Genomic DNA, 108594 nt, shown 5'->3' on the forward strand with positions numbered 1-108594 from the left:
TAACTTTGACTTCAGACCAGCCATTGAGTAAGTAAATACAGGGCAGAGAAAATCACGTCCAATGATTCAGACACAGAATATACAGAATGGAGCAACCCAAGAAACTATAGCCTGAAAAACAAAAACAAAAAAAAATACCCAGTGCCCACAGCCTGTCGCTGAATCTGCCAGATGATGCCTCAGTGAGAGTTTCTGAGTAATTTCTTCACTGGGCCAACTTTTTTCCTCATTAATGTTCATGCCAGCTGTCCCTTCCTCCTGCTTCCAGTGGGCCTGGGTAGGATGGGGCTTACAGTAATGGAATGACTCACCCTCCCAAAAGCTACTTCAAAAGCCCTCAAGCCAAGATTGCTCTTTGCTTTTCCTCACAGAGGCCTCTACAGTGACAGGCCACTGCTGGAAACATGTGGGAACCTGCTTCAGGAATTTCCCACAAAGTGGTAACTCAGTCCCTAGTGTGTCAGGGATTTTCTGAGAAATGGCAGCATTGCTGGACTATTCAGCATTAGTGGGTTTTGTCTCTTAAAAACAAAACAAAACAGGATCCCTGGGTGGCTCAGCGGTTGAGCATCTGCCTTCAGCTCAGGGCGTAATCCTGGAGCTCCAGGATAGATTCTCACATCCTACTCCCTGCATGGAGCCTGCTTCTCCCTCTGCCTGTGTCTCTGCCTCTCTCTCTCTGTGTCTCTCATTAATAAATAAATAAAATCTTTTTTTTAAAAAATGAATAGTTTCTCAACTAAAAACCATGCCCAGGCGTCTTAATTTGACAATTTTCCTGAGTTGTATGACTTCTATGAAAATGACAAAGTAAAGTTCTACGGAAGTGTATTTTTAATTAATTGCCACTGTGAAAAAGAATTAAAATTTTTAAATGGTACTGTCCTAGAAAAATCCAGAATGTAGAGCCATCATATGTGGATGTATGTATGTGCACACACATAGGATGTATGCAGAGCCCCCCATGCTGTCTTCATCCCCCATTTCTCCAACCACCTCCTCCCTCCCCCGACCCTGGCCTGCATCTCTCACCCCACTCTGCTGACCTAGCCTTGCTAAGATCCTCATTGATCAGGCTCTAAAATGCAATGGACACACTTTGGTTCTCTGCTTCATCTCTCAATAGCATTCAATAGAATTTACTTTCCTCTCTTTCTAAAAACACTCCCTTCTCTCAGCTTCCACCACTTGACATCACACATTCCTGGCATTTCTCCTGCCTCTCTGGCCACTTCTCAGCTTCCTTTGCAAGCTATTCTTCCTCTACAAAACCTCAATGTGCACAGTCTGTACTGGGTCTTTTTCCCTTTTCATTCTATATTTTCTCTCTAAGCTACAAGCAATCATGGGGAGGTAGCATGGGAAATGTGTGAGGGCAGATTGGGGCTGTCACAGTGACAGAGTGGAGCCTGCATTACCAGCGTTTAGTGGGTGGGGGCCAGAAAGCCAGGCAGAGGGCAATATCACCAAAAAATTCTTCACCCCCGAGCACACTACTCACCCCCATTAAGAAACACTAGCCCCATGCACTCTTAAGGGTTTAGTTACCATCTACAGGCCAACAACTCCCCACCCAGACCTCTTCCCCAAGCTCTGGCGTTCCTCTTAGACCCATACATATACCACATATCATGTGGCATGTGTGTATACATGTAGTGAATGGTGTGGGATATGTGTGCATGTATAGTGTGTGGGTGAGTGGTATGTGTGTGTGCAGTGAGTGATGATGGTATGGTGAGTGGTGTATGTGTGTAGTGAGTGGTGGGGGGTGTGAATGTGTATGTGTGTAGTGAGTCGTGTGGGAGCGTGCAGGTGTGTGGGGAGTAGTGTGTGTGTGTGTGTGTGTGTGTTTATGCAGTAAGTAAGGTGGGGATGTGTGGTGAGTGGTGTGTGAGTATGTATGTAGTGGGTGGTATGTGTTTAGGTGTAGTACGTGGTAGGTGGGTTGGTGTGCAGTGAGTGGTGTGTGAGTGGGTATGCGATGAGTGGTAAGTGTGGTATGTGGCAAGCATGTGTCTTAACAGGCATACCAAAGTCAATATGACCAAAGTCAACTCTTCATCTTCCCCACAATGCTGCTTCTCCTCCACGATGTCATTCCTTACTTCTTGGCATCACCATTTGGGCACCTGCACCCGATGCAATCACCATACCCTACCTAGCCCAGCCCCTAAATATCTGCCAAACCCTCTATGTTTCTCCTCCGCCACTGCCAGCATTCAGGTCCAGCCCCCATCATCTCCACCAAGATTACTGCAGTGAGTATCCCCACAGATCTCCCTGCTTTCGAGTCCCTATCCTTACTGCAACCAGAGTCACCTTCTAAAGTAGCAGCTCTGTTCCTCCCACTCTCCTGCTCAGACTTACTGATGGCTTCCCATTGCTCTCAGCTTTCAGCCCCAAATCCTTCCCCCCTGCCTGTGAGGAAGACCCTGCCTGCTTCTCCAGTGTTGCTCACCCTTGGCAAGTTGCTTGAGCTCAGCTATCTCCTGACAGCAACTCTCGATGGTACTTTACATGCTAGCTACTGTGAAAACTTTTTTTATCACTTAAATTAGCGATTTTGGTGACAAGAAACATTTTGAGACTTATCAGCTAAAAAATATTTACTACTTCTGATCATTAAATGAATAAATAAACTATAATCACTGTTGTGGGTTTTTTTAATGTTTTATTTATTCATTTGAGAGAAAGAGAAAGAGCACAAGAAGGGGGAGAGGGAGAAGCAGGGTCCCTGCTGGGTGGGGAGCTCAAAGTGGGGCTCAATCCCAAGACCTGGAGATCATGACCTGAGCCAAAGTCAGACGCCCAATCATCTGAACCACCCAGGTGCCCCTCATCACTGTTTTTAAACAAAGAACATTTTATTATGTTAACCAAACCTTTACTTCCTATTTACACAAGCAAAAAACATAATCCAAAACATCCCCACCTTAGAGAATGCCCCTTCTCCTAGCCTCTGGATCTTTTCCTCCCCCCATCCCGCCCCAGTAGCTAATGCTAACATTGCTGTAGGATCCTGGTATTGGTTCAGATGTCACATCATCTCTAACTCCCTAGGATAAGTGCCCCCATATATTCTCATGGCTCCTAGTCTGTCTCCTTTCTAGAACTGATCATAACCCTCATGAATTACTTGGCTGTGTTGCACTTTATTGAATGTCTTTCTTCATGGCTCTGGAAAAGCTCTGTGGGGTGAGGAATAAACTAGTCTCATTCACTAAGGGTCCTACGGCTCCCAGTGCAGCTTCTAGCAGAGTAGACATTCCAGATTCCAGCAAGACTGCTGATTCACCCAAGATAAGCCCAGGAGAAACTTTAGGGAGAAAACTGATAAAAATATGGGAAACTTTTGGGGAATGTGGTTGTGAAAGCATGGGGGGCTTTGGCCAGAAGGCAGGGGTTGGTAGGCTGGCTCTGAAGACTCGAACAGAAAAGAAACCATGGGCTATGTGCTTGTTCCTCCCCAGCCAATGTCAGGGGCAAACAGTGACTTCTCTACACCCATCCTGACCCAGAACTGTGGTCCAGACATCTCCAGGAGAAAAATCAGGGCATCTTAGCAGTTCTGTGCTTATGAGGAGTTAGAAAAACTAGTAGGGAAACACACACACAGTTGATTGCCTTCTCTGGCAGCTCTGCTTTCAAACCCCCATGCCAGAAGAATCACAATCTAAAACTCTTCCTAAATTGTTTCTCCCTGGTGCAAAAGATAGAGAGATAATCTGAGGAGTTTGTTTTGTTGAGTATGGACTACAGGGACTGATCCATCCCCACCCATACCCCTGGGGCCCATGTAGACTCGAGTCCAACCTTCATAGGTAATGCCTGAGAGAGACATCTATCCCCCACAGCCCCACCATAGAAAATGAGCTTGCTGGTCAAAATAGCAAAAAACATTTGAGAAGCATAACCATCTTCAAAACAAACAAGCAAGCAAAAAACAACAAATTTTGAGTTACAGATTCCACCAGAAGCAGAAATGTTGTTTAAGGTAGGATGTTAAAATTAGCCTAATAAATTAGTGAGAAATAAGTAGAAGTGAAACAGTGATAAAGCAATACAAAAAAGGAAACAAGTGTAAGAAATAAAAATATATATATAAATAATTCAAGTAAAAAAAAACACCATGATGGAAATAAAGAGCAGACTGGATGCAATTCAAGAACAAGTTGCTGAATTGGAAATCCAGACTGAGGAACTTCTTTAAAAAAAGGCCAAGAAAAAATAAAAAGAAAATGTTAGAGAAAAGCAAAGAAATGTGGGTGATGTATATGTAAGAGCTAATATCCCAATAATAAGACTCAGACAGAGGAATAAAATGAAAAGAATAAAATGGTTGAAGGAACAATAGAGCTAGATTTCCTAACTTTAAAAAAATGAAATATCTCAGAATTAAAGGGCCTATTCAATGAGAAAGAGGAAAACTGAGGCGGGGGTGGGGGAGGCTGTGTGGAAACCACACCCAGACAGCTTAAATAAAACAAGGAACTATCATTAGAAGCTATATATGAAAAACCCACAGCTAACCTCATCCTTAATGGGGAAGAACTGAAAGCTTTTCCTCAAGGTCAGGAACAGGAGGACGCAGATGTCCATTCTCACCACTTCTATTCAACATAGTACTAGAGTTCTAGCCACAGCAATGAGGCAAGAAAAAAAAAAGACATTCTACTGAGCAAGAAAGAAGTAAAACCTTCACTATTTGCAGATAACATGATGTTATATATAAAAAAATCCTAAAGACTCCACCAAAAAACTACTAGAACTGATAAATGAATTTGGTAAAATCATTGGATACAAAACTAATATACATAAATCTGTTAATTATTTACACTAACAATAGAAGTAGCAAAAAGACAAAATAATAAAATAATATTATTTATTATAAAATAATAAAATAAATAATATTTATTTACTATAAAGCATTAATGAATGAAATTGAAGATGACACAAAGGGAAAAACATTCCATGCTCATGGATTAGGAGAACCAATACTGTTAAAATGTCCATGCTTCCCAAAGAAAGATATAGATTTAATGCAATCTATATCAAAAATACCAACAACATTTTTCAGAGAACCAAAACAACCATCCTAAAATTTGTCTGGAATCACAAAAGACCCCAAACAGCCAAAGCAATCTTGAGAAAGAAGAACAAACCTGGAGCTATCACAATCCCAGATTTCAAGTTATACTACAAAGCTGTAGTAATCAAAACAGTATAGTACTGGCACAAAAATAGACATTCAGATCAATGGAATAGAATACAATGGCCAGAAATAAACCCATACTTACATGGTCAAAGAAGCTACAACAAAAGAGGCAAGAATATCCAATGGTAAAAAGACAGTTTCTTCAACAAATGGTGTTGGGAAAACTGGACAACTACAAGCAAAAGAATGAAACTGGACCACTTTCTCAGACCAGACACAAAACTAAACCAAAAAGGAATTAAAGACTTATATGTGAGACCTGAAACCATAAAACTCCTAGAAGAAAACACAGGCAGTAATTTCTTTGACATCAGCCACAGAAATATTTTTCTAGATATGTCTCCTGAGGCAAAGGAAACAGAAGCAAAATTAAACTATCAGGACTACACCAAAATAAAAAGCTTTTCCACGATGATGGAAACCATCAACAAACAAGGCAGTCTACTGAATGGTACAAGATATTTGCAGATGAGATATCCAAGAGGTTAATATCCTAAATATATAAAGAACTTATACAATTCAACTCCCCAAAAATGAATAATCCAATTAAAAATGGCCAGAGGACCCAAGTAGGCATTTTTCCAAAGAAGACAAACAAATAGCCAACAGATGCATGAAAAGATGTTCAGTAACACTCATCATCAGGGAGATGCAAATCAGAACCACAATGAGATACTAGCTCACTATCAGAATGGCTAAAATAAATAAATAAATAAATAAATAAATAAATAAATAAAACAAGAAACAACAAGTTTTGGTGAAGATGTGGAGAAAAAGGAACCGTGGTGCCCTAGTGGTAGGAAAGCAAACTTGTGCAACCATTGTGAAGAACAGTATGGAGGTTCCTCAGAAACTTAAAAAAAAAAAGAAAAAAAGAAAGAAAAGAAAGAAACTTAAAAATAGAACTACCATATGATCCAGTAATTCCACTACTGGGTATTAACCCAAAGAAAATAAAAACACTAACTCAAAAAGTTATACACACTCCTATGTTTATTGCAGCATTATTTGCAATAGCCAAAATACGAAAGTAACTCAAGTTTCCATTGATAGATTAATGGATGAAAAAGATATATGTGTATGTGTGTGTGTACACATGGTACTGTATGTACACATACACACATATACACACAATAGAATATTACTCGGCCATAAAAAAGAATGACATAGTGCCATTTGTGACAACAGGGATGGACAATGCTAAGTGAAATAAGCCAGATAGGGAAAGACAAATACCATGTGATTCCACTCATATGTGGTATTTAAGACACAAAACAAAGAAATCAAGAGATAAATGAAAGCACAAACAATATAAAACAAAACTTAAATAAAGAGAAAAAAACTGGTGGTTGCCAGAGGGGGAGTGGGTGGAGAGATGGGTGAAATAAATCAAAGGGATTAAGAGCACATTGATAATGATGAGCACTGAGTAACTATGGAATTGTTGAGTCATTATATTGTACACCTGAATGAATATAACACTGTATTCTACTTTTTTAAAAGTACTCAGGAGTTGAGATTTAGTAAAAATAATAAATTTTTTAAAATACGGAGCTATCAAATACAGAAAATTCTGAAAGCTTCTAGAGGAAAAAACAATTTACACAAAGGGAAAAAAATCAGATTGACACCAGATTTTCCAACAGCAACATGGATGCATGAAGACAATGGAGCATTCTTTTCAATACTTAAAAAAGTACTGAAAGAAATGATCTTAGAAATATATATCCAGCCAAATTGTCACTTAATATCAGGGCATTAAATAAATTCTCTCATTTATTTGTTTAAAAGATTTTATTTTTTAAAAAAGATTTTATTTATTTATTCATGAGTGACACAGAGAGAGAGAGGCAGAGACATAGGCAGAGGGAGAAGCAGATTCCCTGTAGGGGCCTGAAGTGGGACTCGATCCCAGGACCCCAGGATCACGCCCTGAGCCAAAGGCAGACACCAATCATTGAGCCACTCAGGTGTCCCTAAATACTTTCAGTTACATAAGGTCTCAAAACTTGAATAAGGGAAGAAATGAATCAAGAAGTTGCTACAAAAAACACAGGAAAAAAAGTAACCAAACACCATAGAAAAGTCGGCTATCATTTTATCCAAAGAACAAGAAAAGAGCATGTTTAAAATTACCCAGAACTAAAGTCTAGATCGGCACTATCCAACAGAAGTGCCATGCAAGCCACATTTCATTTTGAACTAAAGCCACATTTAAAAGCTAAAAACATGTACAATTAATTTTAATGATATTTTTATTTAACCCGTTATACCCCAAATCATATCATGTCAACATATAACCAATTTTAAAAACTACTAATGAGGGGATCCCTGGGTGGCGCAGCGGTTTGGCGCCTGCCTTTGGCCCGGGGCGCGATCCTGGAGACCCGGGATCGAATCCCACGTCGGGCTCCCGGTGCATGGAGCCTGCTTCTCCCTCTGCCTGTGTCTCTGCCTCTCTCTCTCTCTCTGTGTGACTATCATAGATAAATAAATTAAAAAAATAAATTTTAAAAAAAAACTACTAATGAGACCTTTTACCTTGTTGTATGCCAACTCTTCAAAATTGGATGTGTATTTCACATTCAGAGCACATCTCAATTCGGACTCACCACATGTCAAATGCTCAGTAGCCACGCGTGGCGAGTGGCTGTTGTATTGGGCAGTGCTGCTCCAACTATCAGCAAGACAGTCTAGGAGATAGAGGACACCAAAGATTATGAGTGTGTGCCAAGTATTTGTCTTATTTGATGGAGAAGACAAATCCTAAGTTTTTAAGACATTACAAAAGGGAACAAACTGAACAAAAAATTAAGCCCAACTGGAAGTAGGATGGTTCCCAGGGCACAAAAGTCAAGGAAGCACTCACTCTCAGGTGCTCAAGACCTTGAACTTGTCTGATCCTGAGTAAGTACCTCACCCTAGTCCCAGCCCTGATTACAACAGCACATTCCAAATATATATATACGTAATGACAATAAATGTAAATGAACAAAATGCACCAATTGAAAGATTCAGATTGATGATCAGGTGGGACAAAAAATCCAAATATATGCTGCTTTATAATATCTGAATACACATAGAACCTAAGAGCACACAAAGATTGAAACCAAAAGCATGGGAAAAGATACCAGGCAAAACATAGCTCACATAACAATATTAATATCATATAAGAATAGAATGTATATAATTCGTTATCTGCCTCAGCATAGAAAAAAGGGTATCATTAAGAATTATAGAAGTAGGGGTGCCTGTGGATCAGTTAGTTGAGCATCTGACTCTGATCTCAGCTCAGATCTTGATCTCAGGGCCCTGGGATCCAACTTTGGGCTCTGCACTCAGCAGGGAGTCTACTTGAGATTCTCTCTCTCCCTCTGCCTCTGCCCCTCTCCTCACTCTCTCATTCTCTCTCTAAAACTAAATAATAAAATCTTTTTAAAAATTACAGCAGGAAAAGAGAAATAAACCAGGACCGACTTAAGCAAATCAAGATGTATGGTCAGTCATGCAGTGTGAAACAAATCAGAAAGTATTATGAAGGATGAAGAAAACTTCTAAAAATCATAAAAGGTTTAATTCCCCATTGATATACAAAGCAAAATATTGTTAGAGAAAAAAAAGAGATGCAATAAACCAGACTCTTTTTTTTAATTTTTTTTATTTTTTATTTATTAATGATAGTCACACACAGAGAGAGAGAGAGAGGCAGAGACATAGGCAGAGGGAGAAGCAGGCTCCATGCACTGGGAGCCCGATGTGGGATTCGACCCCGGGTCTCCAGGATCGCGCCCTGGGCCAAAGGCAGGCGCCAAACCGCTGCGCCACCCAGGGATCCCAATAAACCAGACTTTAAAAAAAAAAAAAAAACAAAAAAAACAAAAAAAACAGACTCTTAAACGCAGAGAACACACTGGTGGTTCTAAGAGGGGAGGTGGTGAGTGGGGGGGGGGATGAGTGAAATAGGTAAAGGGGATTCGGAGGTACAAACTTCCACTTACAAAATAAATAAGTTAGAGATGGAAAGTATAGCATAGGGAATATAGTCAGTAATATTGTAATAATATATGGCGACAGGGATCCCTGGGGTGGCTCAGCGGTTTGGCGCCTGTCTTCAGCCCAGGGCGTGGTCCTGGAGTCCCAGGATCGAGTCCCGCATCGGGCTCCCTGCATGGAGCCTGCTTCTCCCTCTGCCTGTGTCTCTACCTCTCTGTGTCTCCCATGAATAAATAAATAAAATTTTTAAAAAATAAAAGATAAAAAAAATATATGTGACAGAGGGTGACCACACTAATCGCGGTAAGCACTGAGTAATGTATAGAATTGTTGAATCATTATACTATCCACCTGAAACTAATATAACACTGTATGTTAATCATACTTCAATAAAAAAATTTCGGTACAAATACAGGAAAAATTGATCAAATCCACCTTCACGATAGAAGATTTTAACACACCATTCTCAGTGAATGATGGTTAAGCAAAAAAAACAAAAAAGTCGGCAAAAAGCATAAAAGATAATAGGCGCTCACAGAAACATAAAAAGTTGCATGTCTGTTGGTAGGGCAATAAACTCATGTAAGAACACTTTAAGCGTATCCTCCTAAAGTGAAGTATTTGGGGGCGCCTGGGTGGCTCTGTGGTTGAGCATCTGTCTTCGGCTCAGGGCGTGATCCCGGGGTCCTGGGATCAAGTCCCACATTGGACTCCCCAAAGAAGCCTGCTTCTCCCTCTGCCTAGTCTCTGCTTCTCTCTGTGTCTCTCTTGAATAAATAAAATCTTTTTAAAAATCCTAAAAATTATTGAGTGTTTTTAAGGCATATGTATAGATGTAACAAAGCAAAATAAAAAAGTCAGGGAGATGATTGGCCCAGTTTTGGGGGAGCCAAGGGAGTAGGATGCAGGAGGGTTACTGTTAGGGGCATAGAGGAGAGCAGCTGAGTGGATTCATGGATGTTATTATGTTACTTAAAATAACTAATTTGAAGCAGGATGAATACAGACCAATGATGGGAAAATGTCACGAACTAAGCATCACGATTATCCCGATTCTGCTGCACCTGAGGTCAAATTAAAATTGAGGAAAAGAAAAAACGTGGTTAAATGAAATAATACATTATGGAATTAAAAAGTCTGTTCCCTCAGTGGCAGGGGAAGCAGTTGGGGTCCAGACAGCACCAAAGAGGCAAACTTCCAAAATGCAAGGAGACATTCCCATTTGTTAGAAAAGCCTCATCTGAAAATGAGGTGTGATGACCAGGTACCACTCTCACCTGCTCAGGCCTTGAACTCTCTCTTAGCCCTGCTTCTTTATTCCTCTCCTCCCCAACACTGATGGTTCCCTGCACCAGCATTTAAGCACACCCAAGGGGGCACCTGGGTGGCTCACTCAAGTGTCCAACCTTTGATTTCAGCCCAGGTCATGATCTCAGGGTCCTAAGATCGAGCCCCAAGATCGTGCTCCAAGCTCGGCTCTGAGTCTGCTTGAAACTCTCTCGCTCTCCTGCCCCTCCCCCCACTCATGCTCTCGCTCTCTCCATCTCTCAAATACCTCTTTAAAAAAAGATTCTCTCCCCCTCTCTCTGCCCCTCCCACTCATGCTCTTGCTCTCTCTCTCTCTCTCTCTCTCTCTCAAAGAATAAAAAATTAAAAATTTTAAAAAATAAAAAAAATAAACCCATGCAACACTCTCCCATGTGGGGGGGGGAATGAAGCAGGACCTCTTTTCCCCCGAAACCCCTCCAGCAGCAACACTGTCTCCTCCCACAATTTGCTGGCAAAATGTGCTGCAAACAAGTCCTCTGCGATCTGTTTCCGTCCCCAGACCACCCGTGGCCATCTGGCTTTCTCTCTTCCCTACCACACAAAACCTGCACTCCACTGAGTCACCCACGACCACTAGGCATTTAATTCTCCTGACATTTTGGCACCCTTAGGCCAAAACGTGTCAACCACTTCCTCCATGAACCCCTTTCCCTTGGCAGCTGTGGTTTTTCTGCCAATTCTCTGACTGCTCCTTTCCTGTCTCATCTACTGGTTTATTTTCCTCCACTGTTCCCTAGATGTTGAGGCTGCTGGTAGCTCCATCCTCACACCTCCAGGGCCTACTCTCCAGAGTAGCTGGTCTGCCCTCAAGGCCCAAAGTCACTATTTGCACACTGCTGGTCTCCAAATGACTCCCCTGAGCTAAACCTTCTCCACTCTGGGTGCACAGAACCAACTCCCACCCTGGTAACGTCTTTGGAGCCCTTGTACCTCGAGCCCTCTGTGCCTCAAACTGAGCTCATCATTTCCTTCACTCCCTCCCACCCCAATGTCTGCTCCTTCCTTGATGTCTGCTCTATTAGTCAGGGCTGTCCAGAGAAACAGAATCAATGGGATATGAAGAGACACAGACAGAGCGACTCGTTTTTGGAAACTAGTTCACATGATTGTGGGGGCCCGTGAGCTGGAGCTACAGGAAAGACTTGACTCTGCAGCTTGAATCCAAAGCAGTCTGGAGGCAGAACTCTTTCCTCAAGGGACCTCAAGTCTCTTTTCTTACCAGCTTCAGATGACTGGGTGAGGCCCAGATCCCAGTACCATGGTCTACCAAGCTGCCAGAGGAGATTACCCATCACACAGAACACCTTGGGACAAATGGTACCACTAGCTAACTGATGCCTAATCCAGGATCCTGGTAATTTGCCCTCAATCCTTGGTAGCCGTAACTCCACACCAAGTCCCACTTACTCATCTTCCCACTGATTTCTAACCCACACCTGCACACAGACGTCCTGGTCCAGGGCCCCATCACGTCTCAGCTACCACAAGAGTGGCGGCCCTGCTCTCAGCACTTCAGGTCTTGCCTTCCTCAAATCCTCACTAGACACCGTGAATCATGAAGTTGTGAGTCTGTACGTTGGACTGGGCTGATTTCCTGCTCTAGACTCGGCCAGCTGCCACAGAGTCGGAGGCAGGCATGATCTGGGGTTGACTCAGATACCGTGAGTGGCGTTATGGGTACGTGCTTTTTCCAGGATGAAGAACTAGTGGCAAAGTCCTCAACAAAACGGAGTACAGGGGCACCTGGGTGGCTCAGTGGTGGAGCGTCTGCCTTTGGCTCAGGTTGTGATCCTGGGGTCCCAGGATCGAATCCTGCATCAGGTTCCTCCCTCAGGGAGACTGCTTCTCCCTGTGTCTCTTATGAATAAATAAAGAAAATCTTAAAAAAAAAAAAGAAACAGAGTACAATCTTTCCTCAATTTATACAAGAGTTACATTTCTAGAAGATTCAATTATATTAAAACTGTGCCATCTAAGTCTGCTTGGGCTGCTATAACAAAATACCCTAGACTGGGTGGCTTCAACAACAGACATTTATTTCTCTTGGTCGTGGAGGCCAGAAATCCAAGATCAAAGTGCCAGCCGATTGGTTCGTGGTGAGAGTCTCTTTCTCTTCTTCTAAGGGCACTAATCCCATAGTTCCTAACAGCGTTCACTCTGGGGGACACTGACTGAATCCTCCTCAGTGAGATCAGGAACCGCGGGGGCGGGGGGGCTCCCATACCCAAAGACATAGCCTAGCCAAGTTGCCAGAGGAAATCATCCATCACACATAACACCTCGGAAATGGTACCACTAGCTGTTGCACCCCAGCACTCACCAGGACCTAGGAGCAGGTCCAGGCAGCTTGATAGGTTCTTGCCAGCATCATATGAACTCCCTGCCCTCTTGGGCAACTCCCCTAAAAAATCAGGGTTTCCTAGGAATCCATCACTCCCCAGGTGCCTAGTCCTCCCAGGGGATGGCTGTGTGACATTGGGAGAGTCAAGGCACGTGAGAAAACAGTGAGGTTTAGGGATTTTTAAAAATGAATCCACATTTCCATAGAAGCTCACTAGATGAGATTTAGTAACACGTATGCAAAGTTAACTCATTGCCATAATATTATCTCAACAGACTTTGGGAACCACTTGGTCCATCAGCATGTTCTGGATAAGAAAGCTGTCTCAAATCCCCTCACTTCGTTTTGTATTTCCCTTTAAGCCCTGGTGATACCCATTTCTCAAGCATGCTTGGGGGACAGTCTGGGCTCCATAGGACTGTAGCACCGCTGGGACCCTGGAGCCTTACTCATAAAGAGCCTGGTCGTGTGAAGGAAGGACAGAGCCAGCCCTAGAGAATGATACTAGCCTACAAATAGAGTGAAAGAGGAAGGAAATGATTAATCATAGGTGGGGAAAGAAGGTCGTGTGCATATGGCGTAGTCTCTGCTCTGATGTTGGGTGTGAGGGAGGCAGGACCTCTTTGTCACACAGGGCCAGAAAATGCCAAAGGGCCAAGGCTGCGATGCCCTGAACTATTTAGCAGAGACATTTTTGCAGGTGAGCTGGAAGAAGCAGCTCATCCACACACCATTTCTTTCCAACTGCCTGGGCCACGAAAGGCAGCTGCAGAGAGAGAAACTAAGTATGGTCAAACCACAGTTTAGGGTTTCAGTCAGAGACTCGGAGGGTGGAGGGGTTGGGTGGGGAATTACCCTTACTGTTCTCACACAGGCAAATTTGAACAAGAGCTCATGGCTTATAATGGACACAACCATCAACAACCTCAGCCAGGGCCTGCCAAGAGGCAGCTAGAGCTGAACATTTGGCCTCAGAAGTAAACTTGACTAATGACACTTTCATGCCCTTCTTTCCTCCTGTTACAAAGGACAAAAGGTCCCTGCTCCTACCGAAAACCAGCCCCCTCAGTGTTCTGAATTCCCTTCCCATCTCAACAACTTCACTCTCGCCTTTATCTCCTCTTTCCCTATTATCAATTTATCTCTCTATAGGATCATTCTCAATAGACTATGAACATACCTGGTAGTCTCCCATCTTAAAAATGCCCACCCCTGGGACACCTGGGTGGCTCAGTTGGTTAAGCATCCCACTCCTGATTTTGGCTCAGATCATGATCTCAGGGCCTTGGATGGAGTCCTACATCAGGCTCTGCACTCAGTAGAGAGTCAGTTTGATTTTCTCTCCCTCTGCCCCCCCACCCCCACTCGTGCTCACACACTCTCTAAAATAAATACGTAAATCTTTTTCTCTTAAAATATCCACCCCCTTACCAGAGGGGAGGTGGGTGGAGGGATGGATGAAATAGGTGGTGGGGATTAAGGAGGGCACTTACTGTTATGACCAGATTTTGTATTAAAGTGTTAAATCACTAAATTGTACACCTGAAACTAATATTACTCGTACGTTAAGTAACTGGAATTTAAATAGAAAGTTTTTTAAAATATCCACCCCTTAAAACAATGGCGAGATACAACTACACACATATGAGAATGACAAAAATTCAAAACACCGACACCACCAAATGCTGATGAGGATGTGGAACACTCATTCCCATGGTGGGGATGCAAAATGGTATACACCCACTTTGGAAGACAGTTTGGCGGTTTCTTACCAAACTAAACATACTCTTAAAGTATGATCCAGGGATGCCTGGGTGGCCTAGCATCTGCCTTCAGGTTGGGGCATGATCCTGGGGTCCTGGGATCAAGTCCCACATCAGGCTCCCCACAGGGAGCCTGCTTCTCCCTCTGTCTCTCTTTGCCTCTTTCTCTGTGTGTCTGTCATGAATAAATAAATGAAATCTTTAAAAATATATATATGATCCAGAGATTGCACTCCTTGATATATACCCACTTGAGTTGAAAACATGTCCATACAAAAACGTACACACGAATGCTGATAGGTGCTTTATTGATAATTCCCAAAACTTGGAAGCAACTTAAAAGTCCTCCAACGAGTGAATGGATGAACAAACTGGAATGTAGAGACAATGGAATATTACTCAGCACTAAAAAGAAAGGAGCTCTAGGAGCTCTAGGGGCACCTGGGTGGCTCAGTGGTGGAGCGTCTGTCTTTGGCTCAGGTGATTCTGGGGTCCTGGAATTGAGTCCCGCATGGGGCTCTCTGCAGGGAGCCTGCTTCTCCCTCTGCCTCTGTCTCTCTGTCTCTCATGAATAAATAAATAAAATCAAGAAAGAAAGAAAGAAAGAAAGAAAGAAAGAAAGAAAGAAAGAAAGAAAGAAAGAAAGAAAGATAGATCTCAAGCCATAAAAAGGCATGGAGAAAACTTAAAGAACATTGCCAAGAGAAAGAAGCCAATCTGAAAGGGTTATGTAAAAAAAAGAAAAAAAAGAGAGAGAGAAAAAAAAGAAAGGGTTATGTGCTGCATGATCCCAGCTATATGTCATGCTGGATAAAGCAAAACTATGGAGACAGTAAAACGATGAATGGTTGCCAGGGGATTGGGAGGGAATAAAAGAGGGATGAATAATAACTGGAGCACAGGGCATCATACTCTATGTGATGCTGTAATGATGAATACATGTCATTATTCACTTGTCAAAACTCATGGAATGTACAACACCAAGAGTGAACCCTAAAAGATGGACTTTAGTTGATAATCATGATTCCATATTGCTCGATTGCAACAACTGTACCACACTAGTACAAGATGTTAACACAGGACACTTGAGGAAGGGGTAATAGAGGAATGCTCTGCTTTCCACTGGATTGTTCTGTGACTCGAAAGCTACACTAAAAAAAAATAATAATAATAAAATAAACATATTCACTTTAAAATATAAAATACAACTATTCGCTTTTTGTCCCATGGGTCACCCTGGCTCCCATCTCATTTCTCTACTCACTTTGACACCAAAACTTTTCCTTCTTTTTGTAATTTTTTTATTGGAGTTCAATTTGCCAACATATAGCATAACACCCAGTGCTCATCCCGCCAAGTGCCCCCCTCAGTGCCCATCACCCAGTCACCCCAACCCCCCGCCCACCTCCCCTTCCACTACCCCTTGTTTATTTCCCAGTTAGGTGTCTCTCATGTTTTGTCACCCTCGCTGATATTTTCGCTCATTTTCCCTCCTTTCCCTTTATTCCCTTTCACTAATTTTTATATTCCCCAAATGAATGAGACTATATAATGTTTGTCCTTTTCCGATTGACTTACTTCACTCAGCATAATACCCTCCAGGTCCATCCACGTCGAAGCAAATGGTGGGTATTTGTCATTTCTTTTTTTTTTTTTTTTTTCATGGTTTCTTGATTTATTTATTTTTTTTTATAAATTAATTTTTATTGGTGTTCAATTTACCAACATACAGAATAACACCCAGTGCTCATCCCGTCAAGTGTCCCCCTCCATGCCCGTCACCCATTCACCCCCACCCCCCGTCCTCCTCCCCTTCCACCACCCCTAGTTCATTTCCCAGAGTTAGAAGTCTTTATGTTCTGTGTCCCTTTCTGATATCTCCCACACATTTCTAATGGCTGAGGAATCTTCCATTGTATACATAGACCACATCTCCTTTATCCATTCATCTTTCGATGGACACCGAGGCTCCTTCCACAGTTTGGCTATTGTGGACATTGCTGCACCACAACTTTTTCAAAGCTCTTTCCTCGCTCACCTGTCTGTGTTGGTTCACAACTCTGTTTCTTACTCTGTATTCCTCTCTTAGTTTTCTGTTGCTACTAGAAGAGATGATCACAGTCTTACTGGCTGGAGACAACACAAATGCATTATCTTACAATTTTGGAGGTCAGAAGTCCTAAAGTCAAGGACAGGGCTGCAGTCCTTCTGGAGACTGTAAAGGGAAATCCATTTCCTTGGAAAAATCCATTTTTCTAGCTTCTGACGGCCACTTGCATGCACTGGCTCATGGCCGCCATCCTGTGTCTTCCAGGTCACCACTGCAGCATCTTCCAGTGTCTGGTCCCTCCTTCTGTACTTAAATCTTCTTTCCCTGATCTGACTCTCCTGCCTCTGTCTTATAGGGATCTTGTGATTACTCTGGGCTCATGCAAATAATCCAGGATAATCTGCGCATCTCAAGATCCTTAATCACATCGGCAAAATCCTTTCTACCATCTAAAGTAAACATAGTCACAGATTCTAGAGATCAGGAGATGGATGTCTTGGGGTGGGGGAACATTACTCAGCCTGCCACACTCTCTAACTGGACTCCACTGAGACAGCTCTTGTCTAGAGGTTACTGGCCGCCTCTGAGTTGTAAAAACCAATGGTCACTCCATCTTGCTCAATCCATCAGCCACATTCAACAGAGTTGATTGAGAAATTCTCTTCTTTCTGCTTCCAGGACATCCAATATCTTGGTTTTCTTCCATGCATGGCAGTTCCTTTGCCTCACTTCTCTCCTAGATGTCTTAACAGTGGCGAGACTCAGAGCCAGTCCTCAGCCCTCTTAGCCCTCTTCTCCACCTGTTCTCTAGGTGACCCAACACATCTGATGACTTAACATCCCAGCTCTATGATGATGATGTCCAGTTTATAATTCCAGCTCACACTTTCCCATTGAAGTCAAAAATTGTAAATCTCACTACCTTCTTTGTATGTCTTCCATTAATTTTTGCTTTGAAACAATCACCAACTTACAGAAAAGTTGAACTATGATACAAAGAACTTTTTTTCTGAGCCATTTCCTGGTGCCCCCTCACCCATAAATACTTTCGTGTTTACTTCCTACAAGCAAGAACACTCTTCCACATAACTACAATACAGGAAATTCACTCTGATGAATTAATACTATCTAATCCCCTGACCCTTTTCAAGGTCACCAGTCATGTCCCCTCGATAAAAGGATCCAGTTCAGAGTCACAAGCTATATTTAGTTGTCAAGTCTCTTTAATCTCCTTCAGACTTTGAGCTTCATAATTTTAGGAAACTACTGGCCAGCTATTTTCCAGAATATCACTATTTTTGGTTATGTGCCTTTGGTAGAAGTATCACTGATGAGGTCCTGCTGTTTTCTTGCCATTGCTCCCAGTTGAGTGGTGTGCAATTTTCTTCATTCCTACATTGATGGTGTTCAATTATATCATTTGATTAAGATGACCACTGCCAACATTTGCCACTGTAAAGTTACTCTCTTCACCTTTGTAATTAATAAGTATTTTTGCATAGAGGTGCTTTGAAACTTGGTAAACATCCTGCTCTTCATCAAACTTTTAATTTATTCAATAAAAAGCAAGGTGGACAGTGTGGACTCATGATTTCCCTTTTTATTCAGTGGGTCATAATCCGTTACTAGCAGTATTTATTTTGATAATCTAATTGTCCCTATCTATTTTGACACATCCCTATTATTCTTTGGTAACTGCCTTGCTTTCCTGAATAAAATGTTTTAGACTTACTTTGTGCTTGCCTGCCCTTACTCTGGAATCAGACATTTCTCCAAGGAGCTCAGTTTCTTTTACTGGGTAATTACATTTAGAATCAAAGACCTGGGAACTAATATGCCTATCACTGTTGGAATGTCACCAGGCCCCTCAGAGGGCAGAGTTGGGGGGGAAATACACATGTGCATTCATTTATATCTCATAGAGCAGAGCTAGGAAAAAATATATATATTTTATAGTTGTATATATTTATATTGTATATAAAAATATATATTCACACATATTTATATGTATAAAAATATATACATTCACATGTGTGCATTTATATCTACATTGTATATATTTTATATATTGTAATATACAATGTAATTCTATACATCTAATTATATTATATATTATATTATTATATCTCTTTATATTCTATATCTTTCTATGGATCTATCTATCCATCTAGATAAAACCCTGAGTTCACATGAACACCTCCAATTCCAATCCAATTCCACAAAGTAGGCCCTAGTTTCTTCTCTCTCAGTATTTGTAACTTCTTTCTCCAATAGTGAGAACCCTAGCTCCCATTAGCCCAATAGATTTAGAGTATGATTGATCTCCCCCAATCTCCAATCTCCCCTGCCACCCCCTTCCCAACATGGATGCCCTTCTTAACCCATCTGGGCCCCAAGACCTCAACTCCAGACTGTCCCCATGAGAATTCCTTCTTTACCCCTTTGGTGTCTCGCACCGCCCCCCTACTCCAGTCTGGATACAACCCTCATTCTCTGATGTTCCATATAAGATTGTCTCCATGGCTGTCTCCTTCACTTTGTTTAGAATCTGACACCCTTGATAGATCTCCTTGGCTTCCCCATCCCTCACTGGCCCTGTTGCCTGTCTTGCCCTGCCCCACCTAAAGGCTTTAAGACTCTGTCTGCCTGAGCATTAGTAGGCCTCTCAAACTTTGGGTTTCCATCCTCTACCCCTAGATCCTTTTTCTCGTGGTCTTTCCCCTGTCAATTCACGATCGCATCTGCCAAGCCATTGCTCCAGCCCTCAATATGGTCATCCATGACTCCGAGCTAGACTGGCTCTTTCCTTTCCTTCTTTGGCTGATTCTTGCCCCAGGGGCTTTTGGACCTTAGCTCTTTTTCCAGTCTGGGCCTCTAGGAACTCTTGGCCTCAGACTTCCCCTTATTCAGGTCTCAGCCTATATGTTCTCAAGCTGAGGGAGGCCCTCCCACCAGCTGATCCCAGGTAGCTCTCCCAGGCACCCTCCAGCTTACCCCCTGTTGCTTTGTCCTCATGTCACTCTGAAATTATCTTGTTTGCTTATTATTCATATCTGCACCACTCGCCCCCCACTAGTATATACACCCCACCAAAAAAACAGGAACTTGGCCTGCGTCATGCTGTGCTATCTCCAGAATACACAATACTTGGCATAAATATTTCTGAGTGAATAAACAAATGTACGTTTTTAAAAATGTAGATTTTCTTTACAGAAAAATAGAGCATATAGTACAGAGATTTCCCAGGCATATAACCCTTCTCCATATAGTTTCCCTTACTGTTAACATCTTGCATTAAGGTGATACATCTGTTACAACTGATGAGCCAATATTGATACATCATTATTAACTAAAGTCTATGGTTTACATTAGGATTCACTCTGTGTGTTTTGCAGTTCTATGGGTTTTGACAAATGTATAATGTCATGTATCCACCATTACAATATCACACAGGATAGTTTGACCACCCTAAAAATCCTCTATGATCCACTTATTCATCCCTTCCCTCTTCATACCAGAACACTGGAAACCACTGATCTTTTTACCGTATCTATAGTTTTGCCTCTTCCGGAATGTCAGATCATTGGAATCATATAGTACGTAGCTTTTTCAGACTGATTTTTTTAATTTAGATTCCTCCATGAGTTTTAGTGTCTTGATAGCTCATTTCTTTTTATTACTGAGTAATATTTCATTACATGGATGCGCCAGTTTGTTAACACATCCACTTGTTGAAGGAAATCTTGGTTGCTTCCAGCTTTTGGCTATTGTGAATAAAGCTGTCATGGATTTCTGTGTGAATACAAGATTCCATCTCATTGAAAGTAAGTGCATGGTTGCTGGACTGATCATTGCAGCTTTATGGTAAGTCTTGAAATAAGCTAGTTTCGGTCTTCTGACTTTTCTTTTTCAGCAATGTGCTGGCTATCTGGGTCTTTTGCCTTTGCACATAAACTTGAGAATCACTTCATTAATAGCCACAAAATAACCTGCTGAGATTTTGATTGGGATTGCAACTGAATATAAATCCAACTGGAAAGAACTAACATTTTAACACTATTGATTCTTCCTATCCATGAATATGGAAATCTACTTCTTTAGATTTTTTAAAATTTCTTACATCAAAATTTTGTAGTTTTTCTTATGCAGATCTTCTACTTATTTTGTTAGATTTATATCTAGGTTCTTAATTTGGGGGTGCTAATGTTAATGGTACTGTGCTTGTAATTTCAAATTCCAATTGTTCATTGTTGTAAACAGGAAAGCAATTGACTTTTGCATATTATGTTAGTATCCTACAACCTCCTATAATCACTTATTACTCTCAGGAGGGTTTTTGTTTCAGGGTTTTGTTTTATTTTGTTTTGTTTGTTTGTTTGTTTGGTCAGTTCTTTGCAATCTTCTACATAACCATGCCACCTGTAGACAAAGACGGTTTTAGGGGCACCTGGGTGGCTCAGTGGTTGAGCATCTGCCTTTAGCTCAGATGGTGATCCTGGGGTCCTGGGATCAAGTCCCATATTGGGGTCTCCACAGGGAGCCTACTTCTCCCTCTGCCTCTGCCTCTCTGTGTCTCTCATGAATAAATAAATAAAATCTTTTTTTTAAAAAGACAGTTTTATTTCTCCCTTCCCAACCTGTACACCTTCTACTACCTTATTCATAGGACTTCTAGTTGCAATGTTGAATAGGAGGGAGGAGAGGAGACATCCTTGCCTTGCTCCTGATCATGGGAGAATGCATCCAGTTTTTGTAATATCAGCTGTAGGGTTTTCAGTAGATACTCTTTATCAAGTTAGGGAGTGTCCCCTTTACTCCGAGTTTGTTAAGAGTTTTTGTCAGAAATGAATTTTGGATTTTGTTAAATGCTTTCTCTGCACCTATTGATATATTCACATGATTGTTCTTCTTTAGCCTGTTGATATGATTGAATATATTAATTGATTTTTGAAGTTTGGACAAGCGTTGCATAACTAGAATAAATTTCACTTGGTCACAGTCTATGATTCTTTTTATACGTGGTTGGATTTTATTTGCTAATATTCTGTTGAGAACTTGTACTTCTATCTTCGTGAGAGTTATCGGTCTGCAGCTTTCTTGTCATGCATTGTCTTTATCTAGTTTTAGTATTAGGGTAATGCTGGCCTCACAGAATCTGTTAGGAAATATTATTCCCTCTACTTCACTCCTCTAGAAGAGATAATAGAAAATTGTTGTCATTTCTTCCTTAAATATTTGGTCCTGCAAGACTTCTCTCACTTCAGATACCTGTCATAAGTATTGGGTCCCTATTTTACCCACACTTCTCTCTGACTTGACTACAAAGTCAGGGGTTTCCATGACCATCCCTTCAGGTTTGATAATTTGCTAAAATGACTCCCAGGACTCCCTACAGTCCTTTTACTATTACCAGTTTATTACAAAGGCTACAACTTAGGAACAGCCAAAGAGGAGAAATGCATAGGGCAAGGTACAGGTAGGTGGGGCATAGAACTTCCATGCCCTCTGCAAGTGGTTCACCCTGCCAGTTCCTTGATGCTACCAACCCAGAAGCTCTCCAAAACCTGCCATCAATGGGCTTCCGTGGAGATTTCATCATGTAGGAATGATCGATTATTAGCTCAATCTCCAGCTCCTCTCCCTGCTCCAGAGGTTGGGGGATGAGTTGAAAGTTCCAGACTTCAGTTATTACAAGGTTTAGTCTTTGTGGTGACCCACCCTGAAACTATCTGGGGTGTCCCAAGTATCACCTCGCTGAAACAAACATGTTCCTTTCACCCTTACCACTCAGGAAACTACAAGGGACTTAGGAGCTGGGTATCAGGAACTGGGGACAAAGACCAAATATCTCTCTATGATAACACAGAACCCTTACTATATCAATCATACTACTTCTAAATTCCTAGTTTTATCATTCCCAATTCTCCACCACATCTTTGCCTATTCTCAAGCTTACTTTGCCTTTTCAGATCTTGGTTTTTTTCCCTGACTTTTAGCGTGCCTTGTCTTTTTTTATTGAAAGCCAGACATGATGTATCTGATAACAAGCGCTGAGCTAAATAATCCTTTAGCATGAGATGCTATGTTTACCTGGCCAAGAGGCTGTGTCTAATATTTGCTGTACCTGCACATGTCAGAGGTTTCAATTTTGTCTAGTGTCCTCATTTTATTTCCCTTGTGGTTTTGGGGTTTCCCTAAAAGCTCCTTCTTAAATAGACTTGTAATCTACTGTTTTTATCATAGAGTCCTGGGGATGTGGCGGTAAAGAACTGTGAAGGGGAAACATTCTATAATCTTATGATTAAATCTCAAGGCTTGGTCTTCTTTTTGATGGGCCTGAGACTGGGCTATGACCTTCAGAGGGGTTCCTTGATCCCACCTCCCCTTCATTTTTTCTCCCTTTATGATAGACAAGAAGGCTCAAGGGGGCTAAGCTGTCTAATTGCCCTTGAGCTGAGTCGGATTAGGTTCAGGAGAATGTCTCTCTTCCCCACGCCTGAGTGGCTCACTGGTTGAGCATCTGCCTTTGGCTCAGGTGGTGATCCTGGGGTCCTGGGATCGAGTCCTGCATCAGGGAGCCTGCTTCTCCCTTTGCCTATGTCTCTGCCTCTATGTCTCTTATGAATAACTTTTTTAAAAATCTTAAAAAAAAAAAACCAAAATAATGAAGGACTCTCTATCTTCCCTCTCTACCTACCTTGGACACCTTGATGGGGGGGGGGCGGGGTAACAAGAACAGGGAGGGAAAGACCCAGACACAGAGGAGGGAAGCGAATTTACAGTATTTGTAAAGGCCTGCCGGAACAAACCTTTTTTTTTTTTTTGAAAGATTTTATTTATTTATTCAGACACAGAGACACAGAGAGAGAGAGGCAGAGACACAGGCAGAGGGAGAAGCAGGCTCCACGCAGGGAGCCCGACGTGGGACTCGATCCTGTGTGTGTTCTGGATCACACTCTGGGCCAAAGGCAGGCGCCAAACGGCTGGGCCACCCAGGCGTCCCATATCAAGCCTTTACGGCTGTATGGTGGCTGTTTTTATTCCTGTTTTATTGATTGGAGAATTCGGATCCGAGCGGTTTACAGAACTGCTAAGTGGGGGGGCCGGGAGAGAACCCATTCGCTCATTCATTCATTCAGCGCATTTTTATCGAGTGCATAAAGGGCTGCTCTGCGCTGAGGATCCCAGGTAAACAGAGCCCCAGCCCCCGGTCCCCGCCCCCGCTGAGCCCCGGGGGGTGCGGGGCTGTGGTAGGAGCCCGGTCGGTAAACGTCAATAGAGGAACCCGTCGGGTGCTCCGCCCCCCGCCGGCGACCCGGGCGTCCGCGCGCTGCCCGAGGCCGCGCTCCGAGCGCGCAGGCTCTGCAGACGGTCGCCGCCCCGGGGGAAGGCGGCCCCGCCGAGCGACCTCAGCGTCCCCCCGCGGAGCCCCCGGCCGCCCCCCGCCCCGCGCCCGCCACAGCCCCGGGGCCGCCCGCAGCGCGCATCCGGGCCGCCGGCGCCCGAGCCCGAGCCCGAGCCCGAGCCCGAGCCGGAGCCGCAGCGGGAGCCGCAGCCGGAGGGGCGGGGGCGCCGGCGCAGCGGGGGCCCGGAGGCCGGCACCCCTGCGGGGAGCGGCGAGCCCACCCTGCCGAGGTAAAGGGGCGGGCGGGGGCGGGGGCCGCTGGCGCGCCCGACCTCGCGGCGATCGCCGCCTCCCGCCCCGCGGCCGCTTCCCGGAATCGCTCGCTGGCTCCCGGCCTCTCCGCGCTCCGCCTCCGCCCACGCGGCTGCCTGCCCGCGGGGCCCCCGCCCCTCCCCACTGCACCCTCCGCCCCCCCCTCTCTCCGCTGCACCCCCCGCCTCTCCTGCTGTATCCCCCGCCTCTCCCCACTGTATCCCCCGCCCCTCACCCCCGCGCCCCCGCCTCTCCTCGCTGCACCCCCCCGCCTCTCCTGCTGTATCCCCCGCCTCTCCCCACTGTATCCCCCAACCCCTCTTCGCTGCACCCCCGCCCCTCCCCACTGCACCCCCCGCCTCTCCTGCTGTATCCCCCCCCGCCTCTCCCCACTGTATCCCCCTGCCTCTCCCCACTGTATCCCCCCCCTCCTCTCCTGCTGTATCCCGCGCCCCTCCCGGCTGCACCCCCCCCGCCTCTCCTGCTGTATCCCCGCCTCTCCCCACTGTATCCCCCGCCCCTCTTCGCTGCACCCCCGCCCCTCCCCACTGCACCCCCCCGCCTCTCCTGCTGTATCCCCCCCCCGCCTCTCCCCACTGTATCCCCCTGCCTCTCCCCACTGTATCCCCCCCGCCTCTCCTGCTGTATCCCCCGCCCCTCCCCGCTGCACCCCCCCCCACCCGACCCGACCCACCCCCAGCCGAGCGGGTCGGCGGGGCGTCCGCCGCGCTCCTCCGCGCGCTCCGCTCCCCGCCACCCCCGGGAGCCCTGGGTCTTTGCACCGTGCCCCGCGCCCCACGCCCCCCGCCCCCGCCCCGCTCCCACCGAGGATGCTCGGGATGCTCGGGACCCCCAGGGCACCCCAGGGGGCGGCTAGACGTGAGCCCTGGAGCCGTGCGAGGGTCCTGTGCCTCGGAAGCCACTGGGCCTTGCGAACCTGGGGTGCCCCGTCTCTGGGGCCTCGGTCGGGTCCGCGGCCGCCCCCGCGAGGACACCCGGCGGGAGCCGGTCACCGAGGGGCGACGGGGGCTTGGGGGCCCGAGGTCCTTCCAGACCCCCCAGCCCCTGCTTGGAAGCTGGATTGGGGAGGAGGGCGGGAGACGGGGATGTGGGGAACCGGGTGCGAGTGGATGCTGGAGTTTCAACCCCGGGGAATTCAGCTAGGGGTGAGCGGCGACCTTATTGAGCAACTCTAGATATCTCGCCTCGCCTCGTTTTTAAAATTCTTGTAATATTTGTTTGGTTTCCTTGCTTTTGTTTGAGAAGAGGTCTTTTACAAACAGGCCGGAGGGGTCACATCTGCGTCTGTTGAGCAGGGGGCTGCGGAGGGGGGCTCAGGGACTCTGCACTGGTCCACGCTCCCCGGGGGTCCTACTACCTGACCCCGGGGACTGAGACCTCAGGCCGTCCCCTGTCGCACACCTTGGCAAGGTTTCTGAGTCACCTCCCTCCTCCCGCTTGCCTTTCGGGTTTGGGGACAAAAGGATGGAAGCAGAGGCCACACCAAAATGTGCCCTGAACACTGAGAGGGGCACTGGAAGGGATGAACACTGGGTGTTATACTCTATGTTGGGAAATTGAACTCCAATTAAAAAAAAAAAAAACATAAAAAGAAAAAGAAATGGCCAAAAAAAAAAAAAAAACCCAAAAAACAAACAAACAAAAAAACCCAAAAACCAAAATGTGCCCTGAAGAAAACATCTTTTCAACTTCCCTAGCAGTATGGGCTTCGTTGATAAGATTTGACCTGTTTGTTCCAGGAAACAGTTTGAACTTTTTAAGTTCTAACAGTTCACCAGCTGGCTTTCCATTTTAAAACATCAAAAATCTGCCACGCTCTTTTATTCCTACCTGAGTTTCCTCTAAAGTTCCTCGTGTATTTATTTAAAAGTTAAAGAAAAAATCTCCCTGAAATTTGGTTCCTGTGATTTTTTGACAAATGGTAATTTGTCTAAAAAAAAAAAAAAAACCAGAACCCCAGCCCCAGAGATAGTCTTGGAAGTGAAACTATTAAAATATACATTTCATCTCTCCCACTTGCACACAGCGCTGCTGAACTCATTTTTCTGTTCTATTTATAAATATTCAAACTGTTGAACAGTCAATGGCATATAATCTTCTTTGACTATCAGCCATCTTATCTTAGAAAAACTAAAATGCCACTGAGTGTAAGATGCACTTTTTCGTGTAAAATTTTTAGGAAGTACTAAAACACACACATTCTGATTTCAGAGATGTTTGGATGTAAGAAAGAAACGTGCATTTTATTTTTTTTATTTTTTTTTTGAAACGTGCATTTTATAAAGTGTAAAATGTCATCTGAGCAGAAGCAGAGCTTGACAGTACTTTGCCTGAGGATGCTGCATTCATTCTGAGAGTGAAGCTGCTTGGTGTGCGATTCTAGGAGAATAAAGAAGAAGGTGTTAGTTGGGAGAGCAGGTAGGCCGAAGTGTCCTGGGAAGTCCAGAAAGGAGGAAAAAAAAAGTGAGAGACAGGGAGGGGTTGAGAGCCACTGAACATTTCTCTGGAGCCAGCAGGAAAATGAGGATGCTTGGTTTCCCCGTAAGCCAGAGTCCACGGGAGAGATAGTCTTAAGCATTGTTTGTGTTCTTGTTTTAATTCTGAGGGCTTTATATATATATATAGTTAAAATTTGGGGTGCCTGGGTGGCTTAGTAGGTTGAGCGTCTGACTCTTACTTTGGGCTCAGGTATGGACCTTACGGTTGTGGGATTGAGGCCCCCATGGGGCCCTGAGCTCAGCACAGAGTCGGCTTGGGATTCTCTCCCTCTCCCTCCCCCTCATCTCAAATAATAAATAAATAAATGTATTTATTTAAATGTATTTACAATTTGAGTGTGCCTGACCACCAGAAACTATACTGGTGAATCAACAACAATCTTAAAAAGACTCCCTAATAGACAGGAAAGAAGAAAACAGGGCCTTAACATACTTGACTTTTTCCTTTTCTGGCAAAGGGGCAGTAGTCAGAGGCCGTGAGATGGGGAAAGTCAGCTGGGTGAGTGGGAGCTGAGAAAGCCAGTGCCAGGATCAGGAGAGCCATCCGCAGGCCCGGTGGTTGACCTTGCCTCACCTCTCCACTAAAGTCAGTGCACCTGCGTGCAGAGCGGGTACCAAATCTTCCAGGAGAAAGCAGGACCCCACTATCCTTACATCTGTCTCTACCTTGACTGAGCACCCCAGTCCTTCAGGCTCAAGAAACTGCTCAGTCTTTACAGAACAAACTGGAAAGTCAGGGTTAAGGAGGTTAAGATTTCACTCCACTATATCATAATAACAGATGACAAAGCCATCTAAGTACCAGCGAGGTGACTGGAAGTGATGGGGGGAAGGAAGGAAGGGAGATAATGACATGGTTTGCAAAGGAGTCTTACTTAAAAAATAATATTACAGGACACCTGAGTGGCTCAGTGGTTGAGCATCTACCTTTGGCTCAGGTCGTGATCCTGGGGTGCTGGATTTGAGTTCCACATCGGGCTCCCTATGGGGAGCCTGCTTCTCCCTCTGCCTCTGTCTCTGCCTCTCAGTGTCTCTCATGAATAAATAAATAAAATATTTTAAAAATAAACATAAAAATAAAAAATAATGTTATTCCTAGATTAGAAGAAAACTTCTTCCAATGGCCTTATATCCTACAACTTGATAAAAATAGGAATTCAATTGGATAAGCTCAAAGATGAGGATATTTTGAATTAGGATGGAATGGGAGATTGTAGACTTAAGGGAATAAATTGGCTGCCATGGAAACATAACCTCAGAAGAAGTAAGAAGAAGGAACAGAATAGATACTGCTGAAAATAAAAGCTTTTTTTAAAAAGGAAAGGTTTGATTCAAGCCCAGTGAACATAAATGAAAAAGAAAGACAAGTCAATTAGGAAGAATCTGACGTGGAAGGTAAAGAACGATCAAGCATTAGGATAATTGGGATCCCTGATGTGCAGAAATGACAAATGGGACAGAACATGTAAGTAAAGGTAAAAGAGAAGAAATTTTCTTGAAATGAAGAAAAAATGGTCTATAGGCCCAAAGAAGTTTTTCCAGGAAATTTTCATATGGGAAAGCTCAGCATCAAGATAACTTAAGTGATTTACATTTTTTTTTTCAAGAGAAGACTTATTTAGGAATCCAAGAAGAAAAAGTAAACAAAAGAGGGACAAACCAGACCAGGACAGCCTCAGACTCCCTAGTGCTAAATGCCAGAGGATGGAGGTTCCCAGAAGTGTTCTAAGTGGAGGATACTGTCCCCAGAAGGGTGTTTTATTCAGCTAAGATGTCATTTGAGGTAAGAGTCAACAGGCAGGCCTTCTCAAATATGAACGAGCCAAGGGAATTCAACACTCAGTGAGCCCTCTTTGGGAAAAACTGCTGGTTTGGAAAAATTCAGCAAATTAGCAAATTAAGAGATAAATCAAAATAAAGAATCCAAGCGTACCATAGAGAACTCATGCTCAAAAGGAGCACTAGTAAGTGTTTATATGAATGTAGAATTAATACTGGACAGCTTTGGAAATTGTAGGTAGAATAAAATGTGATTGTTAAATCAACCTAGACACAAAAATCAATAAACCAAAAAAAAAAGATGTAGGGAGGAAGATGGGAGGGAAAGGAGAGTAGTAAAATTCTCATCTTTGAAAGTATGGATCAATAAATATGGTTTAATAGTAAAAGGTGCTGTGAACATATAATACCCCAACTTTCTGATGTCTCTGTCACCTTTTCTTTGAAACATTACGAAGATATTTTAGGAACTTATTCTTATCTAAAGAGAAGAATAATTCTAATTCCAACAATTCCTTCAGTCTTTTGAGTTTTCTTTCCCAAGTATAGTTAAATTTAGACAGAAATGGTCTGCATGTGTGTTAGGAAGGCCCTAAATACACATGCATAGAAAGATCTCTGGGATTATGTCCACCTAATGTTAATGATGGAAATACCTGGATGCTGGAATTTGCACTGTTACACATTTTTAATTTTTTTAATGAGCACACAAGAGAAGTTCTACAGAAATAAGAAAGCCATTTGAAAACTCAACTAGAAACAAACATGCCAAGATGTTAAAATAACAATGGTTCGTCTTGGGTGGTAGAAATAAGGATGATTGTTACTTTCTTCTTTCTATTTTGGGGGGTTTTCACCCCTAATTTTTAGGAGAAAATATACGTAATTGTATTTGTGTAGGATTTCCAAGTCCAGTCCGTTCATTACTCATTGACTACCAATATTATGCCAGATAGAAGAAGAGACCCTAATGTTCTCCACCAGGAGACTGGGAAGCCTCAAACTCCTTGAGGGTTGGCCATCTGTCCATCTGTTGGAGGAGTTGGAATTCAGAGAGGAATCATTTCACTTTCTAGTGTCTACTTGAGCAGGGCCCTGAAAGGCAGCAGGGTTGGCTGAGGTGTCAGAGGTGAGGGTTGCTCCAGGAGCAGTGGAGCAGGGAGCCAGGGAAGGGTGAGGGGCACCCAGAGAGCCAGGGCAGGGTGAGAGGCACCCACAGCTGGGCACCTGTGTGGAGCAGTGACTCCTGGGAAGATCAGGAAGGCTGAAAACAGCCTTGAATTCAACCCAAGGCGTGGGATGCCTTGTCAGGTGACAGGGAGCTGCGGACTGGGCTGGCTGCAGAATGTGCTGGTCCCAGAGCAAAAGGAAGATGCAGGGTTTGCGTGTCTATAGAGCAAGAAGCACCACGGAAGGCCCTTAACTATAAAGCTTTTTCTTTTCTTCCATTGTCTCTGTTTCCCAACTTGTCACTTTCATTTTTACAGTGTAATATCACCCCAAGTAAAAAAATAAAATTTTACATCATTAGCAGGCATTTCCCCATTCTACTTTCTGCTGTGCAAAGTCAGATCTAAGAGCATTTAATTCGTATGGGGAATCACCAGATTACATAACTGGCATCTCACAGCACATTTTAAGAGGGTACCTCGAGCTAACCAGAAGAAGCAAACTTAGGCCAGACTTGGGGAGGAGGAAAGAGGTCCCTCCAGGCACACCCCTGCCCCAGAGGCATTTGCTCATGCCCCAGGGTTACCATCGGGGCCAGCACAGCTGTCTGCAGCTGCCCGATGCCACTCCGCCCCTTGCGACTCTGGGCACACATGCACTTGGGACCTAAGGGAGCTGGTCCCCCGTCTTGCTAGCCGCCCTGTACCCCAGCCTGGGTTGGGCTCATCCAGCCCAGAATCCCTCCTTCCCAAGGACCTGCTGTCTCTCAACCCCAATATCCAAAGGTCTTTATTGTTTTTTTAAGATTTTATTTATTCGTTCATGGGAGACCCAGAGAGAGATGCAGAGACATAGGCAGAGGGAGAAGCAGGCTCCCCCACAGGAAGCCCAATGTAGGACTCGATCCCAGGACCCCAGGATTATGACCTGAGCCAAAGGCAGACGCTCAACCACTAAGCCACCCAGGTGTCCCGTCCAAAGGCCTTTAAACCTCTGCCCCTGGACGTGCTAGGTACCTGGGTCAAGGCTGACCTGGATGCTCATCCTCACCAGTCCAGCTAGCTGCCCCCCTGGGCGAGGCCAGCCTGGAACACGGGCAACGTCCACCCTGCCAGGCCCCCATCCTGCCTGCTTCCCCACCAGGAGGGCATCAATACAACATGGCACTTTCCAGCGATGTGACCCAGCTGGTACCCCACTCAGAGGACATCAGCAGTTCCCATTGTAGAGAGAGAGGCCAGACAGGGCCTGGGACCCCATCCCATGGGGGAAGGAGGGCAAGACCGAGTGTGAGCTGAGGCTCCCAGCTCACCATGGATCCCTCTGTCCCATCAGACTTCGTCAACAAAACACAAGTTCAAAAATAAGATCATTAGGAATTTCAAGCCAGCCCCAGGAAGGCAGCAAACCAAGCGCGGAACCCTTCTGCCTACAGGACCCAGGAGGGAAAGTGAGGGAAGAGCGAACAGAGATAAGAGTAACCACAGCTATGCCTTAGGGAGGTTGATCTGCAGTCAGGGTGAGTTCTCAGGCGCTTCCTTAACGATTCCAGGCAGGATGCCAAGACAGGAAATTAGATCTTCTAAACAAGCAGGAATCTAGTTACTAGACATTGGGTTGGAAGTGGAGTACAGGTCCTCAAGAGCAAAGAAGGAAAAGACACATTCCCCTGGCTCACAGGGGGTGAGTGACTTATAATTGTGTAACTGCGTGTGTGTGTGTGTGTGTGTGTGCGCGCGCGCACACGTGCCTCTCAGCTGCTGAAGAAATGAAGTGTTCTACAGATGAGAGCAAAGGTGAAGATGTGCCACCATCAGGAAAGGACAGAGGGGTGAGAGGCCACAGGGCAGATGTTCAAGTGCAAGGGGGTGCCACCCCCATGTGGCATTCTGCGCTCCAGGTGTGCCCACAACCGTGCAGGCCGCCTGCCGGGGAGTAATGGTGGGAGATGACCTCACACGTCACAGAGCTCTGGAGATGTTCTCAGTGGGCACAGAATTGTGGCATAAGTTGTAGGCAGAGGTGCCTGGATAGCTCAGGGGTGGTGGAGTCTTCAGCAGGGTTGGCAGTTTTAACCTGGAATCCCTTGGATTCTCTAGGAGGGCACCCTGGTGGGACCTGTTGCCCTCATAATCAAGAGGAATTTTTTTTAATTAATTAATTTATTTGACAGACTTTTTTTTTAATTAATTTATTTATTTGACGGAGAGAGAAAGAGTGCACAAGCAGGGAAAGGGAGAAGAAAAAGGCCCCGTGCAAAGCAGGGAACCAGACACGGGGCTCGATCCCAGGACCCCAGGACTATGACCTGAGCGGAAGGCAGACGTGCAACCACTGAGCCCTCCAGACGCCCCCCAAGAGGACTTTTTCATTTGTTTTGAGCTTGAACTAAAGTCTGCTACTTTGTGGCCTTTTTTCAGTCTCAACTTGGGGCCTGAGGCTGCTACAGGGTTGGGGAGTACAAAACACCCAGAACCTATAAGACCCAGTAGCTTGGGTGGAGACAGAAGCCCTGAGGCATAAAATTCAGGAAGAATTTCTCAGCTTGGAGTGAGGAATGTTCCTGACTGTGACTCAAAATGCAGATGCCAAGAAAGAAAAAAGCTTTAAAACTGAAAACATACACCTCAGAAACTCATGGGTGAGATTTTTTTTTTTTTAAGCCAGCATGAGCAAATCAAAGGGCAAGTTGACAACAGAGGAGAAAAAGATGTAATTTGTATCACAGACCAAGGGCCAGGTTCCCTCATACTTAAAAGAGTTCCTACAAACAAACCGATAAGGAAACAAGCTACAACTCAGTAGAAAGATGAGCAAAGAAACACACAGTTGACAAAAAAGGAAATACAAGTAGCTCTTACATGTATGAAAAGGTAGACAAGTCAGAATAGAGAGATAGAAGTGTGTGAGAGTGGGAAAAAATTGGTTTTTATTTACGAATTTGGTTTTCCAAAGTCCAAGAGTGGGGTGTCTGGGTGGCTCAGTCAGCGAAACGTCTGCCTTGGGCTCTGGTCATGATCCCCGGGTCCCGGGATCGAGTCCCTGTAGGGAGCCTGCTTCCCCCTCTGCCTGTGTCTCTGCCTCTCTTTGCGTCTCTCATGAATAACAAAAATAAAATCTTTAAAAAAGAATAATAATTACCTGCTTCAGCATCTGGATCACCTCATACTGATTTCCTTTCAGATGTGAAAGTAAAGAGAAGACTTAATAACCAAGATGGTTTGGAACCAGAATGCTTCCCTGGTGAGACCACAGAATCTGTATCTTGTGGGTAAGTGTTACTTTTGCCTGAGCTCTTGTAGGAGCAAGCGAGCCACGTCACCATCCCCCAGAGCCCTGTGGGGGAGTAGCAAATGGATATCCCTGACCAGGGGCCCAGCATCAGCCTGTCCAAGGCCAAGAGCTAAATGGATCGGAGGTAGGAAGCCTGGACGGATGGTCTGGTTTCTGCCCTACTCTTCATTTTAGGAAGACAAACAAATACCCAAGAATGACTCGGTGATGATGGAGAGTATCCTCCTAAGCACTGTGAGGAGTGAATTTCTCTTAATGCCCTCATTCTAATCCAGGGAGGAGTTTCTCATCCTACTCCCAAATTTAGGAAGAGGCCAAGCCCCTTACCTCCTAGCACATCACCAGACTGAAAAGTCATCCCTGAACTTTGGTTTCTGTGATTCATTTATTCCTGACTTTTTTCTGCAGTCCTATTCCACTCTTTCTCTACATTTCTTTTGATTCTATTTCACTGTCACTGTGTCGTCTGTTCCATAGCTTATCAGTAGGGGATCCATGAGTGGGACACTTCTCCCTTTATAGGACTGTCCATGCCTGTAACCCCTCCAGTCCCAAGTCACTGTGACATCCAGAAAGCAAAGGAGAGTCCCCAATTCCTATCACCATCGATTTTCTTCCTACACCACCCTTGACAAATGTCTTTAAAATGTAAACTAACAACCTGTGAAATTCATAGTTTGAGATCTTCTCCAGACAGATGACTGTTTCTCGGGGTGCATGCCCAACCAGTCAGCCCTGTTATTCCACATCAACCCCCAGACAGACCTTATTTTAGATTCACTCGGGTGGAAACCTGTGGACCATGTGCTGCTGATACCAACACCCTTCCTCCAAGAACCGTTTACTTGAGCATTTTTTAGCACAAGGAAGTGTCGATCCAACATTAAGACACGGGTACAAAAAAAAAAAAAAAAAAGCCAGGCTCAGAGCAAAAATTACAGATTCAGCCTGGAGAGGGTATTTTTGCTTATCTAATATTTTTTTTTCCTCTTCCCAGTGTGTATCAGCTTTGTGTTTGGCGTATCATCTGCGTTTCCTGGTAAGAGATTTTCTTGGCTTGGCTGAATTTTGTGGAAGGGCCAGACTATTGGGGTGACCATTCAGAAGTCTAAAATGTGGGGAATTTGATTTTTGATCGCAGAACTGTTGCCCATTTTGCTTGAATCCTTTTTCTTAGATTTTCTCAAATACTCTCCTTTTTCTCTGTCAATGGAGTCAAAATTAGCCAAATTTTCATATTTCTCTCTCAGAACTCTTAGAAGAAATTTACACCCCCCCCAAAAGGAAATAAATTAATTAAAATGACACCAGAGGTCATTTTAGAACTCAATAAAAGGGACACCTGGGTGGCTCAGTGGTTGAGCGTCTGCCTTTGGCTCGGGTTGCGATTCCAGGGTCCTGGGATGGAGTCTGGTATCGGGCTCCCTGCTCAGCGGGGAGCCTGCTTCCCCCTTTCCCTCTGCCTACTTGTGTCTCTATCTCTATCTCTATCTCTATCTCTCTGTCACATAAGTAAGATCTTTTTTTAAAAAATTTAAAAATAAGACTCCTTAAAAGAATATTCGATTTCAAACCCCTTAATTGAAGAATGCGAAGGCACAGACTATGTCAAACAGAAAATAATCCAGAAATAATTTCCCCTTCATTTGCACTCTTCCACCTGCTGTCTGGTACCTGGTGCCAGACAAAGGAAAATAATTTTTTTGAACCAAACATCTTGCCTGCATCTATAAATCTGTCCACATAATCTCATTCTGCATTAACTCCGTGTCCAACCTTGTGATGAGGGCAGGAGATGAAGAATTCACAGCCAAGAAGAAAAGTCCTGACTCTAAATCACAGACAAGGGATCCCTGGGTGACGCAGCGGTTTGGCGCCTGCCTTTGGCCCAGGGCGCAATCATGGAGACCCAGGATCGAATCCCACATCAGGCTCCCGGTGCATGGAGCCTGCTTCTCCCTCTGCCTATGTCTCTGTGTCTCTCTCTCTCTCTCTCTCTCTCTGTGACTATCATAAATAAATAAAAATTTAAAAAAAATAAATAAATCACAGACAACTTAGAGGACCATAAAAATTGGATTTGGAAAAAAAAATACTTGAACAGGATTTGACAGGTAGAGCTTTCGAGTCTCACTTGCCACCAGCTTCCCAGCTACATAACATTGTATAACTCAAGTGCTCAGTGTCATATGGTCTGCAGAATGGGTCTCTCACTAGCACTGACTTCGTTTTTTTTAAGATTGTATTTATTTATTCATGAAAGATACAGAGAGAGGCAGAGACGTAGGCAGAGGGGGAAGCAGGCTCCCTGCGGGGAGCCCGATGAGGGACTCGATCCCAGGACCCCGGGATCACGCCCTGAGCCGAAGGCAGATGCTCAACCACTGAGCCACCCAGGGGCCCCTCACTAGCACTGACTTCAGCATTGTTGCTCTGATTAAATGCCTGGGAAGGGCCAGTCAGGGCATGTGTCATCTGCTCCCTCCTTCCATGACCTGGGAGTAAGTGCACAGGAGGTTCAGAGGAGGGAAAGCAGGCAGTGGGCTGAGCTGCTTAGGGAGCCTGCAGGAGGGAGTTGAGAGAATGAGATGGACACGGATCATTTTGATCCAATGAACCACTGAGAGTCCACGATGACTGAGTGAGCCCAATTCTGTTTCCGCGGTGCTGAGTTCTGTTTCCTAAGCTGGCCTGCCCCTAACGATGTGTTGCTCATGAATGATTCTTTGACTTCATTTCTTGTCTCCACTAGAACCACCTCCTTCCTGGGTTTCCAAGACCCCGGGGTTTCTCTGCTGGGCGGGTGGGCTCCAGATCCCAAAGAACAGATGGGACGACCCTGGGTTCCAGATTCAGTGTCTCTTTCTTGTCTCCTGTTTCCTTTAGATTTGTCGGATAAATTTTGCACTTTCAAGGTGACTTTTCAAAATTTCCGGCTAATCTTATCATGGGAATTAAAAAACCATTCAGTTGTGCCAGATCGCTATACATTACGGTACACGGTCATAAGGTTGGTTTGACATCTCATTTTCTTGCTTACTTAAGTATATTAGCTTTCTGTTAATTGGGGAGTGGGGAAGAGTTGTGCCCTGACTTGTGCTGGAGGTCCTCTCTTCTCTCTCACTCTCTCTATTCTGAATTCAGAGCTTTAAAAGGCCAAGTCCATTTTGAATTAAATTGGATACTTTAACAAACCTCAGATTGGCTCTGACAAAGCTTGGATTTATAACCATTTCTACGGGTTAAAGCGGCCGAAGCTAAATAATCACTGTGTATGGTTTTCACAATTACTCCTCTCACTCAGCTAAGCCTGAACATTTCAAGCGCTATTTTCAAGAGAGAAAGAAATAATAAAAGCACTGTTTTCTGAAGACAGGATTCCAAAGATCTGGTGACCAAAGTGATGTTGTGTTCACTTTTCTTTACCCAGAGAGGCATGTGGGCACATCAGAAAGCTGCCTCGTCCAGTCTAGGAGAGGCCCAGGTCCACAGGCTGGGCTTGATTACTGAGCAACCGTGACCTTCGGGCACAGAGCTCAGCTTCTCTGAGCCAAGTGTCCTACTTAGAGGAGGCTGCAAAGATTAATAACATAATGGATGGAGCCCTCAATGGCTTTCTTTTTCCGATGTCTAACATCACCCTTATAAGTTGTTATTTTTATCTAGTTGCCTCTCCAAGTTTCTTTTGTGTCCGTTTATTTGGCTAAAAGCTGTTACTACTACTGACTGGCTTGGTGGAAGGCCTCTTGTGAGTTTTTCTTGTGCCTGCCAAAGTCCTAGTTTCTCTTTGCATTAGGTGGTGACAGGTATCACCCGCCTTACCTTTCTGAAGCTCAAAAAATCAGTGTCTGTGTTGTCCCTACATAGCACAGGCTGACTTAGGACTAGACCATGTGATCCTCAGCTGGAGAGAGGGCTTCAGGGAAGACGCTCATGATTTTTCTGTAGGGGCAGGGAGATCTGGGGCCTTTACCACAAAAGCGTAGGGTTTGCTCATGTGTTTATCCAGCAAATATTTACTGAGCACTGACTGCATGCCAGGGGTCCGACCATAAACCAAGTCCTTGACCTCTTGGAGCCTAGAATAGATATTCTGAAAGTAGGCAGATATCAATGAACAAATAAAGATATAATGTGGTAGGGGCTGGTAAACAATGTGCAGAAAAATAAAGACAGGCAAGAGGGATTAGGAAAGAAGAGGGTAAGGAATCCCAGTTTAAATAAGGTGGTGAGGGCAGATGACTTGGTATAGTGATATTTGGGCAGAGCTGTAACGAAATGAAGAAGTTAAAAAAAAAAAAAGAAATGAAGAAGTTGATCATGCAGTTAGTGGATTCTCATCATATAAATGTTGAGGTTTTCCTTTTGCCATTTCTTTTCCTTCTAAAGTAGACCAGACCAGGTGAAGATTGTTGAGCACTGTTCAAATACCACAGCATCATCTTGTGACCTAACAGACGTGTGGGAGGTCCTGCCCGAGACCTACGCCATCAGAGTTGATGGATTCAGAGGGAACACAACGCTGGTCCAGTGTAGCAGCGATTTATTCCTGGTAACACACAGTGAGTAGATCTCTGTTTTTCATCACCATCATTGTCATCAAGATCATCGTTATTTGCTTTGCCTTGAAATAGGAAGGTCCTCAAAGGTGTCTCAGACTCAGGGCTAGGTGCACCACTTGGCCCTGCCACTTCCTAGCTCTGGAACTGTGAAGCATTTACATTGCCTCTCTGAGCCTCCGTTTTCTCATCCCAAAAGTGGAATGATAATCTGTACTTGGCAGAGGATTCTTCTCGGCCTGTGTGAGGCAGGCATTCTGGCAGCAATGGCCGTGGCTTTCTAGTATATTTCAGAGCCCAAGAGGAAGTAGACAGTGAGGTCTTGATGGCCTGAATCTGAGCTGTCGCAACTCTTTGGGTCAGTGTTTTCCTTCATACTGCAACCCCTCCCCTGGATCATAACCCAGTAGCTCTTATCTGTGTGAGTGGGTCTGTCTCTCTCTTCTTTTCCAATGACTGGAGTCAGCTCCCTATGGCACTTGCATTAATAGCTCCAGGGCAGTTGCCAGTGGTCCTCAGCCAGACTCCAGCACTTCTTCAGTGTCCTAATTTGCAACCTATTTCCAAAAGAAAGATTCCATTTCAGCTCCCTGTTAAAGGCTGTGTGGGTGTGCACTCACACATACATGCTTTAGCAAAGTGATAATGACCAAATCCCACTGCCGCCAACAACTTAGATGTGAGGTTCATTGGAATTGGGTGTGTACATTTAGGTGTGTGTATACATCTACATACCTGTGGGTGTCCAAAAAAGAAAAGAAAGGAAAGCGCCACTTCTAGATTATGGTATTCAGACTATTGCAAAAAATATGTTAAAGTAAAAATGAGATGTCATTTTTCAAGACCCCGTAAATATTAAAACTATCTAGCTACCCAGATGTAGAGGAAACGCAGGGAGTGTGCCACAGTATGGTCTTTCTGAAAGTATTTGGCAGTATGTGTTAAAACCTTAATGTGTGCCTCCTCTAATCTAGAATTCCTCTTTAATAATTCATTCTAAAGAAATAATTGTGGATGAATGTCATGATTTAGCTCCAAGAATGCTCATTGACACAATGATTCTATTCAGAAAATTTAGAGACTATCTAATGTTCAAAACAGCAAATCAATTAAGTTATGGTCCAGCCAGCCACTTAGTGGAATAGAATCAACCATTGAAGAGTCACAGTGAACATCAGGGGTCAGCCAACTTCCCATAAAGGGCCAGAAAAGAAATACTTTAGACTTTATGGGCCACATATCATACACTATATCACCTTCTTTAACTGTATTGCAACCCTTCCCAAAATAAAAACCACTCTGAACTGGCAGGCCGTGCAGAAATCTAACTCACAGGCCAGTTGGCCAGCCCTCAATAGAGATAAATATGCATTAATGTATTTATGAAATGAGTTAAGTGCAATATATACCATGCAAAACTGTGGGTAAGAATGATTTAATTTAGGTGTGTGTTGTACACTAGTTCAGCTTATATACGTATGTATATATATTTACATTCATACATTAGAGACAAAAGATGGTTAACCACATTCAGGCACAATTGCCTACTGTGTTTTCTACTATTTCCACAATAGTTAGGTATTACTATAATATGAAAAGAAGTCATTTTTACTTTCATATTTGGAATACAGCTTGAAAATTGGGAAAGACTGACTTTCATCCCAAAACCTATCCTCCATTTCTCCATTAAGTAATTACACCACTTTTATTGTTCTCAATTTTTCACCAATAAAAATGTATAACCCATGCCTCGACTAGGACCATAAAGAGAAGATAGTTGTCTCCCTGTGAAAATTGATGTGAGAAACAAAGGCAGAAGAGAAATTATTAAATTTCCTTACTCCCTACAGCCCATTGACAAGTCCTTCAAACAGGCAGAGTGACATTCCTATAGGGACTCAACTGCCTCGATGTTAAGGTAATACTTTGCTAAAGGCAAAAGGCAGTCTTAGCCCAATCTCCGGGATCCTGGAAGTCTACTTTAACATATGAAAATTCCTTTAGAAATTTCTTTTATCTCTAAACCCCACAAGATACGTGTTGGCAATCACCCCCCAAGCATATGACCCACCGATACACATCTGAAGGGTCTCATGACTAAGGTTTTACTAGACAGTAATAAATGACCTTTTCCCAACAATAGCTGGCTCCCTCAAGGTCCTGGAAACCTTGCTTCCAAAATTCCTTAGACACACTCTCCCTAACCCCCTCCCAACTTAAGAGTATATCATGGGCCACTCCTCATGACCCCAGTGCAACTCTTTCTGCAGGACAGGAGTCCTGTCCCCATGCTTTAATAAAATCACCTGTTTGCACCAAAGAGAGAGAGAGAGAGAGGGGAGATAGTTGTCAAGAAATCAGGTTGTATTACAGCCCTGGAAATACTACTGTTAAACATTGGGATTTGTTTCTGATTTTGTTTTTTAAACAGTGTCTTTGGAATCACCAGAGTTTGATATTGTTGGCTTTACCGACCACATTAATGTCCTAGTGAAATTTCCACCTGTCATTCCCAAGATACTAGGTGGAGGAGTATTAGAGTTTTACTTATCACTCATCATCGAAGAACAGTCAGGGAACATTGTCAAAAAGGTAAGTGGTCAAAACAGTTCTGAGTTGGCAATGAATATATTCGACGCTCTTCTTTTAAAAAAGACATTTGTAGGGGCACCTGTGTGGCTCAGTTGGTTGGGCATCTGCCTTCAGCTCAGCACATGATCCTGGAGTTTTAGATAAGCCCTGCATTAGACTCCCTGCTCAGCAGGAAGTCTGCTTCTCCCTCTGCCCCTCCCCCTGCTCATGCCCTCTCTCTCTCTCTCTCTCTCTCTCTCTCTCTCGCTCTCTCTGTGTATGTCTCTCTTTCTCTCTCTCATATAAATAAATAAAATTCCTTTAAAAAAAAAAGACATCTGTAATCATTAGAACAATTAGGGCCAAAAGGCAGTGGGTCTGATTTTAGGAAAGAAGTCTCTATAGTTCCTTCATTGTGGAAATACATTGACTTAGCCTAGCAGTGTGGTCTTCTTTCAAAGAATAAGTACCTTGCACAGCATCAGGGGACACACAGGAAAGAGAAAGGAGTGTAGTGTAGATAAAGAGAACAGGCTAATTTCAGCACACACTAGGTGAAATTCCAGAATGCTGGAATGAGTGAAGTGGCCCTGCCATAAGAGCAGCTTACGTTGGCATAGCCCATTGCCAAGTATAAACCTTTGCAAGCAATACCAGCCTGCAAGTTATCAGGGGCAGGCACGGGCTTTTCAGGCAAAGGGCACAGGAAGTCAGAGGTCCTGAGGCTGCAGAGGATCCAGTGGATTTGAGAAGCAGCAGAGAACTGGAATGGAATGACCGAGACAGGAAAGTAGAAGGAGGTGAGGTCAGAAAAGCAATGGAGCCCAGATCTGATAGTGCTTTGTGGGTCTGTGTCTTTGGGAGTGTCCCGAAGCTGCTGGAGGACCTGAGGCTTTAACAGGGACTCCAGCCCAGTGTGTTGAGAATAGAGCATAGGGGCCAAAGGTGGAAATTGGGAGACCAGTTAAGAGGCTATTGTGATGGTAATTACCCAATAGGAAGTAGCAAATTATAGAATTATAATTTTCCCTTTAATATCCACTTGGATTACAATCAACACCCTAATCCTTTGATTAGGAAAAGGGTGCAAAAAATAAGAGGGGAGAAATGAGCTTATGTAGCTCAGAGACTGTATCAAGTTTCTTTAAATATCACAATCCAGTCACATCTAATTTATATTCAACCCATGAGCTACTAACTCTTTTTGAGATTATTATTTCTAAAATAAGAACGCTGTGCTTATTAGGATATTGACAACACTGTAAGACAAAAATGGTGGTTAATGAGCATCTTCTTCATTAAAGAAAAATAGTCTTGGGGTTAAATTAGACCTAGAAAAAAAGAAGAGGCTACTGTTGGAATCCAGGTGACAGCTGGTGGTGGCTTGGACCACTTGGCAGTAATGAGAAGTGGTCAAACTCTGCATATGTCTTGCAAGTGGAGCTGTTTTTGAATGGATCGGATGTGCACTGTGGTGAAGAGACAAGAGCACCTCGATAGATGGAGTTTCCATTCGTTAAAATGGGGTGGATTATGGATGGAGGAGGTGAATGGTTGGATATCAATAGCTTGGATTTGGATATGTAAAATTTGAAGTACCTGCAAGGCATCCAGGAGGAGATAGTGAGCAGGAGTTGATACTCCAAAGCTGGAGTTCAAGGGAGAGCTTCTAGCTGGAGAGATGTCTGAGGGAGTCACTGGCTTCTTAATGTGTATTGATACCTTGAGATGAGGCAAAATCACCCAGAAGTGCATATGCAGAGAGAAGAGAAGATGTCCAAAGTCAGAGCCCCAGAGGACTCCAAAATGTACAGCTCTAGCAAATGAAGAAACAGCAAACAAGACTGGGAAGGAGCAACCAGCAGGGTAGAAGGAGAAGTAGATGAGAGTGAGGTCCTGGTGGCTGAAAGAAGAAAGTTCCAGGAGGAGAAAGTGATCTCCTGTGTCCGGTGCTATAAATGAGACACGTGACGCCAGGACTATAGATTGACTATTGGATTTAGCAACATGAAAGTCCTGGTGACCTAGATAAAGAGTGATTTCTTATCAAGTGAGGCTCCGATAGGAGTGGAACCCAGAACGAAAAGAAAGAGAGAAATTGGCCTGGTCTGTTGGGGTGAGGCTCCGGCAGGAGTGGAACCCAGAAGGAGAAGAAAGAGAGAAATTGGCCACAGGGAGGAGAGCTAATTCTTCTAAGGAGTTTTTCTATAAAGAGGAGAGGTTCTCTGTGATGGAAGGTGAGGTCAAGGGAGGGAAGAAGTTATGGCATGTTCCTGTGCAGATGGGATGTTCCAGGGAGATCGCTGGAGCCATGTTATAGAGATGAGTATGGATGGAATCTCATGAGCACAAGAAGGGGTTGACCTTGGCTTGGAGCAGGGGCCGTACATCCGAGGCACAGTGGGAGAGGCAATGTCCTCAGGCACAGAGGCAAATAGAAGCAAGCTTCTGTTTGCCTAGTGAAACAGGAAGCGAACACTGCAGACCCCATCAAGATCATACAATGGCAACACCAGGTGTGGGACCCAGACATTCTGACCCTCCGCTACCATTGGCTATTCTCTTCGAGGCAAGAGCCCTCCCGCCATGACCCGATTTCTACTTCTCTCCCCTTTTCCTTCTCTGTTGCTTATGGGCCATGCATGAGATTTTAGTTTGTTAGGGCTTTTCCTTTCCTTTTTTAATTCTTCCTCCTTCCACACAGAAACTTGCAGAAAAACATTATACAGAAGGCCATATTTGGACCACTGGAAATCTTAATCCCTAGAACTGCTAGTATTTTGAAAACTATAAAATATTTTGCAGAAGCTTTTTTTTAATGTTTTATTGTTTTAATTTATTTTTAAGATTTTATTTATTCATGAGAGCCACAGAGAGAGGGAGAGACGCAGGCAGAGGGAGAGGTAGGCTCCTCACAGGGTCCATTCCAGACCCCGGGATCACACCCTGAGCCAAAGGCAGATGCTCAGCTACTGAGCCACCCAGGCATCCCAGAAGCTGTTTTTCTTGAAAGGGCCTTCATATCATCTCTTTTAATTCCAAAATGGAACAGAACTACCTAAGAAAGAAGAAGCCAGGTGTTTTAAGGGAGGAGATAAGAAATTAGGCATCAGCCACAGTTCTGCCACAGGCAAGCTGTGTGGCCTTGGAAAGTTACCTAACAACTCTGAGCAGTAGTTTCATCATCTGGAGAATGAGGATAGCACCAGCTTTGCGGACTGTTTTAATAATTACATTCATTAATATTATGAAAGCACCTCCTGAAGGGCAGACATATATCATTAATGATAAAAGATCATCTTTTTTTTTATTCTCTTAGTTTTGCAGGATTATCTTAATGCGAGACAAAATCATCTTGTAAAAAATGATGTCATGGAAAACTTTATTCCTCATTGAAACTTTTTCTACTCATTTATAATATGAAGCTGCTAGATTAGATTTCATGGTTTGAAAATGTGCGTGGTATACACATACATGCAGTTTTGTCATCAGTTGCTGGCGCCAAATAACTTTATTTTTTTTAAGTTTTTTTTAATTTTTTTTAAGATTTATTTATTTATCTATTCATAGAGATGCAGAGAGAGAGAGAGGCAGAGACACAGGCAGAGGGAGAAGCAGGCTCCATGCAGAGAGCCTGACGTGGGACTCGATCCAGGGTCTCCAGGATCACACCCTGGGCTGCAGGTGGCGCTAAACCGCTGCCCCACTGGGGCTGCCCGCCAAATAACTTTAAAATACTTTCTCCTTTGGGGCCTAAGATATTTCTCTCCTTGTTTAAGATTTCCATGTGAATCCCCAAAGTGACTCTTAGGGCCTGCCTCTAAATGAATTTCTCACTCAAAGTCTTCCTGATTTTTTGCTTCTTTTTACAGCATAACCCCAAACTAAATGAAAACATCACTGGAAATTTCACTTACGTCATCGACAAGTTACTTCCAAACACCAACTACTGTGTATCTGTTTACTTTAACCCTAGAAATCTGGGAGCAGTACATAGATCTCCAGTAAAATGTATCCTCCTTCAGCCTGGACAAGAAACAGGTATAGGTTTTTAAAAATTCATGTGTTATTTTACTCTGCGAGAAAACTTAGTTAATGAAAATAATCTGAAAGTCATAGAGCATGAAAGGTATTTCTTCCACTGAAAGTGCATCACAGAGATGTGTTCTGTTGGTCAGTCTCTACTATGACATGGAGTCATTTTGAAGGCACCATACCATCAAGACAGTCCCATATCTACCTTTAAAAAGTCAGATCCTCCTGAAGTAGAAACAATTCTATTTCAGGGAATGAGGATGAAATTCAGTTCTGAGTGCCCTTCGCTTGGCTATTATTCAAGCCAAGTGCTGGAGGAGGCAGGGTTCCTGGAAGCAATTGCACGCAGAGGTATCAGAGGCTCAAATTATGGTCGTTGAGTGTGGCTCATTGATGTGGCCTGGCTCGCAGGAAGGTTGGCGATAGCTCCAAATGGAAGGAAAACTCACCAGTGTGTGTGAGATAGTCCCTAAAAACGACTGAAAAGTCCTCTGTTTCAAAAGCATCAGAACAATAAACAGTGTAGTCCATGAACCTTCCCCCAATGGAGAAATCTGCAGTGAGAACAGTCAGGCTTAGGAGTATTCACTGCTGATTATTGGCCTAGGAAGTAACTAGGTCTCTAATTGCTTCACCAAAAGTGAATATCTCCACGGAAGAAGCCTTTCTGAATTTCCCCATGAGAGTTTCTTTAACCTGCTGACTTACCACAGTAGGGACAAAATAAGCCAAGAGAAGGAAGCAACCTTAAGTGGTATAGCTGATTTGTGGACTAAGTGAACCACACTCCACGGTGCCTGGTGCCTGGTGGACTAAGGTGCTGGGTCTGATTTTACGACTCTCTGTTCCTCAGCATTGAATGATGCACATTTATTTGAGATTTTATTTTTGAGATTTTATTTATTTATTCATGAGAAACACAGAGAGAGAGGCAGAGACACAGGCAGAGGGAGAAGAGGCTCCATGCAAGGAGCCCGATGCGGGACTCAATTCCCAGACCTCAGGATGAGGCCCTGAGCCAAAGACAGATGCTCAGCCCCTGAGCCACCCTGGCGTCCCTGCACAGACCAGTCTTAAAGGAAATAAAGTATCTCCTTTAAAGTATCGTTAAAGGAAAAAGGCCTTAGCTTAAATCATTATTATAGTGTCAGTTAAATACGAGCAAACCTAAACTTGCATATAAATTCATTATGCCTGTAGCTCTTACAAAAATGTGAACCCCAAACACATTTACATATTTATGTCCTTGGACCAATTTTCCAGCATCAGCTGGGTGTCCAACAATTCGATTCATTTCTGACACTCTCTGGAGTTAATGCAGGTCCCCACAGGTGAAGAGGCTAAGTCTCTCAGGACTGCTCCCCCTTTAAGGTACCAGCTCCAAGTCTGGCCACCCAGACTTCTGTCTGAGGTGGCTACAAATTCAGAGCTCCCCACAACCTCCCTTCTGATTTAGTAGTGCAGGAGCTTCTGTCCCCTGGGAGTCAGGGGGCACCACCCTCCCAATACTTCCATGTGTTCACCGACCTAGAATCTCTCCAAGCCTGACTATCCACAGTTTCTACTAGGTTTCATTACATACACAGGATTGATTAAATCATCATCTGTTAGTGAATAACATGCGATCTCCAACCCCTCCTCCCTTTTCCAAAGGTCAGTGGGTCCAGAAGTTCCCACTCTCTAATGACTAGATTGGTTTTTCATGTGCCCAGCCCCCATTCTGGAGCTATCCAGCACTGTCCTGGACTTACCTCATTAGCATAAACTCAGATATGGTCTCCCAAAGACACTCATATCACTCAGGAAATTGATACTCTGTGTCAAGTACCAAGAGTAAAGACCAGATATTTTATTATTATTATTATTATTATTATTATTCTGTGATCTTATAAACAAAACCCCAAAACCAGTTGAATGGACAAATTATTTTTCTCCCCTACTCATAGAATACTTCTGTACTCCATTTGTGTGGGGGTGTTCCCCACATGGAGCAACCCTCCCGCACCAGCTCAGAGTCCTACAATCTAACTCAATTCTGACGCCATCTACCTGGTGTTAGAGACTCCACTCACAAGACTGCCCCCACCAACACTTCAAATGCCAGTTGCAGGTCAAAGTTGTCACCTCGGTGTCAGATTGAAGATTCTCACGGCCCCCTCCTTGGGTCTGATAATTTGCTAGAGTGGCTCTCTGAACTCAGGAAAACCATTTCTTTACCACGTTCCTGGTTTATTATAAAATGATACAACTCAGAAACAGCCTAGGTGAAAGAGCCTCTATGCCCTCTTAGAGCACATCACCCTCCTAGCTTCCCATCCCAGAAGTTCTCAGAACCCCGGGTTTAATGCAGACTTCATTACAAAGGCAAGACTGACTAAATCTTTTGCCGTTGCAATTAATTCACCCTCCAGTCCCTTTCTTGCCCCCAGAGGTCCAGGGTTGAAAGTTCCAACCCTCTAATCTTCGGTAGGTTCACCTGGCAACCAGCCTCCACCCTTAGGGGCTTTCCAAAAGTCATCTCTTTAATAGTAAACTCAAGTGTGGTTGAAGGAGCTTGGTTATGAACAACAAAAGACACTCCTTTACCTTCCTTGCTCTTATCACTTAGGAAATTCTTAGGGAATTTCAGAGCCCTATGCCAAGAATCGAGGATAAAGACCAAATATATATATATATATATTTTATTATAAATCACGAGATCACCAATAAGAGACTCAAATTGGTAACATGACATGACAGACAGGGATTTGCTGAAACCCAGTCCCCATCTGGAAGACGAATATACGACTGACCTTCTTTGAGGTTGATATGCTCTGTGATGGTTCAGTTTCTCCCCTGACTTTTCTGTTTCACCCTCTAAGAAATGGTCACGCAGCCCCACGTTGTCATGTCATCATGTCATCGTCACTTGGTGTGAACACATCATTTTGCATGTGAAATCAGCCTCCTTTCTTGTATCATTACCCAAGACAGTGCAAGAACAGATATCCCTCACGACCCAAGTATCTGATATCTTAGTTCTTACTGTCTGAAACTCAGGAGTTTCACATAACCTGGATGCCTCACTGCCCAGACTTGCCATCTAAACTACCTTCAACTAGCCCAACTTGGGAACCAAGACAGGTTTGGATGATAGGGGATTCTTGAAAGACCACCTGGGACCAGTGTTAACTTCCTCAGACTCGGAGATGAACATTGCTATCTTAGGGGGTTACTGATCTGGCGGGGGGAGTTCAGTCCAGAGATCTAGAGAAATGTCTCCACTCTGTTCAAGTCCTGAATCAACTGGTTGGCTCTTTCAGGAAGCCTTCAAAGGAAAGCTGTGTTCAGCCATTTGACAAATACTTATTTGAAGATCTACTCTATGCTGGATTCTTTCATAGATGCTTGGGAGGCAGCAGTGAACAAAACAAATAAAACCAAACATTCCAGACCTCGTGGAGCTTATGTTGCTGTAGAGAGATGGAAAAACAAAATTTAAAAAGCAACTTGCAGTTAGAAGGTTGAGATTTTCCAAAAGGAATTTCGACAAGAAACTTATGGGGGCCTCAGTAGGACAGAGCAGGTTCTGTAGAGCCCTGGTGTGGCCAAAGTCCAGCCTCAGAATGACCCAGTTATTTCTTTCAGACGAACTCTTCTTTTCCACGTCTTCCTGTCTCTAGGGCATCCTGTTAAATAACAGACCTTCAAGTAAATTTTAAAGATCTAATTGGCTCGATTGAATGATTCCTGAATGGGGGAGCATCCCATCTAACAAGTAGAAATGAGCCCCGAAAAACAAAAAACAACAAAAAAAAGAAAAAGAAAGAAAGAAAAGAAAAGAAATGAGCTCCAAAGGGCTGCAGAGAAGGAAAAGGTTTTTAAAGGCAGGACAAGGAAGTCAAACAGAAAAAAGGACTTTGGAGTGAGGTCACCTCTCTTTGGGGGACAAAAGGGTCTTATTCTAGTAGGTGGATTACCTCATGGTGCTGAGTGGGAAATTCCAGAATGAGCAGTAAAGATTACAGTCCTGGGGAGGGTTGAAAATGCAATCAGTTATGAAGCCCCAGTAGTGGCTGCATGGGCCAGGCATAAGTGACTTCATTTTAGGCCTAGGGTTTTCTTTTTCTTTTTCTTTTTCTTTTTTTTTTTTTTTTTTTGACAGTACTAACAGATGGCTATGGAGCATTTGAGATGTGGCCAGTATGACCGAGAAGCTGAGTTTGATGGGGTTTTGTTTCATTTTTTTATTTTTTTTTTCAGTTTTGGTAATATAAATTTAAGTAACCACATGTGGCTTATGGCTACTGTGTTGGGGAGTGCAGTCATAGAACATTGTTAGACTAGAGGACATTTTACTTTGAAAAATTAAATCTGCCACTTTTACCCTTGGAAAACTATGTATACTCGGATTCCTTTCCATTCTATTGTATTGAATGATAGTTTTTCTAACATCGGCTCCTGTGTGTGTGTGTGTGTGTGTGTTTTAAGATTTTATTTATTTATTCATGAGAAACACAGAGAGAGAGAGAGAGAGAGAGAGAGAGAGAGAGAGGGGCAGAGACACAGGCAGAGGAGAAGCAGGCTCCACACAGGGAGCCAGATGTGGGACCCGATCCCGGGACTCCAGGATCACACCCTTTGATACCTCATTCCACCATCAGCCCAATGTGATCTGTGATCATTTATTAACGGGTTTATTTTGAAATAAAGTCATTTCATTTTTCATCAACAGAGTCATCAGAATCTGCCAAAATAGGAGGAATAATTACTATGTTTGTAATAGCGGCTGTCATCGTAATCACCATAATAATACTGAAACGTGTTGGTTATATATGCTTAAGAAATCATTTCCCCAAAGTTTTGGTATGTAGTCTTTTTTTTAAGTTCTATCTTCATCTTTTATTTTAATTTAAGGGTTTTTATTACACTTTCAAATATTTTCACAGCAGGAAAAAAATCCCATTTTCTAAAAACACCAAGCTGTTTTATCACTGAGTGATCCCCAAATATATATATGTACCTAGATTTCCGTTTTCTGTTTATACTTTGCCCACATAATATTCTTAATGATCACATAGTATTTCATTGTCATTAGTGTATTTATTATCTTTCCCTTAACCATTTTCCAACTGTAGGGCATTTGAAATGATTTCCTTTCTTTTCTTTTCTTCTTTGGCCTTTATGAATATTGTAATATGTTTCATTTTTTATAAAGTTTGGGCTACTTCAGTGGAACATGTACACAAAGTGGATTTATCTTATGAAAAGATAAAGGATTAATTTATAATGCCAGTGGTGACCAGTAAGTACACACATTTCCCCATAACTCTCCTGATGTTGACTAATCATTTTTACGACTTTGGTTGATATAATGTGTGTATAAAGGTCACCCACAGTTGCTCTCATTCGTGTTACTTTAATTACTAGTGAAACCAGCCATTCTGTGTGCCTTCGTTTTTCCCTCTGTCCTTCCCAAAGTACACGCTTTCTGCTCGGGACCCTCAACCACTCAGACAAAGCTGGGTATTGATCTTACATATTTCCAAAACCTCCTCGTGTCCTTTGACACTTTGGCCCATTATTTATCATTTTCTCTGTCCGATTCCTGTCTCTCTATATTCGTTTTATAATTTTTCATCCAGAAAGATCTCATTTTTCTACGTTTGAAATTTCGCCTTTTTCTTCACACGTTTTAACAACCACATACTTCAGTATTCCTCTACAGTCGATAAAATTATACTCTTCTTTTCCTCATCCTTATTTGTTTGGTTTGGGTTGGGGGAGGGATTGTTTTTTGGAGGGGGATGCTTTGGGAAATTTTAATTACAACTGGTATTTGAACCCAGCCGGCATCTGGCTGTGCTGTACTGCATTTCATCCACACTGTAATCCTTGCAATTCAAGAATGGACTTTTTCTTTTTAAGATTTTTTTTTATTTATTTGAGAGAGAGCACGGATGTGAGCACATAGTGGGGAGTGGCAGAGGGAGAGAAAGAATCTCAGGCTGATTCCCTGCTGAGCAGGGAGCCCAACTCAGGGCTCAGTCCCAGGACTCCAGGATCACAAACTGAGCTGAAACCAAGAGTCAGACACTTAACTGATAGAGCCACCGAGGCGCCCCAAGAATGGATATTTTTTATCCTTGGTATAAAATATCTTTTGGAGTCTTTTATGTCAGCAGCCAGTTGCAGCCTTATCTCAACCTAAATCCACCTCATCCTGTCTGCTGTGTATTTATTCCTTTGGCCTTGAGGTTCTAAGCAAATCCTACTCCAATTCATATTTCTCATTGCAGCCTTGAGATAGACCTGTAGCACCACACCCGTTTCCTCCTAGATAAATCCTCTGCCTGAATTACCTAACTGGTTACTAATACTCCCCCCAGATCTCCCTGAGTTTCTCCCCTTCCTAAGATTCATCCAAATTATATGCTAATTATATATATATATCCTTGTTATTTATTGTGTTGACCCAAGTACTGAGAGGAGGTATTGGTAACTTCTGTCTTTCCAGTATTCCTTCATTAAAAATTGTTGCTCTGTGTCTAAGTAAAAACTCTAGGAAGGACAAAACAAACACTTAAGCCTAGTGTATTTGTTTAATCAAGAATACATGTTGCAAGATTTTTAATGGCATCTTTTTTATTCTTTTCTCTTTGGTTCTTTTTTGATGTTGTTGTTTTTTTGCATTTAACAAATATTTATTGAGTACCTACCATATGTCCACATGTTCTAGGTGCTAGGGATACAGAAGTGAACAAAAACAGAAAATGCTGCCTTCGTAGATTTTAAAGTCTGCGGAGTAAGGGTAGAGACAATGACAGTTTATAGATGATACAACTGGTGAAGTAAAAAATTCACATGAATCTAGAGATAAATTATTAGGATTAATAAGTTTGACAAATTTGATACATACGAAATAATATCAGTATGAAAATATATAAACATGGACCTACTTTTCAACATCCAAGACATATACATATCATATCGTAAAGCTCTGTGAATTTTCACAAACAAGCACACATGTAACTCATGCCTAAATCAAGAAAGATAACATAATCAGCCTGCCCAGAAGTCTCTCTCCTGACACCTTCTAGTAAGTACCCCCCACCAAGGATAACCATTATCCTGATCACTGAACTTTTTGTAGTTAAGTGGAATCACAGAGTTTTTTTAAAAATACCACTATAGGGGCACCTGGGTGGCTCATTCAGTGAAGTGTCTACCTTTGGCTCAGGTCATGATCTCAGGGTCCTGGGATGGAGTCCTCATTGAGGCTCCCTGCTCAGCGGGGAGTCTGCTTCTTTCTCCCTCCACCCCTCCCCCCTGCTCATGCTCACTCCCTCTCTCTCACACACACACTCTCAAATGGATACATAAAATCTTTTAAAAAATTGTTTTGATAAATAAAAATAAAGATACCATTGCAATAGTAATAAAATTACTCTTAAAACATTTCAGAAATCAATCTAATAGAAGATATTACAGATCCTTTGTAAAGAAAATTATAAAACTTTATCAAAAGACTTTAACAGAGATTTGGTCAAGTAGAGAACCCAGAATCAGACCACCCACACATATGGAAACATGACTAATGATGAGTAGATATTGCCATGGGGAAAGGATTGGCTGGTCAATAAATATATCTATATGGGAGAATATGAAATTGGGTCTCTCCCTCACACCATACATAAATATCGGTTCCAGGTATATTAAAGACTAATGTGAAAGACAAAACTGTTAGAGTTTGAGGAAGCACCATAGGAGATTCTGTGTGACCTTGGGGTAAGGAAGATTCCCTCAGACATAAAAAAAAAAAAAAAAAAAAAAAAAAAAAAAAAAAAAAGCAGGAACCATAAAGGAAGAACATCAGTACATTTTTTTTTACATTACATTAAAATTAAGATTTTCTTTTCATCGAATGCCATTGAGGTTGTAGAATAATAAACCACAGGCTAGGGGGAAATATATGTAACAAATAATGATAAAACAAATAATCAACAAACCATTAGCATCCAGATTATATAAAGAGCTCCTACAAATCAATAAGAAAAAAAATGAACAACCCAATTGAAAAATTCACCCCAAGGCTGTGTTGGGTAGGATAGAGGAAGAGCAGGTTTGTCAAACTGAGCAACCCAGATAGGCATAGGAGAATAGAGAAGAAGACAATGCAGATGACGATTCCAGGTTGATCACCTCCTCCCCATTAGCTTTATGGTCGTGAACCTAGAGCAGAATCCACCAACACGGCAAGACTCAGTCTGCCTTGTATTCTCCATAGCTCACCCCTCTCACCTGTATCCTGGCAGTGCTTTGTTCTAAGAGCTGTGATAGAGCGAGCTCTAGTCTTGCCATTCTCACCCCTGACTCTAGGGATCTCCTGCCTCCTTAAGACCCTCTCTCCAGTCCAGGGGGCTGTGACCCCGATGGAATTGGCTCCCTTAGAGTCTCTCCTCACCCACAGTTCCCTGGCATCCTTTAAGAATGTCTTGACAGCCCAGAATCTAACTGGATGGGTACTCTGACATGCAAGAAGCAGCAAGGGGAGCACAGTAGGCAGGAGTAGAAGCCAGAACCTCGTCTCTGCTGCAGGCAGCCTACCTAGCTTGAAATCCAGCCTCCCCCACTCACTATTCATGAACCTTGGGTAAATTGCTTCACCTCTCTGTCTCATTTTCTCATCTGTAAAATGGGGATAAGAATCGTGAGCCTACTGCGTGGCATGGCTGTGAGGGCAAAATGCATTATAATGAGTAAGCAGTAGGACTTATTTGCCCAGCAAATAGTAAATACTACATAACCGTTAGCTCCTTTTACTGATTCTGCTGGCATCAGCACCGCCATCCTCACCCCTGTGCAGTTACTGTCATTGAGCTATGTTATGTCAAAAAGTAAAGAACACTTACAATTGATATTCTCTCTCTCTCTCTCTCTCTTTTTTGTTAAGAATTTTTATAACTTCTCAACCTGGGTATTCCCTGAGATGCCACCATTAGAAACAGTGGCTTTCGTGGAGGTGATTCACGTTAACAGGAAGAAGAAAGTGTGGGATTATAATTATGACGACGAGAGTGATAGCAATGATGATACAGCAGCCCCTCAGACAAACGCAGGTGGCTATACCATCCATGGACTGGTGGGCAGGCTTCTGGGTCCAGCCTCTGCCTCCTCGGCCACCCCAGAGGACTGCATGGAGCCGGACGCTGAGGAACCTGACCCATCGGAGCCTGACACTGACATTGACACTGAGCCCCTGGTGCCATCCGGGCCCAGCCCGGGGCAGTCAGAAAGCACAAGTGGGGCCTATGAGTGCAGAGGGAAGCAGCTCCAGGATCCCATTACTGAGGAGGACAGCTGGTCCACTGGAGGGTCTGGGGACAAAATTACCTTCAATGTAAATCTAAGCTCTGTTTTCATGAGGGTCCTCGATGATGACTCAGAGGTCCCTCCAGGGCTACCAAGTTTTCCAGAAGAGACATACAACCTACAGGAGTCCCACAGACTGGAAACAAGTTCGCTGGCGGCCAGCGGGGAAGGGACACAGCCCCTCTTCCCCACCCCCTCTGCAGAGTGCCAGTGGCCTGAAGATGTTCTTTCTGATGAAAGTGACAGTTCTGAATCAGATGTTGACATTGGAGATGGCTATATAATGAGGTGAACCCCCAAATATTTCCATGGACTGACAGATACCTCCAGAGTTTCCCTCCATGCACTGTCACTTGCTCCTTTGTGGTTTGCAAGTGTTCCCGCAGGGATGGTGTTGGAGACCAAGGTGGGCGCTCAGGGTTCCTGGTGACGTCGTCTATGCAAAGTTTATGCAAATTACCAGCCTGGGAGGAGAGTCTGGAATTCTAGGACTATTCAGCACAAGTCCCATTGTTTACATGTCCCAAGTGATGCACTTTGAAGGGGAAATGTCCTGTCCAGTCCCTTTACTCTCCTGCCTTTATGTTTCTGCATCCTATCTCCCAGAGTAAGGAGCAGGCTTCCCTGGGGTTTGCAGGGGTGGTCCAGGGCCCTACAAGATTTCTGGGAAATCATGAAATTGGCCAGGGTGGGAGTGGGGAGAGAAAAGCTAGACGCTCAGTATGGTTGATAGAGGGAGCAATCAGCAGTGTTGAGTCCAGCAGGCTCAAGGAAGGAGCCAGAAGGCAGGCCGGAAAAGAGAAGGAAGGGAAGGTAGCCAGAGAGAAAGGAAGGGGACCTACAAAGAAACAAAAGCACAGGTTCCAATTTGGAAATAGGGAAGGTCCGCCCAGTCTTAGGCTCCTCCCAGATGTCACATTCTGTCACCTACACTCAGAGAATTGCACCCCTGGCCGTTTGTCCAGATGGCCTCAACTGGAGTCTGGAGGAACTCCAGTCTGGAGGAAGACAAACTCACACACAGAAATAACTCTAGCATCTGGCAGGTGACTAATAGGAGACATTTGCATGAGGGAGAGGGGTAGAGACTCAGAGCCAAACTGTAAGATTAAAAAAAAAAAAAAAAAAAGAGCGAGAGAACAAATGCAAAATTGTTTCAAGGTCTTCAGAAGAAATAAGGCATAAAATTCCCGGAGATCCTATTTAACAATTTAAGAAGCGCTGTGTGCACTGATTCCACATGTCCTGTGTGTGACCACAGTTCCTGTGGATGGTGGGGAGGGGGAAGGGAAGTCCCAGAACATCATGGAGCAAACCAGACAAGAACTGGGACTCAGGTCTGACTCAGCTGCTATTTCCCTGTGGGACCCTGGGTACTTTGCTTTGCCTCTCTGAGCCTGTTTCTTCATTTAGGAAGCAAGGGGATTGGACTAGGTCATCTCCAAGATCCTGTGGTGCTAGGAGAAATATTCAAAAATACACAGGGTTGAAGACTCCGGTGAAGGTGCTGCAACCCTGAGAGACCCCTCACAAGGTGAATCAACTGTGTGGGGCCTCCTGTCTCGCTCCCTTCGCCCCAAGAGCCAACTTCTCAGCCCTTTCTTCTAGATCCATCCCAAAGGGGAAAAACAGTTATGAGTCCTAGTTCAAGGACTTTGAAGAGACTACTATTTCTATAACTGTTCTCAGTAGGAAAGGGACTTTGTCGTGTAGAGTCCATTTCTCTGCCCTCTAAGTTATCTATCATATTTTGAAAGAGTTCCAGAGTGGTCCTTTGGAATACCCTTTATATGGCTGCTTTTCTGTGTGTGTTTCCATTTTGTATCCTGGTCTTCAGTGGGTGAAGGATAATAAATACTTTTTAATACATACTGGGTAACAGTGTTCAGAGTAGTTTCTCATGAGAGTGTAAATAGGCAAGCCGCTTTGTGGTCCTGCTGGCATCTCTAGGGTTAAACAAAAGTCCCTGTGTGTGCCAGGTGGAACCAAGGGAACTGTTCCTCTCCCCTGCTGTGTTCCTGGTGGAGCATTCTAAGGTCAGACAGCAAGTAGGGCACTGCATCACCCTGTACTTACCCAGCTCTGGGTTTTCCAACCTCACCACTGCCCAAGCTTTGACAGGGGAAATTAAATCTTTCTCAAGCATTCCTGAGAGAGAAACGAGTTTTTGCCCAACAAATGACTGGTTTCGTGGCGTTTATCCCTGGGTGGACGGGGGTCACGAGGACCCTTTTCAACTGTCTCTGCTCACGAGCGTGCTTTAAAATCAACCTATTTGCAGGGACAGGGGATCATAGTGGAAAAAAAAAAAACAAAACTTGGGCAGTACTGAATGGGTATCAAGAAAAACCAGCACCAGCCGTAACCCCGGAGGGAAGCTCTGGGTGGGCGTCCCAGTGTGTTTATTTAACTTGGAAAAGCATGCCCATAATGTTGGGGGGCGGCGTCCCCCAGATCCGGGGCACACTGTAAGCGCAGTTTCGCAACCGCTTTCCTACCGGTGTTTTCCACCAGGTCCCCTCCCTCCGCGTCTCCCCTCCTCCAGCTCCCGAGCCCCGCCCCCCTCCAGCAGCCCCAGCCCGGCGCTAGGGCTCCGGCCCCCGGGGGCGGGGCCTATCTGGGGGCGGGGCCTTGGCGGAGACGGGCTTGGAGGGGGCGGGGCCTTGGCGGAGACGGCGTTGGAGGGGCGGGGCCTTGGCGGAGACGGGGTTGACGGGGGCGGGACCTTGGCGGGGGCGGGGCCTTGGCGGAGGCAGGGTCTCGGCGAGAGCTTCTGTGGAGGCGGGGTCTCGGCGGGGGGCGGGGCCTCTGCGGGGCGGGGTCTCTGTGGGGCGGGGCCTCGGCTCGCCCCGCCCTCCGGCACCCGGAAGCGGCCCGGGCGCGGAGCGGGGAGGTCGGCCGGCACCTCGGGGAGCCGGCACGGGGGCGCTTGCCCGGCGGCTGCCGCGGCCCCCGAGCGCCCCCGAGCGCCCCCCGCCGGCTCCCGGCGCGGCCATGCGGCGGAGCCTGCGGAGCTGGCTGGGCGGCTGCCTCCTGATGTCAGGTGAGGGGTCCGCGGGGGGGGGGGCTCCCGGCCGCGCTGGGGAGCTGGAGGCCGAGCCGCGACGCGGGCGGCGACCCCGAGCGGACCCCGGGCGCCCCGGGAGTGATCGGGCGCCGGGCGCGGCCCCCGGAGCCTCCCTTTCAGCCTCAGCACCCCGGCATCCGAGCTCTGCCTCTCCGCCCCCCAGCTCTGTGGCTTCGGGGCTCTAAAGCCCCCGAAACCTTTTCAGCCCTCCTCCAAGTTTCCTCCCCGGCTTCAAACAGCAGCGGACCCCTCCCCCTTCCTCGCTGATGGCCTCGGCTCCTTCCAGGACGCCGCACTCTCCCGGCCTTCCTCCCGCCTCTCAGGCTGTTTGCACCCCGGATCCTCCAGCCCTGCCAGATCTTGCCCAGGCCCCCGCCCCGCGCCGGCCCTGTAGGAGATACCCGCAGAACCCTGGCCTGGAGTACCATGGCACAGGCCCGTGACTCAGTGTGAGTCTCCCTTGGCACCGGTTGCAAGAGGGGCCAGTGGTTTATCATACTCTTCCCTCTGCTTTTGGGTATGCTTGATATTTTCCATCGGAAATGGGGACGCCTGGGTGGTTCAGTGGTTGTGATCCCGGGGTCCTGGGGTCCATCCAGCCTCAGGCTCCCTGCAGGGAGCCTGCTTTTCTCCCTCTGTCTAGGTCTCTGCCTCTCTCTGTGTGTCTCTCATGAATAAATAAATAAAAAAATTTTTTTTAAAAAAGTGATTTCTATCTCTAGCCCAGATCTCTCCTCTGTGCACCAGGCTCCTTTCTCCAGCTGTCTGGGACATTCCTGCAGGTCTCTCTCTCCAGTATCTCCAAGCTAACGCAGCTAAAATAAGACTTTTGGTGTCTTTGCACCCAGTGCCAATCAGGACATCAGGTGCCTAAGCCGGGAATGAATATTAATCTCTCCATACCAAATGTAGACAGAAAGTCTAGAGTCCTTACCTCTGGAAATATATCTAAAATCCATCTACCCACACCCTCACACCTTTTTCCCATCACCCAAATCCAGGTCACCCCCAACTGTCCCCACTTTACTCTTGCTCTCTGCCCCACCCTGACCCCCCAGCACCCCCTGGCAGTCCTTCAAATAAAATCCAGAGAGTACAGCTAATGTATGTCTCGTTTCCCCTCACCCACCCACATGCTTATCTGAAGACGTGGAACCATAGGGGAGACCCATGTGTTGGGTACGGTCATTTACTTCTGCAACTGGTTTTAAGGAGCAAGGATGCCAACTTTTTTTTTTTTTTTAACAGCATTAGGGCTGGTGCCACCTCCTAAAAACGTCAGGATGAAGTCAGTTAATTTCAAGAACATTCTCCAGTGGGAGTTGCCTGCTTTTCCCAAAGGGACTCTGACTTTCACAGCCCAGTACCAAAGGTGAGTCTGGGATGCTCTTGGCAGAAGGGCCCTGAGCTGGTCACTGAGCTGGACCAGAGGAGAGAGCCTGACTGCTGTCACCTGCATGATCATGACAACTCCTAGGGAACCTCCCTGCTGGCCTTTTTCTTTCTGTCTGGAAAATTCTTGTGAAAGTTCTCTTCTCTGAAAAGAGATACATCAACTCTTTCTTGCTTTTTGTTTGTTGTGATGGTTCAGCATTTGACCATCACAGGGCCACCGGTAGATACAGACACATGTGAGCATGGATGTCACTGGCCATAGTGGTAGCCTGTTGCCCTATGAGCATATGGGATTTGTCACAATTGATGTTTTTTTAAGAGAAAAAATGTCACTGGTATCATCTCCACTTATTAGAACAGTATTGCTAGAAGTCAACAATTTGCAAGTGGAAGCCATCCAGGAAAACTGAGGTATGCAAAACAGGAAGGCCCTTGCCATCCAGCCACCCATCCCCTCCAACAGATTATGACAGAACCTCACCATGCAGTGGGGTGCAGATAATTTGCATGGTGGGTGCTCAGCTACTCTGTGGCTGTGTCCTGAATTTGAAAGTAAAACAGCTAGCTGCTGGTTCTGAAAAGCTCTAGCCTCTGAAAGCAGCAGAGGCTAATGAAGGAAGGGTGAGTATCACCAAGACAATTATCTCAGCGGTGCTCTGACTGCCCAGTACCTGCCCTGCCGGTTGATTTTAACCTCTGCCAGCCCTCCCTCAGCAGCTTGCCATCATACGCCACAGGCTAGACTGCAGGTGACACACCTTTACGCCAAGTGCAAGTAGCAGCAGGAGGCCAAAGGGTGATGAGCCGACACACCTGCTTCCAATATGACCCAGAAATGTGCAAAGATAGTCCCTTTGATGAAGCAGGAGGAAACACAGGTCCCTAGATCCCATTAATCCCACACTCCTCCTCCTCCTCCAAATTTCTTTTGTAGACATAGCCCAGGCCTGCTAAGGCAGGGGAAAAGTAGGAAGATGAGTAAGATAGCCTTTGTTTACTTTTTGGGGAGCTCCTTTGTTCGAAGTAATTTGCAGCTAACAGAACACTTTTAAGATTTCAAGTACAATGCAAAGAACTTCCAAATCACTTATGTCCATATTCACCAATTTTTAAGATTACCACACTTTCTTTCTTCCTCTTTCTCTGTCTTAAGTCATGCCCTTTGCCCCTTAAATTTTCATCATGGATTTCCTAAGAGTGAGGGTAACCTTTTATATCACCACCTGCAGCCATCAAGGTTGGCAGCCTCAACATTGGTGCAGTGCTTTCGTCCGACCTACAGTCCTCAGTCCAGTTTTGTCAGTTTTCTCAAGAATTTAGGAAGGATTGTTGTGCCACTCATCTTTCCCTGCATGCATTTTCTACCCCTGATTGGTTTGATAATTTCATGACTCTTTCTACTCCCAACAGGGAGCCTGCTTCTCCCTCTGCCTATATCTCTTTGCCTCTGTGTGTGTGTGTGTCTCATGAATGAATAAACAAAATCTTAAAAAAAAAAAAAAAAAGAATTCAGCTTGAGAGGTTGTGTGTACAAACTCTCCCATACGTGTGTGCTGGGTAAGGGTGACCAGAGGAGGGGTACTTCGGAGGATGAGTTGGTGATTTGAATGTGGAAACATCTTTGTTGGTTTTTTAAAAAATATTTAGTTTATTTGATAGAGAGAGAGAGAGCGTTCACACACGTGTGTGTGAGCACATGAACAGAGGGGAGAGGGAGAAGCAGACACCCCACTGAGCAGGGAGCCCAAAGCAGGTCTTGATCCCAGGACCCTAGGATCATGACCTGAGCCCAAGGCAGACACCTAACTGACTGAGTCCCCCAGGTGCCCTGGAAACATCTTTGAAAATGAGATGTAAATATGGAGAATGGGTTATATTACCTATTTCACAGGGAGGAAAAGATTTTTAAATGCAATAAAAATGACTTGATAAAAGAGAAGTTATTGCAAAACAACTTTTGAAATACTCCATGTTCCAGCCAATTGATGATGCATTAGTTTAAATGAAGGAAGTGGCCACATGTGAAAAAGTCCCCTTAATGCACTGACCCCTGGAGTCTCCAAATGATGGGATGTCAGGCAGCCCATGAAGAGTTGACTGGGGAAGTGTTTGTGGTATAGTAAGTGAAACGAGCAGATTATAGGATAGGCTGAGCCCAATGACCTCTACGTACTTTAATTTTTTTTTAAGATTTTATTTATTTATTCATGAGAGACACACAGAGAGAGAGAGAGAGACAGAAACATAGAGAGAAGCAGACTCCATGCAGGAAGCCCAACGTGGGACTCGATCCCGGGTCTCCAGGATCACGCCCTAGGCCCAAGGCAGGTGCTCAACCACTGAACCACCCAGGCGTCCCAACCTCTACGTACTTTTAGCAAGAACTTGTGGGTATAGCCTAGAATGTGGCCAGGTGTGCGGTGGTGCCCAAGACCGTGAGCCCGGACGTCAAGCCGATCCGAGATCCACTGGGCAAGTTTCTTAGGTTCTCCATCCCTGCGCCTCATCTATGGAGTAGGAGCAGCCTCTGTCCTGCCCTCGTGGGCTGTGAAAATTCAGGGACGTAATACAGATGAAATACTTCTTGCCCTGCCTAAAACCTACGTGCTTGACAAGTGGGCTCTGACTGTTTTTATCACTGTCATCTTGGTTGTCCCCTCTGAGGACAGCCACATTGGAGGAAGGGACACAGAGGAACCAGCCGGACAAAATCCTCACATCTTGCAAGACAGGAGACTGGGTCTCCTTGGGTCAGGTGGAGCTGGGTCTCCTTGGGTCAGGTGGAGCTGATTACACGTCCTCCGGTGGCTGTGACATCTCGAGGTCTCATGCACCTGGTGGCTCTTCCCAAACAGTGTTTTCCTCTATAAGCTTCATGCTTCTACCACGCTTCTCCCTTCAGGGCTCAAGCTGTGTTTTAAAGCAATCATATGCAACAAATATGTAGACAGATGAATCATTTTATAGTTTTTCCCTAGTAATAGCAGCCGGAGTGATTTATAGGACGTTGTTTGAAATTCCTATAATAGCTTCTTTGGGCTAATCCATGTATAGCAATACTCTCAGACTGTGTCCCTCTGCTTCTATAAATTGCAGAATCAAGGAGGGAAGCTTTCTTCGTCAAACATATCGAAGACTCAGCCCTGTGTTGGAGAGGCACACAGCTCATGAAAGCTGTGAAAGTCGCTGAGGGAGTTCTGTTGTGAAGACAGACACCTCTTTACGTTGAACCTTGTTTCTGCCCCAGATCGTTTGACCATAGGACAGATTTTTTTTTTAATTTTAAAGATTTTATTTATTCATGAGAGACACACAGAGAGAGGCAGAGACATAGGCAGAGGGAGAAGTAGGCTCCCTGTGGGACCCCGAGATCACGACCCCAGCCAATGGCAGATGCTCAACCATTGAGCCACCCAGGCGTCCTGGGAGAGATTATTTTTGACGTGATTTATGATATCTCAGGGATCACTGAAGTCCCGTGGGGCACAGTTTGGGAAATGCTCATACAAAAAAATAAGCTTGCTGTTCATCAAAACTGATGATGAAGAATTTGGTGTATTTTTCTCGCATTATCCTCCATCACCCTTTGGTAGTGGGGATTAATAAAGCACTGGTCAGCCCCAGAGTGAACTGGAGTGAGAACTTTCATGTTTTTTTCTGATTTTACAGTTATAGGAAATTCCAGGATCTATGCACAAGTACTGCCTTCACGGAATGTGATTTCTCAAGTCTTTCCAAGTATGGTGATCACACCCTGAGAGTCAGGGCTGAGTTTGCAGATGAGCATTCTGACTGGGTAAACATCACCTTCTGTCCTGTGGATGACAGTAAGCCACTTTGTTTTCCATTTCATTGTCATGCCATCATTGTGCCTTGGTTTTCTTTCCCCAGGAGGTAGCCTGTCGGAGGGAATTCTTTGAGCCCCCACAGAGTGGGTGGCCTTGCAGAAGGGGGTTAGGAAATATAATAATAAGGAGATCTATAACCCAAAAGAGATTTGTGGGAGAGACAGGAAGGGATAGCCATAAAGTCAATGATAATTAAATATAAATCTATCAAATTAATGCCTGGTGGCTATAGAATGAGTTGAGGCCAGTGTTGTCAATGAGAAGAACGGGAAGGATTAATGTAGTACATTTTCTGGGAGGAAGTCAGTTTGGAGTTAGGACGTCAGGAAATGTGACATGACAGATAGAAGAATAAAGGTTATTCGAGACAGGTGTCAAATAAAGGTTACTCGAAGACCAGACGCAGACGGCCAGCTTGGCCAGAAGGAAGGACAGAGCACTGGATTTGGCTAATGGCAGATGCATTGGGTCAGGCTGGCTGGTAAGCATCAAAAAAAAAAAAAAAAAAAAAAAAAAAAAAATGACCTCAGGTTAGATCTGGCGGGGGACTCACCAGAGATCATGAGGTGAACATAACTAGAACATCAGGAATTGGAAACTAATGAAGCCACCTTATAGCAGTTGAGACAGCAAGAGGATAGGGGGTGACAGGAACCTCATTAAAAAGGCTCAGGTGCAGCCTTTCAAGGAGTAGCTCCAGAGAAATTTGGAAGGATCGCGTCTACTCAGAGTGGGGTCTTTATACCGCCACCTGCTCTGGACCCCCATGGCTCCCACAATTTCACCCTCCCTGGTGGGGAACGCAGCTAGGATGCCCTTCCACTCTCTCCCAATTCTGTCCCAGGCTTGGGCACCAAAACTCTTATTTCTGGAGTCAGAAATTATCAAAGTAATATGATCTTTTTTCTAGGGATCTTTATAAAAACTAAGAAAAGTCAACGTTAAAAAAAAAAAAAAAAAAAAAAAAAAAAAAAAAAAAAAACACAAGCAGCTTGACAGTAGTCCAGTTTCCAAAACATAGTTCAGGTTTCTGCCCCTGTAATTGTTCACTGACTTACCAGGTCCTGACTGGTTCCAGTTCCCTATTGGGGCCCATCTGTGGAAGTTCCCTTTAGAAATTCATATAGAATAGATAAGCAGCTTGTCCGAAGGTCACACAGATAAGGGGTGGCCCAGCAAGGATTCTGAGCCAGGCCCCTGCACCCATGCTCTTAGCAACAACTCCCCTACTTTGAGTACTTACCTCTTGGCCTTTATATGACAGGAAAGATATTAGAAAGAATTTGTTTATACTTGTTTTGAAAAGATAGTAAGTTTTCTTATCTGGTTTTTAGCTACCAGCATATTAAAAACAGGGTAAAATCCTGGAAACAGGCCCATTGATAGCCTCAAAAAAAAAAAAAAAAAAGAATACAGGATATAACTTGAATAGCACCGTCACCCAGAGATACTTATTATCCATTGTACAATTATTACTGAGCGCCTACTATATGTCAGGCACATTCTTAGTGCAGAAGCTGTAATAGCGAAACAAAATCCCAGCTGTCATGAAGCATACACTGTAATGGGGGAAGACAAATAAACAAATAGATACATATTTTATGATAGATGTGACTGTGGTTCCCCAGAAAATAAAGCAGAGTCCTGGGGCAGGTTGTGTTGGGAGCTGCTCTTTACATAGGGTGGTAAAAGAGTCTCCCTGAGGAGGTGACATTTGAACAGAGACCCAAATGAAGTGAAGGGGTTAGCCACATAAATATCCAGTAAAAGAGCAGAACAGCTTCAGACTCTGTTGGAAATCCGTATGATTAACTATGTATGTTAGGCACTAAAAATAGTAGAAGTTACCATCTGTAGCTTCCAACCCAGCAAAGGAAATAAAGAAAATTCAACCCAATAGAAAGAAAAAAGAAGAAAGGAACAAACCAAAAAAAAAAAAAAAAAAAAAAAGTCTTTGTAGAAAAAAACAAAATAATATAGTTGGAATAATAACAAATATGTCAGAAAGACAATAAACATAAATGGACTAAACTTGATTACTAAAACAAAAGGCTATCAGATTTTGTTAAGAAACAAAATGCAACTACCCCCCTTGGCCACATGAAAGCAATCTTACATCAAAGAGCAATCTTACATCCTTCAATAGACCAGTTGGTCTGCACAGTTATGAAAAATAAAATGATGATGTTTTTAAAATGTGATTTTTGACTGCCCTTTTGCTTTGTTCTCTTCCTCTTAGCCATGATTGGACCACCTGGAATGCAAGTAGAAGCACTTGCTAACTCTCTCCATCTGCGTTTCTTAGCCCCTAAAATTGAGAATGAACCTGAAACATGGACCATGAGAAATATTTATAACTCGTGGGCTTATAATGTGCAATATTGGAAAAATGGCTCTGATGAAAAGGTAAGCCTGGCAAATCCCATGCACTTCAGACATAGGTTCCCCTTCTCTGTCTAGTGTTAATCTAAGCCCCTGACTATGGAGAAAAGAGGTAGGAGGCCATCCAGTCAGGGTCTTGCAAGATAGTAGTACCTTATAGTCCAGAGGATCTGAGGCCAGGTTCTCTGAGTGCCAGAAACTTCCCAGTTTGAGGGATGCCTTGTATCTGGCCATGCTTCCCAGGTCCCAGGGGAAATTTGTAGAGCAGATTTGAGACTACAGATGGTAGGGTGCTCACACAGGAGAGCAGGCCTGAAAGGAAGTTGCGATGCAGGAGAAGGAAGGTAGCGCTGGCTCAGCAGTTGGCTAGCGGAAGTCAGAGTCAGCTGAATCAGGTGACATTCTGCATGACTGCTGTTCTATGGTATAAACTCCCATGCCCCGTGTACACCTTAGGATAGTCAAGTCCACACTCAGGACAGCCCCACCCCCAGATGCTAGATGAACAGTGTCACATTTTACCTGTCTGACCCCACTTTTCCTTCTTGCTCTCCTCCTCTTCAGGGGACGATTCCTTTAAAAACATGAGCTAAGAGACTGACCCAGTTGGAGGGTTGCCCCTGCTACTGGGACTCTAGTCATATTCTCAACCTCCACCTCCTCGTGTCTGCAAGATGGGCATAATAACCCACTTCATGGGGTTCCAGGTGTTGGCGGGGTGGCCCAATCAATTAAGTGTCCTAACTCTTGATTTCAGCTCAGGTCATGATCTCAGGATTGTGGGATCAAGCCCCACATTGGGCTCCACACCCAGCACAGAATCCACTTGAGATTCTCTCCCTCTCCCTCTGCCCCTCCCCCTGGTTGCTCGCTCTCTCTCTCTCTCTCTTTCTCAAATAAATAAAATCTTTTAAAAATAACCCACTTCATTAATAAAGTGGAGATAATTACCTACTTCACAGGATTTGAGAGTTTGATGACTTTTTTTTTTTTAAAGATTTTATTTATTTATTCATGAGAGACAGAGAGAGAGGCAGAGACACAGGCAGAGGGAGAAGCAGGCTCCATGCAGGGAGCCCGATGTGGGACTTGATCCCAGGATTCCAGGATCACGCCCTGGGCCAAAGGCAGGTGTTAAACCACTGAGCCACCCAGGGATCCCGAGAGTTTGATGACTTAATGAAAAGACTAAACTTGCCCTGTTACCTGAATAGTGTGTATGGTGGATACATGGGGTTTTTCCTTCCCCTTATGTAGACATAATAAGGCTATTTTCATTCATCCTTGGTTAGGCTCTGTTCTTACACTCAGCACTTCCTAGCTGAAGGCCATTTGTGCTCCTAACTCACTGACATATGTTGTGTAAGTTAGGTTACATATATGTTATCTCCTTTCTATTAGATGTTGGTCCTATTGCTTAATTCTCATGAGTTTGGGAGACAAGGGTCACCTGTGTGTGTTGTCTTAGGAATTATGGAATTAAATTTATATGTACATACGCATACGGCACAGGCTCTCAAAATCTCAAGTTGATTTTTCCTCAAAAAAACTCTTGGTTTTTATGATCATGAAATGATGCAGGATATCGGCCTTCTTGACAGAATAGATGATTTTGCTTATAGTCAAGCCCCCGGGAGATGTGTGCCTAGAAAGCAATACAGGAAAATGAGTTTTACAGTCACTTATCAAATGCAGGCATCTCTGTGAAGCTCTGGGGTACCAAAGGTCTGAGAGAGCCAACCCACTCCAGGACTTCACATCCTACTTTTATGAAGGCTCAGTTTCCACAGCTGCCATGCTTGAGTGCCTCCTGCACCAAGCGTGAAATAAACACCCAGCTTAGCTTCTCATCCAGAATGTGCCCACAGAATAGACATCTGGTTGCGCATTTTTCCTGTCACTTCTGCCTTTGGTGTGACACCCCATGTGTCAGAAAGGCCTCCTGCGTCCCAGGTCCTCCTGGGTACCTATAGTGTTGCCAGGACCGGTTTATACGTGCCCTAGACTGACCATTTATGTCTCCCACCAAATTCACATGCTGAAACCCAATACCCAGTGTGAAGGTGTTAGGAGGTGGGGCCTTTGGGAGGCATGGGGTCAGTGGTCCCTCATAAAAGGGACCGCAATGAGCTCCCTCGGCAAAAGACATAAGACAGTATGGTTCCTTTTTTAGAACTAATGCAGTGTAAAGGGAGCCTGGCTGGCTCAGTCAGTTAAGTGTCCAACTCTTGATTTTGGCTCAGGTCACGATCTCAGGGTTGTGGGATCTTGCCCCCCACTGCCACTCGTGCTCACTCACTCTCTCTCTCTCTCTCAAATGAAGAAGTACATCTTTAGAATGCTATGTTAAAAGGCTGCCATATTAGGTCCCTAAACTCATAGCATAAAAAAAGACTTCGGGAAATTCTATTTCGTCCCGATGGGAGAAAGTGAGTGGACAAAACCAGAAATTGCCCAGGTGTCAAAGATGGCAGGAAAAAGCAATCAGAGGGGACTTGAGCAGGGAGGCTCTTCATGTCTGTCCTTCCCTGCCTGTCCTATGGGTCAGGCCTGAGTTCAATCTCTGAAAAAATAGCATTGCAAGGTTTTAGGAGTAGTGGATACCTAGAAACAAGAGCCATTCCAATTATTTTTAATTATTGAAAGTTGTACCATATTCTTTGCGTATTCAGTGGTACAACCCAATCCTTGTCAATAAGCTTGGCTTTCTCCTACAATGAAGGAATAGAGACAAATTGTCAACAAACCCAGCACCCCCCCGAAAAAAAAAGAACACATTGCTAAAGTTAAAAAAAAGAGTCTGGGATCCCTGGGTGGCGCAGCGGTTTGGCGCCTGCCTTTGGCCCAGGGCGCGATCCTGGAGACCCGGGATCGAATCCCACGTCGGGCTCCCGGTGCATGGAGCCTGCTTCTCCCTCTGCCTGTGTCTCTGCCTCTCTCTCTCTCTCTCTGTGACTATCATAAATTTAAAAAAAAAAAAAAAAAAAAAAGAAAAGAGTCTGTGCTCACTTTCTATTGAAGTTCCTATTCATGTAACACATTTTAAATAGGACCCTTCTATCAGGAAATATAACCAAGATGGAAATGTGGGTGACATATACTCTTCTGGCCCTTTATTTTGCTGGAAACTTTTAGTTTCCCAAATTCAGGAATATATTGTCAGTGAGGATACCCTATGCTCATACCAAGCCAAGTCAGGGAGGCCCCACAAGAAGCACAGTGTGCCTCCCAGAGGAGCCAGGCTGCCTGACGAGGGCATTTCAGGTGCTCCAGTAGAGGAGCGATTCTAAAGAGAACCCTGGGCCCCTAAGGTCAGAAACCTGCTCTTAGAAGGAAAAGCACATGGAGGCCTCTGGGTGGCTCAGTGGTTGAGCATCTGCCTCCGGCTCAGGTTATGATCCTGGGGTCCTGGGATCGAGTCCTGCATCAGGCTCAGGAAGCCTGCTTCCTCCTCTGCCTATGTCTCTGCCTCTACCTCCCTGTGTGTCTCTCATGAAAAAATAAAATCTTGAAAAATATATATAGAGAAAGCGAGTAGGATGGTTTGTATGGCATCTAAACTAGAGAATCCAGCAAATGAAGTGGTTTGTCAGGACCAGTCAATCCTTGCCCCAGGCCTTAAAATGCTCCCAGGGCTCCCCCAACATGAACTGGGAGCAACACCTGCTTCCTTCCTCTTCCTGTTTTGAGCCCAAGGTAAAGATGATAACTGCTGAGCATGGGAGGGGGGAAGAAGATGGTATCCCATCACTGCTGCGGCATGTTTTTATTTTTGGCTTCATTCCTAGTGGCCTATTACCTGTCAGTATGACTTTGAGGTCCTCCGAGATCTTGAGCCGTGGACAACTTACTGCGTTCGAGTTCAAGGGTTTCTTCCTGAACGGAACAAAACTGGGGAATGGAGCAAGCCTGTCTGTGAGCAAACAGCCAATGATGGTGAGTGTCCGGATGGAGCATCTAATTCTGCTTCCCCTGAGCCCTTCAGATAGCTTTATAGACCCCCTCGAGGTGTTTGCATCCACAGGTTCCTCAGACTGGAACACGTCCAGTTCAGAGTGCCTCCCCTTCCCGGGCTGCACGTCACCAGCCTTTTCAGACACATGAGGAAGAGTGTAGATGCTTCGATCACTGTCCCCGGCAAGGGCTACTTGTCACGGCCTCCAGGACCTCAACGCAGTGGCTAACAGATCTTAAAGAAGGAGAGAGAGAAAGGGGGAAGAGTACCTTGGGCCCGGACACTTGTGATCATTTACATACAGACACACCGCATTTGCATACAGGGTGATCCAAACTTGTGGCCTGGATGTCTGCACACAAACAACAGGCCTATTTATTATTTAAAGACATCGTTGAGGGCGCCTGGGTGGCCTAGTCGGGTAAGCCTCTGCCTTTGGCTCAGGTCATGATCTCAGGGTCCTAGGATCTAGTCCCGCATCTCCTTCTCCTTCTCCCTCTGCCCCTCCCCCTGTTCATGCTCTCTCTCACTCTCTCAAATAAATAAAATATTTTTTTAATGAAAAAAAAAAAAAAAACACTGCCAAGTGCAGTGCCATCTCACTGTGTTCATGATGATTTATGGGCATTTCTCAAAATAAGAGCCCTGTATTTGAGCACTTTTAGTGCATTTGGTATGTCTACACCTTTTTTTGAGGATTAGCATTCTAAGGAATGCAGCCTGGGGAAAAACCAGCCCATTATGCGCCATAATTTAGCAACAAATCATTCTTGTCCGGAAAAGGAAAGGCAGCCAGTTTGAGCGACTTCCTTCTGGGTACCCTAAAATTGCTTTGAGTTATCATCCTTATTGTTTCCAAGTGTTGATAACCACATAATTATCCATTCTGGGTTGTTTGTTATTTTTTCCGGAGATCAACATCAAGCTCATTGGCCTGTAGTTTTTTTAATCTCGTTGCTGTAAACGCACAAATTGTTTGCCTGAACCCAGGATGCTTTCACGGCTACAATCTTTGCGGTGTCCTCCAAAGCCCTTCAGCAATGGCAGCAGCAAGTTTTCTCAGGGCCACAGAGCCACATAGAAAATGAAAGGCCTGCTGCTGTCTCCCTGGGGTGATTTCTCTGGCACTTGCTCTTTCTCTCCACGCACTCCCCCACCCCCAGTTGGGGCCTCCCATTGGTAAGGCCAAGGTCAGTGCGCTAGTGAACTGCCTGTGTCCTTCTCCCTCAGACTGAGGGTCTGAGCCAGCTGAGCCTCTCTGCAATGCCTTTCTTTTTTAAAGATTTTATTTATTTATTCATAAGAGACGTACAGAGAGAGGCAGAGACACAGGCAGAGGGAGAAACAGGCTCCCTGCAGGGAACCCGATGCAGGACTCGATCCCAGGACCCCGGGATCATGACCTGAGCCAAAGGCAGATGCTCAACGACTGAGCCACCCAGGCGTCCCTCTGCAATGTCTTTAAATAACAATAACCCCTTCCTTCATGGGCTGCAAGTTACTTTCTAGGCCACATGTTATTTCTACAGATCTTCTCGATGTTTTTTCTCATTCTGTTCCTCTCTTGAATCATTTTTACTTGAATCAGAATTCTGTACCTTGGGAGCCTCCGTCCTGCTTGAGTCACTAGAATATCTGGTCTTAGAATTATCCTTCTTTTGGGGCACCTGGGTAGGCTCAGTTGGTTGGGTGTCCGACTCTTGGTTTCCACTCACATCATGATCTCAAGGTCATGCATGGGGCTCAGCCTGCATTGAGCTCTGTGCTCAGTGTGGAGGCTGCTTCAGATTATCTCTCTCCCTCCCCTTCTGCCCCTCCTTGCTCACATGCTCGCACCGCTCTCTGTCTTTCTCTCTCTAAAATAAGTAAACAAAATCTTTAAAAAAGAATCATCATTCTTTCCTCTAAACACCTGTCACCTGCTTTCCCAAAACCTTGAATGTATTTCAGGATCATCCAGTGTCCTGTCCTTCCCCCATTAACATAACACAGGACATGGGACAAGTCCTAGACTGCTCTGTGCCTCAGCCGTCTCATCTGCAAAATAGGGAGAGCAATGGGCAGCCACGGTGGCTCAGCAGTTTAGCGCTGCCTTCACCCCGGGGTGTGATCCTGGAGACCCGGGATCGAGTCCCACGTCGGGCTCCCTGCATGGAGCCTCCTTCTCCCTCAGCCTTTGTCTCTGCCTCTCTCTCTCTCTCTTTCTCGTGTCTCTCATAAATAAATAAAATCTTTATAAAAAAAAATAAGGAGAGCAAGGTACCACCACACATGGGGGTGGCAGGACTCAGGACAATGCCTGGCACACAGTGAGCCCTTCGTACATTAGATATTACGGTTATTCGTAATGACGTCCTTAAAATCACACCGTGGAGTATTCATAAAGGTTTATGTCCTGAGACAAGCCTTGAGGCCTACAATTTGACTCATGAGAGAAATATCTCAAATATTTTGTGGCTACAAATGATTGTCCATGAATGACAAAATGCAAGCATTTTAGAAAAGTCTAACCCATTGAAAACTGCTTTTGTCAAACATCACTTTAGGTTTGTTTAAACATAGTTCTCTCTTGGGGATCCCTGGGTGGATCAGCGGTTTAACACCTGCCTTCGGCCCAGGGCGTGATCCTTGAGTCCCAGGATCGAGTCCCACGTCAGGCTTCCTACAGGGAGTCTGCCTATGTCTCTGCCTCTCTCTCTCTCTCTCTCTCTCTCTCTCTCTCTCTCTCTCTCTGTGTGTGTGTGTGTGTGTGTGTGTCTCTCATGAATAAATTTTTAAAAATAAAAAAAGATTAAACATAGTTCCCTCACTTAAACCTCACAACAAATTTTAACATGAGCATCTTGTTAAGGATCTGCCCTGCTTACAGACTGGGCAGTGAGGGTTCAGAGAGGTCAAGTAACTTGTCCAGAGTCACTCAGCTAGTCAACGAACAGGGATGGAGCAGGTTACCTTTCCCGAAATTTACTGCCGGCGGATACAATGCACAGCTGAGCACAGGCCCGACCTCCCCGAGGGTGAAGCAGGGAGATGCATCCCCCTGGAATGTGTGGTCAGGGGGAGCTGTACCCAAGTGAGAGAGCTTTCTGGAGGGACTTTCGACTCCTGGATCCTCCCCCACTTCTTGGCCTGTGTGAAGCACTGGTGACCTGTCCTTACCCTTTCTCTCTTGGGGGAAGTCACAAAAGCATGCTTTGAATTTGCCGGCCACCAAGCTGGTGTGCCTGTGAAGCATCCTTAAGGAAATGACACTGACACTTCGTGGCTGGGTCACAGGGACCCAGGCGCTGCCCTCCAGGGGCCCAGCACGGTGCCATCAACGGTGCCAAGTTCGAGGGGCTCAGCCAGCAGCATTCAGTCCGTGTTCACGGAGGGATCCGGATTCATGCCCCACAGCAAACTGCTGAGACATTAGATGGAAGGCCAGATGGACAGGTGGGAGCCTGGGGCTTCCCTAAGAGCTGGGACGCCAGATCCCAGGTCAGCCTCCTGTTGTCCCCTGCGGCACGGCCGAATATTTTCCCCGCAAATAAAATGACTCCCTTTCAAATGACTTGCCCTTGAAGGGCAGGGTTCATTTGCTTGTCAACTCTAGCACCAGATGCTTGAGGTTTGAATCAGGCTGGTGGTGCCTGCCGGTGGCCGGGCACTGGGAGGGTGGGTGGCCCCGGGTAGCAGGAGAAGGCGTCTGGGGCTGGAGTGAGGGGAGTCAGGACTACAGACGCCCAGGTCAGAGGTAAAGCTGGATGTTAGTTAGAGTGGTCAAAGCAGATCTTATTCAGTGAGGACTGCAGGAGGCAAAGAGGGACCTGGATGTTTTAAAGGAAGAACAAGGGATCAGAAATGGAGAGAGAGGGGATCCCTGGGTGACTCAGCAGTTTGGCACCTGCCTTTGGTCCAGGGCGTGATCCTGGAGTCCCGAGATTGAGTCCCACGTCGGGCTCCCGGTGCATGGAGCCTGCTTCTCCCTCTGCCTGTGTCTCTGCCTCTCTCTCTCTCTCTCTCTCATGAATAAATAAAATAAAATCTAAAAAAAGGAAGAAGAAGAAGAGGAGGAGAGAGAACCAGGGAAGGGACAGATCAGGAAACGCAGCTTGGAAGGTAGGTCAGGGTCCTTGTACTTCGGCCATCGGTGCCTAAGGCCAGCTGGTCTTTGGCCAGTCGGGCTTCCACCTTCCCCGCCAAAAGCTGGGGGCCGGGGACCCTCCTTCATGACGATTGCAACTTCAAAGAAAAACAGCCCTGGGTTTTAGGAGATACCTACGCATCTCAAAGGGGCGGGGGAAGGATTTGCCATCCTAAGCTCTTTATAACAGAAGCGCTAAGAAAGGAAGGCCAGGTGTTGGCGAACATTCTCTGGGCAGCCTTGTGTTCTTCCAGAGGGAGACCCAGGGCGGGCGCTGGGTCGTGCCCGCAGCGTGGCCTTAGGCCCCTGGAGGGCACGCTTGGAGCTCGGGCAGGTCTCTAAGTGCCACGGCTTGGACACAGCCGTGGTGCCAAGAGCTTCTGCAAATTGCAGCACAAAACACTTCACTGCATGTGTTTGCTTGGGGCTCCAGGGTCCCCCTCTTCTGCTTCAGGGCCGAAGAGGCTTTTCCAGAATGGGGGGGCTCATGGCTCAGAGTTCACAATTCTTGCGTATTATCATATGTCAGCCGTCGTGCCAGAAACCAAAGCTGGAAAAAGATGGGAAGGGGTGACATTCACTGGAAAGCCCTGGATCCTTGAGCAGGTGCCCCATGCTTCCTCCTCACCCCTTCTGAGATGAGCGTCCAACCCTGTTTTCAGGGACTCCCACCGGATTGCGATGGTGACAGTGTTGAGGTCAGGTGCCCCGTCGTGTCCTTGACCTGAACCTGACCTAAGGCGGCCTCCTGTTGTCCCCGCAGACACGGCCCCGACCTGGACTGTCGCCATCGTCCTGGCAGCCTCGGTGTGCGCGGCCCTCCTGCTGCTCGGCTGCTCCGCCCTGCTGTGGTGCCTGTACAAGAGGACCAAGCACGTCTTCTCCCCCAGGAACTGTCTGCCTCAGCATCTGAAAGAGGTAGGCCTAGGACAGGGTGGGGGGCCGGGCGCGGATCAGAAAACCCTGATCGGGGGGGGGGGGCGGCTAATCCCACACGGTGCCGGGCTTTCCTGAAGGATGACACCCTTCTGCATGCGTCTCTGTTCCCAACCCCGCCCCGGCGCCCATATCGGGGAAGTCCACGGTCACAGAACAGCCTGCAGGGAAGAGGCAAAGCCCTCTTTCTTGTACCTTCCATCCCTGAAGCCCCGAGTGGTCAGGGGTGGGGGGCACTCAGCTGGGGGTCAGCTGCCAGCAGTGACACCCCCCATCCCACGCAGCTGGGGTGGCCAAACCTCCCTCCCGAAGGAGGTCTGGGGGGCACACCTCAGCATCCGCACCCCTTAGACGACAGGGACCTGCTGGAGTGGGACCTCCGAGACTGAAGTTGTTCCCTCTTCCTGGGGGAAGTTACAAGAGAAAGGATAATGGGACGAGCCCCAGTCCCCCTTCTGCAGCTGGTCCCAGGAACACAAGTGACACCTGGGGTCTCGTGGCTCTGCTGGGCCCCCTGCAGGCCCCTCTTCCTCTCACGTGACTAGCCACTGCTCATCTGCTGGGGTGACCCAGGCCCTCTGCTCTGAGAAGTCGGAGTCTCTGCTCATGGGCACCGGAGGCCTGGGCTGCTCTACTTTTCACTTGCCATCAGTATCTGAGACACCCGACGACTCCCTTCCTTGCCAGCTAGGCTCTTGACATGAAGAGGTGGCCACCATAGCTTCAAGTTTACCAGGACTCTCACTGTGCCCCCTGGTAGAAAGGCTCTCCCTCTGGGAACCCTCTAGACCAGAGGTCCGCAAACCTTTCCTGAATTAAAGGGCCAGAGAAGCAAGTAGTTGAGGCCTCATAGGCCAAGAGGCAAAAATCAAGATATTATAGGGTACTTCTCCAGCCGCTTAGACGCAATCCTTTAAAACTCTGAAAACCTTTCTGAGTCCCTGGGCTTCACCATAGTTTGCTGACCTCAGTCTAGACTCCCAGAGCCTAAAGATGCGTGTGCAGGGAGCACCGGTTCCCCAAGTGGGTCACGGGGAGTGAGGGTAAGCGGGGCCACTCCTGTTTCTACCCCTTGGTTCCTGAACCCGCGTATGCTATGCATTGAGGATGCAGCATCTCCTACTGGCCCTTGCTCCCAGATTGCCCCCGGGTGCTGGAGGGTAGCACCCCCGTTCTCACAGGGCACCATTTCCTGGCTGGCACCTCACCTGCACTGCCAGTCAGTCAGTCCATTGCTCCTCCAGGCCGGCAGCTGCTGGGTGGTGCAGTGTGTGGTGTCATCAGTGGGTCCCCAAGACGTGTTGCCCACTCCAGGCCATGCTGGCCATCATTGGGCCCCTTGGTCTGGCCTGATGTCACCTATTACAATGATGCATTGGCTTGTTAGCGCCTCCGTAACAAAGTCTGCAGCTTGTCATCTCTCAGTTCTGGAGGCCAGAGGTCTGAGATCAAGGGTGTGGGCAGGATGGTTCTCTCTCAGGCTGTGAGGGGGCATCTGCTCCCGGCATCTCTCCTGGCTTCTGGAGTTTTCCTGGCACCCTTTGGTGTCCCTTGGCTTGTAGACCCCTCATCCCAGTGCCTGCCTTCATCTTCACATGCTGCCCTCTGTGTGTGTGTGTGTGTGTGTGTGTGTGTGTGTGTCTAAGTCCAAGTTTCCTCTTCTTGTAAGGACACCAGGCATATTGGATTGGAGGCCCACCCTGATGAGTGTGCTTTACCCCAGTTACCTCTGTATAGATGCCGTCACCAAGTAAGGTCACATTCTGAGGCGGTGACACTTCGAGGGGCAGCGGAGCACCTCAGCTGGAGCTGACACCTGCTGCAGGGATGATTTGCCATCCCGGCCCTAGAGGGCCTTGGTCGGCACCACTGAGGTCTGAGGGATTATGTGCTCCACTGGCCCCGGCTCCTGTGTCAGTCTCGGCGTTCTTAATGATACAGAGACACTTGGGGCTGCCCCCGTGGGTCCCTAACACATGCCTCTCCCACAGACTTCCTCATTCCTGACCCTCCAGTCCCCCTTTCTTTGGGGTCCCTGACCACGGGCCTAGCCATTAACCCCTGCCTGTGAGTCCCCGAAGAGCCCAATCTTGGGCCTTGTGGTGGTCCCTTCTGGGTGGCATGGTCTCCCAGGGTCCTGTAGCCACAGGCTCTATCTCTACCGGGTCCCCATCACATCCAAGAGCTATTTGAACCTTCTTCAAGGGTATAGTTCTCTGCCACAGATGGCCTGGCCTAGCTCCAAAACTCTAGTGATCTGCCTTGTGATTCTCCTTTGAGGATTTGCCATACACTCCAGCCAGCTTCTTTTCCCACCACAGACCCTCAGGGACCTGCCAGGCCACACAGCCAGCTCACGGCCATTGGGTTCCGTTAACGTGTCATCATTGGCAGATAATGCCGGGCCTGCGTACCCCTGCCCCAGCCGGTCCCAGGATGTGGCGAGGGCAGCTTGCTCCATAGCCCCTACTTTCTGCAGGGCCCCTTCCTGCCCTTGGCAGCTGTCCTGTGTCACCCTGTGAACACACTGGAGTTGCATTGGCAGGGGTGGAACATGCTGCCTCCAGACCCACAGAGGCCCACCTAGCGTGGTGCTGGTTCTCAGCATCAGGAGAGGTGAGGTAGGCTCGCCAGTCCTGTACCTCGGAGAGGATGTCCAGCATGCCCTCCGCCACGGGTTTCTCGGGCTCTGAAGCGCGTCTGCCCAACCAAGGCCTCGCCACTTCTTTCCCTTCTGGTCCTGTTACCACATTGTCATGACAGCTGGTGTCAGGCCTTGTCCCCAGACCATCCAATCAGCTGGCAGAGACTGTCCCCAGGAAGGACACAGTCCCTTGGCCTCAGCCCCTCCCTTCTGTATGGCACAGCTTCTGGGACTCTGCTCCGAGCCGGGCCAGCCCCCTTCCTGTTCTGGAAGCTACAGAACAAGCACCTCCACCGTGAGGGCTGGTCTCGGCCACACAGCATCCACAGTGAGACCATGACCACCAGCAGGTGTTTCAGAGTGGCCAGAACCTTCTATCAAGAGTGGTGACTGAGACAGCAGCACCAGAATGGGCCAAGGGGCCTCTGTGAGATCTGGAGAAGCAGGAAGAACAAATGGGAATGGGGGTGGGCCCATTGCCCCGGGTAGAAGGTGTTTTGTAAGTAGAGACCCAACAGGAAGCAAAGCTATTCACCTGCTATTTCGGCTTCTGGCTCGCCATCACAGAGACGCTCAGACAGGAAAGGACAGATGGGGTTATGTGTCGCCAGGCAAATCAAAGCCAGAGACGGGGGCGGGCGTAGTGAAGGGGGGGCCTTTGGAAGGAGCCCCTGCTGTGAGGCTAGAAGACTTTGCAGCCCTGCCTGCAGAGCCAGACCCTGTGATTGACCTGAGAAATGGGGCAAGTGCTTGGGGGGTGGGGGGTGAGCAGTGAAGGATGAAGGAAGTGAGTGCCAGGCAACCATGCAGACTCGGATCATTGCATCGTGAAATCCTCCAGCCTGATGCGTGACGTAAAAGGTCCACTAACCACGAACCAGAGAATAGTTGGGAATTTCGGGAGACTTAGTGGGGGTGGAGACTTTGAGTTGAAGCCGCAGGGAGGTTTATCCAATACAACTAGATGGGGTTTCTGGGTGTCCCACCCAGAGACCAGCCTGATCCTCGCATTCCTGAGACTCAGCACATCTTCCTCTGCTCTTCTTTCCTGTGCCCTTTCCTGGGAGGATCAAGGGTGGCTCTAGTCCGATCTTACAGATCCCCTGGATCCGAGGATCTGCGGAGGCTCCCCCTGCCCCCTACCCATGTCCTCCTTTGGGCAACAGAAATCTGGACATAATTCCTCTTGCCTGCCCCTCCCCTCGCTTCCATCAGCTTGTCGAGACCCAGGGGGTGGGAGGTGACACCAGGGGCAGTGCGGCTGCCAGCAGCTTCAAGTAAGTGGCATCAAAGGGCTGAGTGTGCAGATTATGTTAAGAGGGGAGGCAACCGGCAGAGGTGAAGCTACAGGTGAACAGAGGAGGGGAGAGGGGAACCTGCGGAGCCTTGGGACCGTCTCCACCTCATCCTGAAGATAGAGAGCGTAGGTGGACCTACAAGGAGGAAAAATGGCAAATGTGAAGTTGGCAGATATTCTGGGAAACACAGCTGGGCAGCTCTCATGGCTCAAATGGTCAGACCAGGGTTCCCACCCAGGGCCAGCCCCGTGCCCTGGGAGAGACAAATCCACAAGGCCGTGTCCATAAACTGCTCTACACAGAAACATAGCGCAAGCCGTGTGTGTGGTAAATCGGCTAGTAGCCACTGGCTCGTGGCCACTGATTTACCATGGGCAGCGCAGGGCTGAGAGCTGAAACTGGGGACACATCGGGGCCTGGCGAGCGCCAGAGCAGGCCCCTAACTCAGTCTGAGGACGCACGGGAGATCCAGTTCATTACTCCAGGACACATTCATCCCATGCCCGCACCAGGCTGCTGCCTAGAGGCAGCGACACTCAGGCTTCAGTGCCACAGCATTGGGAGTGGTCTAAAAATCTCTCTCCCAGTTTAAAAGAGGAACCATCAGGGGGTGCCTGGGTGGCCCAGCCAGTTAGGCGACTGCCTTTGACTTGGGTCAGGGTCCCGGAGTTCCAGGATCCAGCCCCATATGGGGCTCCCTGCTTGGTGGGGAGCCTGCTTCTCTTCTCCCTCTGCCCCTCCCCACTGCTCATGCTTTCTCTCTCCCTCCCTCTCTCCTTCTTTCTCTCTCTCTCTCTCTGTCAAATAAATAAATAAAATCTTTAAAGGGACACCTAGGTGGCTCATTCTGTTGAGCATCTCCCTTTGGCTCAGGCCGTGATCTTGGGGTCCTTGGGAGATCAAGCCCCACTTGCGGCTCTGTGCTTAGCAAGGAGTCTGCTTCTCTCTCTCTCTGTCTCTCTCTCCCTCTCCTCTCTCTCAAATAAACACATAAAATCTTTTTAAAAATTTTTCTTAAAAAAAAAAAAAAAGAGGAACCATCAGAGGGTGACCTGATTTCACCATCAGAGGGTGGTCTGAAGTGCAGATCTGTTGTCGCATTTTAAGAAACTGTGGTAAAATACACGGAACATAAAATTTGCCATCTTGACCATTTGTGAGTCATTAAGTGAATTCACACTGGGTCCCGTTGTTGGGCAACCTTCACCACTGTCTATCTCCAGAACTTTTTCATCACCCCAAATGGAATCTGGCCCCATTCAACAGGAAATTCCTATTTCCCACTCTGCAGCCCCCGCAAGCCCCATCCTACTTTCTGTCCATGAATTTGACCCCTCTGGGGACCTCACATGAGTGTAATCATATGACATTCGTCCTTTTGTGTCTGGCTTATTCCACCCAGCATGACCTCCTCAAGCTTCATCCGTGTAGCCTGTGTCAGAAATTCATTCCTTTTTAAGGCTCAGTTAATTTTCCCTTGTACGGAGGGACCCCGTTTTATTTATCCATCTCGGCGTCGATGGGCATGTGGTCGGCTTCTGCCGTCTGGCTTCCGTAAATCACACTGCTGTGCACATGGCTGTACCAGTCTTCCTTTGAGACCCTGCTCTCGGTTCTTCTGAGTGTATATTCGGAAGTGAAATTCCTGCATCGTGCGATAATTCTATTTTTAAATCTTTGAGGAACTCTCCTGCTGTGATTGTCACATGCTTTAAACCAGCGTTCTCGGGGCGCCTGGGTGGCTCAGTGGTTGAGCATCTGCCTTCGGCTCAGGTCATGATCCCGGGGTCCAGGGATCAAGTTCCACATCAGGCTCCCTCTGCCTGTGTCTCTGCCTCTCTCTTTCTCTCTGTGTCTCTCATGAATAAATAAAATCTTTTTTTTTATTTAAAAATATAAATAAGTAAATAAAGCATCACTCTCCAGCCAGGAGTCTTGTATAAAATCTGTGTAAGCCCAGAAAAAGAATTTGGACAATTTTGATCATTAACTTTCTCTCTCTCTCTCGTAGTTTTTGGGTCACCCTCATCACAGTACCCTTCTGTTTTTCTCCTTCCCGCCCTCTGATGAGAATGAAGTCTTTGATAAACTGAGTGTCATTACGCAAGTCTCCGAAAGCAGCAGACAGAGCTCCGGCAACACCGGTACTCCCGGGACCCCGTCCGGGCAGGGATCCTCCGAGCAGGTCCCCAAGGAGGGAGCATACACACAGGGGTGCAGCACCCCCCTGCTTCTCTCGCCTGCCCCTGAGGGTCACCAGAGCGGGACACCCCCTGAGCAAAGCCCAAATCCAGAACTCTCAGATTCCAGGATGTCTAAACAACCACAGAGCTAGATTTTAAAGACTGGCTTGGCAAAAAAAAAAAAAAAAAAAAAAAAATACTCCACATTGGGAATTTGTTGCTCTATAAAAGGCCTCAATGATTTAAAAAGAAGAAAAAAAAAGATATGTTGATCATTGGGAGTATAATTTTCAGCTTCTGATGCACACTAATACAGGGAACGAGTTTTGAATTAAATTAGAAGAAACAAAAATATCTAAAATGAGGAATAAAAACTGAGATGCTATAAAATCCAACCAGACAGCTGATGGACTGATCCCCAAAACCACCTCAACTCTAAAGGGGTCAGCAAGCTTTCTGGATTCTCAGGGAGGGATACTTGGACTGAACTTATTTTGCTACCTGTATATGTTTTATATCGTGCTGGTGCTCTATTAAAGTTTTATTCTCTATTTAATATGCATGCATTAATGGTACTACACTTGGATGACTGTCAGATATTGAATGAGGCTCTCGTTTGCCATTGCTGGTGTCCATTAGTTCTACAGGTATTCCTCAGTCCCTTGCTGCTGTCAACCGGGAACGACACCAGGTGTGAGGGTCTAATGGCATCTGGGACCTGTCAGTCTAGGAAGCCTTGAATTCCACCTCAGATACCTACTAGCCTGTGACCCCGCCATTTCCTCATCTGTACGTGGAGATGAAAAGATTTAAAGATTAGTCATACTCCATAAAAAGTGCTGCCCCCAGGGGCACCTGGGTGGCTCAGTAGGTTAAGCGGTCGACCCTTGACTTCAGCTCAGGGTCGTGGGCTCCATGCTCAATGGGGAGTCTGCTTGAGGTTTCTCTTCTCTCCCTCTCCCCTTGCATGCCCCTCTTTCTTTTTTTTTTTAAGATTTTTTTTTTTTTATTCATGAGAGACAGAGACAGAGGGAGAAGCAGGCTCCAATGTGGGTTTCAATCCCAGGACCCCAGGATCACCACCTGAGCCAAAGACAGACACTTAATCAACTAAGCCACCCAGGTGCACCCACCCCCTTTTCTAAAATAAATACATCTTAAAAAAAAAAAAAAGTAGTGCTACCCCCAGTGCTTGTATACAGTAGGTACTCAATAAATAGTAGCCATTGTTTTTTTTTTTTTTAATAGTAGCCACTGTTACACGCAACATAATCTCATGGGTATGACTTTAACTCCACAAACTGAGGTCAGCAACAAATGTCCCTTCCTCTGTGCCAGATTGCCCAATAAAGCATTCATCAAAGGCCACAAAAATAGGAAAAATAACTTCTTCAAATAACTTGACATTTTTAAAATGAACCATCATGGGCGGGGCAGCAGATAGCCGGGCAGGGAGATGAGCAAATGGTCAACCTTCCTTGCACTCATTTTACATTTCAGCACATTTTTTTTAATATTTTATTTATTTACTCATGAGAGATACAGAGAGAGAAGCGGAGACATAGAGGAAGAAACAGGGTCCCCACGGGGAGCCGGATGCTGGACTTGATCCCCCGACCTCAAGATCACGACCTGAGCCGAAGGCAGATGCTCACCCACTGAGCCACCCAGGGGCCCCTACATTTCAGTATTTTTCAATTATTGTCAGTAACACCGTGAGGGAGTGATCACCATATTTTCGGTTCTCAGTGCCCCCAGAGATCTGACTGTAGTCAGGGGGCTAAGTCTCGAGACGGGGGAAAATGATTCCCAGTTGAGCTGGCTCCCCTCCCTACACGTACAGTGACGGGAGGGCTCTACTTGTGGGAGCACCTGGATCAGGGAGCATGTCCGTCCCTGCTCTGGACACTCAGCATCCTTTTTGCCCCCCCTCCCCACCTTGCACCTGAATCTCCTTCACGTGACTGAGGAATCTCCCACTTTGCAAATGTGAACCCCTCCCTCTTTCTGGGGGCTCCAGAAGCTGCATGCACCGTTCCCGGCCCCTTTGCTGCTGGGCTATAGGCACGCAAGCTTGGCTCCAGCCCAGCTTTGACTTAGGAGACAGGTGGCAGCGGCAGAGGCAGGGGTTCTGGGAGAAGTGGCCAGCAGCCAGGGGGTCACCCCAGCATCAGTGACGTCCCCACCAGCCTGGGTCTGATTTGGACATTGCTCCTGCCTGGGTCCCCGCCGAGGCTGTTTCCCCCAACCCTTCCAGAGAAATCTCTGAGCAACTCTATATCATCTTGAGAAACTCCTTTTCTGCTTATATCAGCTGGAATCAGTTTCTAATGTTTGCATCTAAAACTCTGAGCAGGGGGCATCTGGGTGACTCAGTCCACTAAGCGTCTGCCTTCAGCTCCTCACGATCTTGGGGTCCTGGGATCGAGCCCCGCGTTAGGCTCCCTGCTCGATGGGGAGTCTGCTTCTCCCTTTCTCTCTGCCCCACCCACCCTGCTCTTGTGCTCTCTCTCCCTCTCTTTCTCCCTCTCAAATAAATAAATAAAATCTTTAACAATTAAATAAAGGGGCACCTGGGTGGCCTAGTGCTTGAGTATCTGCCTTCAGCTCAAGATGTTATCCCAGGGTCCTAGGGTCGAGTCCCACATCGGGCTCCTTGCATGTGAGCTTCCCCCTCTGCCTGTGTCTCTGACTCTCTCTCTGCATCTCTCATGAATAAATAAAATCTTAAAAAAAGAAAAAAGAAAAGAAAGAAGAAGAAGAAGAAGAAGAAGAAGAAGAAGAAAAATTCCTATTTGACTTCCACTTTCCGCAATATGGCTAACTAGGCTACCTCCTTGACCCTCAGACAAAATCAGCTGAAATGCTGGCTGTAATGTTTAAAAAAAAAAAAAAAAAAAAAATTCGGATGTTTCCTGACAAGGAAGGGAGGAATATTCAAAGGACAAAAGCTACAGCAGCTAACCAAGTGCCACTTTTCACCTGGAGGGCATTTGACAATCCCTGCAGGTATCAGCCCCTCACAAGGACGGAGGAGACAGAGGACAAAGACCAGGGCTCACCCGAGGTAGGAGCTAAAGGAGCCTTCTCCCCATAAATCTGAAATCCCAAGGAGCCACCCCCACTGTGTCAGGGCCACTAGGAATAAATGAATCCCATCCCACCCCCACGTGTGTTTCCTTGCGTTGCCATAAAAAAGTCCCACAAACTTGGTGACTTAACAGAAACCTATTTTCTCACAGTTCCAGAGACCAGAAATCCAAAATCAGTATCACTAGGCTGAATTCAAGATGTTGAAAAGTCTTCAGAGGTTTTGGAGGACGATGTATTCCTTCTTCTTGGAAATGGCAGCGTCCCTGGGCTGGTGGCAGTGTCACTCCTGTCTCTGCTTCTGTGTTCACATGACCTTCTCCCTTCTGTCTTTCTCTTATGAGGACACTTGTGGTTGCCTGTGAGCCCCACCCAGATAATCCAGGAAATTTCCCCATCTCAAGAAACCCAATTTGAGCACATCTGCAAAGACCCTGTTTCCAAATAAAGTCATATTCACAGGTGTCAGGGATTAGGATCCGGCATCTCTGGGGTTATTGTTCAGCCTACCACACATCCCTACCACCGACTACAGCATTTCAGTTGATGCTGAGGGGGCTTTGGTCTTGGTTTTGGTCATGTTTTCTGCTTGAAGGGGCAAAATACATCTTTCCTGAAAAGTGCTCTAAAGATTTACAGCCCTAGATCACACTGTCCAGGTGGTCAACTAGCAGGGTTAGCTGTTAGAAATCATGAAACACAAGAGGAAAGCATGGTGTCCAAGAGCCAGCAGAAGCAGCAGGCAGTCCATCAGACCCACAAAGACTTCAGAACCGGCCATAAACAGAAGAGACAGCATGCTTAGTGCAGTTAGATCCATGTAAGGGGCACTGATGGCGTCCAGAATGCACAAGAGACTGGATCATTCAGCTTTACTGAGGTAGCACATGAATCCCAAATCTCAGCGAATTCTTCATTCTAGGATCTAGGCTAAAGGACATGCTACGTGGGGGAAGAAATGCCAGCCCCACAGAGGTTCTTAGAGCTTCTGCTTGCACGTGGGGCGGGTCACTTCTGCCCACATTCCTTGGTCAAAGACATGACCAAGGCCAATGTCAATAGAGTGGAGAAGTCCTCCTCCCCAGGGAGGAACTGCAAGTCATATAGCAACAACCAGGAATGTATAATCCTCTTACAAGGAAGGGAGTGAACAATTGGGACCAGTAATTATGATCTGCTACAGACAAAAATAACCAAATTGATTTGAGGGGCGGGATGCAAGTAGACCTGTAGAAATGAAAAATACAATAGTTGACATTTAAAAGTCAGAGGATGGGTTTAACCACGGATTAGACACAGTTGAAGAGAGAGAAAACTTAGGGTTCAGAGAAACAGAACTATTAGGTTGTGTGTATTTATAGAGAGGGAAGGAAATCTGTTTTAAGGAATCAGCTCACTGGACTGTGGAGGCCAACAAGTCCAAAATACATAAGGCAGACTGACAGGGTAGAGACCTAGGGAAGAACTGACATTTAGTTGAGTCCAAAAGCAGCCTCAAGGAAGGATGACCTCTTCCACGAAGACCTCAATCTTTTTTCTCTTAAGGTTTTCAACTGATTGGATGAGGCCCACCCACATGATAGAGGGAAATTTGCTTTATTCAAAGTCTACTGATTTAAATGTTAATTTCACCTAAAAAATATCTTCACAGCAACATTAAGACATGTTTGATCAGATAGCTGGGTACTATGGCCCAGCCAATTTGACACATAAAATTAGCCACTGGAAGGGTAGATCTGACGTGAATATCAAGGATGCAATATAGAGAAACGTAGGATAGAAAATATGAGAGGTTGGGGCCCCTGCGTGGCTCAGTGGTTGAGCATCTGCCTTCGGCTCAGGTCGAGATCCTGGGGTCCTGGGATCGAGTCCCACATCGGGCTCCCCACAGGGAGCCTGCTTCTCCCTCTGCCTGTGCCTGTGCCTCTCTCTCTGTGTCTCTCATGAATAAATAGATAAAAATCTTTTTTTAAAAAAAAAGAAAATATGAGAGGTTAATATATAATACATATGATGGATAGAGATAATCTATTAATGTCTGATCACAACCTCAGAGGAGAGGTAAGAGAGGATGAGGCAACAGCACTATCTGAATATTTGAAAAAACAATGGCTGATTAAAGACACCAGTCTATGGGACACCTGGGTGGCTTGGCGCCTGCCTTTGGCTCGGGTCATGATCCTGGGATCCGGGATCGGGTCCCACATCGGGCTCCCTGCAATGAGCCTGCTTCTCCCTCTGTCTGTGTCTCTGCCTCTCTCTCTCAGTCTGTGTCTCATGAGTGAATAAATAAATTAAAAAAAAAAAAAAAGACACCAGTCTACCATATCAGGAGTCCCAACAAATCCCAAACCGGACAAATAAGAAAAAAAAAATCACATTAAAAAAAAAAAAAAAGGAATCCCTGGGTGGCTCAGCGGTTTGGCCCCTGCCTTTGGCCCAGGGCGTGATCCTGGAGTCCCGTGATCAAGTCCCACGTCGGGCTCCCTGCGTGGAGCCTGCTTCTCCCTCTGTCTGTGTCTCTGCCTTTCACACATCTCTGTGTTTCTCATGAATAAATAAATAAAATCTTAAAAAAAAAAGGGAAAGAAATCACATCAGAGTGAATTTGACAGGATGTCAAAAACAGAGAAGGTAGATGACCTTCAAAGGAAGAACAATATTAAGTTTACAGATTATTTCTCAGCAGTAATAGAACCCCGAAGTGGATGATTCCATTCCGTTCCAAGTGCTTCAAAAATCTTGGCTGACTTAGAACTGCATATCCTGCAAATTTTGTATCCCTCCAGGAAAGGGGACAAAATACTCAGACAAACAAAAGTTGAGAGCATTTGACATCAAAAGGTCTTTATCAGATAAAGTTCTAACGGGTGTATATTAGGCAGAAGGATACTATTCCCACACCGAAGTTATGACACGTAAGAAGAAAAGAGGAAAGAAACTGGTAAATTTGTGAGAAAACCTAAACAAACACTGACTGCATGAAACAGCAATAATATATTCTGGGTTGGCAACGCAACAACTTAAACCCAGGAAGGCAAACGACTGCAGATAATGTGACCTAATGTTCCTGTTGTGTTAGGGCACCTGGGTGGCTCAGTGGTTGAGCATCTGTCTGCCTTTGATTCAGGGCGTGATCCTAGAGACCCGGGATCAAGGCCCACGTCGGGCTCCCTGCAGGGAGCCTGCTTCTCCCTCTGCCTGTGTCTCTGCCTCTCTCTCTCTGTGTCTCTAATGAATAGATAAATAAAATCTTTAAGAAAAATGTTCCTGTTGTGTTTCAGAGAAGAATAATGGCAGTGGTTCATTTGAGACATGGATAAGTTAAGTATGTTAAGATTTTGAGAGTAACCTCATCACTAGAGAAGTGCTTCCCAACTGGGGACAGTTTCGACCCCAGGGATCATGTGACAATGTCTGGGAACGTTTTTGGTTGTCAGACCTGGAGGGGTGTTACTGGCCCCCGGTGAATAGAAGCTAGGAAAGTGCAAAGCATCCAACAATGCACAAGACAGCCAACACACAACAAAGAATTATCCAGCCCAAAATATCAATAAAGGAGAGGCTGAGAAATTCTGTACTACAAGGAAAAGCAGAGTAAGAAAAATGACTCAGTCAAGAGATTACGCTGACAAAAAAGATCTTATTAAAAAAAAAAAAATACAGAACAAATGGAAAACATAAGTAAGGGCAGCCCTGGAGGCTCAGCGGTTTAGCATCTGCCTTCAGTCCAGGGCCTGATCCTGGAGACCCGGGATCAAGTCCCACATCAGGGAGCCTGCTTCTCCCTCTGCCTGTGTCTCTGCCTCTCTCTCTCTCTCTCTCTCTCTGTGTGTGTGTGTGTGTGTGTGTGTCTCATGAATAAATGAATAAAATCTTTTAAAAAAAAGAAAACATAAGTAATATAATAGAAATACATCAAAAAGTAAAAGGACTAAGTGATCCAGTAGAAGATAAAATTGCCAGTGTGTATTTTTAAAATGATTGTAAAATTGTACCTGTTTCTAAAAGACCCAGAGAAAACATACACACATAGAAAAATTGGAAGTAGCAAGAGGACAAAGGATATGCCAGACAAATCCTCACCAAGAAAGCCAATTTCATTACATCAACATCATACAAAGAAGATGTTAAGGCACAAAGCATCTTCATAAGAAGCTTCGGTTCATCGGGAAGGTAAAGTGGTTCTAAACATGCACACACTGCACAGCACAGCTTCAAAAGAGATCAAAATGGACAGAGCCACAGGAGAGCCAGACAAATTCACTGTCATATTGAGATAGTGATAATGGCTACGACTTGTGTCACGCTGACAGCAAGCCAGATGCTGTGCTGGGCACGTTACCAATTCTGTTGTCTGTTGACTCTAAAATGCCACCAGTTATGACGCACCATTAGTATTTGAACTAAGGAAAAAGGAAGAGGGGCACCTGGGTGGCCCAGTAGGTTATGCATCTGACTCTTAATCTCGGCTCAGATCTTGATCTCAGGGTGGAGAGTTCAAGGCCCGTGTTGGGCTCCACACTGAGTGTGGAGACTACTCTTTAGTAGAAGAGGGGATCCCTGGGTGGCTCAGGGGTTTAGCACCGGCTTTCAGCCCAGGGCATGATCCTGGAGACCCAGGATCGAGTCTCACATCGGGCTCCCTGCATGGAGCCTGCTTCCCCGCCGCCTGTGTCTCTGCCTCTCTCTCTCTGTCTCTCTCTCTGTGCGTCTTTCATGAATAAATAAAATCTTTAAAAATAAAAAAAAAATTAAAAATAAATAAAAAATAAAAAGTAGAAGAAAAATGGGACACCTGGGTGGCTCAGCGACTCAGCATCTGCCTTTGGCTCAGGGTGTGATCCCAGAGTCCCAGGATCGAGTCACCATCGAGTCCCTGCATGGAGCCTGCTTCTCCCTCTGCCTTGTGTCTCTGCCTCTCTCTGTGTCTCTCATGAACAAATAAATAAATAATTAATTTAAAAAATAAGTAGGAGAAAGAAGGAAAGAAAGAAATCCCTTTTTCTACACGATGCAACTATTTGGGGTGTCTCCCTTTCAAATGCACTAGAAACTTTTTTTTTGTTTTTTTTTAAAGATTTTTAATTATTTGAGAGAGAGAGAGAGAGAGAAAGCACAGGCAGAGTCGGGGAGGGAGAGGGAGCAGACTCTCTGCTGAGCACAGAGCCGGACATGGGGCTCGATCCCAGGACCCCAGAATCTTGATCTGAGCTGAAGGCAGATGTTTAACCGACTGAGCCACCCAGGCGGCACCCCTTCCTTTTATTTTCTTTTTTAATTAAGTGATATTATTGACAAAGTTATCATGTATTAAGTGCTTACTGTGAGCCAGGCTTTGTGGTTTATTATCTCACCTACGCTCTGTGTGGAACCTTCGGCAGGAACCTCTGAAACGGTGTGACAGCATGAGTTCCTCCTCCGCGATCTGTGACCAGGGAGGTGGCCTGTGCCCTGCAGGTAGTCAGGGTGGATTGTGCTGCCTCGTTGAATGTCTGGAGCCCAGCCCTGGTGAGGAGGATGTGGGCAACCGGCTGCTGAGCTGCAAACTTTGCAGCAAGGCAACTGGGGGGAAGCCCACTTACGTGGGGAATGTGTCCTGTTTGTTCCAAAGGCTGCTGAGGGCAGCCAGCCAGCCGAGCCACCTTCCCCTCCTCCGGGTCCTTCCCCTGGGAACCCAGCCTGATGGGAGAGGAACTCGGTACACTTCCTTGGGGGGCTCCTGTCCTGCTGCCCTGAGCCCCCAAAGTGTCTGTTTCCCTCCCACTCCTGTGGCCCCATCACCACCACCCAGGGAGCTGTAGAAATGCCAATGCCCAGCTTGCCCTGACCCATTAATTCCGGCTCTCTGGGGCGATATCTAGGCATGACTATCTTATAAAGTTCCCTCAGATTATTCCGACGTGCAACCCAGACGGAGAACCGCTGCTCTCTTAGAGCATCTGTGCTATTGTTTAAGAAAAAAACCAAAGGCCCAAGATGGCGTCTCTGAGGCCAAGTCGCCAACCTGGGGCTTGATACGTGATCTAACTGCAGTGCCAACAGCCCCCAGAAACGGAGTCTCAACTGGTCAGTCAGGGTCAAGGTGTCTGCCCTGTGGGCCCCCTCCATCCCCCAAAGGAAGATGAGATCATCTGCTTGATAAGACCCCTTGCTCTACCCCCCAAAGGGGAAGCCTTACCTGCAACAGTCCTTTGCTTCCGGTAATAATTTTCTTGCCCCACCCTCCTTCCTTCCATAACATCCTACCATTTGGTACAACTCCTCAGAGCGCCCTTCTACTTGTAGATGGGGTGCCACACCATTCTGGAATCACTTAACAAAGCCAATGAGATCTTCAAATTTACTTGGTTGAGTTTTTGTTAATAACAGCAGGTTGTGGGACGCCTGGGTGCCTCAGTGGTTGAACATCTGCCTTTGGCTTAGGTTGTGATCCCAGGGTCCTGGGATTGAGTCCTGCATCGGGCTCCCTGCAGGGAGTCCGCTTCTCCCTCTGGCTGTGTCTCTGCCTCTCTCATGAGTAAATAAATAAAATCTTTTTAAAATATAAATAAATAACAATAGGTTGTGAGTACCTGCTGACCTGTACTCCCTGTGTCTTCCTGTTCTCTAGCCTTCAAAGGGAGCACTCTTGCTTTTAATACGCAGCTCACATGGCCCACCCACCACCCTGTGCTTTTCTAGGAAGGTCAGAGGTCATCTGGGGTTGTGAGCATTTCAAGCAGTCACCGCCCCCCTCCCCCTGCACTGCTTCAGGCTTTGGAGGTGCTCACTACTGGGTCGTCTGGAAAGCAGTTCTGGGCGCTGCTTCTACCCCTTTCCCTGGGCCAGTCAGTACCTGTCCCAGAACCTGGTACTAAGAAATATCTATTGAATCACTGGCTAATAAAAAAAAAAAAAATGGTGAACTGAAGCCTTCTTGAATATGTGAGGGTGACACATAGGGACGAAGTCTAGAGTCATAAGCACATGCAGATGAAACAGAGCTGATTCTGCTCAGGTTAAGTAAGTTCACAGAACACCATAAGTCACATGAAAGACAGCAACAAATCCAGTGAAAAATGTCCAGGTCAAAAAAAGGGGGAGTGGGTATTCTTTCAGGTTATCCTGATTCCTTTTACATTGAGTTGAAGTTGCTTTTCAGATCCAACTGCATATCAGAAGTCACTAAGAATTTTACAGCATCTCCATCCATTCCCCATTCTTAATATTTTGGTGTCTCATTGCTAAATGTAGCGTCTAATTTAGTCCACAGTGGAAGAGCCCATTGGAATCACCCCCTCAATGGCAAACTCTGTTTTGGTTTTTTTTTTAATATTTTATTTATTTATTCATGAGAGACACAGAGAAAGAAGCTGAGACATAGGCAGAAGGAGAGAAGCAGGCTTCCTGCAGGGACCCTGATGTGGGACTCGATCCCAGAATCCTGGGATTATGACCTGAGCCAAAGGCAGACGCTCAACCACTGAGCCACCCAGGCGTCCCAAAAACTGTTTTAATGTTAAAAGCCATCTTGGAGCCCAAGGACTAATCATGGAATATTTTCAGGAATGAGCTTTTAAAATTTAGCTCTTTGGCTGTTTAGATTAGCCCACCATCAAGGAGTTTCTAGAACCATATTGGGTCAAATATTCTCAGTCCTTGTTGAATGCTCTGATCACCCTCCTTAGAAGCAGATGTGAGAATTTAAGGGTTGCTGTGCCCCTAGATTTGCTATTTTCCCCAAAGATTGGCTCTACCGGTTCATGCCACGATGGGCTCCTGAGACTACCACCATCCCTTGGCGTTTGCTTACGGCTTCTGTCATCGGAAGTCACACCTAATTTCTCAGGTTTCATTCTCACCAAAAGGCGAGGAAGACACAAACACAGAGCTACATAAGGGTGGATTGAACACTATGGAAGAAAAGTTAAGTTAAACAAAAATCACTATTTTCCCTTTCTTTTTCTAGCCTTCCAGAAATTTCACTCTGGAACTAACTCAGGGCTAGAAAACACAGTCTTAAAAAGTGACAACATATTGGATTTGCCAAACAAAACCAGGGAGTGCTCATACTTGGATGGCTCCTATCTGAAACTGGAGGAGGTTTTTGTGGCTAATAACACCCGGCATGGCCTCCAGGAAGCCACATAGACATGCAATACTAATATCGGTGCAAAGAACACAGGAAGTTCTCCGTGAACCCTCAAGGGGGTTGGTGGCCCTCTTCTGTCCTGCCCAGCATCCTGTGTGAACTGCAATTTCAGTAGTTTAAAAAATAATAATAATAACGGCTTTCCTGAGATGTAATTCAGACGCTACACAATGTGCTCATTTGAAGCATATTATAAAATTATAATATTATAAATGCAAACATTTTCAGCATATTCACGAAGCTGAGCAGCTGTCACCACTATCCACTTGCACAACATTTTCATCTCCCTATAAAGAGGTCCCCTACCCATTAGCAGTCCCTCTGCATTCCTCCCTCCCCTCTCAACCCTTAAGAACTACTAATCTACTGTAGGTGTCAATGGACTTGCCTATTCTGGACATTTAAATATGAGTGGAATCCATACAGTATGTGATCCTCTTTCACTTAACATAATATTCCCGAGAGTCATCCATGCTGTACAGTGTGTAGCCACACTTCATTTACTTTTATTGCTGTTTATTGCTTGGTCATCATTTCATTGTATGGATAGACCATATTGTGCTTAGCCATTCTCCAGCTGGTGATCACTTGGACCACTTCCACTGTTTGATCCCATGAATAAAACTGCTATGCACATTTGTGTACAGGTCTTTTGTGTGGACATGTGTTTTCTGTTCTCTTGGGTAGATACCTAGGAGCGGAATTGCTGGGTCATATGAGAATTTTATGTTTCGCTGTTTGATCAACTGCCAGAGTGTTTTCCTAAGCAGTTTCATACTTTTCAGCAATCTTTCTGAAACTGTGCCCCATAGGGTTAATGAGGTTAAACGTCACCAGCAAGACCCCCCCCAGCCCCCTTCTTCACAGGAATGTTAACTTCATCTTTGAGAGGCAATTAAGAAGAGCTCCAGTGGCCTAGATCATTTTGAGCTCGACCACTGACTCATACCTGTGTGATGGGCCAGGGAGTATCCCAGGCACCTCTACCTCATTATAATGTTAAAATCCCCACCCAAAAAGGAGCACAAGCTTCATTCACATAACACAGGATGTGTGTATAGGCATGTTTTCTAAGCACACCTGTGCAACTCTATGCCCACTTTTACATATGATGACAAACTCCCCCTTTCTGAATCTTCATCCTAACCCCAAATAAAAGACACCCACTCACCCTTACTCAGTGAGTCACAGCTTTGGAAGTTATTCTCCATGATCTCTGCTTTGCTGCAGATAAAGTACCCTTTGTGTGACAAGTCCACGTGGTGTAGTCCGTACATGAGACTCACCAAGGAGCAAACTCACATTAGTTCATTTCCACAGCATCTGTCTCCACTATTAATTATTAGAACAGCAGGACCATATTCTGTTTTCACCCTTGTCTCCCCAGCCCTTGGAATCACAAAGTTGTGTTAAATAACAAAAATCCAACCGGTACATTTACAGATCGAATTGGCCTTGTTGAATGATTCCTGAGTTGGGCAACATCCCATCTAGCAAGAAGAGGAGTTGCACAAAATGGAAAGTTTCTGTAGAAGGAGGGTGGGGGCAAGAAAGTTATTAGCAGACAAACAGGATTGTTCCAGGCAAGGATTTCCCTTTGGGGGAGAAGTAGGGGGTCTTACCCTGAACATGACCTCATCTCCCTTTGGGGGACTGAGAGGGTCCTTGTGGCAGACTTGTTGGCCCTGACAGAAAAAACCCTGACCAGTTAAGACTACGTTTCTGGGGGAGGATGAAACCACAATTAGATCTGGTATTAAGCCCCAATTTGGGAACTGTTGTCTAAATGACACCATCTGGGGCCTGTGGTTTTCTTTTTAACAGGTGCTAACAGATGTCTGATGAGACTTCTGCCAATTTCAAGTTCTCTATTTTTTGAGGCCCATCTTCCTCAGTCCATAATGACCTTGACATCACTGTGAGATAGAAAAACAGTTCTTGGTAAAACTTGACATTTTTTGCTCCCTCTTTCCAAGCTAACGCCTTATTACTGCTTCCTTAATTATTCCTTTCCCTCTTAGAAGTTCTGATGCCAGCCGTTTGGCTGGTCCAGAGCTGTCAGGGTTTCCCTTCATGGGCTCTGTGTCTTCATTGGCCTCATTTAAGGGAAGTGATGGGTGGAAGGGTACACAAGGGGATCTGTATCCAGGCTGGCTTCTAGGAACATGAGAGGGGAGAAGAGCAGGAGGGAGTTTCCCAAAATTGAATTCATTGGATCCGAGAGATATACACTTGATTCTCCTTGAAAAGGACAGAGGATAAACACTGAAAGACAGAGTGGCTGGCTGGTGAGCTGACTCAATATATCAGTATTGGCTAAATCTCATGAGTGCTTTTTCAACTCAAAGTCTCCATCTCCAGCAAGTCTCTCTAAACTCAAAATTATTCTCTGGGCCATGGTTAATGGATTCTCTGCATTGTGCATCACACCAGAGAATTTAATGATGTGAGGACTCTGATCTGCAGTTTCCTGGGTTTCCTTCACCCTCACCCCGTTGGCGGTTCTCCAAGAGCCTCCTCGCCCCTGCATTTCTCAGGGTAATCACAGGGTCTGGCTCTGCAGGCAGGGCTGCAAAGTCTTCTAGCCTCACAGCAGGGGCTCCTTCCGAAGGCCCCCCCTTCACTACGCCCGCCCATCTCTGGCTTTGATTTGCCTGGCGACATGTAACCCCATCTGTCCTTTCCTGTCAGTCTCTGTGATGGCGAGCCAGAAGCAGAAACAGCAGGTGAATAGTTTTGCTTCCTGTTGGGTCTCCACTTACAAAACACCTTCTACCCCGGGGCAATGGGCCCGCCCCTCTTTGTTCTTCCCCCTTCTCAAGAGCTTACAAAGATTCTTGGCTCATTCTGGTGCTGGGATCTCAGTTACCACTCTTGTTAGAAGGTTCTAGCCCCTCGGAAACACTTGCCTTTGGCAATATGCCAACTCAGAATCTAAATTTAGAGCGGATCCTCCTTGGGTCTGGGCTCAAAAACCCTCAACAGGTAACTATTTATTTATGACTCTCCTCTTTCATCTTTACATGTTACTATATAGCCAGAATTCCAATTCTTAGGACCTCTTCCTCTCTACTGTGCCTCGATGGTAGCCCCAATTTATTCTAAAACATTTGCAGCTGACTTTCCTATAATCTATGACTTCTGCACCTCTCAGCTTTCCCATGACTGGGCCATCATGGAAGCTGTTTCTTCCCTTGGTCCACAAAAGCATAAGGCATTCATTACAGCATGGCATTAATCAGGCAGTAGGATTGCAATAATGTGGTAGGCTACATTATTGTGGTAGGCCTCCCTCCACCCTAAAAGATATCCAGGTCCTAATCCCTGGAATCTGTGAATGTGACTTTATTTGGGGGGGAAAAAGGTCTTTGCAAATTGGATTAAATTCACTATCTCGAGATAAAGGTTTTATCCTGTATTATTGTAGTGGGCTCTAATGCCCTTACGGTTCTAAGCCACACAGTCGGTGGCACTTTGTGTTACTTTAAAAATAAAACTATCCATTATTTTACCAGCAAAAGCTGGATTTATTTGGGAATGGCAGAGAATTGCAATGCAAAATTTCATTGGCAAGTCTGGAAAATAAAGGAGAGGACCTTCTTTTACAGAGAAAGACGGGGAGGTGGGCAGGGCTGTTGTAAAGAAAAAGCCCATTGGAGTAAATTTTCAGAGCTACAAGAATAGTGGCTTTTCATTGGCTGAGCTGTGACTGTCTCTCATTGGCTGGCTGTTGCCAATGGGATGAGCAAACCTCCTTCCACCTGCTGGGAGAGTGAGTAGCATGAAGGGGCAAGGTACCTCTCTTCCTGCTGGGTGTGCTGGCCATGGGAGCTCCCTCTGCTGGCCTCCTGACTCTTTTCTAAACGAGGTTTCCTTTTATTGATTTTCATATTTGTTAAAGCAACCATCAAAAACTCATACAGATGAGGAAGACGCCTTTGCTTTAGAAACAGCATGGCCTGTGTGCCAATTCTGACTTTGTCACTACTGGCTGAGCGACCTTGGCAAAATGCTTAACATCTATCCTCGCTGGTGTTCTAATCTGCACCACGGGAGGTGATGAAAAGGATGCGTATCTTAAAGAGAATTAGGGACTAAGTGTGGGAAGTACAAAAAATAACACCTGACATATATAATTTTTAAGGTGTTTTCTTATTGACATGAAGACTAACAACCTTGAATTTATCAGTTAAGTGGTGACAAACTACATTCACAAGATCATTGAAATGATGCTTTGGGGCTAGATTTTATGTTTCATAATATGTTCCATGGCCTGAACTTTTACTAGGACATAACAATGACAATGACTGTTCATGATAAAAATAATAACATAAGAAGTATAGGAATCTCTAACATATGTTAAGGACTCACTTTGGTGCCTGGCACTGCTCTACATCCTCTCATACCCCCACACCCCCCATGTCCCACCCCTGTGTGCTGTGGCACCATTTTACTCCTTGTATTTTCAGATGACATGGCTGAGGCTCACGGCAGCTCCAGGACTCACCACACATCACATGTTATGTCGAAGTTGACAGCAGGGAAAGATGGGACACAGGGCAAGTGGGCATATACTCAAGGCATCAGGAAAGCAGACAGCTGTTTAGAGAGAGAAGGATGATTTCAAGATCGGGGATTAGTGATTCAAGCAGGATAAGGATTCCCAAGGTACAGAATTCTGATTCAAATACAAATGACTCAAGAGAGGAATAAAATGTGGGGGGGGGGGGAGATTCATAGAGTGTTATAACCTGAATTGTGTCCACCCCAAAATTCCTATGTTAGAGTCCTAACCCCTAGTATCTCAGAATGTTACTGTATTTGGAGATAAGGTCTTTATTTTTTTTAAGATTTTATTTATTTATTCATGAGAAACACAGAGAGAAAGGCAGAGACACAGGCAGAGGGAGAAGCAGGCTCCCTGTGGGGAGCCCAATGTGGGACTCTATCCCAGGACCCTGGGATCACAACCTGAGCTGAAGGCAGAGCCTCAGCCACTGAGCCATCCAGGCGCCCCATGGAGATGGAATTTTTAAAGCATGACTAAGTTAAAAATGATCTCACATGGGTGGGCCCCAATCCAATATGCCTGATGTCCTTGTAAGAAGAGGGCGCACCACGGATGTGTGCATATAAAGGAAAGGCCATGTGAAGACACGGCCACAAAATGGTCATCTGTTAGCCAAGGAGAGAAGCCTTGGGAGAAACCAACACTGTGGACCCTTTAATCTCAGACTTCCCACCTCCAGAATTATGAGAAGTAAGTGTCTGCTATTGGAGCTGCCCAGTCTGTGGGCCTGGGCTATGGCAGCTGGAACAGACTAGTGCAGAAGGTCAGGAAAAATAACTTGTGGCCTGGATGCATCCACACAACTTACTGGTATTTACAGACATCGTTGGGAATGTTCAGCAAGTTCCCATCTCTGAAAGTCTTACACAGGCCTAGAAGGAAGGCCATGTATTAAGAGCCTACTGTGTCCCTGGCACTGAGCTGAGAAATGTGAGTTACCAGGAAGAGTTATCCAGAGGCCCCTCCAGGGTCTGGACTTGGGCACCGCCTCCCAGGCTAACAGAACTTACTACGTGACTGATCTCTTGGTCAGTGAGATTGGGGAAATCACAGTGAATGAGAAGATGCCAACACAGCAGATACAGACAAAGAATTACCATATTTTCCCAAAGACAGGGAAAAGCAAGATTCTAACCATTAGGATTATGTCTGATTCACCAGAAAAAAAAAAAAAAGTTAATATCTAGGATTAATTACCGAATGGATAGTTTTGAACCCGTCAACATGGCCTCATCTCTTTCTATGTGCAGGGTGACTTCTACAGGGAATTAGTGAAATCTTACAGACCAGCTTCTGCTTCACTGTGCTTCCCACAACACTAGGGTTCCTCAAAAGGGTGACCATGAAAAGGGGATTGAATATCAAGGAACTGAGGAAGCACTCAGTTACACAAAATTAGTTTGAACAAGTTATTATTGTAAGACTTTTCAGAGCATTGGTATGCTAACACATGCAGTGCATTTCCCCAGAGAGTATAGCAGATCATTTTTCAACATTTGACAATAAGATCCTTGTTTGGAGGAAGTCCCATAAATACAGATGCCAGTCAAGGAACGTAACAATGATTTAGTGATAAATATGTGGAAAAGAAGAGGAGATATAGCCTAGGCAATAATATAATTAGAAGGAATTGTGGCCAGTTGGCTCAGTCGATTAAGCGTCGGACTCTTGATTTCGGCTCAGGTCATGATCTCAGAGTGGTGGGACCGAACCCCATATGGGGCTCCATGTCAGTGCAGAGTCTGCTTGCCCCTCTCCCCACTTGCTTGCTTTCTCTCTTTAAAATAAATAAGAATCTGGGGCACCTGTGTGGCTCAGTGGTTGAGCATCTGCCTTCAGCTCAGGTCGTGATCCCGGGGCCCTGGGATCAAGTCCTATGTCAGGCTCCCTGCCTATGTCTCTGTCTCTGTCTCTGTCTCTCTCTCTCTCTCTCTCTCTCTCTCTCTCTCTCTGTCTCTCTGTCTCTCATGAACAAATAAATAAGATATTTTTAATTAAACAAATAAAATAAAATAAAATAGAATTCTTTTTTAGAAAAGAAAGAAAAAGAAGGAATTGTGGCCAAAAAAGCAAATAGTTAATGACTTCACAGCATAACGACTCCACAAACACAAGTTCCAGAAACCATTCCTTTCAAATCTGTAGATAAGACAAAACTGGGATGAGCAATGAGCATGTTAAATGAAACATTCAACAAGAATTTGACAAGCACTGGTGGGCTAAAGATAACAACATATCCTTACCAGGGGTTGTTCATTAAATTGAGGTTTCTCACAGCTGAGTGACACAAAGAAGGCAAGAATTGAAAATGAGCTGGACAGGGTATTTTATGTCAAACTCAGCCTGTGGTAGCAGTGTGCAACCTGTCGAGAAAGCTAGGTGACCTGCTCCTGCATTCTCCAAATCCCACCATGCAGGCCACGAGGACCACCTGCTGAGCCCTCCAAGAGCTTGACATTGGCCCATCCTTTTTTCTAGAGAAACACCAAGTGCCAACCGGTGCATCTGGGTTAAAGACATAAAGGAGTTCTTTGTAGGATTCTCACAACTTCTCTATCAATTTTTAATTATTTCAAAGTAAAAATTTGAAAGAAAAAAAATAAAGGAAGAGGAAACGCTAAGGGTCCAGGGCCTGAGTCAGATCACATAGAGAAATCCACATTTCAGTCCTGGTACCACCATGAAAACCCACCAGACATTGTGAAAAGGGTGGCAGGATGGGGAATGTTTTTAAAGGAAGCTGAGGGGATCCCTGGGTGGCTCAGTGGTTTAGTGCCTACCTTCAGCCCAGGGCACAATCCTGGAGTCCCGGGATCGAGTCCTGCATCAGGCTCCCAGCATGGAGCCTGCTTCTCCCTCCTCCTGTGTCTCTGTCTCTCTCTCTCTCATAAAATAAATAAATCTTTAAAAAAAAATAAAGGAAGCTGAGATATGATGGGGGCTGACCTTTCCTTGGCCATCTCACGGAGGGCTAATGAGAACGCACAACAGTACAATAGGGCTCAAGGAGGCCGACCTTGGCTCTCGGAAGGAAAATATGTGTGTCCATCCCTTTGGTCTAAGAGAGAAGAAGCTGCCTAAGAAAGTGATGGTCTCCTTCTAGTACGAAGGTGACAGTCAGGACTGAACTAGGTTGCAGTTTGAGCTGGATGCAATGATATCTAAGGAGTCTTCCAACCCTAACCTGGTGGGTATCTATAAAACTATTTTAGGAGCACCTGGGTGGCTCAGAGATTTAAGAGTTGGACTCTTGATTTTGGCTTAGATCATGATTTCAGGTCATGAGTTCAAGCCTTGCGTGGGGTCCATGCTGGGTGTGGAGCATGCTTGAGATTCTCTCTCTCCCTCACCCTTTGCCCCCCCCCACCTCTCTCTCTCTTACTTTCTCAAAAAATAAATAATTTTTCAAAGCTATTTCAAATGCTCAGAGGAGGCAGGATTATAGATGGTATATCTCACAACTCACTGTCATTGGCTGCTTACTCAAGACAGGCTCACTTTATCCCATAGTTTTGTCCTAATCAAGAATAAACCCTAGAAGGCTAATACCCAAAATATAGAAATAATTTATACAACTCAGCATCAGTCAAACAAGCAATCTGATTAAAATTGGGCAAAGGGGGACGCCTGGGTGGCTCAGTGGTTGAGTGTCTGTCTTTGGCTCAAGGCATGGTGCCAGAGTCCTGGGATCGAGTCCCACTTCGGGCTCCCCTCAAGAGGCCTGCTTCTCCCTCTGCCTGTGTCTCTGCCTCTCTGTGTGTGTGTGTCTCTCATGAATAAATAAATAAAAATCTTTTTTAAAAAATCGCAGATTAAAAAAATAATAAAGTAATATGAAAAATAAAATTGGGCAGGAGACCTGAAAAGGCAATTTTCCAGAGAAGACAAACAAATGGCTGACAGGTGCATGAAAAGAAGCTCAAGAGCACTTATCATCAGGGAAATGCAAATCAAAGCCGCAGTAAGATATCACCTCGCACCCATCAGAATGGCTAGTATCAAAAAGACAAGAAATAGCAAGGGTTGGTGAGAATATGGAGGAAAGGAAACGCTTGTACTGTTAATAGGAAAGTAAAATGGTGCAGCCACTGTGGAAAACAGTAAAGAAATGCCTCAAAAAATTAAAAATAGAATTAACCATATGATCCTGTAATTTCACTACTGGGTATTGATCCAAAGGAAATGAAAACACTAATTCTCAAAGACATATGTTTATTCTAACACTATTTACAATAATCAACCTATGGAAGCAACCTACGTGTCCATCAACAGATGAATGGATAAAGAAGTTGGGATCCCTGGGTGGCGCAGTGGTTTAGCGCCTGTCTTTGGCCCAGGGTGCAATCCTGAAGACCCGGGATCGAATCACACGTCGGGCTCCCGGTGCATGGAGCCTGCTTGTCCCTCTGCCTGTGTCTCTGCCTCTCTCTCACTCTCTCTCTCTCTGTGACTGTCATAAATTAAAAAAAAAAAGAAGAAGAAGTTGTACGACATGCACACACAATGGAATATCACTCAACTATAAAAAGGAATGAGATCTTGCCATTTGGGACAACATGGATAAACCTAGACAATATTCTGCTAAGTGAAATAAGTTAGATAGAGACAAACACGACATGATTTCACTTATATGTGGAATCCAAAAAAGCAAAACAAATGAACAAACAAAAAACAGAAACAGAATCATAAAAACAGAGAACAAACTGGTGGTTACGGGGATTGCGGGGGGTGGGGGGAATGGGTGAAATAGGTGAAGGGGATTAAGAAGTACAAGCTTCCAGTTATAAAATAAGTAGGTCATGGGGATGAAAAGTACAGCACCAGGAATGTAGTCAATAATATTGTACGTTCACAGGTGGCAACTACACTTATCGTAAAACTAATATAAAATTGTATGTCAACTGTACTTCATTAAAAACAGTGATGGGTGCCTGGATGGCTCAGTTGGTGAAGCATCTGCCTTCGGCTCGGGTCACCATCCCGGGGGTCCTGGGATAGAGTCCCGCGTTGGGCTCCCTGCTCAGTGGGAAGTCTGCTTCTCCCTCTGCCCCTCCCCCTGCTCATGCTCTCTTACTCTCACTCTCACTCGCTCTCTCTCAAATCTAAAAAAAAAAAAAAAAATCTTAAAAATAATAATAATTGAGAATAAAAAGAATATATCCCAGAATTAGAATAAAATAAATTGCCCATGGCTCTAGATTGCAGAGGACCTCAGAGCCATACTCAAACATGATTTGCAACTAGTGAAGATGGATACCAAATGATGCGCAGTTGTACTGGGTTGAATAAAGTCCCCTCAAAATTCATGTCCTCCCAAAACCTCAGAATGTGGCCTTATTTGAAAATAGTGTCTTGGCAGATGCAATTAATTAATTTAAGGTGAGGTCACACTAGATTGGGGTAGACCCTAGTACACTGCCTGGTGTCTGTAAGAAGAGATACAGAGACACACACAGGGAAAAGGCCATGTGACTCTGTAAGCAGATTAGAGCAACGCATCTATGGGTCAAGAAATGTCAAGGATAGCGAGTCACCATCAGAAACTGGAAAGAGACAGGGCACATATGCCCGGCCCAGTTGGAAGAGCATGTGACTCTTGATCTCAGCGTCATGAGTTCAAACCCCACATGAGGTGGGGAGTCTACTTAAAATCAGAAAGAAAAAAAAAAGGTAAAAGAAAGGAGGAGGAAGCAGGGAAGGATCCTCCCCCAGAGCCTTTGGAAGGAGCACAGCCCTGCCACATCTTGATTTCAGGCTTCTAGTCTCTAGGACACTGAGAAAATAAATTTCTGTCATTTTAAACCACTCAGTTTGCTGTGATTTCCCAAGGCAGCCACAGGAAACTGACACTGCAGTGAAAGGATCTATTAATTTTTCTTCTTTTTTTTTTCTTTTAAGATTTTATTTGAGAGAAAAGAGAGAATGAGTGGGAGGGACAGAGGGAGAGAGAGAATCCCAACCAGACTCCGCGCTGAGCAACAGAGCCCAACGCATGACTCGATCCCAGGACCCTGAGATCATGACCTGAGCCGGAGGCAGACACTTAATCCACTGAGCCACCCAGGTGCCCCAACGCTCTGCTGTTTTATCCTGACCAGGTATGACCTCTTTTTGGTGCTTTAAATGGGAAGGAGGGAGAACAGGAGGTCCCAGGTCACTGTATGGAACCTGATGCCACCCTCTCCTCAGCAACAGGCTTCTCTGCAAGCTGGATCCTAAATTCTCTAGTTCAGACAATGCTCAACCCAAACCACTTCCCTGAAAAAGAAAAGGGGAAGAAAAAAAAAATCTGCCTCAAGCAACGGAAACTCCCTGCAATTTTCTCCCCGAGTCAAGTTCATATCTGTCTCCTGGCTGCCTCACGGCTCCTGTCTAGACCAAGCAGACCCCCCAACAATGCCTTTGTGTCCACGCCCATCAGAAGTCTTCGTGAAACAGTCCCCTACTAGTGGGCTGGCCCTTTAAGAGCCCAGATTAACTCCCCGGGTTTGTGCCTAAAAATACATCAAAAAGACTTCACAATGGGAGTAAAGTCTCCCAGCAGGAAAAATCATGGCAAGAACACACTCAAGGTTGGATTGAACAATGCTACAAAAACAGGAAACACGGGGTAGCTGTGACTCCCCTTCCTTTGGGGACCCCATTGCACACCTGCCCCAGTGGAGCAGGAAAACAGCCAATCCCTAGTTAGCAATCTCTGTGTGCAGGCCCGGTGCTAAGTATTTTCACATTTTTAGTTAGTTCCCACAACAATCCTATGGAGCAGATACTATTATTTGCCTCATCTTTTCAAAAGTTTAAACTGAAGCACAAAGAGACTAAGTAACTTTCCCAAGGTCACAGAGCAAAGAAATGACAAGTCGGGATTTGAACTTTGGTGGCCTGGCTCCAGAGTCTGCTCATACCCACCTGTGACAGGCAGGTTAAAAAGGGCACCCATGGGGATCCCTGGGTGGCGCATCAGTTTAGCGCCTGCCTTTGGCCCAGGGCGCGATCCTGGAGACCCGGGATCGAGTCCCGCGTCGGGCTCCCGGTGCACGGAGCCTGCTTCTCCCTCTGCCTGTGTCTCTGCCTCTCTCTCTCTGTGTGTGTGACTATCATGAATAAAAAAAAAGGGGGGGGGCACTCATGATCCCCATCTCCTGGTAAGTCACCCGTTTGAGTAATCCCCTCCTCTTGAGTATGGATGGTACCCATCACTCAACAAAACATGACGAAGTTGATGGGATGCCACTTCCGTATTTAAGTTCCAGGTGATGGTACTTTCCATTTTACTAGTAGACTCTCCTTATGGCCTTCATGGCTTATACACATTGAAGAAGCATGCAGCCATGGTAGAAAGGCCCAGGTGGCAAGGACCTGAGGGTGCCTCCCGTCAACAGCCAGCAAAGACTAGAGGCCCTTAGTCCAATGACCCTAAAGAAATGAAATTCTTGGGGTACCTGGGTGGCTCAGTGGTTGAGCCTCTCTGCCTTCAGCTCAGGTCATGATCCGGGGTCCTGGGATCAAGTCCCACATCGGGCTCCCCCCAGGGAGTCTGCTTCTCCCTCTGCCTGTGTCCCTGCCTCTCTCATGAATAAATAAATAAAATCTTTAAAAAAATGAAATTCTTCCAACTATATGAGCTTAAAAATGGGTTCTTCCCCAGTTGACTTTGGCCCTGGCTGACACCTTGGGAAGCCTTAAACAGAGAAACCAGCTAAGCTGGACTGAATTCCTCATCCACAGAAACTATGACATAATAAATGTCGTTTGAAGCTTTTAGGTGTGGGGTTATTTGTTATGCAGCAATAGATAGCTAATACAGCCTCCTGGGATTGAGTCCCAGTTTAAGTCCCAGCTTAAGTCCCAGTTTAAGTTCCAGTTTAAGTCCCAGCTTAAGTCCCAGCTTAAGTCCTAAGCTTAGCCATGAACCCACTGACCATGCACCATCCCAGGCTTCAAGTTCTCATCAAATTCAGTGAGACATGAGCCAGTCTCATTCACTCAACAACTGTTTACTTAGTAACCACTTAGTGCCAGGGAGAAGTTATTGTGAGCTGTGACACTGGTCTTGCTCTGTGCTTGGACTGAAACCTACCCCCCCCCACCCTGGGCCTCCAGCTTGCAGGGAGCAGATCATGGGACTCCTCCACCTCCACAATCCTGAGATAATTCTTACAACAAATCTGCTTGGTTCCATTTCTCTACAGAACTCTAACACAGTAGACAAGAACCATACGTAAATAGGTCATATGACAGATCACAGTAAATTCCAGGCAGGAGAAAGCAATTGCAGAATGTGCTATGTTGGTTGCATCACAAACACTTGGGCCCTACTTTCAAGATAAGATATTCAAAGAGCCTTGTTTTTCAAAAAATTCTAAGACTAAGGACACACACACCAAAAAAATCCAAGCAAAAATGATTGGCTAGAGCCAATAACCTGGCCAGAGATCCTCATGTAATGGACAAAAGCTGGCCAAAAAAAAAGATAAAGAGCCTATTCGCCTTGGACGGAATCTTCTGGATGACAGAGCCACAGCTTCTGTGCCTGATTCTCAGCCTTCAACTCTTAATCTGTATTGGTCACCTGTCTGGTCAGCAAAGATCACTCTGCCTCTCCAAGTCAGGCAAAGGATCAGTCTATAAGTCAAGGACCTATCAGGGAAGAGATGGCACCCTCCAATGGAGTGACTGAGAAGCATGGAGTGAAGGTACTATTGATAGAGAGGTGGGCAGGGTTGACCAACAAGGAAAAATACAGTAGCAAGAGGCTAGCATGGGGGGCTGACTAGGTCAGGCCTGAAGGAGACGGGGAGGATCACTTTCTCCACAGAGAGCTGGGGACAGCGACAGGGTATACAACCTCTTGAGGGACACAGACAACTCACAGCGACTCCTCTGGAAAGGAGCCCACCTCCCTGTTCCCCACCCTCAGATCTCAGGCCTATGCCTGCCACTGACAAAACCCAATCAAAGACAGGGGTAAAGGACTCAGTAGATGCACCTTAATACAACGAGTCTCCCAAAGCACCCAGAACATGGACCAGGGCATCTGAGGACAGTGGATCCAGGGAGGCAAAGGGAAGGCCTCCAGAACCCCAGGGAAGCAAAATGCAAAAGAGAGAATAAGAGGAAGAGCAAAGATAATGGGAAGCAAATTTAGATACATTACATTTGGTATTTTTCCAAAAAGCGTTTTTCCAGGATTTCCTACCAAATATTTGGTAATCTTTATATTCATGTGTATCAGATTTTTAAGATGCTTAAAGCATTTAAAAGTGTCTCATGGGACACCTGGGTGGCTCAGTGGTTGAGCTTCTGCCTTTGGCTCAGGACGTGACCCTGGAGTCCTGGGATCGAGTCCCGCATCTGGGTCCCTGCATGGAGCCTGCTTCTCCCTCTGCCTGTGTCTCTGCCTCCCTCTGTGTGTGTCTTTCATGAATGAATAAATAAAATATTTTTTAAAAAATAAAAATAAAAGTGTCTCATAATGTGGCTCACCATTTCCATCAGGTTTTCATTTGGAAGAGCTTAATTGCTTAAGTTTTTCTCATTCTTCAAGTGTTTGGGGAACTCTAATCTGTAAAACTCATCTTTTTATATAATAAAAGCAGAATGTGAAGATTTTATCATTAACTGCTTCAGAACAAGTAACAATTTCAGGTGGGTTCCTGGAAGTGTACAAAAGCCCCTTGGACATAAAAATTAATTATTAAAAGGGGGTAAGTCCAGTGTCACTGTGAGCTGTGGGAAAATAAACTCTGGGTGATCTTGCACCTCTTCTTCCCCATAGTCACCTGTTGATCTTGTCCTGAGTTGCCCCAGAGTCCAGTTCTAAACTTCAGATTTTCTTAATTTGAGGGTTTTTTTCTTGGGCGGGGGGGGGGGTGTTGGGTTGGATAGAAGAACTGGAGCTTTCAAGGGTCTCAAAGGTGATAAAAAGTCAAATAACCCAATTGAAAAATGGGCAAATAATCGGTATAGACATTCCTCCAAAGAAGATACACAAATGGCCAAGAGGCACATGAAAAGTTACTCAGAAAAGAAAAAAAAAAGAAAAAAATAAAATAATAAAGAAAAGTTACTCAGTAGCCATCAGGGGAAGGAAATTCACACCACAATGAGATTCCACGCTACACGCTAGGATGCTATAATGAAAGAGACATCTAATAAGTGTTCAAAAAGATACGGAAAAATCAAGCCCCATTTTTTGCTGGTGAGATTGTAAAATGAGGCGGCCACTTCAGAAAAGTCTGGCAGTTCCTCTAAAGGTTAAACAGGAGCACCTGGATGGCTCAGTGGTTGACCATCTGCCATCAGCTCAGGTCGAGGTCATGATCCCCGGATTCTGGGATCAAGTCCTGCATCAGGCTCCCCACCCAAGGAGCCTGCTTCTCCCTCTGCCTGTGTCTCTGCCTCTCTCTGTGTGTCTCTCATGAACAAATAAATACAATCTTTACAAAATAAAAATAAAATGCAAAATTCGTGGCTGAGATTCTTTCTCAGGCTGTCTCTCGGCCACCTTATCTCCATAAAAGAGGGAGAGAGAAAACCCTAATACAAAGTAGACTCCTGTGATAAAGACAGAAGCAAAGGGACATGGGCTTCTTTCTCTCTCCAGCATCAGGAAAGGGTCCCAACCGAGGCCATAACATGTGCGGATTCACCCCTTTGCCCTCACAGGTGCGGACAGTCCAAACTGTTCACCCGCAGACCTTCGGAGCACACTGGGGAGCCACCCTGACCAGAGACCTTCAGTTGTCTGGGAGGTGCTAGGGTTAGCCTGCCAAAGGTCCCCAAAGAGAAAGAAGAGGGAGGGGAAGTTCCCTCCCCAGGGCAAAATGGGAAATCCCTCATGGGTGGTTCCCCGGGGCTTCAGTTCTTCACCAACGAGGCACCTTGGCCAGAGGTCAGAGGTTGGCGGGTCCCCAAGGAGCCTGAGAAGTCAGTCCTCCAAAGAAATGTCCTGAAAATTTCCAAGAGAATATACAGGGAGCACCCAGGGCCAGCAAAGGCTCTCACCATGCAGGGCCTACCAAATTAGGGGGTGGCTACAAAGTCTCCCTATATGAGTCACCAAATGTGGGGTTCCCCCAGTTGGACGAGGGCCACCAAATTTGGGGTGACCCAACAACTTGGTGGAAGCCGGCAGCACAGGCAAAGAATTCGCCCAAGGATCCCTGGGTGGCTCAATGGTTTAGCACCTGCCTTCAACCCAGGGCGTGATCCTGGAGTCCTGGGGTCGAGTCCTGCATCAGGTTCCCTGCATGGAGCCTGCTTCTCCCTCTGCCTGTGTCTCTGCCTCTCTCTCTGTGTGTCTCTCATGAATAAATAAATGAAATCTTAAAAAAAAAAAAAGAATTCGCCCAAGACAGAGCAAAGAAGGCAGAAGTTTATTGAATATCCTGCCAGGAAGCAGTGGGCAGGATAGCGAAGTAGAGACCATGGGCCATATGAGGGTTCTAATTCCATGAGTCAAGCTTCCCTCCCCTGCTGTGAGGTTAGAGGCACTTGAAGAAGCATCTGAGAAACTCACCCCAGGCGCTCTGGGAGTTGGAAATTTAGGGCCTGCCCCAAAAGAATAGAACTTCACATTATATTTGAATCTGATGTGCCACAGGCAACATTCTCTCTCTCTCTCTCTCTCTCTCTCTCTCTCTCTCTCTCTCTCTCTCTCTCTCTCTTTGGTTTGGCGTTTTTTTGACAGGTGGAATTCACATAACATAAAATTAACAATTTTAAAATGTTCGATTCGGTGGCATTTAGTACATGGTGTCCAACCACCACCCATTACAAGTACCCACTCTCATCACCCCAAAGAAAACCCGAACCCATTATTAAGTAATCATCCCCATCCACCCCCACCCTGCTCCTCCAGTCCCTGGAGACCACCAATCTACTTTCTATCTCTATGGATTTACTTATTCTGCGTAGTTCACACTAATGGAATCATATATGTGGCCTTTTATGTCTGGCTTCTTTGACTTGGCATAAGGTTTCAGAGGTTCATCTACACTGTAGCATATTTCAGTACTTCATGCCTGCTTAAAATAGCTGAATAATACACACACACACACACACACACACACACACACTGCATTTTGTTCATCAATTCATCCACGATGGATATTTGGGTGGTTGCTGGCAATCTCCTTTTCAGCATGTTTGTAAAGATAAAGCAAGGGCTAGAATCTAGTACAATCTAGTACCTCCTGACTAGCAAAAGAACTCCACAAATACAAACTAGCAGGGCACCTGGGTGGTCCAGTCAATTGGCATCTGCCTTTGGCTCGGGTCATGATCCCAGAATCCTGGGATTGAGGCCTGCTTCCAGCTCCCTGTCAGTGGGGAGCCTGCTTCTCCCTCTCCCTCTGCCTGTCGCTCCTCCTGCTTGTGCTCTCTCTCTCAAATAAATAAATAAATGCAATCTTTAAAAAACAAAAAACATTGGTGTGGTTGTGACATGGATTGCCTAAAACACAAAAAACATTGGTGTGGTTGTGACATGGATTGCCTAAATTGGGGAGGTCGGAGCAGTATCACAAATATGTTCATTTACAATGTAGTGAGCAAATTCAATTTTGAAGAACAAACGTAACTTATTGTGTATTTGTCATCAAATAACTTACATTTCTGAGAACCTGGGTGGCTCAGTCGGTTAAGCATTCAGCTCTTGGTTTCAGCTCAGATCATGATCTCAGGGTCATGGAATCGAGTCCTGCATTGTTCTCCGTGCTGGGAGTGGAACCTGCTGAGGCAATCTCTCTTTCCCTCTTCTTCTGCTCCTCCCACCACTGCCTCCTCCATTCATGCACACTCTTTGAGGGCTCCCCCCCACCCAAATAAATAAATAAGGACGCCTGGGTGGCTCAGTGTTTGAGCATCTGCCTTTGGCTCAGGTCATCATCCCGGGGTCCCAAGATCCAGTCCCACATTGGGCCTGCTTCTCTCTCTGCCTGTGTCTCTGCCTCTCTGTGTCTCTCATGAATAAATAAATAAAATCTTAAAAAAAAATACCATTCCTCGATAAAGCACTATCTTTCTTCTCCTCCCCTCCTCCTCCTTCACTACAAGTGAACCTAAGGAGATTTGTGACAGAGGCTACAGGAAAATGGCCCATGTGGTGTAAAGATAATGAACTTGACCCACCCACCTAACAATGTCTCATACAAAATAAGCTCTAAATTTCTTTTTCATATCTTGCTCTTCAACACAGCCACTGAATGCCACAGTGTTTATATCATAAAGCTGTTTTGTATTTCATGATAAGAGTTTATGGAGACAACTTTTGCTCTGCTCCTTACAGCTCAGGGGCTGCTTTTTGCTTCTCCTGGCCTCTTTTCTCACCAGCCTTC

General features: G+C 45.6%; 2 protein-coding genes across 6 annotated transcripts; both read left to right on the plus strand.

Annotated features, from left to right (window-relative positions):
- Nucleotides 1-24229: 24229 nt before the first annotated feature.
- IFNAR2 (interferon alpha and beta receptor subunit 2) lies at nt 24230-55496 on the plus strand. 5 transcript variants are annotated; one of them, XM_055313488.1, is made up of 10 exons: nt 24250-24326; nt 26655-26787; nt 33000-33087; nt 34108-34149; nt 35997-36120; nt 37500-37672; nt 40101-40261; nt 44113-44281; nt 48990-49120; nt 53208-55496. In XM_055313488.1, exons 3-10 carry the CDS (start codon nt 33033-33035, stop codon nt 53916-53918), a joined length of 1566 nt encoding a protein of 521 aa, XP_055169463.1. In that variant the 5' UTR covers nt 24250-24326; nt 26655-26787; nt 33000-33032; the 3' UTR covers nt 53919-55496. The 5 variants fall into 5 exon arrangements, with proteins under 5 accessions (XP_055169464.1, XP_055169463.1, XP_055169466.1 ...); XM_055313489.1 differs by lacking the exon at nt 26655-26787 and having other exon boundaries at nt 24230-24326; XM_055313491.1 differs by lacking the exon at nt 24250-24326 and having other exon boundaries at nt 26023-26787; nt 37503-37672.
- A 1011-nt stretch (nt 55497-56507) lies between these two features.
- IL10RB (interleukin 10 receptor subunit beta) lies at nt 56508-80016 on the plus strand. The gene is made up of 7 exons (XM_055313492.1): nt 56508-56669; nt 57942-58065; nt 61758-61915; nt 64176-64342; nt 68107-68254; nt 73163-73317; nt 79289-80016. The coding sequence occupies exons 1-7, from the start codon at nt 56621-56623 to the stop codon at nt 79610-79612; spliced, it is 1125 nt and encodes a 374-aa protein (XP_055169467.1). The 5' UTR covers nt 56508-56620; the 3' UTR covers nt 79613-80016.
- Nucleotides 80017-108594: the final 28578 nt, after the last annotated feature.

The sequence above is a fragment of the Nyctereutes procyonoides genome, unplaced genomic scaffold, assembly GCF_905146905.1.
Source record: "Nyctereutes procyonoides isolate TBG_1078 unplaced genomic scaffold, NYPRO_anot_genome, whole genome shotgun sequence".
Classification (NCBI taxonomy): Eukaryota; Metazoa; Chordata; class Mammalia; order Carnivora; family Canidae; genus Nyctereutes; species Nyctereutes procyonoides.

Bases quoted from the DNA above. Each gene is read 5' to 3' on its own strand.
- IFNAR2 (XM_055313489.1), top strand. From the start codon at position 33,033: ATGGTTTGGAACCAGAATGCTTCCCTGGTGAGACCACAGAATCTGTAT. The intron at 33,088-34,107 runs GTAAGTGTTACT...TCCTCTTCCCAG, and splicing joins ACAGAATCTGTATCTTGTGG to TGTGTATCAGCTTTGTGTTT. The intron at 36,121-37,499 runs GTTGGTTTGACA...TTCCTTCTAAAG, and splicing joins TTACGGTACACGGTCATAAG to TAGACCAGACCAGGTGAAGA.
- IL10RB (XM_055313492.1), top strand. From the start codon at position 56,621: ATGCGGCGGAGCCTGCGGAGCTGGCTGGGCGGCTGCCTCCTGATGTCA. The intron at 56,670-57,941 runs GTGAGGGGTCCG...TTTTTTTAACAG, and splicing joins CGGCTGCCTCCTGATGTCAG to CATTAGGGCTGGTGCCACCT. The intron at 73,318-79,288 runs GTAGGCCTAGGA...TCTCTCTCGTAG, and splicing joins TGCCTCAGCATCTGAAAGAG to TTTTTGGGTCACCCTCATCA.